General features: G+C 55.1%; 1 protein-coding gene and 1 long non-coding RNA gene across 2 annotated transcripts; one reads left to right on the top strand and one right to left on the bottom strand.

Annotated features, from left to right (window-relative positions):
* Positions 1–12279: 12279 nt before the first annotated feature.
* On the bottom strand, positions 12280–23095 carry LOC148107986 (uncharacterized). Its single transcript, XR_015721400.1, has 4 exons — positions 23049–23095; positions 14319–14407; positions 12857–12928; positions 12280–12671 (listed from the first exon to the last, which is right to left on the bottom strand). It is a non-coding gene; the product is annotated as an uncharacterized LOC148107986 (long non-coding RNA).
* Positions 23096–78180: 55085 nt separating this feature from the next.
* TMEM132E (transmembrane protein 132E) lies at positions 78181–132510 on the top strand. The gene is made up of 9 exons (XM_045773589.2): positions 78181–79730; positions 119736–120666; positions 122124–122270; positions 122541–122733; positions 123638–123781; positions 126086–126291; positions 128084–128372; positions 129288–129479; positions 130383–132510. The coding sequence occupies exons 1-9, from the start codon at positions 79664–79666 to the stop codon at positions 131436–131438; spliced, it is 3225 nt and encodes a 1074-aa protein (XP_045629545.2). The 5' UTR covers positions 78181–79663; the 3' UTR covers positions 131439–132510.
* The last annotated feature ends 8796 nt before the right edge of the window (positions 132511–141306 follow it).

Here is a 141306-nt window from a genome sequence, read left to right as displayed (position 1 = left end):
AAGAATTTATTGAGCGCCTACTATGTGCGGGGTGTCATGCCCATGAAGCCCCTTCAAGCAGCCACCCTGAGCCCCTGCCAAGAGCCCTGCAGTGCCGAGTTGGCCTTGGGCTCCCTGCAGGACACCACGGCCTTAGGCTGCTCCCCGTGCCTCACCCTCTTCCTCTTCCATGCTCTGGCTGGCCCCGGAACTTCCACTGTCCACCTCCAAGGACATGTGCAACCTCATCTCACCTCACCATTCGGCGTGTGGGGCTGATCCCTGGGGGTCCTTCCAGAGGCGGATTTCTTGAGCCCCTCACAGGTGGGCAACTCAGCCAAGGTAAGACACAGACACACGATTTGTGTAGAACCACCATAAACAAAAGGCCAAAGTGCCTTTAAGGGTCATTCAAAGGGTGTGATACGCACTCCTGACTTTCGGAGCATGACCCACATGGTCCCTCGGCCAGGATTCCAGCTGTGTCTCCGGCTCTGATGTCTCAGGCGGCCCCGGAAGCCTCCTCCCCGGGGAAGAAGGGCCCTTCAGGGAGGCAGTGCTGCTGTTTTCCTGACCCACCCAAGGCCGAAGCAGGTGCGCGGTGCTTTAGACGCTATGACACACTGCGGGCTCTCAGAGCCCTCCTGCAGCGTGAGCAGAGAACTTCGGAGTCAGGGAGGTCTGGTCCAGACCCCAGCTCTGCCTCTTTCTAGCTGCGTGACTATAATAAGCAAGTTACTTAACCTCTCTGAGCCTCGGTCCCCACAAAGGAAGATGATAGCAAGCCCCTACATATCGCCCAGGCTTGGTGAGAGGATTAAATGAGATAAAGCAACTGAGCAACTTGCATTTGCCCGACTCACAGGAGGCCCTCAGTCAATGAAAGCTGTGATTATTCCGCTCAAGGCTCCACCTCCGAATCAATTGCCGTTTCTCAGCGCTCCCCGTATGATGTCAGCTCCGTGCCCCCTGGGAAACAGAACTGAGCAAAGTCCTTTCCCCAGGCTGGTCTCTACCCCCCAGTCTCAGAGGGTCAGGGCAGCCACACATGGCTGGGGACAGCTGCTGGGTCCATTAGCAGCCAGAGAAAGGAGCAGAGACGTGCATTCCCCTAAGAGCCAGGTTATTTTCCACTTCACCCACCAATAATGGAAGCAGAGTGAACATGGGGCAGGGAGGAGGGAGGCTGGGGAGAGGCAATGCTAATAGGACTGCCTATTACCCCCCAGGCACCTTTGCCCACGGCCCCAAAATAGGCAGCAGAGACTCCAGCCCAACCCCAGACTCCCAGGGAGAGACAAGCCATCAGCCAGAGTGCGACCACCCTCCAGGGTAACCATGGACGTGGCTTCAGCTCCCGGGACAGGAAGGTACTTCTTGACCTGCTAAGTGTCAGTCCGCTTCGTCCTGCCTACTTACCTGGACTTGACATTGCTGACATGCGTGAAGATGCCTGGGGAGGTGGCTTTGTCCCTCTGGCTCTGGGTCACAGTCGTGCGTGCCAGACCACGGATGGCTGCAATCAGAGAGCACGCAGGGCCGCCGCCTCCATGGAAGGAGGTCCAGGCCGACCAGCGGGAGCAGGTCAAGTGAGGAGCTCTGGGCAGGCAAGGATGGGGCCCTGTGGCAGCAGGAACTGGCAGACAGCTGTGGAAACGGCGCTCCCCTCCTAGAAGAACCCTTATCCCAGAGGAAGTGGCTTTCCAACAGAGATACCAGGTAGGCCATTGATCACAAAGCAGGTAACAGCCAGGGCCCAAGGTTAGAGCCTGACTAGCAGTTCATCTGAGTGTTCCCTCACGTTCCCCTCTCCCTGGGGACAAAGAGCATCCTGCTCTGGGCACAACTGAGGCCACAGAAAGGTCAGGGGCTCCAGTGATCCAGGAGCACACTGCTGGCATCCGTGGCTGTGGGGAGGGGGTGTGCCCATACCAGGCAGCTGGGATATGCTCCACACTGGGCGAAGGGCCTGGGCTCCATGCATAAAGCAGGGACAGGCCTCCCGGTCGCTGATAGAGGCAGCACATTATCTGGAGGGCAGCCAGGATCCTCAGAGAGCAAGGCCGGAGATGCAGAGCCACGGTGGGGAACCAGGACTAGCCGACCTGAAGTCAGAATGCAGCTCCCGTCCAGCAAGGACTCAGTCTAGTTAACTCCCTGTACTTGGCGTAAAGAAGGGGCTAATGAAATCTTCATTGGATGAAGGAATGAAGGAATGAACAAAGGAATGGACAAACCATTAAAGATGAAAGGCCACAAAGGCTGGGATGTGCCTTCTTTCCCTGAATCCTTAGGGGACGTTATGTAGGTCCCAAGTACCCACCTATGACTGACTCAGCTTCGTAGCCAAGTACATCTCCTGTGTCCAGGTCTTAACTCTTCTGCAACTTGCTGTTATAGAGAGAGCACTGTACCAGGGGTCATCCACCCCCAGTGTGCCTCTTAACTCTTTCTGTTGGATGTGAGGCCCTGGGCAAGTCATCCTGGGGCTTTCGGTACGTGATGGATAAACAGTGAGTTAAGGCAAGATGATTCTCCAAGGGCCCTTTGAGTGTGGGTATCATCGCATTCCGGAAAACACAGGGCAAGTGCCGATCCATGCTGAACAGCCCCTGGCACTCTCACCTATGACTTTACCCATGAGGTGAGCTCCTGAGACAGAGCCGGGGCTTTGAACACCCCAGGTTCCCAGCAGTGCCCCGAATAGCCCATGTGCTGTGCTGAGATAGGCATCTATCCTGCATAAGAGCCATAGCCCTGAGGGCTGGAAACGACCATGGGTGATCAGGTCCAGCCCAATGCCATCAACAGATAATTAAGTTCAGAACAGCCAACATTTATTAAGTGCCTACTGTGTGCCAAGCACCATGCCAGGCTTGGAACAACAGTGTTCCAACAGAGGAACAAAGACGGCTGGGTCCCAGGAAAAGATCTGCCAAGAAAGTCCCCTTAGCTCCCGGTCCTGAGAAGGATGCCCCCTAACAGGAGGGATGCTGAGCCCTCCATGGCAGAAGGGAGCAGAGCGCGCTCGGCAGGGAGAGGCTGCCGACACCAGCCGCGCCTCGCTTGGCCAGGCAGACAGGCTCAGAGGGGAAGACAACAGCTCCGAACAACAAGTATTAGGAGATAAGCTATTAGAGGAGTCCTATCAGGCTCTCTCTCCCTGGGCATTGCCATGCACCCGCCAGCCACCGGCATCCCTCCTCGTCCAATTATGCATCTTTCCACTTACGTTCCCCTCTGCCAGAGCTGGCTGGAGACCGGGGGCAGCACTGGGCTCAGACAGCACTGTGGGAACCCAGTGACAACAGAGCAGGGGGCGGGGGGAGAAGCACCCTTCCAGAGGGGAGCAAAGGCACGGGGGAAAGAAGTTCCTATCCCTCCTCCGAGAAAACACTTTGCCAATTCGACCTCCAGAATAATGGGAAAAGAGGCAAGGGGAACAGGGAGGACAGGGGTGACGGCTGGCTCCCCTTTTGGAAATGCGCTCGTCCTTCCTCCCATCACCAGACTCCATTAAGCATTCTGGAAGAGATGGGAAGTGATTATGGAGACAGAGGGGAAGAGAGAGCGCTCGCGCTCATGGGAGGGAGAGAGGGAGGGAGGAGTGTGGGCTGAGAGTCAAGGGAGCCCGTGCGCGCAAGCAGACAAACATACACAGATCCCCTTATCTGATTAAGGATCCAAGGGAAGTCGAAAAGCTTCTGGAAAATTAAAATGACCCACCGGGTTAACCAGGCAAGATCTGCAGGCAGATTATGAAAACCCAGTTGAGTGGGGATTTCCTTTAGCTGGGTGAGTTGTCCAGGCTCTGTTCCTTAGGCCAGAGGACAGCAAGTCAGCCAGAGAGAGGAGCTAAGGACAGTGCCTGCCCCCGCCAGGCTTCCAGGTCTCATCCCAGCAGGCCCCGTGGCTGGCAGCTGGGGCCTACACCTTTTGCTCCGGAAGGCAAGGTGCCAGCCAGGAGGAGAATGGAGACAAGGACAGGGGCTTTTATTCTGCCCAGAGCCCTGAGAAATGGATGCTGTCTCCTCCTTCATTCCCTGACGTCTGGTTCTGGCTTCTGTCAAAAATACAGTGTGGTTCTGGGGACAGATGCTGTCTCTCTCCTATACGCTGATCACCAAACAGAATGTCCAGGAATGCTGTGGCTGGCCTGGATCTAGCCCTACTCTGGTCCTCACCTTGCCCCAGTGACTCTAAGCTATTGCCTTTCCTAGCTGGGCCTCAATTTACCCTGCTGTAAAATGGGCAATCGGACTTGATGCTCCTTTAGCCTTGGTGCTGAAGGATTTTAGGACAGCCTGACTGTGGGGCTGCAGCCTCCACTGGGGGCTGAGCTGCGCCGACAGATCCATTGACATTCTGTCCCCCCAGTGATAGAAGGCATGCCTGTGAGACGAGGTGCTCTGGGGGTCACCAAACCAGGCCTGGGTTAACGGGGGCAGTAGAGAGTTTCAAAGCCACAGACTAAACATCGGCTTACGATGGGAGCAGCCTCTCCAGCATGCCTGCCGAGCTGTTTGCCCAACTCTGTAACATATTTGCAAACATCCCAGAATACACATATTAGGAAGCTAACAAGTTGCGTGGCATTGAAAATATATTATACACAGTGTCAGATATACTTAAAATGCATCCACAATGATCCTTTTTTCCCCTTACTTGCAGCAGCATATTTTGCTTGCTTTTTTTTTTTTTTTTGAAGAGTTCATTTCCCTTGATGTTACAATCAGGCGGCGGTATTAACTCAGCAACTTGGCCAGGCCTAGACAGTGCCACGTACACCATCAGCGCTCAGCGGATATTTGTGGGGGCAAATCACACCCCGGTGGGACTGACCTTGGGCTCGCTGTTCACCTGGAGCCAATGAGGGCCACAACTGCACTCTTCATTTCTGTCCCTTGGAGAATGCAGCAAGAACCTTGGCTTTATTAGCTCTGGAAACAGCACTTCATCCACTCAGAGAACTTCCTGTGTCTTGGCGAGTCTCTGCTGGAACTGTCCTAGCCCAACCCTGAAGCTCTAAGTGTGGGATTTCTCAAATCCAGAGAAACAAGAAAACTGCCTCTCTGGCTTTTCCCCTAGCCTCAGGAATGCCTCAGGTTCCGGAGCTGTGAAAGCAAGATGTGAAAGGCCGTTTTCAGTGTGGCTATGAGGATTCCCTGAGACCGTGGACAGGGAAGGCGTCTGGAGTCCCTCATTATATGTGCACACATCCCTGTAACACACACCCCGTGGGTTCCTGGCACACGCCAAGTACTGTGCTAGGCAGTTGGGATAGAGAAGAGGAAGGAAAGAAAGGCATGGCCCTTGCTCTTGAGGAATTTAGTGGGGGAGGAAACACAAACAAAAGACCCTGATGGGTTATCAAAGGAAAAGCTACCTGGCTGAGAGGCTCTAAATCCCAAAGGCCTGGTCTCTAGCTTTGCCTCCAGCCCTTGAGTGCTCTAAGATCTGGGGCAAACAGCTCAACCTCCCTCAGCCTCAGCTGTCCCACCTCCAAATGGGAAAAGGATGAGCTACCCCTGGAGTCGTTTCGAGGACTGGAATGAGAAACGTAGCACAGCACAATGTCTGGCACAAATTGACCTCTGGGAAGGAAATAGAGGTAGAAACACAGGGTTTCGGAACTATGGAGGAGGAAGCTGATAACTCCCCCTGGAAGCCCGAGCCAGGTCTGTTAAACAAGGTGGGCTTCAGGTGAGATCTTGTAGGAAGAGAAGATGTTTATCAGGCACCATCAGGGGAGCGGTCCCAGGGCGGAGAAGCCACTAGAACGAAGCCACAGAGACATGGAAACACTAAAGGATCTGGGGGGCAGTACGGGGCTTGGAACTGCTAGGTGTTGATGTGCCTAAGAGAGGGCCTGGTGGGTGAGGCTGGAAATAGGAGTTAGTGTCTGGAAGCACCTGGAGGCCACTGGGTAATTCTGGCAGGAAGCTCTCCGAAGCAGGTGTGTATGGTAGACCACACCCCTAGAGGCCGGGGCTGTGAAGGTGTGTGTGTGTGTAGAAGCAGAGATGCACGAGAAGGCGGCCGCGGTGATCCACATGAGTGGTGGAATGGGGTCATGGTGCTGGAGGTGGGGAGGGAGGAATGGGCTTGGCAGACATTGGGTCTTGGAAGAGCAGCAGCAGGGGGGTCCAGAAGATGAGGACCAGGAGTCTGGCATGCATGCCTGGGAATACAGAGTAAGGAGCGGAATTGGGGGAGCAAGGGAATACTCAGCTAAAGATGTGTTGTGGTCAAGGGGTGCTTGAGGTGAGGCACCCATATGGAAGAGTCAAGAAGGCAGCGGAAACACACATGTCGGGCACAGAAGCAATGGCTGGGCTGAGTCAGGAATCCAAGAGTCATGGGGGTGGAGTTGGTTGAAGCCAGGGAGGGGTTGAGTGAGGGATGTGGGGACCGAGGACATGCGCTAAGGGGCAGGTCGGTTTCCACAGTTGGGAAAGGGAAGAGGACGGACAGCTCTCACCCAAGTCCCAAGAAAAATTGGTTCAGGGAGTCACATGACCAGGCGAGCCGGTTAGAGCTGCAAGAGCTGCTGTACCTGCTTGCGGTCTGTCACCCCAACCCAACAAGAATGGGAACTCCACGAAGGCCAGGATTTGGTTTTCTGTTCCGTTCACCACTTTGTCCCTAGCACCTACAATCACGCCTGGTACATAGTAGGGACCCAACAACATGCGCTGAATGAATGAAGCTGGAGAAGATGAAACGAGATAGTTCCTGTTGAAACTGGCAACCGGCAGGTGAGGAATCGGGGTAGGTCTAAGAAAGGGAGGTGACCAGTAGAGAAAGCGGGGCTGGACACAGAAGACTTAAACACATTCTTGTGCGGAGGAGAAGGAGCCAAGAAAGGGTTCAGGCTTGAAGAGGCAGAAGAGAGGGAAAAGATAATTGATGGGCCAGAGGCCCAGAAGATGCAGAAAGAAATATAAATTGCTGAGCAAATAAAACAGCTTATTGTTTCCTTCTGTTTATCCTAGCCTCGTAGGAAAAGTGGCAGGTAGACTGTGAGGTGTCCCGCACCTACCCCATCCCTGACCGGAGGAACCTTGCATGAGATTTAATCATTTTATGCCTCAGTTTCCTCACCTGAAGTCTAAGGATATATACTACTGAGAGATTAGATGGGAGAATTTATTTGTAAGGTGCCTGGCACATGGAGGTCTCTCAACAAATACCCTTTCCTTTTTTGCCAGCACTTCGTTGACCTTGTCAGCCAACACCAGGGCATCCTTTTCTGAAATGCTGCTATTGAATGGAATTGACAGCTCAGGCTCTCTGGTAGACTTTCCCTACAGAAGCAGGAAGACGGATGCTGCTTCCCCTTCTCAGGACATCAAGCCGCCACCTGAGTGATGAGTGCAAGATACCAATGCCAGCCTAGCCAGGAGGATCCATTAATGTGACCTTGCATCGCCCCCAACCCTACAATGCCCAACGCCACCACCCAAGACCGAAGAGATCCTAGGAGATCTAGGAGATAGATCCTAGGAGATAATGAGGAGATAGGACTGTGTTCCAGATATCTCAGTTTTCACTTCTCAGCTCTGTCACTTAGACAGCCATGCAAACTTGGACAAGGCCCTTATCTTCCCTGAGCCTCACAACATTCCTGAAAAGTAGATTTTATACTCCCATTTTACCCATGGAGAAGTTGAGACTTGAAGAGATAAAATCTTTTATTCAGGGTCACACAGTATATCTTTATCAGTCTGGGTCCCGGTAGGAAGCCAGTGGCCAACTGAAAGCGAAAAAACCTGAGGAAAGTATAATAGAAGGGTTGTTTGCAAAGCCTTGAACAAGGCATAGGAAAATGGCAAGGGATATGAAAATACCTGAGAGCAGATAACAATAGGTCACAATCTTTACCTGAAGAAAAGATTCCCAGAAACCAAGGATAGAAAGGACTGTGTGGAGAGAACCACCTGTCAGGACCTATGATCTTAGTTGAGTGAGGAAGAAGGAGAATTAAAAACCCTAGCCTTGCTCACCTCCCTCCTTCTCATCTCCCACTGGTGCTCTCCATGGGATGAACTCACCTAGAAGCAAGAGGCAAGGGAGCCTACGGATGCAGTCCATGCAGGTCTACCAACCCAGGCACAGGCAGGGACAGTGCATCTGGAGAGCAAATGGAAGAGGTCCAACACACACAGCAAACTCTAAAATGGCAGGGTGAGATTGGAATTGGGGCTATTGAGCCCTTTCCACTACAATGTCATTTTCTGTAGATCCTTAGTAAATGTTCACTGAATGTTTGAAAAGAGATGGATGGATGGTTGGATGAAAAGATGAGTAGATGGGTGAATGATGGGTGGATAGATGGGTGGGTGGGTGGGTGGATGGATGGACGGTAGGTGGATGGATGAGTGGGTAGGTAGATGGGTTGATGGTGGGTGGATAGATTGCTGGATGGGTGGGTGGATGGATGAATGGAGAGATGAGGGGTGGGGCTGGGTGGATGTCTAAGTAAATGGGTAGATGGGCATATCAATGGATGGATGGATGGATGGATGGATGGATGGATGGATGGATGGATGGATGGTTGGATAGATGGGTAGGTGGGTGGATGGGTGGGTGGGTGGGTGGGTGGATGGATGGGCAGATGATTGGATAACTCCTACTTCATTTGTGTGGTTTCAACTAATCTTATCACCTGACCAGAAAAATAAAGCTTGCTAGAAGGTTTATTTCTAAGCCATAAATGGGTTCTAAGAATAAAAGCCCTCTTCTCAATTTCTACATCCCTGTAGGAGTTGCTTGTCTCTCTCTGGCCTCTGGCTCATTTTTCCTGCTGCTGCTGGAGCTGCTCTTCTCTCCAAGATTCAAGCCTTGAGTCAGGCTGAGCTGCCTGCAGACAAAGCAAAGAGGAGGCAGAGGTCAGAGGGGGCTGCTGCCTTTGCTCCCTCTGGGCTAGAGTGCAAAGCTGAGCTAGCCATCCTCTCTGTTAGTCCAAGAGAGCCACGGGGGTGGAAGGAGGAGGGGAGTGGGAAGGCAGGATGTTCACTATAATTATTTTCATTGATTTGTCTAGTCGGATCCCGAGTGCTGCGAAGCCGTTGTGACATTTAATAAAAATAATTCAAGGTAAAAATACCTCTTCCTCCCTGCTCCCTCCTCCCCCTTCATCAACACCACCTCAGCTTCCATCTCCCCTTCCAGACTCAGGCGGCCTCCTGCCTGCTATTGGGTGGCCTGGACCAACTTCAAAATGAGGCAGGTGAAGGCAAGAACCTACCAACGCAGAAAGAGCTGGGGACAGGGCATCTGTAGTCCTGGGTTTGAGACTCACTGTTACAAGCTGTCTGCCGACCCCAGGCAAGTTGCTGCCCCTGTGAGTTTTCCTTGTGCCATCTGGAAGATCAGGAGAAAATCTAAACATGAAGTGTCCTCATTTGTGGCCAGGGTCCGGGACCGGACCCTTCTGAGGCAAAGGGACTTGCTCTCCACACCATTGCCGGTTGATCTTGTTCCTATCTGCTGAATTCATTTCTGATCTCCTGCCTTTGACCGTGGAAGGACCCCCTCCCCCACACCACCATTTCTGGATGCTTTCCAGGCCATAGTAGGTTCATCTTTTCCTTCTCGGTCCTCAATTCATTGTGAAACAAGTAGAATTCAGCCCATTATACAGACAGGAGAAACAGGGGTGCCAAGTGGTCATTACCTTGTCTTGCCTATCGACTCTATGTCTGATCCTTTAGATATATGAACTTGTTTCCTGACAACAATTCTGCCCTGTAAGGGTTCTCGAGGAAACTGAGCCTCTGGCAGGTGAAAGCAGCTGCCTAGACACACAAGTGGCAATTGACAACGCTGGAGACGAATGCAGGTGAGTGTGACTCCGGAGCCCACAGCTGATCCCGCCTGGTCTGGCTGCCTCTCCACAAGGGGTCCGAGACTGGGACCCACCCCAGGCCTCCTGCCATCCAGGTAGAAAAGCTCAGTGCCATGCCCTGACCCAGGAGAGCGGGAGGGACATGGGTTTGGAAAAGCTCCTCATTCAGGAAGTCTTCTGAGCGCTGCGGAGCCATCCGGGGCTGTCAGGGCAAGATGTAATCAGGGTGACCTCATATGCTTCGCGGATTCATTAAAGCCTGTGTTCTGGGGTAAATGATTGCTTTCCCCCAGTCCTGCTGAAAAGAAAATCGATAGCCTCCTTGTAGATTTAGAATGGGACAGTTGGCAATTAGAAAACACTTCCCCAGGCAGGCACTGGGGATAGGGGTCTCATTCGACTTCCCATTCATTCTGGCAGTGACACACTGGCTGTGTCTCCCGGCTTGCAGCAGGCTGGGGAAGTCCTGGGCTGGGGACCGGGGACGGGGCTGATGCCTCACTTGGGTCCGCATGCTCCGGGTCCCATCGCTGCTGCCCAGGCTTCGCTGGGGCCTTCGTGCTCTCTCCCGGGGCCACCACCCCATCCCTGCCCCTGTCAGCTAATGGATTTTTCTCCATACAGCAAGATTTACTAAACAACTGAACTAGGATGCATTAAGTCTGCGGGTTTGGAGGTTTGTTTTAGAGCAATTCTCGCCCGGAGAACTGGCCGTTGAAATTAAGATGCATTCTTCTCAGCAAATATTGATTTCAACTAGAAGCAAATCCGAGAAGCTCCCTGCTCCCTGGACTGCAGTGCTGGCAGCCGCAGTGTGGGCTGTAGGAGGGTCACCTCGCTGCTCCCCACCTGAGGCCGCGGACATGAGAGCGAGGAAGAATACTCAGACATTAGCAAAAATGGAAAATAGGCCCAAAATGTACCAACAGAAATGCACTTTGAGCCTTATGGTTGCTCGTGTGTGTTACCAGATGAGGAGGATGGCCATTGTCGCACGTACGGTGTGAGTATACCTGGTATAGGACCCCATATGAGATTGAGCCCGCACACACAGCCACAGTGACAAGCACACGGACTTTCTGTGTCCCTTCCAAACCGGACCCCAGAATTCCCTTCCTCCAGGAAGCCTTGCTCAACTAACTCCATCTTTTCTCTTCATTTCCTCCAATATTATCAGCAACCCTGAAATGCCACGTTCCCATGTGTCTTCTAGCATTGTCCTGCACTGCTTGCATTACCCCCAGAACGTTCCCAGGGATGGGGCCACATGTATAACTTCAGTATCTTCCACATCGTAGGTCGACGGTGCAGAGAGCTCAGGACTTGTACATAATGAAATTAGTCCATCTATGATCTTGAATCCAGTTCAGGTACCTTCTAGTCGTGGGATCTGGGCAAATGCTTCTTCTCTCTAGGCCTCTGTTTTCTTATTTCGAAAAAAGCAGAGAAGTAGGATTGAACTAGATGGCCTTGAAGAATTTTCACAGCTACTAAAAATAGAATAGAGGTGCCGTGGTTCTTAGTTCTGGATCACACCCCCACACACACACCCCCATCTTCTCAACTTGTGGCAAAGATTTTGGGTGGCAACTTTAAAACACTGCCCTCCCCCAGGCCCCTCAGGCAAGGGATCAAAGTTGTTAGGATGTATGACAATCTAAGATGAATGTAAGAGGCAACAACTTCGGTAAAGGGGCATTTGGACACTTCGCTGAGGAAGATCTAGGGACGGCGAGTAAGCACGTAAAAAGATGTTCCGCATCATTGGTCGTGTGCCAAAGTACGCCTCCTAACAGGCCTAAAAAATGTTTCAAACTGCCGATGCGCGTGCTGACGAGGATTGGAACATTCCTATGAAATCTACAGCCACTCTGGGGACATCCTGGCAGTTTCTCATCAAGATAAACATACATTATCACTTGACCTAGGAATCCTACTTTTAGGTAGTTCCCCAAGAAAAAGAGAACTTACGTTCACCCAGAAACCTGCATACGAACGTATAGAGTGGCTTTGTAACTTAATTGCCAAAACCTCATGGATGTGAATGGCCTTCCTTGGGTGAACGGATAACAAAGGGTGGTGTATCAGTGTCAATGGAATACTGCTCAGCAATAAAAATGAGCCTACTGATACAGGCAAGGACGCCACGGATGCATCTCAAATGCATTTTGCTAAGTGAGAGAAGCCTGGTCCGAAAGGCTGTGTGCTGTATGCTTCTTCCATTTCTATGACTTTCTGGAAAAGGCATTACGGGGATGGATCACATGTCAATGATTGCCAAGCAGAGGCTCACGGGGAGAGGCTGACCACAGGAGGCCAACACACGGGAATGAGGGGAGTGACTGAACTCTTCTGGGTTACGATCACAATGGTGGAGACAGGACACTTTGCAGTGGAAAAGCCCGTCCAACTCTACGCTACAAAGAACGAACTTTTCTGTGTGAGTTAAAAAATATATTTTAGAAAATGAAAACAAAAAGCCAAAAAGAAATTGTTAACATGGCCTCATTGACAGAGTTCTGTTAAAATAGTGGCATCAAGTTGGCCCCGTCAGACCATCCCGCTGCAAATCCCACTCCCCCCTTCCCTCCATCCCTGCGCATCTCCTGTCTCTGGGATGGAGATGAGAGATTTTTTCAGGGTGAGCGAAGAAGTGATCAAGTCTGCCTCCTCTCCCCTTCCGCTACTTTCATCTTCCCTCGATGCGGTCTTTGGTGGACAGGCTGAAGCAGGCGGGTCTCTGCAGGGATGGAGAGTCCTGCTGGGACAGTCTGAGCACACACAGAGCTGGCTGCTCAGACATGGAGGGCAAGGGTCCGGGTTTCCTTCTACTTTGTCCCACCTGAAACCCAGGGCAGAGAGGCAGACACGGGTTTAAAGCAGAAGCACAGAAGGGTGTAGAGGAAAAGGGACTCCCCTCTAAACCCCCATGGTGGAGGAGGGGGAGGAGAGGAAAGAGGCAAGGGAGGTTCTCAGCACTGGTGTCCATCTGCCAGCCTGATCAGCCAGTTCCATCTCTCCACTTACTTGTTCTGTGATCTTAAGCGAGTTGCCGGTTGCTGGTTAAGGTAGGTTATAGCTTCAGCCTGGCTTCTTCATCTGCAAAAATGGAAAAATAATAGTACCTACCTAACCTCAGAAAGTGATTGAGATTATTAAGTGACTTAATATTTATTCGTTCGCTGAACAAATATTTTTTGCTCATCTCTTATGTACCTGTTACTGACTTGTGTGCATAAAAATTCAGAGTTTCGTGAGGTTCGCGAGATAGGCACAGAGACAGGAACAGAGAGTAAATATATAATCCGGTAGGTGGTGGGAACGCCATGAAGAAGAGGAGCTGGAAACTGACAGCACAAAGGGGCTATTTTATCCAGAATGACCAGGGCAGGGGGGAGGGGTACTCACCGAGGAGCTAGCGTTTGGGCAGAGACCAGGAGGAACGGGAAAGCGGGGAAGGGTAGGGAGCATTGCATACAGAGGGAACAGCATGCATGAAGGCTCGGAGGCCCGTGTGTGCCAGCCAGAGCTGAGGAATAGTGAGGGGGCCGGTGTGTCTCCAGTGGAGGGAAGGGTGCAAATGAGCTCGAGAAGTAGCGAGGGACCAGATGGTGAGAGGCCGGTAGAGGGTCATCTGTGCTTTATCTTTTATTTAGAGTAAGACAGGGAGCCATCGACAAGCCTTGGAGGAGTGATCTGCCTCATGGTTTCAAGGTTCTTTCGGGACAGTCTGTGAGGAATAGATGGTAGAGCGGCAGGGGTGAAGGCAGGGAGCCCAGTTAGGAAGCTATCGCCAGTGGAGAGTTGACAATGGCTCGAATAAATAGAAACGCATATATAATACTTCGAACAGAACCTGGCCCGTGCAAAGTGCTCGGTCAATGTTGTCTATAATTACCATTGCTAGCATCATCAACTTCTTTATAGTCATCGGGAGGAGGAGGTCGGGGAGGCCCCGAAACAGCCCACGTCCCAGCAGGATCAAACGCTGGGCCCTCCTGGACCCCACATGGGGCCGTATGAGCTGGTGGACCCAGAGCCTCTGGGCAAAGATGTCCCACAGTCCTTCGCTCTGTCTCTCTATCTGTTCCCCGAGAGAGGTGGAAGGGCTTTTGGACACTCCTTTAGTTTGGGGGGCAGAACCTGATGGAAAAATTCTGGGGGCACAGAGGGATTTGAGAATGGGGAAAGCAAGAGAGGTGGCAGGCTGAGCAGTGCACGTCTCTGTGTGATCACCTCACTGCATCTTCAAAATGGGTTGGGAAGCAGTTACTCTCCAGGGCTCGGATGGGAAAGCAGGACTCAGACCTCAAGTCATGCTTCTGAACACCTCCCTTTCTGAGAATCAACCAGCTCTGAAATCACCCTTTTTGTTCCTTCATTTACAAAGGTAAGATTTCTTCTTCATTACGGAAATCAGCCGATCAGCAAAAACTGTCATCTCTCTTGACTACTGCTTTTTGCAAACATGAGAATGATATGTTCTTACCTGGTAGAATTTTCCAGACTTCTCTCAGGGAAAGCCACCTACGTGTGCCAAGTAACTTGACCTCCTTGAAGATTTCTGGCTTTTCTGTTCTAAGGGGAGGGGAAAAAAATCATCAAAGCTTTTCCTACTTGTGAAATTTCATGCATAACTATGTCAAAAGGAAACCGAGTATCCTTGGAGAAAAGGCTAATTCTAAGACCGGCACAGGAAAACATACAAGATAAGCCACAACATCTTTATACCAGAAACAAGGAAGCTATCAAACATTATCAAAGATTACGGGATTTGTATCAAAATGACTCGGGAGCCAACTTGAATAGACTCCCCCTGGTCAAAGCTGATGCAATTTAAGTACCAATAAGGACAATACACTGTATTAAAATACATCAAAATGTTTAAAATCCATGAGTTCATAATGATACTCAAAAAAATGAAATAAACTTCATTGGTCACCCCCGGAGGATGCCGAAGAAACAAACTCATTCCTCAGAAAACTGAAATAAAAGGAAGGAATCAAGCATTTACCCTGCTTTTCCTTACACAAGTGTGCCACTGTAACCGAATACTTTATGAAGAGAAATATATCTTTATAGAAGCATTATGGCTGACAAACGAAGAGCGAGTGACTGTGGTATCGTCCTGGAAAAACTGATGGGGGTGTCGATCTGGAAGAGGGTCATGTGACCAAAAGACACCTGGATATTGACCCTTCCTGGGGAGGAACATGACACCAAAATAAATCAAGCCTAATCCGATCAAGCTTTCGGATCTAACTCACTGCCAGTTTGCAGGAAATTTCGGGACAGCCAAACCCATTAAATGGCACCATAGCACTCAGCAAATTCAGATTTTGGTAATCTGTGGAACAAAGGACCCAGTTTCTTTGAAAAATAAGTTCTAAGAGAAAGAAATACATATATTGGATAAGTGGAAATCATAGACTTTGAGACACAAGAGGGTGTATCAATCAATCAAAATATATTGACCTTCTTGGATCCTGATAAAAAATAAACAAAGGAAAAACAATAAGTTTATGAGAAAATCAAAGAGATTTCAACATTAAGTGGGTATTTGATGAAATTAAGATATTAAAGTTCAGTGTCTTGGGTGTGCATCAATTAGCTCTTGCCACGTAACAAGCCACCCCAACACTTCGTGGCTTTGATCAACGACTGTCTTGTTCGCGCATGGTTCTGTGAGTCACCAGGTTGGGTAAGATGTCAGTGGGGATGGCTCAAGTCTGTCCCACACAGTGTAGTTGGATCACTCATGTGTGGACTTAACAAGAGCCGTTGTGCCCTCTCTCTCGCCCCACGTGGTCTCTCATTCTGAAGGAGGCTTTGGGCTCTTCACGTGGTGGCAGAAGCATTCACAGTAAGAGGCAAGAAAGAGAAAGCCCAATGGACAAGTGCTTTCTGGGCTTCTGCCCTGTATGATGTTTGTCATTGTCCCATTGACCAAGAGTTCCACATCATCAAGCCCAGAGTCAATGTAGACGGAGTCTACACAAGGGTAGAAGCACCGACAGGAATGCTTCATTGGGGATTATACAGTATAACAACCTACCACGGCATGACAGTGGTACTATGGTTTTAAAAGAGTGCTTATCAGGGCTCCTGGGTGGCTCAGTCAGTTAAGCATCCGATTCTTGGTTTCAGCTCAGGTCATGATCTCATGGGTCGTGGGATCGAGCCCCGTGTCGGGCTCCCCACTCAGCGGGGAGTCCGCTTGAAAGATTCTTTCCCTCTGCCCCTCCCCCCAAAATAAATAAATCGATCTTTATAAATAAATAAATAAATAAATAAATAAATAAATAAATAAATAAAAGAATGTTATCATCTAGAAATGGGTATTAGAAGATTTCCATAAAAATGATATGCTTCAAAGTAATTGGAGGTAGGAGGGAGGGCTGGAGTCGGTGTAGAGAGGAAATAAGATTTTCCAGGAGTTTACTGAGACTGGTTGATGAGAAGATGGTGGCTTATTATATTATTGTCTCTACTTTTCCATGTCTTTGAAATTTTTGATGAAAGCAAGCTCTCTTTCTAATGGCTGGTCTACTTCCAACACTAGAATCCAAGGAAGACAAGAGGACCCTCCACTTCCAAGAGATCATGTCCCGCTTCCCAAGGAAATGAGGAGTGAGGCAACACCAGGGGAATTTTCTAGGCGCTCTGGTTCCTGTCACTCCCTGGATGGGAGCATGTAACAGAACAGCTCCATCAGCAGCATGGCGGGTGAATGCCTCCATCAGCCCTTATGTGGGAAACACCTATGACTTTACTTACTAATATTCACTTTTCCCCCCAAGTTATTTGGGGACCTAGGACATGGACCTATTCTGGATGATAGATTGCAAATCAACGTGATTATTAACTGAAAAAAGAACAAGAGAATGAGAACTCAGGAGCCGTCGAGGAGGTGGGGGTAAGAGGCAGGAACTCTATTAACAGGACGTTCATAGAGGAGGAGGAAGAGAAGAGACTAATCCTATCTAACTGGGATCGAGTAACATTTGTGGCATGCATAATGTATACTCAACATTTGTCTGCATAGAAAAAGGAAAAACAGTTAAAGTAAATTAGACACTATTCATCCCTTTAAAGAGCTTGCAGTCAGTCATTTATTCACTCAGAATGTTTATTGAGTGCCTACTGCATGCCAGGCCCTGTTAGATGCTGGATGAGAATAAAAGGATGATTAAAGATACTTTTCCAATCTGCATTAACGACGACTATTCTAGTTGGAATAGTAAATTACAATTCAAATCAGCTTAAGCAGAAAAGACAACTTATTGGCAGGTAGCTGGAAAGGCTGGGGCAGCTTCAGGCACATCTAGATCCAGGTGTTCCAACAATGTGGCCAGAAATCCTCGTCTCTCCATCCCTTGGATCTGCTTCCGTCTGTGGGCATCATTCCCAGACCAACTTTCCCACTGGCAGCAACAGGTTTATACCCTACCACGTTGGCAGCAAGTGTCCCAGGATTGGTTGTCCCTGGAACAGCTTGGCCCGGCGCCCAGCCCCGGTCGGGGAGAGGAATGCTCTGCTGGGCCAGGAGTGGGTTGTGGGCCTGGCTCTGTGGGGAAGAGATCAGAGCTGCTGAGCCGCACAGAGGGAGAAGAAGCCTCTACCAAGGGTAATCCCAGTGTGGCCACCAGAAGAAGAGAGGATGGGTACTGGCCCAGGGAAGCCATAGACGTCCTTTAGGCACCTACAGTCCCTCACTCACTGAGTACATTTTCACTGAGCACATGTCGTGTTCCGGATTGTGTTCTGGGTGTTGGGCACTGGTCAAGACAGGCCCTGGGGCTGGTCCTCTAGAGTGGAAATAGAAAACAGATGCACGGAGAACACATTTGTATTTAAATTCCAGATCCTGATTTCCCACGAAGCAAATACACAGGGTGCAGTAAGAGAATCGGAGAATCTTCCTGAAATGGCCGGGCGGGGAGGTCTCAGTGCAGAGGTGACATTAGAGCTGAGCTGTGTAGGCTGAGGACGGCAGTGCGTCCCCTGCGCGCACTGGGGGGCTGAACGCACCATAGTCCAGTCCTCGAGGAGCCTGAGGCTGGATGGGAGAGACACACAGCCGCCCCACAGAGCACTGAGAGCTCTACGCAGCACAGACGAGATCCCTCCCTCCTCCCTCGGGCGCCAGGAGGGAAGTCACCAAGTCCCATTGGTGCGCATGGGGAGGGGAGCGCAGGGAGGGGTTAGAAGGCGCTGCAAAGACATCCGAGCAGAGTCTTCAAGGATGAGTAAGATACAAGGTAGGACACAAATAACAGAAAGAGAATTACAGACGAGGAGAATGAGCACGAGGTAAAGATCAGGCGTGTCTGGAGAAAGTCGAAGTTCCCACTAGCGGGCACTTGGGCCTCATCAGCCACCCCGACGTGTACGCAGCCTGAGGGTCAAACCAAAGCTTTCACTGTGTAGCAAAATAGGAAAGGGCACTGACCCTGCTTCGAGAGATGCATGGGATGAGAAGAGCACTGTGACAAATCTGGAAGCCTCCACCCAGGCCCGTTCTGCTGCCCCCTGTCCCGTCGCCTCTCTGGGCCAACCTTGCATCACTAAACGTGATGCCTACAGCTTTACACACATGTATTTTTCTTAGACAATGATAACAACCATCCTTGATTGCTGGAGGCTACCCCGAAGCTTCCTAAAGGCCGTGAGTGATCATCGACTGTCCATTGTTGGGACATGGGGCCTTTGTTCCTCATTACTAGTGGTTAGGACTAGGATTGAGGACCGTTCCCTCCCAGCCAGGGAGATGCTCAAAGGCACTCCCAGAGGCAGTAGGAAGGAGGAGCCAAGACTGGGGCTGCCAGAGAAAACATAGAACCCAATTAGACTGAACACCAATTACAATTTTAGTATAAGTATATCCTGAATTCTGCATGGGATATACTTACGCTAAAATTTTTTTATTTGTGTTTATATGAGATTCAAATAAACTGGCCATCTGGTATTTTTATTTGCGAAATCTGAGCCAGGCCCCTAGGTGAGGGGGAGCAAGACACCAGGCCTGAGCCCCTAGCTGCTCCCCATCTTCCCAGTCCTTCCCGCTCAGTCCTAGCCCTGCCTCCTGTGGCCCTCACTTCTATGGGACTGAGAGCAGGGAAGAAGCAGGGAGCCCCCAGGGCAACAGCTGTGAGAAAATAAGAAAGACCAAGAGCGAGAAAAACTGGATCAGAGAGAGACAGGACCCTTCTGGAAGCTACTTGCCCTTGCAGAAGTCGGGCCGTGGGGGCCGATGGAGTTAAGGCAGTGGGCCCTGTGTTCCAGCCCCTGAGACAGAGGTGGTGGGAGCAATAAAGCTCCTTGGGGGTGAATTATCTCCCTGCGAGGTAGCCCGGACCCCAACAGAGAGCAGAGCGGAGCTGATTGCCACTGACAAGCCAGGGCGTCTGGTTCCCACTCTTTCAAAGATCCACCCCTGCCCCCGGTCAGGGTGGTCTCCACGGGGGGAGCTCAGGATTCGCAAACACCCATGACAAGTGCCCTGTTTTCATGCCGTCTGAGGTTGAGCACCTGGCTCAGGGGGCAGCGGGCTCCAGACTGAGCCTGGACGGGTGGTGCTGGGCCCCCCAGACCTGCAGTTCCCGTTCCCTATCTCCTCTTGGGGTCTCAGCACCCCGCCCACCTACCCCACCCTGACCCCCGCTGCCCCCCACCACACATTGACCCTGGTCTCAGAGACAACCAGCTGCTCCAGGCCCCAGGGGAGTGTTTGAATCCTGCATCGCCCCTGCCCCCTGCGCTCTCATCAGAAACAAGCCCTGTGGGGTTCACATCGGCCCTCCCCGGCCTTCCCCGCACAGAGCCTTGAATGACTTCTGCTTAGAGCTGTAAGCCCCTCAACTGTCAACCCACACCTGAGGCAGGGACTCCTATGCCCTGCCTAGCCCTCAGGGAGCTCGGTACCTAGAAGGAATGATGAGGGCAAGGGCCTACCCCATCCGGGCAGCCTGGGTAGAGCTTCTCGCAGATCCTGAGAGGACAGCCAGGAAACGGAGGAGCCAAGGTGTCTGGGGGCAGGGAGGGGGTTGGTCAAGACCATTTCACAGCCTCAATTAGCCACTTCTTTCCCTGTTGAAATTAAAACTGACCCTCGTTCCATCCACCTACCAGTCCAGTTTCTGCCCTCTGGGGCCTCCTGGAGCCAAATCCAAGTTTTTTCTAATGTATGAAGACAGGGCTGGAATGCCCCAGGCTTTTCCTCCTCAAGTCCAGTTCCTTTGACTCTGCCCCGGATGGTTCAGGGTTCACTGTTCACCACCCACCTCCAGTTCGTCCAAGTCCACCTCAAAGCACAGTGCCTAGGAGTGGATACCAGGTTCTCACACAGAGATTTTCACCTCCTTTACTGTGAGCACCATACCTCTATTAATGCTGCCTAAGATTTTGCTAATTCCTAGCCAAAGGTTAGACTGAACCCCAGCCACTGATCGAGTCGCAGTAAGAGATGAAAATGCCCCAGAAGTCAGAAATTTGAGGAGCCCCAAAGCAGGAGAGAAACTCCAAAGATCTGAGGTTGCCTTTGGCAAATCCTTCTTTCTCTCGTGTTTTTATTTCTGCTCCCTGCCACCCAGACCAGCCACACTGCCACCCCCGCCAGCCTTCTTTTCTCTTTCAGCTTTTCTTTTCTACCTCTTCTCATCCTGACATTAAATCATAGCGTGACCTTGGGCAAGTCACTTTGCCTCTCCAAAGCTCCCATTCCTGCTCTGAAAGTGGGAGTCATAATCCCTGGGCTGCTTACTTCCCAGGGTGCGCACGAGGCTCGATTGAGATAATTAATGGATGAGAAAGCACTTTGAAAACTATTCAACGCTGCACAAAGAAAAGGCATTATTTATTTATTTACCCCTTTATTTATGAATCTTGCACATGACCCTCTGCTGAGATGCCACAAAGGGAGACAGACAAGCAGAGCCCATGACTGCCCAGAGCTGGAAATCTGGAATGTCAGAGCCGGAGGGGCCTTCAGGGAGCAGAGAACGCACCCCCTTCATTTTACAGACGGGGAAACTGAGGCCCAGAGAAGTAGAGTAACTTGCCCATACTTTTATAAAGGCAGCCCAACACTTTACTCCATCCTAGCCAAAAGTTAGACTGAGCCCCAGCCACTGACCTAGTCATACTCAGGGGAAAAAAATCCCCCAGAAGTCAGATATTTGAGGAGACCCAAAGCAGGAGGAGAAACTCCAAGGCTCTGTTTGGCAAATACTTTCTCTCTCCCCCCCATTTTTATTTCCCTGCCACCCAGACTCCCTCCCCCAACAGGTTATGGAGCTAAGAGAAACAAAGCCAGAATTCCAGTGACAGACTGCTCCAGAGAGCACACCCCTTGCCCCTGGGCAAGCTCGCCCCATGTGTTGGGAGCAGAGGCTGCAGGCCAGGACTCCTTCTGTTCCGGGCTGGCCCACACTGAGAGACAGACTGGCCACTGAACCCCAATGGGGCCCAGAAAGCAGCTCCGAGTGGCCCCATCCCATGACACCTGCCGTCACCTCCATACCTAGCCATCTCAGGATTTATGACTCTGGGTCAGAAAGGGGAGACTTGGGGGAAAAGGAAGCTTTGAGGGAAGAGTACAAGGCACAGCAGGAGGACAAAGTCCTTCCAGAAACCGGGAGGAGGGAGAGAGTAGAAATGAGCTCCCCAGAAGATGGGAACAGAGGAGAGGCACTTGAGAGGATGGTGGCAGGTGGGCGACAAGGACAGAGCCACAGCTGCTCTGTGTTGGCCCTCGGGCATCCGTGTAATGCCTGCTCGGCATGGCTCCTCTCTCAGGCACTGTGCTTGGCTCGAGAGGAGGGGCCGGAGTGGAAGGATTAAAAGTCCCCTTTTCCCTCGGGGACCTCCTGGGCTAGTAAGGCGCAAGCGTGTCTACTAACCACTCCAGAATACCCAGGATGTGTCAGCCCTAGGGCTCTGCACCAGACGCACAAGGCTCCCCAGGCACATATCCTGAGCCCAGCCTCTCATGTTCTAGAAAGCACCCCATTTTTTTCAGACTAGAAAAATGCTCGGGGTTTTAAAGTAGAAGGAGCTGTGGATTCAAAGTCAAGAGCCTTGGGTTCTGCCCTCAGCTCCAGGCCTTGGTTTGTGTTCTGTGATCTCGGACAAGTCACTGGGCCTTTCCTGGCCCCTATCTTCTTAGCTGTGAAATGGGGATGATCAAACCTACGCATCTCATCGGGCTGTCCTGAGGACGTGAGCTGCCGGCTCTGAAATCACTTGGTGGTTTAGAAGGTACGATCAGCCGCGCGAATGCTGACTCCTGCAGCAAGGGGGTGGGGCTGAAGGGACTAGGAAAGGTGGGGGTGGGCAGTGCCCCTGCGTCTGAGCTGACCCTTGGGACAAGCACCCAGCCTCCTGCTTTGGAGCCCCGATGTTTCCACTGTACGTGAGGCCAGGACTCCCCTCCATCTTGAGCTCACTGCTGAGCATGCTGTAACTGGGTTGCATTACTAGAGAGAGGGTGCCCAGGTGCAGGGAGGCAGAATCCTTGCCCACGGTCCGTTCCGAGCCCCACGCTTTGGGCAGAGCAGTGGCACATAGGAGCACAGAAGCGGCTCGAGGTGGCACAGGACAGAAGCCCTTAAGGCCCAGATGTAGGAAGAGCAGGTGTTTCTGTTAGAGAAGAGATGACTCAGGGCACATGACTCTACTTCCCCATCCAGGGCTCCGTCCACTGTCCCCCCGACTCCTTGCAGTCCCAGGCCCCAGGAGCCTGCCCACCTATCCCTCAGCTCCACACTGGGCTGGATAATTCAGACCAGCAGCCAGGTCTGAGGCCAGAAGCAGACCTGCAGCCGGGACCCTCAAGGAAAGGTCACAGACATGTTTCAGCCTTGTAGCCCCCAAATGCTTTTAGCCTATCCTGGGGGCTTCTCTTGCATTGCACGGCCTATTGGGGTGATGAGCCACCCTCCGCCGCCCCCCGTGGATAGACTTCGTGACCACTCTCTGCTCCCAGATCTTTCATAGTTCCCCACCACCTCTTTCCAAGCAACTCCAGTCTGCCCCTGAGCTCCCTCTTGGAGTCTTCTACCTCCATGCTCAAGCCATCCCTTGTCCTCAAACGCCCTTCCCTCCCTTCCCATCCTGTTGAAATCCTACCCATCCTCCAACATCCTCTGGAGTTAGAGAGATCCGAGTCTGAATCCCAGCCCAGCAACTCAACAGCAGCATTGCGGGACTAGCCACTTACCCTTTCTGCTTCCGTGTCTGCATCCGTGAAGTGGGGCTGGTGAAGATTACAAGCATGGCTTCAAATAGCCCTTCTCAAACTCTGGTGTGCACGCGATCACCTGGAGATCTTGTTATCCAGCAGACTGATTCAGCAAATCTGGGGTGGGGCCTGAGTGTCTGCATTGCTAACAAGCTCCCTGAGGCCACCGCCTGCCTCCACCGGCACACCTGGAGTTACGAGGGCTTAAAACACCTCACCTAATGCCCAGCAAACAGCATTAGCTCCCTGGCTGTGGAGGATGCAGGGGTGCAGCTAGGTGGGTGTGCGGCCCATGATATCCGGGGGGCTTTGAGCCACTACCTCCTTTCCACCCATCCTAGCCGATTTTTAAATGTGCCAGCACTCTATGAAGGGTTACAATTCCACAATCTCTTTGCCTTTCTTTTTTTTTTTTTTTGAAGATTTTGTTTATTTATTTATGAGAGAGAGAGAGCGAGTGAGAGCACGTGCACAAGCAGGGGGAGCTGCAGGCAGAGGGAGAAGCAGGCTGCCCGCTGAGCAGGGAGCCTAATGCGGGGCTCTAACCCAGGACCCTGAGATCGTGACCTGAGTCAAAGGCAGACACTTAACCACTGAGCCCCCAGGTGTCCCACACCCCTGCCTTTATATACAAGTTACATGCAAGTCACCAAGAACCCCAAAGATGGCCTCAAAGGGACCTCCTTCCCAGCAAATACTAGCTTGGAGAATAAAAGAAACGAGATGGATCCCAAAAGGGCAGCCCGAGGGGCAAGGGGGGACGGTGGGGCACCCCCACTCTGCCTTGGCATTAGGGAAGGGCAGCGGGGGGCGGCTCCGAAGGCTGGCCCTCAGGCCTCTGCTTGTTCTCAGAGTGGGTGCTCCCCACCTTGGGCTGCCCATTGCCCAACTGCACATCTGCGGGAAGCAGGCCTGGGGTGTGGAATCCGCCCTGCCGCCGGGGGTCCAGGCAACAGCGCCCCCCCACGTGATCAGGGCCCAGGCACCTCCCCTCTGGGGGCCCCACTTCACTCACAGTAACACTTGAGGGGCATTCAGTGGTTTCCACCTCTTCTGTGAGAGTGGAGTCAGGCACGAGGTGAGGGCATGGAGGGATAAAGCAGGGGTGCGGGGGGATGGACAACAAAAACACCCAAAGAAAAAAATTCCACTCGTAAACTAAATAGAGTTACTTTGTCAGGAAACAGCACAGGGCACCATAAAAATTAAAGTAATTTACTATGAAACAGCATCCTGTTTTGTGTTATTCCCCAGCTGGAAGCAGAAAGCTGGCTTAAGTCAAGAACGTCCATAGTGTGGGCCAGAGCAGGGGAAGGAAGGAGACTTTGTCCTCCCTCAGCACCAGCCTGGGCTGCAGCAACCCCACGTGTCTCCAGGGAAACAAGGCAGGACAGGTGGGCCCTGAGGCAGCCAGAGAACCAGGCCACGGGCTCCCTCTGTCGGGTGAAGCAGGACGCGGCCGAGCCTAGGAGGGAGCCCCCCCGGGCATGCGGGTCCCATCCAGGCCAGGGCAGGGTTGGTTCAGCCTTCTAGAAGGTTCTAAATGCAGTCAGGCTGCCCATCCCCTGCTCTGCAAGCACTGCACCCCTAGAAAGCGAGGCTGGCCTCAGGTGCCGCCAGCAAAATGGAAAGAACCCAAGAGACCAGGGTTCGAATCCTGCCCTGCCTACCACCAGCTGACTAACAGGGCAAGATGCATGAACTTTCTGAAACTTAGTTTTCTCATTTCATCTGCAAAATGGGGATAATTCCCCTCAGCTCATAGGGCTGTAGGGAGGATTAAATGGGAGTATCCGATTCCCCCCTAGGAGCTCAGCACTGCCAAGAAGTTCCTAAAGTGGGGCCCCACCGCTCTGGGATACAGCTGTGTGTGCCACACTCTGCCTCCACATGCCGCCCTCCTCCCCTGTCTGCTCAGCTTGAATGTGAAGCCCCCTACCACCAGCGACAACATGGTAACCGCCGTTCCCATCCACACGTATCCTGTGAGGGAACAGAGATGTTGAGACACTTGCCCCAGGTCACACAGCAGCAAGCCTGGGGTTGGGCCCTGCCTGACTCCAAAGCTTGTGCTCTTAACTACTTCCTTGAACTTCCTCTGCTGCCGTGGGAAGAACACTGCCCAGAGCTCCAGATCCTCAGCTCTGCTGCAGGTGAACTGTGTGCCCTGGGCACGTTGGTCCCTCCCAAGCCTCAGTTTCCCTGCCTGTAAGCAAGGGGTGATCTCTAAGGACCTGCTGGCTCTGATTCTAAGGAGTTGGCCTACAGGGGAGGTTTGGTTCTCCACCTAAAAAGTGATGACTTTGTCAGAGGGATGACAGCCAGGCCATGGGAGACCTGCCCGGTGGCCCAATTACCTCTCCTAATGACAGGCTCACGCCTTGCCACTCCTGCTTTATCTGCCTGGTCACCGCTGCCCGCCGCCCGACAGGGACAAGTCCCCGCGTCACCGCAGCAGAATGGGAATCTCTGATCTGGCTTTGGATGTAAATCTCTCTCACACACGCTCTCTCTTTCCCACTCCCCACGGCTCCCCAGGGCTTCCACGATCAAAGCGATCAAAGCGCCTTTACCGTAAGTCTCCCAGGGCTGGCTGGGCTGGGAAGAGGGGAGGAGCCAGTCTGACAGGCTCCGGGGGAGGGACAGGAATCCCAGGGAGACCTCTTGCCAGCTCAGTTCTGGCCCTGGCTGGGGGACAGGTGGCGATGGGGCCTCAGGGCCCTGATCTTTAAAGTGAAGACCATTGCTCCACCCCAGCTGACTGATCTCTGATGTCGAGCCAGAGTCATTCCCGTGTGGTCCTGAAGAAGGGTCCCTGTCTAGCCGGGAGACCAGGAGAGATGGGCTCCATCCGGCCCCTGCCGTAACCAGATCACCCTGACCCCAGTTTGTCGGTAATCCCATTGGGACAGTAGGACCTACCTACGTCCTGGACTTGAAGGGATGCCGTGAGGCCCACAGCACTTAACCACGAGTCTGCTTCCAGGAGGACGCAAGCAGTGGCCGGCCTGTCCTTCCTCCTCCCTGCTGCCCCCTTGTTGAGGCTCAGGGTCCTAATCTCTAAGATGCAGCCCAATGTCCGCCCTTAGGGCAGAAAAGAAAAAGTGCATAGGAGCAATGCACGTGGTGTTCCTCAGTGGGGCCCCAGGCTCCACTCCGAGTCTCAGGAGAGCCGGCTCAGTGCCATGTGGCACTGAGGAGCCGCCCCCAGGACACAAGTCCCCCCCGCCCGCCCCTTCCCCAGGGCCTGGGCTTCTCCATTTGATGCATCGCAGGATTTATGGTCGGGAGTGTCCAGCCTCGCAGGGCCACGTGGACAGTAGGACGCCAGCTGTCCTCCCAGAAGCCTGGCGGGAGAGAGCCGGCCAGCGTCGTCCTTCTTAGCCACCAACTGTTATTACTGCTCAGGGACCAGGCAGGTCGGGGCTTTTCTGTCCTGGCTAAGTGGCTGTCGGTCCGCTGGGCAGCAGAGTGGAGGGATTCGGGCCAGGAGAGAGGGCTGTAGATCTCCTGCCGCCTCCCCCGCCAGCGGCTGCCCAGATAGCTGATCAGATTCCTCAGGAGGGCCCACTCCCAGCAGATAAGCAGGCCGATCTATCTCCCGTCAGACACTCCCGCTCAAGGGCAGCCCCATAAATCCCGGGGTTGGAGCGAGCGCACCCGCAAGCCAACCACTCCTTGGCGAGCATCTTTCCTCCCCGGGGCCCAGGCGCTCTGCGCTCGCTGGCACGGGAGCCCGCACGGAGCATAATCTGCAGTTCTGCATCGGATCCATCAATAACCCCGGGAGAGGAGCCTCCCTCCCGCTCCACGCTGGCTGAGACAACCGCCTGTTTTTCACCTCTCCCTGAAGCTAGGAGTTTAATTCTCCCCCTGGACCGGGATCTCTCTCACTTCTTGGAACGGTTCTGTGGCTGCCTGCCTGTGTTCTCCCGCTCATCAACCCTTCCCAGCCCAGGCTGCTGAGGAGAGGAGGGAGTGCTCCCGGCATGAGGCATGAGGGCTCCTGGCATTGCCAGGGAGGAGGGACGGGTGGGAAGGGGAAGGAGGGGAGCCCCAGCAGGGAGAGGAGAGCAGGGCTGGAGGCCCAGAGCCACGGACTCCTCAGCCAGCAGGCTGCTTTTGCCTAGATGTTCCCATCTGTACAATGGGTCTGCATTTATTATTTTTTTTCCAACAATTATTTACAGGTCCATCCTCTTCTGAATGCTACATCGAGCCATCAATAAGACCAGACCCCGGCCCGAGCAAGCCGGCACTCTGATGGAGGAGACCAGAAACGTCCAGGTAAGCCCAGGGAGAAGCTAGATTCTTTCAGAGAATAATGACTATGAAGGAAGTTGAAAGGGTGCCAGGAGAGAGGGTGGTCAGGGTGAGGACACCACTTAAGCTAAGTGTTTCAAGGAAGTCTGACGAAGTGGCATTTGAGCCGAGCTCTCAGTGATGAGGAGGAACAGCCAAGTAAGGACATGGAGGAAAGGTATTTGAAGCAGAGGGAACAGTAAATGCGAAGTTCTGAGGTGGGAAGGAGTGTAGAATGTTCAAGTAGAAAGGAAGCCCATGTCTCCAGAATAGGGGCATGGGGTTGGGGGCTGGGGCTTGGGGGGGGGGGGAGTGCAGTTAGAGCAGGAGGCAAAGGACAGACCCCATGGGGCCTTGTGGACTGGAGACGGGGGTAACAAGTGTGCGCTCTACTTACAGTGGGAGCCCCTGGAAGGTTCTGAGCTGGGGAGGGCCATGGTCTGACTTAAATCTGATAGAGCCCCTCCAGCTGCTTTGCAGAGAATAGGTCAAAGCGGACAGGAGCAGAAGCACGTGGGAAGGAAGGAGGCACCATAATGGGTATGAATATTTGATCCCAACGAGCTTAGAAAGGAGGCCGGCAGAATGTAGCTTTAAAAGGCAGACTCGGGGCGCCTGGGTAGCGCAGTCGTTAAGCGTCTGCCTTCGGCTCAGGGCGTGATCCCGGCATTCCGGGATAGAGTCCCACATCGGGCTCCTCCGCTGGGAGCCTGCTTCTTCCTCTTCCACTCCCCTGCTGTGTTCCCTCTCTCGCTGGCTGTCTGTCACATAAATAAATAGAAAAAAATCTTTAAAAAAAAATATAAATATATAAAAATAAAAGGCAGACTCAGCAAAGATAAGCGGAAGAGCCAGTGCTGTTCGAACCCTGCCAGGAGGTGGCTGGACCAACCTTCTCGGGTTTTATTTACAATTCAGCAAACATCAAGTACCTTCTGTATACCGGACAGTGGGGAATCAGACAGGAGCAAGATGTAATCCTCGAGGTGGTCCCAGGCTAGTGGGAGAGACAGGGGAGACAAATGACTTTGGGCACCGACAGCCACTGGACAACCCGACGCAGGGAGATCAGGGAGGGCTTCCCAGGGGAGGTGGCTATCAGCCAGCATCTACAGGAGGAAGGAGGTAGGACAGGCAACAACACACAGTAGGGGGACTCCAGGCACAGACCCAAGGCCATGCAGAAGGACCAAGGCCTGGACTCAAGTCCGCCCTGCCAGTCACTTTCAGCCAGCAGCACATGTGGAGAGGTCCCACATGGAGAGAAACTGAGGCCCCCAGGTGACTGCCAGCATTCAGCACCAGGCAGAATCCAGCCCTGGCCTTTGAGTTCTCCAGCCGAGGCCCCAGACATCGTTGGAGCCGAGAAAAGTCCTCCCTGCTGTGCCCTGACCCAACTCTCAATCCACAGAAGCCGTGACATAATAGATAGTTGTGTTACACTGACACACTTTGCTGTCATTTGTCACACAGGCGGGGCAACTAGAGCGGCTGCCCACTGTCTGCCCTCGCTATGACGGCCTGCAACGACCCGGCGGCGCCTTCCCTCTTCTCACGGCCTGGCTTCTGCCTTGTGTAAATACCCGGACTTCTGGAACAGGGCTTGCTCCCACACTGCACGCGTGCCCCCCCTGGTGGCCGGCACATTCATTCCTTCTAACGCCCCCGGCCACTCGGCCTCCGCCTCACCTGACCCTACGTTCTTTGGGCGGCCCTCTCCGATGTCCACAATGTGCTCCCAGGATACCTTCTACCCGCCCGCTGACCACCCTCCCCCCCTAGCTCGTCACCCCTGACCCAGCAGTGATCACTCACTCTGTGGCCGGGGTCTGCTCTCATGTCTGTTGCCCACCCTGGACTGGGAACTTGGGAGGGCGACAACTCCTTCTCTCTCACAATTTTGTCTCCAGCACGATGCCTGAAACACACCTGTTGAAGAAATGCACAGCTGTGTGTAAGAATGAGCTCTTCCTCGGGATGCCCGGGTGGCTCAGTCGGTTGAGCATCTGGGATTGAGTCCCACCTCAGCTCCTTGCTCAGCAGGGAGCCTGCTTCTCCCTCTGTCTGCCACTCCCCCTGCTTGTGCTCTCTCTCTGACAAATAAATAAATAAAATCTTTTAAAAAAACGAGTTCTTCCTCACCCAGAGTGACCAAGCACACACCAGGCATTTGCCGAGCCCGTCCTTTGTGCCAAGCACTGCTGGGTGCAGAAAGCACCCTCTGCCTCTAATGCACAGAGAAGTCTGGCAGTGCCGTCAATGAGGGAGGGAGAGAGGGAACCCGTACTGGGGCAATCAAAAGGACAGCTCCAAGCCAGGGGGACTTCCTGGAGGAAGTGGCCTTGGAGCTGGGCCCTGAAGGATGGACAGGATTCCAGCAGGTGGACATGGAGGGGAAAGGGGCAATCTGGGAGACAAAAGAACAGTCTATGGCAATGCTGCTCAGCAAGCCAGTGTAGGGACCACACTCTGAATCCCACTGGTTTCAGAGAGACCAAGGCCCAGAAGTGGCTCAGTGCTGGGACATCTAGATGAGGAGAAGCTGACCTTACAAAGGAGAAACCAATCTGTGTGCCAGCATCTGGTCCCCGAGAGAATGCAGGGGATGAGAGCAGCGGTGGGTCTGGAGCTGAAGTCTGAGAGACAGAGCAGCCAGACAGAGCACCCTCCCCAGGGGCCACGGGGCCCCCCGAACCAGACAGGGCTCCCCCTGCCTGCACTGGCATACAAGACACCAGCTCTTTAGTGGGCCCGGGCAACCTCCATCACTCCCAGGCTCCTAATCTCTCTGCAGTCCCAGACCCCTCTGAGATTCTGTTAGAGCTACAGACGCTCCCTTTGAAGCTTTCCCATGTGCACCTGCACCGACACACTGACCTACAATCTCAGAAGCTCCCAGGATTTCACCCCCCATTAAGTACAAAAGTACTAAGCGGCCCCTTGGACAATGCGTGGGATCCCCCGACTCCAGGGCCACTCAAATTAGATGGGGCAGATGGCAGGGCACCAAAAAAAATGGTTTACAGGCATGAGGGGGCTGGGCAAACAGGGGAAGGGGAACTTTCCTGAAGTTGGCCTGAAGGTAGGGCAGAAGCCAGGAGAGGCAGGGTAGAAGCCACTGGTGGAAGGAAGTAAGGGTCTCTGGGTTGGAGGGTGAAGCCATGGGGAGGGAAGAGAGGCCAATGAGGCTGAGGGGGGCCTGGGGAGGGCAGTTGGCATGTGGAGTCCCTCCTGGGGTGAGCTCTGGGCACCTGGCAGAGGAGGAAAGCCCAGGGGGATGTGTGTCTCAGTTTCCCCATTTGTGAAATGGGAAGATGCCCCTTCCGCTCTTGCTTCCTCCCCTGCGCATCCCAGTGAGGGAGGAGGGCTGGGATAAAGCCCACCCGGCCCTGGGGAGAGGCGCACAGGATTAACGTGAGGATTATGCTTCTGTAAGGAGCCGCAGTCCTGCAGGGGAAGCGAGACTCAGCCTTCCAGGGAGAGAGATAAGAGCGAGAGCGATAATGCCAGCAAAGGAGGATAGAGAGCGTCTGGAGGGTTTTTACTGAGCCAAGAGAGGAGCAAGCTGCTGGCTAATACGGAGGGGCGGGAAGCAAGCTGCTCCTGATGCTGGGATAGGGCCTCTGAGCTGGAAAGTGGCCTTCCCAGGGAAAGGCCTGTAGGGTGTGTGAAAAGCAGAGGGGAAGCTGAGACCTGCGGGGCATCTCTAAATGGTTCCTGCTCCTCTGAGAACCTCAGAAGTGGGGGTGGGGGGCAAGAGACCACAGTTAGACCCCAGACAGACCCACCTGGGGCCTGGCCCGGCCCCTCAGAGAAAGGAGGGCCCTCGCGAGTGCTCGTGAGGGACTGGCACCCACCTGTTCCCAGCCCACACTGGTCTCTGCCTCTTCCTGGAGGCTGAGAGCACAGATCACCCCGACTCCGCCAGGGTAACCATGAGGACACTGAGGCACGCTCTCAGCCACCAGGTACTCTGGGATCCAGAGTAGATCACTGAGGCCAAAAGAGAGAGACTGGAGCGTTCAAACTTTAGGAGGGGGTCCTCCTCCCAGGGAGAGGCATTGCAGGGGCTCCTGGAGCAGGCAGCCCTTTGCCTAGGCCTGGAAGGATGAGGGGGCTGGGGGTGCAGAGGGCATCTCGGGCAGCAGACGGCAGGGCTAAGCTAGGTCCGGAGGAGATGAGAGGCTATAACCATCTATAACAGCTGTAATTTCTTGGGAACTCACCGTGTGCCAGGCATTTGACTGATGGACGGTATCTCACTGAATCCCTGCAGCTCAATGAGAAAGACTCATTATCCCCTTGTGACAGACACTCAGAGAGGTTAAGTGGCTTGCCTCTGGTCACACAGCCAGGAACTGGCAAGCCAAGTTGGAACAAAGATGTGTCTACCTCCCAAAGCGTGCTATTCCCTCTGCCTACACTGCCTCTCCGAGCACACACTTCAGATTCTGCTGAGGATAGGTCGAGGGGATTTGGGTACAGGGCTGGTGGAAGCCACAGGAGGGGCATTGCCCTGAGGGTCTGATTGCCCACAATGAGAAGAGGCGAGCGGGCAGTCAGTGCCTCTCGGGGCCTTAAGGAACAAGCCCATGATGAGGCTCAGGAAAGGGCCCTCCAAGCAGAGACTGGAGAGCAGAGAGGCCCTGCCGTTGGACTGCCTGCTTCGTCTGCCAGTCAGTCATCAAACATCACTGGGTCTCTGGCCTCTCCATGCCCAGCAATGCCCAGCAGCATTGGCTTTGCGTCACATATTAATTTTTCAATCTGATAAAAGCTGTTTGTCTCGCAGCCACATCTATGCCCTGTTGGAGAGAGGCACATCCTGAATCCTGACCCTCAGGTGAACACATGCCGTTAAAAAATCATCAGCCTTCAAATGAGGCTCAGGGCACAGGGCAGGAGACTGTCACCTGGCTTGGACCCCCGGGCTGTGCGTCAGGTTCCTGAGCCGAGGCTCCAGGTCCACACTGGGGGGCTGACATCACTCGGTGTCCTCTAGACTCTCCCACTGACTCGTGGTTGACCGGTCCCCAAGGTCTGCCTTTTCTCGTCCTGTCCACAGCCCCTTCTGAGGACACTGGCATCTCTTAGCTGCAAACCGGCCACCCTACCTCTGTTGTCATCCCTAATGTACCAGCGTCACTCATTCAAAAATGTGTTCCTTGGTCCACTCGATACCTACTATGGGCCAGGACCTACCATGCACCCGAACACTCATGCTACAGCTTGTACACGAAATGAAAGGTGTAGTTCATGCTTGAGGAACACACAGTGTAGTGGGGGTCCCATGGGAGACTTGTGAATGAACCGTTTCAGAAAGGTGTGGTAGAGGTTAGGATCCAGTAAGCCCAGTGCTATAGGGGAAAAAGGGCGGGTGTCAAAAGTCATCCAAGAGCAGAGAGGTGTGAGATCGGTCTTAAGGGAACCACCTGAACTTTCTCCCTCACTATTTTCCACTTGTTGAGATTCTGCTTACCCAACCACGTGTTGAGATGCTGCTTTAAAATCCCTCCTTGATCCCCTTAACCCAGACCCATCCTAATTTTTGCCCTGTGTTTTCTCCACGTCCCCATAATCGCATGGTTTTATTCTTATTAGAGCTCCGTAAATGGTCCTTACAAGGCCTGTCACCATACCGACTGTACACTGCTCAGGGCAGCCACTCCCCAGATGGTGGGTGAGAACAGCACCCCCTGGAGTTCTGCAGTGCGAAGCCTGCACAACAGTACATGGCCACTGTGGGGCCACAAGTGATTTTTACTTCTCAGTGTCAGCCTGGCCAGCATTCCCACAGCAAAATAAACATCAGATTGGTCCTCACTTTCACCACTTGGCTGCCCAGCCACCACTCTGCTTGTGGCACCCCACCTAAAACGCCCCTCTACTTCCTTTACGTGCTACCTACCTCAGCTTCTCATGGTTTCTGCAGATACGGCTAGCCACGTGTAAACTGATGACTGCAATGGTCCTGCCCAATCTATGTTTTCGGGATTCTTCTTCCAGCATGATTTCAAGAAATGTATTGATTCATGAAATCAGAGAGTGTCAGCATGTGTGTGCGGACTGTAAATAGAAACGAGAAGGAACACCATTGATCACCCACTGCGTTTTGGCCACCATGCTAGCTGCCTCATGTAACTAGCTACAGATTATTTTAAGGAGAAAAAAGGGGCATTATTTCTGCTTCAATGCTGAAGGAGAGGAAGCGAAACTGGAGGCATTTACTGAACGCACACGTTAAATAGACACACATATCTACACATAGAAAACATCATGCTCCGTCTCCTCCCTCTGTCAACGCCTCCTGTACGTATGGCGTCCTTTGGTCTATCATAAGGATGGATCCGAGTCCAGACTAAAGCAGACAAAGGTGGGTTTAAGCCTGTCCTTTAACCTCTCTAGACCCCAATGTCCTCATCAGCACTGTGGGGGTAACACTAGAAGCACCCAGAAGTCTTGCAAGGCTCTGCTGGACCACCCCGTGCCATGTGTTTCCCACGGTGCCTGTTAAGCAAGACACATTAGCTACTCGAATTATTAGCATTATGTCAGCTCGTCAGCTCCATGAATGCTGGAGTGGTGAGCGTGGTGATGGCAGGAGCCACAGCAGCCCCGTTTCTGCACAGGTCCCCTGGATCCCAGCAGCCTGGCCAGTGGGAGTCAGAGCGGCTCTGGGCCAGCTCTCCTGGAAGGCACAAGCTGGGAAGCTGGCTCTGCCAAGTCCACTTCTCATGGAGTCACTGTCACAGCATTGAGGGAGGAGAAATCAGCCAGGAGCGTCCATAGAGCTATCAACAGGGGTGCCGAGAGGCTCAACAGACTGACGTTTTCCAAGTGGTTCTCGATGATCACGTGCAATTCCCTATGTAAATACGATTCCCTACTGGATTCCCGGCAGCAAGGGCGATGTCATTCAACTGACTATTTAACAAAGCTGTTTAAAGAGGGAGACTGTGGGGATCATGTTTTATGTATTAGCTGTGAAAAATTCTCTTTAAAATTTGTCTCAGTCATCCGAACGCGGGAGTTCTGATAAAGTGCCGAGCTTTATGATGTATGTTTCACAAGCATACGCACGCTTACACACATTCACAGGCTTCTTGGGCTTTACCCCACCCCCCACGCCCCTCCCCCAGCCCAAATCCTCAAGAGAAGCAGTTAATCCTCCCCCATCCCCAAAATGTTCTAAAGGCAAATATGCAGCACCATTTTTCACGCGTGTGTTAATAATTCAAGCTTCACACCAAGTTTTCAAACTGTATTGGCTTCCTAGGCCGATGTGGAAATGTCTGGGTCAAACATACTTTAAAGAAAAATTCTTTTAATTAGTTTCTTTTGAACACCACACAAAGGCCTAGTTGGATAGCAAGGCAATTTATTGCCATCTTGACATTGCTTCCATGTTTATCAGTTAAGTGATTCTATTGCGTTGGAAGTAGGGCAAAGGACCTTGCAGGCTTGTGTGTTTGCTATTCCTCCCCTTGCCTGCTTCCCAGGACGCTCTGGGCATTGTTCTCTCAGGTCTGAAAGCAGGGAACAGCCTGGCCTGGAGATCAAAGTCATTTGGCCAAGGTCACAGAACAAAGGGAAGCCAGAGTCACAGTGGGAACTCAAATCTCCCCCATGTGATCTTGCCAGGGCTGCTCACCACCTCCCCCACCACTCCCACCGCACCCCCACAACCCCCACCTATCCTCATCTCTGAAATGGGAGTAAAGACGTGGATCCTTGATAGGATAAACTGGGGATAAAATGAGCTGGTGCGTATCAAAGCGTCCCACACATAGTAAACGCTCAACTTTAGCCATGATGCCAATAATCACTATCAGTCTCCTACCAAGCTGCTTTCTCTCTGCGTTTCTGAAGTCCTTGCATTAAAACCCTCTCCAATGCCTTTGCCGTGATGTGGAAGAAACCTACGTCCCCTGGTAAAGGAATAGATAAGGTCCCCGCAGCCCCGCGCTTCTCAGCAGTTAACGTTCATACGGATCTCCTGAAGACCTTGCTAAGTGCGCACTCTGACTTCCAGGAGGTGTGGGGTGGGGCCTGAGACTCTGCATTTCTAACACGCTCCTCGGTGCTGCTGATGCTGCTGGTCCACGCACCACACTTTGAGTAGCAAAGGGGAGTACGTAGGAGAGCCGCTTATTCCTAGAAGATGTACGTGATAGGGACGGCAAAGGAAAGAGGGGTGCTGGTCTCTTCTCTCTGCTTCCTCCCTCCCTCCCTTCCTTCCATCGTCCTTCCTTTCTTCCTATTTCCCTTCTTGTTCTCGTTCTTTTTGGCCTTCGGGGTTGCTCTGAGATCAGGCATTCACAGAGAAGAGCTGAGAACGGCCTCAGCCAGGACAACTCAGTCATTCAACCCTCACCCCCTTCCTTCATCATTCAACAAGACAGGAACTGAGGACACACTCTGGGCCAGACACTACACACAGAGAGCAGACCACAGAAACAAGATCCCCTCCTGGAACCAAAAGCATTTTTCCAGGAAAAGAGGTCTCTGTGGCTCAAAGGCTTTCCATCAGATCTTTACGTTGCCATCGTTCAGAAACTTGCCACCAATAAGGCAGTAAATGCCACCCCAGAGGGCATCATAGCCGTGGTTTCCATAGCCACTGTTTTTACCTGATCAGGAAGTCAGGGGTCGTAGGCTGTTTCCAGGAACTCCGAGTGTGTTGAGGGGACAAAATGAGTCATGGCAACGTTGACCCAGACAGCGCCCGCTGGTAGGAAGGGCACACACTGGGGACCTTACTGGGGACGGGCAGGCCAGAACCTTCTCTGATGAGGAGCCTGGACCTCACCAAGCCTGGTTCCTCATCTGTGATGAGATAGTAAGAGCACCTCCTGCCGAGGAATGCAACTCAGGGAGGAGTGAGTGAGATTATGTGTGCCCAGCGGGGTGCTTGGCACATCCTTCTGTCTGTTCCCTCCATCCATGCATCTGAGGGAGCAGGGGATTTTGCCTCCAAGTGACAGGTTGAGCGGGACTCATTCGCAGGGGGTTGGTTCTTCTATTTGTTTATTCCCCTTTGCAAGCCTGTCTCCTCAATAATTCAATTCAACAAGCCCCGGTTAAGCCCGGCCTCATTCTAAGGGCTGTACTGGGCACTGGAAAGGGTAGAAGAATAAAGATCAATAAGACTCCCTTCCTGCTCTCAGGGAACTTCCTGTCTCAGCAGTGAGGGAGCCAGACCCCCCTACAGAACCCTGCTCCCAGGGGGGACAACCGTATCCAGCCGTCAGAAACCCAGAAACGACGGTCTCAAGTACATGACATTAGCTGGGGGTACTGTAAGGACGAAAATTCGGTTCTACTTGTTCTAGAAAAGGGTGACATTTTCCCAAATTTTGATTCAGGAAGAAAACAAACACGGAGACTCTTAGTGGGGTCTGATGGAAAGGCCAAGGCGGTAGCCAAATTCTGAGCGCGGCCCTGGAAGTACACGAACCGCGCCTGTAACGCTGATGTCAAGTGAATTGAGACCCATAATTATGGCTCCCAAAGAGTACAAGTTCTTGGTGACTGTCCCAGCTTCCTATATTCTACCTCCCATTGTCTCCATAGGTAGATGATGAGTTCTTGCAAGACCAGGTGTCCTGTGGGGTGGGGGGGCTGGGACGATGTGGTCACCATAGCAATAACGGGTAGTCAAGCACTCTCCCTGCCTGCCGTGGTTTGGAGCACCCAACACAGTACGGCATAACCAGCCGCTGACCCGTCTCTCCGTGGGTCTAGGTTGGATGTTCCCCGGAGACTGGGTCTGAGTCTTTTATCACTGGCAACTCTGTGCCCAGGGAGTAGGACACAGCGGCTGCTTTCAAAATCAAGAAACAACGAAATAACCTGAAAGCCCGTTGCATCTTGCGTTGGTGAATGGCTGAGTAAGGGGGGAAAGGTAAGGAGGCAGGCAGGAAGGAGGACGGGATTAAAGACAATGGGAGAGGAACAGATCCCTTCCACCTGGGGGAAATTGCTCCTTTGAGGAGGTGGGAGTTGTGTCAGTTTATTATGATGATAATAAAGCCTGACTTATTCTGGCAAGTTCCCAAACCTCTGCTTTTCTCCTCCGCCCCAGTGCCTCCCCCAGTTAATGATTAACATGATCATGAGAGCGATGCTGTTCTGTGGGAATCCTGGGCAGTCAGCACCGCTGGAGAGGAAAAGGCCTTTAGAGACACCTGCAGCTCTCCAACCACACTCAAAGCCCGGGGTTCTGGGAGACCTGCATGCAGGGGGGACGGGGCAGAGAGCTAGAATCCGAGCCGCAAAGCTGCACTGCGCCTTCCACGACACGAAGCGAGCCCCAACGCGCGCCTCCTTCCTGAGCCTTAGGTTTCCCGTCTGTTAAATGGACAGTTGACGGGTATGGGCGGGCATCAAACCCTACTCCCTGCAGTGGTGCGGGTTCCAGGGAGATGGCTGGAAAGGAGAGACGGAGGCAGGGAGAGAACCAGTCCACCCCACTGTGGTCGGAACAGTGCAGCTTTTATCTATATATAGACCAGGACTCTGCATCAACTTTCCCTTTGAAGAAAGGGTTTTGAGGTTAAAAATAAACTGAGAATTACTGGATTGGAAGTCCTCTGAGATTACTTTCAGCTTTGACATTGTACTTCCCAGCCTTGAATCTATTTCTTGAGTGCCTCCTGCAAGGTAGGAGCCGTCCTGGCCAGTAGGGACGGACTGGGGAGCAAGACCGTGCCCTGCACCTCAGGACCTCCGTCTCGGGGTGCGGAAGATGCAGCCGTGCACGGTGTCCCCCTAACTGTCAGCACTTCGCGGCAAGAGCCAGCAGCTTCCGAGGGCCCTCACTCAACCTCGGGCAAGATGGAATCCAAAGTATTCCTGGGAAATGATAGGCGAGAGCTACTCCTCCAAGAGCGGGGTCAGACATGCGAAGAGGACAAACTCAGGGACCCAAATGTGGAAATGCCCTGACCCCCACCTCTAACCCCAGGATCTAGCTCCACAGACATAAGGACGTAAGGAAATCAGGGACCCACAACCACACAGGTACTTTACCTGAGCTCTTCGTGAAGTCTTCCTGATCCTAAAACCTGAGCGTTCTTTTTTTTTTTTTAAGATTTTATTTATTTATTTGACAGAGAGAGGGAGAGAGCACAAGCAGGGGGAGCGGCAGGCGGATGGAGAGGGAGAAGCAGGCTCCTTGCCAAGGGGGGGAGCCCGACGCGGGGCTCAATCCTAGGACCCCAGGACCTTGACCTGAGCCAAAGGCAGCTGCTTCACCGACTGAGCCACCCAAGCGCCCCTAAAACCTGAGCGTTCTTATCCCCCTTATACAGGTGAGAAAACGGAGACCCGAAACGGTGGAATGACTTGTGCAAGTTCCAGCAGCTGAGCCTGCCTCCTCATCGTCCCTCTTCCCTCCCTCTCGAGTCAAGACCTTCTACAGCCTTTATTAAAGGTCATCTGCTCTCTCCTTGGCTCTGCTCTGGGGGGTAAAGAGAAGGGCCATTGGTCTAGGGCGGAGCCAGAGCATTCCCGAAGGTTCTGCATCCCTCTGAGGCCAGCAAGGTGGCAGCCGCAGAAATCAGCGAGGGGACCTTTGAAATGAGGTGAAATGGAGTCCCAGGCAGACCCGTTTCCCTGCTGCTGCTTCTTTCCAACACCCACCTTGGAGGGATGGAGCCTTTCATCCAGACAGGTGGCGCGCTGTCAGCCTTGGTTTTCCGTGGCCGTGCAGAATCCCCCCAACGGACACATTTTCTAGAGCACGCCACTTGCTCTTCCTATGCCGGCCGCCAGCAATGGTTCAGCAAAAGAAACCAAACTGACGTGAGTTCTAACTCTGGTTGCTCCGCTTACTAGCAGTTGACCATGACCCAGTGATATATTCCTCTCTGAATCTCGGCTTCTTCCTCGGGAGAGTCGAAACGATGATACAGTAGGGGCATTCCATTTTTTTTGTTTGTTTGTTTGTTTGTTTGTTTGTTTTTAGGATTAGTGTGTGATATTTTTAATTTAATTTTTTTTAATCCTAAGCTATCCATGCTCCTAGTGTAAACCTCAAATCATTAAAGGAGACTTTTATGAAAAAAACAGCAGCCCCCTGCCCCATTTCCATGGCCATTTCTCACTTCCCTAAGGAAAACACTTTCAACCTTTTTAACAGCTTTATTGAGGTATAATCCACGTACCACACGATTCACCCTTTTAAAGCTTTTAGCGTATTCACAGAGGATACATCCATCAAGACCATTCATGTTAGAACATTTTTATTACCTCCCCCCAAAACCCTCAACCCTTTAGTCTCCAACTCTGCCTCCCCAGCCCCAGCCCTAGGCAGCCAGTAATCTACCTTCAGGCCCTAGGGATGTGCACGTGATGGAATCATACACTATGTGGACCTTTGCGACTGGCTTCCTTGTTCTCGTTGTCAAGGTTTACCATGTTGTAGCTGGCGTCAGTCCTTCATGCCCTCTTTTGCCTAATAATTTCCCACAGTGTAGCTCTTCCACGTTCTATTTATCTATGTACTTCTGCATTGAGACGTTCTATTTACTTCGTCAGGCGATGAACATTTGGGTGGTTTCCACTTTTCAGCTGCCATGAATAAGGCAAGATGAACACGTGTATACACGTCTGTGCGTGGACGTGTTTGCGTTTCCCTTGGGTGCCCACCTTGGAGGGGAAGTGCTGAGTCATATGGTAACTCTCTGTGAGTTGAGGGTCTGACTCTTGATCTCAGCTCAGGTCTTGATCTCAGGGTCGTGAGTTTAAGCCCTGCATTGGGCTCCATGCTGGGCGTGGAGCCTACTTAAATAAATAAATAAATAAATAAACAACAAAGTCGCTGTCCCACTTCACAAGCCCACCAGCAGTGTCTGAGTCCCGGGGTTGTTCTTATAAGGTTGGGCTGTGATGATGTTTATGCCTGGCAAGTAGTAGGGAAAAAAGAGTAGCTTCCCTTTTCCCTTTCTGTATTAATATATCAGTGTCCCCATGCCTCCAAATTTTCCGAAAGCCACCCCACTGGCCTTGTTCTGAATCCAAGGCAGAGTTTCTTTCTCCAATTTATACCCCATCTGTGCGGCGACACTTCCTCCAATGAACCTGCTCCATGCGGCCAGGGGCATTCTGGGAGCCCCGCACAGCACCGCACTCCCTTGTCCTCCCAATGTGATTGGAAGGGCCAGCTCTTGACTTAGCCACCCTTCGAGACTATTGTTCCTACTCCCGGGCTCCTGTGCAACTGCACTGCCCAGGCACACTTAGAAGCCCATGTCCAAGGCAGGAATCTGCAGGTGCTTGGCACTGGGTGACAACTCAGACCATGCGTGTCCTGCCCAATACCCAGTATCTGCAGATAAAGTGCAATGAACAGAGCCTGTCCAGGAACAGAATTCCAGCCTTGACTACCTCCGGCTCCCTCCAAGGAGGCTGTAACACTGTCCAAGATAAAAGGACGTGCAAGGTGCCAGAGGACACTGGAATGGGGAAGTCATCCCAAGACAGCCTTTCCTGACTTTGGACCTCTACACCTTTAGCGGGATGCCCACCACAGCTCACCCCATGTCTCTCGGGATACCTTCTTAACGGTAGAAAATGACGAAGACCCAACCCAAGATAGCTGGAGCGAAGAGGGGATTCTATTTAGTGGAGGAGACTGGATGGGGTTGGGGGCATTTTAAATGAAATCACCGGATCAGCATTCCCTTTCTTACGTGTCCGTCTGTCTGCAGTCTTCTCCTCCTAGACACAGGCCTCTCTGTGGGACGGGGTAGGTGGGACAGAAAAGTGGGGGTAGAGGCCATGTCTCAGATATTTCTAGGCTTAAATAAATCCAGTTTAGTAATCTCAGAGAACAGGCAAAGAGCCTTATTCCCTACGGTCTGTATATAAAATCCCAGGGTAGATTCTGATAGGTCTAGCTTGGGCCACCTGCCCTGTAACATAGCGTGTGCCCACCCTGAGGTTTAAACGGAGTCACAACTCTGGGATTGGCAGTCCCACCAACACTACATGGAGTGGAGGAAGGGAAATTCTCCAAAGGTAAGATCCCCCAAGAAGGGGATCTTGAAAAGACAAGCATAGCCATGCTCCATTGCGTACCTTTTTATTTTTTTAGAAAGGGAGAGGGGAAGGGCAGAGGAAGAGGAGACAGACAATCTTAAGCAGCCTCCACGCCCAGCACATAGCCTGACTCAGGGCTGATCTCACGACCCTGAGATCATGACCTGAGCTGAAATCAAGAGTCAGACGCTTAACCAACTGAGCTACCCAGGTGCCCGTCTGTTAAAAGACTTTTCAACCTTCTCAGTAAGCATCACAGACCTCCCAGTGCCCGGCTCATGCAATTTCTAGTCTCAGTCTCCTTATAATAACCCCTTTAACCCCTTCCTTTTATGGAATGCCCAGCGTCTGCCAAGCACCTCCCGTGGATTTCCTCTAATCTTCACAAGTGGGTGTAAGCACTTCCATTTTACAAAGAACCTGAAGCTCAGAGAGGTCAAGCCAGTTGCCCAAAGTCACACAGCTAGAAAGTGGCTGCGCTGGGATTCAAGCTCTAAATCAAAATCGGATCCTCTTCTGCCTTGTTCCCTCTTGTTTGTGGAAACCCCGCAGCCAGCTGGTGTCTGTGCTCTACCGGCCCACACCGGTGTGCTCTCTGCCTTTCCTGACAATGACTAAAGGCTTTTGAAGGAGGCTCCTCTGCCTCTCGCCCCCCATCATCCTTGGGCAGGCTGGCTCCCACCAGAGGAGGCTGGGACATTCATTACAAGGCTAACAAGCCTGTGCGTCTGTCACTCAGTTACAAAACCTGAGTAAGCTTTGAAGCCTGGCGCAGAGGGGCTGTCTCCTGCTGAGCAGGAGTGGAGGGAGGGGCTCCGATGCCGTTAGGTGTGGTCTGGGCGCATCGGCGGCCACACTCAAGTGGAGACGTCTCATCTGGCAACTGGTGACCATGACCTTGGACTCCATGCTGTCAAAGCAAGGTAGAGAGACTTCAGATTCCATTTCCAAGTCTCAACAGGCAATAGAGCACGTGGGCTCTTGGGCCACACTGCCTGCCTCTCCCGCTTCCCAGCTCTTTGACATCGGGGAAGTTATTTAACTCTCACTGTGCCTCCATCCTCACCTCTATGACCACTGTGGTGTTGTCATGAAGGACTAGCAGAGTAATTGCTTGTAAAATGCTTTAAATGATGTTCCCTAATTGCCAGGCATTACTATTCTGGTGACCTTTGGCCGAGGGGACAAGGAGGAAAAGGGGAGGGATGGCAATCTTCCACACTTCAGGGGAAAATGATCAAACCGACCTCCTCCAGGGACAGTTGTGACATCTTGGGTAGCTTCCCAGCTCTGGCTCCAAGATGTCCTGTGACCTGGGACCATTCACTTCGCACTGAAGAGTTCTCTTATCTGCAGAGCAAAGGTAATAACGCCTGCCCTTCTGCTGCATGGGTCATGGCGACAGCCTCACGCACGGTCAAAATGGCAGTGAGCATCAGAGACGCGCTGGCAGGTACACCTGGAGCAAAGCAGCGTGATGAAAGTCGGAAGGACCTCTGGGTCCTTGAGGTGGGAGAGCTAAGACCAGGTTCTGGGCGTGGGGATCTGTGAGAGCCACCATCACTGATACCATCATTGTCACTGTCATCCGAACACTAGCACTCGATATCTGATTACATGCCGTAATGGGGGGGGCGCTGTTTGTAGAGAGTGGCGTGAGCCCTGCTGTTGCCTGGGGATACATTATTCTCTGCACCAAGGGTTCTCAACTGGGGGGGGGATGATCTTGCCCCCCAAGGAACATTTGGCAATGTCTAGAGACACTTGGGTTGTCGCAACCTGGGGAATTATTGCTTCACTAGTGAGCAAAGGCCAGGGATGCTATTAAAGGTCTTAAGAAGCACAGGAGAGGCCCTTAACAAGTGGTCCAGCTCAAGAAGTCAGTAGTGTCAAGGTTGAGCCCCTGTGCAACATCTACGCCCTTGACATTGAATGTGTGGCAAAGATGTGGCATCACCTGGGAGCTTGTTCTCAGGGCTACGGACTAAGAACCGTGTTTAGAGTAATGTTTGGAAAACGTGGTCTGAAAAAACATGAACACAGGGTACATCACCAGCAAACCAAACTATTTGCCCAATCGGCCAAACAGGGGGCGTCTGGGACTGGGGCGAACGGAAGTCAGATGAACCGTGGATGGCGGAAGGCTGGACGCACTGGTGGAGTTATAAAATTTGGTGAACGTCTAACAAAGCCGGGTGCCGTGCAGGGTAGTTTATGCCAGATACTTTCTCTCCTCTCTCCACAATAGCCCTAGGTGTATCCCAGATGCCCGCGCGGGCAACGTCTGGAGAGACCGAGCCAAACCATGGACTCCCTATCATGTATCTGGAAGCTTTCCAGAATCTGCCTACTACCTACCGTCTGAAGTAGATTACATAAAGAGCACAGTCTCATGCATACGCTCACATGGGAAACCTTATCTACAATTGACATCTGATGTAAACTTCACACATCTCACTCACGCAGAGGCACGGCATTTTTATATGTGCGAAGAATATAATTTTCTCCTTTGTTTTCTCTTAAAAGATCAATAAACATCTTGTTTTGCCTTCAACAATAGTGGCATGAATGCTCTATAATCCGCATTTATTTCCTTTTATTAGAGGATATATCTCAGGTTAACATAAAATTGAGTAACATTGAGTCTTTATGGCCCAAAAGCTCAGTGATTACAGCACAGGGATATAATAGGAATAATAATGACCATTTATTAAACGCCTACTATTTGCAATATGCAAATATCAATACCTCTAATTTGCCACACAAGCTTATACCTTATTTCTATTTTCCGGAAGAAAAAAACAAAGGCATAAACTTGGCCATGGCACTAAGTGACAGGGTCAGGATTGGACATGAGATCTGCCTGGCTCCAAAGCCCAAGTTCCCTGCCTGCCCCACACGACCTCAGTCAGAGTGGCCCTTGGTTCATTCTAGAATGTCAGCTGACTCTGGCACAGGTGTTCAAAGCTCTCATTGTGTGCAACTGACCTCATTCCTTCCCTGAGACCAGTTTTCCTGGGTCTCCTCCCCTCCACCAGCAGGGTCCACTTTTTCTCCAGCCCCACAGTAGCACTGGGCTTGGAAGATGTGGCACAAGGGTCTGCTAAAGATGGATGGCTGTTGACCTGGATTGGGGGTCTTCAGATCCCCCCTTCTGTAAAGCATGAGATGGTAAGTATCTCAGGCTCTCCAAAGTACAGGGCCTCCCACCTCATTTACTCCCCTTGGCTGTCCCAGGGCCAAAGCAGCCAGAGACAGAATAAAACAAACAGACATGGCTGTGTTCCAGTAAAACTTTATTGACCCCCCAAAAATGGGCGGCAAGCCAGAGTTGGCCACCCGGGCTATAGTTTGCCAACCTCTGACCAGTGTTATCTCGGGTTTTTCCACACCCTGGTATTCTGTGCCTTATACAGGAAAGTCCCAGACTAGAGGAAAAATGGTGGTCTAAGCCCCATCCAGCCCACCAACGGAGTATTTGTTTTAAAGGACATTTTAAACACATCCCCAAAGCAGAGACTAGAACAATGAAACCACATGAACCCATCACCCAGCTTCAGCAACTATCACCACTTTGCCAATCCCACGTCATCTATCCCCCCCCACACACTGTATTTTCCGAAGTATTTTAAGACAAATTCAGACATCACATTATTTCACCCATAAATACTTCAGCACATCTCTCTAGCAGATAAGGACTTTTAAAAAACAGAGCCACACAAGCATTATCCCCCTAACAAAATGAAGAATAATTCCTTATTAGCACCTAGTACCTCATTTGTATTTAAATTTCCCTAATTGCCTCAAAAATGTCTTTTCACAGGTGGTTTGAATAAGGATCCAAATAAGGTCTACCCGTTGTATTCACACAGAGCTTTTAAATTTTTGAATCGGTTGTCAAATGTGAAAATCTGGGTTTCACATAAACATCAGATTTTCAGCTTCTCTTGGAAAAAAAAAAAAAAGATTGGCGACTTGGCAGTAGGACCAAGCAGCCAGCAAGCTCTCGGGAGGAGGACTGGCACTCCCCGCCCCACCCCCCTCAGCACTTGGCAGGTAGGCAGCAGGACCCCTGGAGGCCTGCTCTAGATGGTTCAAGTCTCTCTCTCCCACCTCACAAAGGAAGTCACTTGGGCCAACTTTCACTCCATCCACCCCCACACTGCCCCTTTGTCATTCCTTTTCGTCCTTCAAAACAAATCTCCAGAAACTACACAGTTCCGGGAAGAATCCTATGGTGGGGGCGGGGCAGAAAAGAGAGTTTAGCCAGAATGACTGGCCAGCCTTCAAGCCCCTTGGGCGGCTGCCTCCAGGACCCTAGGAAAGCTCCCCCACCAGCTCTGCTTGTGCCTGATGCTCACAGAGCGAAGAGCTCACTCCCCAGGTGACCCTGAAGAAATCACTCTCCTTTTCTGGGCCTCAGTTGCTCCTTCTACACGTGAGGGGGATTAGTGGGGGAGGGGACGGAGTCGGGTAAGAGAATGGTCCAAATTGAGTTCCTGGATGAGACGTGAATAATCTTGAGCCTACCACCTTGGGATCCCGTGATTCCATTGGTCATGACGGCCTCCCCCACCCCATCACCTGGATGGCCAAGGGGAGGGAGGGGAGCCCACCCAGGGCCGAGCAGTAGGAGGAAACAGTCGGCACCCTTGCTTTCCCTCTCCATGTTCTCAGGCACGGGTTCTTGATTCTCTTTCCCTCTGGGTATTGACCAGCTCCGTCTGCCCGCGCCTCAAAGTGGCACATACAGAAGAGCCATCAGGGCAGGAGAGATGCTGAGAAATGCTAAGCCTGCCTCTGAGCCCACGTGCGAGCGTGCATGCGTGCATGCGTGTGCGTGCGTGGGGGTGGGGTGGGGGTGGGGGTGGGGGTGGGGGTGGGGTGGGGGTCTGCGTAGAGTAGGCGCAGCATGGCAGTGGTAGACTCAGTGTCTGAAAAATGTGGTTCAGGGGACAGCCCATCCTGACATATTCCGGCACACAGAGGAGTCCAGCTAAGGGGAAGCCAGGTGGTCGTCGCAGCCCCGCGGGGGAGTCAAACACGTAAACAAGCAATGATAATAAAACATGACAAATGCTAGACTAGAAGCCTGCATCAGGCACCTGGGAAACACAGAGAAAATGGTCTGTTTATCCAGCTATAAGGGCCTCCACCCTGTTCCAAAAATGATTTGAAGAGGCCAGCAAAGCTCCACACAGAAAAACTAAGTGAAAATTAAGTCAACGGGGAAAGAAAAATGGTATCGGAAGAAACAGGGCGAAAACCAGGACGAAGCAAATACCCAAGACATCTGCCGGGAGTTCCACACTCTCGCTGGAGTGGAGCCGCATGCTTGCCTCTGAGCTTCCTAGCAGCCAGTGCAAGAGGGGAAATCCTCAACGTTGCACATTTCACAGTGTTCCTTAAAGTAAAGCACAGGAATACTTCCCCAGGGCAGGTTGTGCTGTTTTTCTCTGATACTGCAGGGGGCACTACTCACGTTGACCCAGTTCCAGACACACAGTAGGTTCTCTATCCATGCCGGACAAAACAATCCTTGAGTGGTCCAAACGGACCATTCGGAGGGCATCTGGAAGTGATTGTCCCTCATATACAAAGATTATGGACCCTGAAATCAGGGAATACCTAACAGATAATCCCAGGGGTCCTAGGGGCGTTTGAAGCCACATCCACAGTGGTCAATAATTACACATTTTCGTCTATGTGTATTGGTTCCTGTCGATATCATGTCCCTGGGCCGCGACAAAGTCACAGAATAGAATCCCAAGTGGGAATTGCAGAACATAGATTTGGGAGAACCACCATTTTGAATAAGGTAGTGGACTTTGTGCTTTTTTTTTTTTTTCTTTTTCAAAACTGTTGACTTTAAAGTGACACAGTAATTTTTTTTCCAGTAAGAATATAGCTTCTTGCGGCCAGGACATTATCCAGGACATCTAACCTGAAGGCTACAGGGAAAACAAGACAATGGGAAGGAAGTGATGGAGGGCTTGGGAAAGACTGTCTGCTGAATTCTGAATTGTGTAACATTCTGACTGCCTTATTTTCGTCACTCAAAATCTTATTACATTCAAAATCTCTAGCTGATCTCCAAACCAATTCAACAAACCGAAGCCTGAATCTGGGACTGTGCTTCACAGTAACTGACAGGATTCTTAATCAGAACGTGATTCTTAGAAGGAAAATGCGATCATTTTATAAAAATGCCACAGTGTGATGTTTAGCTCTCTCTTTATGAGTAAATCTGAGCCTTCCAGCCTTCTCCCTCCACCCCAGAAAGACCCTGCGTAACGGGATGATTGAGCAAAGGTCTCAATTACAACTGTGCAGTTGCTACTAGGCTACAACCGCAAGCTTCCTGGGGCAGGAGGATCCAGCTCTGCCTGTAGAGATCAGGGACGCCTTCCTGGAGGAGGTGGCTTTGGGCTGAGTCCTGAAGGATCAGTATGAGGTTGTCATCCCACAACGGAGAGTGAGTGGAAGGACTTCCAGGCAAATGGGAAGGCAGAAGCTAGCGCACCAGATACCTTCCATCTGCCTCTTCAATGCTCTCTCTCTCCACCCTACTCTGGGTCCCTGGTTGTCATGGTTTGGTCAAGAGGAGCTAACAATGCTAGCGCATTCCCTGTCTCAGCCAGGATTGACTTCCTGCCTGAACTTCCACTGGTATCTTCGCATGATCCAGAAAGAGAGTCTGATCACTTGTCGAGGGGCTCTTTTTTAAGGGCACTAATCCCATTATAAGGGCTCCACCCCATAACCTGATTACCTCTCAAAAGCCCCACCTCCTCATACCACCACCCTAGGGATTAGGGCTCCAGCAGATGACTCTTGGAGGAGGGGGTGGGACACACAAACATTCAGTCCATGTGAGCGCGTTATAAACAAAGAGCCCCATCCAGCCTGTTCACCAAAGCTCTTAATTATGCCAGCCTCCAGCCAAAAATCCCATCCTGACCCACCCGGCAGGCAGAGGTGAGAGGGACACAGCTGTCTGCCTGAGTTCCAGTTGCAGGTCTGAATAGGTCATTTCTTGTGTCAGGCATTTCCCCAGAAAGGGTGGGAATGCTTGTCCAACACAGGAAAGTCAGAATGGGGTCGGTCACAAAGTCAGAGCCTGCAGGGTCTCAGAGAAGCTGCTCAGAAGCTCCGTGCTTCCCCTCTTCTGCCCTCACACCCTGCTGACCTTGGTCTTGGGGCAGCTTGCCAGATACTGCCAGGGAAAATTTCAAAGATCAGGATAATAGCACTCAGACTTTGGGGCACCTCAGAACTCAGGGAGCTTGCTGACACCAGAGGCACTGAGATGGTTAACGAGCTCCCCTGGTAGCTCCCGCGACACCAGTTTGAGCCCACCAGACCAGGGAAATCCTGAAACGGGATAAAAGAAAGGATTTCTCTCTTTGGTGGGTATTTATTATTATCATTACTATTAGCAAATTACTGGAGAATTGAGTTTTGCAGCAAGTGCTTCAAAGAGTCACGTAATTAAATAATAAGTACAGACAGCGATAATACCACAGGACTCGTACCCACCATGTACTGGGTGCGTCCATGCATTAGAGCCCATCCTTACAGGAACAAATGTGGCGTATCCATGCAGGGAGATCGCGCTCAGCCTTAATAGTAGTCAGCGTGTTGACCCGTGCTACCACATCGAGGAACCTTGAAGACATTATGTCAAGTGAAATAAGCCAGTCACAAAAGGTAATTCTGGGCGATTCCACTTATACGAGGATCTTAGAGTGGTCAAATTCACAGAGACAGGAAGTCAAATGGTGGATGCCAGGGGCTGGAGGGAGAGGGGAACGGAGTGTTAGTGTTTCTGGGTATGGAGTTTCGGTCTGGGAAGACAAAAAGGTTCTGGAGATGGAAGGTGGTACATGCATGTGCAAGGAGGTGAATACACTTAACACCACCGACCTGCATACACTTAACACAGCTAACATGGTAAGTTTCGTGTTGTATGTATTTTTAGCACACACATTCCGGAAAACACGTGCATACGGTCAAACCAGGGTAGGAGGCGAACCATGAACTTCAAAGTCAGGCAGGTCTAGGGTGAATCCCAGCTACTCTGGGAAACCCGACTTGACCTCTCTGAGCTTCCACTTTCTCTTCTGTGGTATGGGGACGGCGGCAAGACCTCATATCTCAGAGAAGACCTCATATCTCAGAGAGTTTACGATGGCGGTCTTTTGCAGACATCATCTCCTTTGTGATGCGTACAAGGTCACACAGCTGGGGTGGAAGTGATAGGGTTCCAAATATAAATACAAATGTGATTCTGGGCTCTGGGCACTGTAGACCCTCCCTCCCCTTGAAGCACATGCAGAATCTCGCCTTGGATCCGAAGACTTGAAGGGTGCGAACCCAGGGGCCTGATATAGGGCCCGCTTTTCAGGTTCTGATATAAAATGTATTGTTTTGAGGCTATTACCTGGCATCTCTCAGTTTATGGGCCTCTTTTATATTTACAAGTCCTAAGAATGTGCAATTGAAATAGACCAAAAAATGTGCCTCTAGAATCTTACGTGCCTGGAAATCAAAGCAGGACATGTTGGTGAAGGGAGAAGTTGTTTCCAAAGCTGAAGTCTAAATTATGGGAATCAAGTCGAAATCTCGGTTCTGGGAGTAAAGTTCAAAATACAGAGAACCAGGCAAGATAACAGATATCACGCCAAGAGAAGGGAATGGAACTTCAGCAGGAGAAAAACAAACCCGATAGAGTTCTCCCTCTGAGAACTGAAGGACTGAGACGTTCCACGCCTGCCTCTTGCCGAGGACGGCACCACATAGGGCCACGAAGATTGCGTACAACTCCAGGGGGCGCCATTTGCGTGTTCAGTAATATGAATGGTGCCCCCTTGAGTTGTGCGGTGTGGCACTCTAACTCTGCCCCCAGGTTAGGAGGATTCCTAAGGACATCACACGCGATGGGGATTCAAGGAAGACCGTGAACAAAGTTATGGGAAATGTCCTGATTTTCTTAGGACTCGGAGACCAGATTTTGGAAGGTGATGGGAATACTATCAGGCTCGGTTTCCCCCATTCCATCGCATGTAATCCTCAGCATCTCCCATTTTAATGAGAAGCAAGGAGGCTCAGAGAGGTTCTGTGACCTGCCACCGTCACATAGCTAGGGAGCGGTAGAGTCAGGACTGGAACCTGGAACAGTGACCCCTCCACGTCCAGCTGCCAGCTGGGAAGACTGCACCCGTCTGGACATGGATTCATCTAGGCCAAACTGTGCTGAAAGAGCCTTTGGGACAAGATGCAAAGAGGAAATTAAGCCCTAGAAAGTCGACCTGAAGGGTTTGGGGGGAAACAGAGCAGGGAAGAGACCCAGTTCCGTTAAGCCTTGATGACTGGGGGGACAAGGGTTGGGGGTGACTGCCTCATTCTGTTCCCCTTTCCCGGAGTCTCTGCCCTTCCAGCTCTCACTGAGGGATAGCCAAGCTGTCCCATGGGTCCTGTACATCATGGACATGGCTCTGCTGGGTCAGCTTTGCATCTGGAGCAGGAAGCCCGTCTCGGGCACTTGGGTCCAGAGGTGGCCTCTGAGCTCGGCACTGCCCTGGGAGACAGCAGTCTGAGATCCAGCCCTGCCGTGGCCACCTGGGGCCTGACTTGGGGCATGTACCTCCCCCTCTCTGAGAGTTAGTTTCCTTACCTCCTTACAGAGCAGGGAGGTTGACTTAGATCATATTTCTAAGTGGTTTCTATCTCTAATAGCCATCAGTTCTAGAATCTGCCTCTGCTTCCATCAGAAGGGCTAGCAGGAAGCCTTCTCGAGGGAGGTGGCCTTGTTTTGCAGGCACTCTTGGTCTGGGTGGCTCAGCTATGTCCGGCCCTTCTCCCCTAGCCCTGCACTCCCGAGCTTAGGCCTTGTTAGCCGACCAACGTGGGGAGAATGATGGGAGGGGAGCAGAAGCATCTTGCCTCCCTCAGTCCCGACACCTCCCTACCTTTCTGAATTTTTAAAAGTGCCTTTACTCAGAATTCATCAAAGATTCATCAGGCTTGGGATTGGCCCAAGCGTTTGCCTGAGGAGCCAAGTGGAGGTGGAATGCAGGAAGGAAGGCAGGAGGCTGGCGGCTGGTGCAGGCATGTGGGCACCTGGAGCTACATGGGGGCTCTGCCCAGCTCTGCCCTGTGTGCTCGGTGGAGGGGCTGGAGACAAAGGAGTCAGGAGGTTTGATCCCAGCTCTGGGAGACCTCCCCCTTTAGCAGTCTGGGCCTCACCTGCCCCCAAGTGGGAGTGTAGCCTGTCTGCCCTCCCCATTTAATGGGAGGTGGGGAGGGTCAAGCGGGCACACTGGGAAGCAGATTGAGTGGCATCCTAACTGACTCTAAGGTAAGGCTTCGAGAGCTGATGGGGTAGACCAGCATTCCAGATGGGGCAGAGGCAGGGGCCAAGCTCTAAGAGATCAGTGGGCCAGGTTCTCAGCTCTGGACTTCCAAGCAGCTTCTCCCCACCTCTGCCTTGTATCTTTGGCTGCTACAGGAGATTCTGTTTGGGGAAAGAAAAAAAAAACACCATTAATTTTTCAAAGTTTGCGAATCGTTGACCTGTCTACCCCTTCATTTTACAGAAGAGGAAACTGAGGGCCTAAGTGGACATGTGACTTGCCCAAGGCCATTCGGTCGGTCAGTGGCAGAGCCGGGACTAGAACCCAGGGTCGTGGCTCTCAAGCCAGGAGGCTTCTCTCTTCTCCACTGGCCTCACCTTGCCAGGGCTGCTGTCTGAGTGTGTCCCTTGGTCCCTCGAACCAGAGGTGAACTTTCCAAGAGCAGCCTGACCTCAGGAAGATGGTCTGGGGTCAGCATAACTAGGTTGGGGGATTTCATCTGACACCTATGATGAAATGTTCTGGAGGCCTTGTAAGTGTCCCCGGCTTGAGCCTTTCTATGGAGCACAGTGAAGTCCCTCTAGCCCCAGCAGACACTTGGACTTCAGCCCTTGGAGCGCTGGGTCATCTGGCCTAGCTCTCCAGTCTGCAGAAGAAGAAACTGAAGCCCAAAGAAGTCATAGGGCGAGCTGGCACGAGGCCTCCCAGATGCCGGGTTAGTGCTCTCCCTGCCACATCACTGCATCTCCCCAAGGCCTCCGTCCTTCTTCAGAAGAGTCCCTCTGCCCCCATGGCCACCTCCTTCCCTATGAGCTGCGATAGGCCAGGAATGAGGGCAGATCCTTTCTGGGGGTCTTCACCCCTCAGCATCAGGGAGGCCTGACCAGCTCTCAGCACGAGAACACCCACCGAGGACCTAGCAAGACAATAAACCGTGATAATCATGTTTTTAATAATCGCCTGGAGTTTGTTTAACATACAATCACGGCTGGCAATAAATCCAAATTAAAAGCCCAACCGGGAGGCCTAAGTTAAGCTGCCTGGTTGGAAACGGAACAGCTGAGGGAGAGGAGGGGGAGGAAGGGGAAGGGTAGGGCGGGGAGAAGGGGAGCAATCTTCCTTCAAGACCAGGATATCCTCAGGAGGGGCAGAGGGGAAGCAGCAGGGCCGGGCCTGGCCCCAGCCTCCACCCGGCCTGGGAACCTGTCCTGCTTTCTTAACTCAAAAGGGTTTCTTCAGTGGTCTGGACAGAGAAGACATGTAAGTTCCCAAGCCTCAGAGATAGAAGAGAGACGATGTTCATTCCCCTGCCTGCAGACACACGCGCTCCCTACGGCAGGGGCCTGCTTGTCAGACTCAGTGCTGCAGCCCCAGCCCCTCAATCTAATAGGTAATCAGCAAACATTTGTTGAATAAACAAATTGAATGACTGAATATAAATGGACCCTTCCACATGCATTTATTCATTCATTCGGGACTTCCCCCCCCTTCAAATATCCATTGAGCGCCTACAGTACCTGGGGAGGCAGAGCTGACGAGATCCCTACCTACGAGCTCACAGGCCAAGGGGCACCCAAGGGGGCTTGGCCAGGCTGGGGCAAAGGGCAAGATTGACAGGGGCTTCCAGGAGGAGGTTTCTTCAAGCAGAGTCGTGAAGGTCAATGAAATGTGAAGGGCAGGAGGAGTGGGGGTTGGGGTCAGGAGCCATACTAACCTGAGAAGAGTGTTCCAGCAGAGGGGACAGCGTGTGCCTCGCAGGGAGGCGAGAGGGGAAGGACAAGGCATGTTCAGAGAGCTAAGGAAAGCTCAGTGGGAGCAGAATTCGGCAGGCAGGTGAGGAGGGAAGGAGGTGAGGAGGGAGGGAGAGAGGGATGGTGGGGGGTGGATGCCACAGGGGCCAGGCCACAAAGCGCTCTGTGAGCATGCTGAAGCGTTTGGACTTTGTCCTGAGGGCAAAGGGAAGTTATTGAAGGGTTTTAAGCCGGAGGATGACATGACCAGAATTGCAGTTTGGAAAGATGGCTCTGGCTGCGGTGTGGAGAATGGATTGGAGGTGAGGGGGCCTGGGGCCAGGCGGAATGGTGAGGAGGTGGCTGGCCTGGCCTGGGCAGGAGTGGGAAGACAGAGGAGCCCGGCACCCCCTGGGAGGGGTTGGGGAGGGCAGGCAAAGGGCCACAGTGGCAGCATGTGGGAGGGAGGCAGAGACGACTCTGGGCATCTTGGCTGGGTGGGCAGACAGCAGTGCCTCCGAGGACAGAAGCAGCAGCATGCCAGCCTGACAGAGACCCTGGGTCTGGGGCAAAAGCCTCTCACGAAGGAAGGGACCACTCGTCCCCGCGCCTGCAGCCCCGCAAGGAGGATGTCTGCCTCAAGTCCAGCCTACTGCAGTGACTTGCCCTCGTGCCGCCCCCTGCGAGGCACAGCTGTGAATGCCCAAGCCAGAGTGGGCCTTTGAGAAACATCCAAATCAACCCTTTCATTTGACGGTCTTGGAAACGGAGGCCCGGGGAGGGTGGTGACTGGCCCAAGGTCACCCGGTGAGCAGGTGGCAGAGCTGGGAACAGAGTCCAGGGGTCCTGACTCAGAGCAGAGACATTGTGCAGTGATTGTTCGTGTGACTGTGCAACTTCCTGACCCTCTCGGAGCCTCAGTTTCCCCCACTGTAAAAAGAGAAGCAGAGGAGCTGGAGGTGAATTGAAAGGCTTTTTGAACTGGAAAGCCACGCAGTTAGATAACGGCTTCGTATTTTCATCCTTACTCCTTTCACGGATATTTGGTCCGTGCCTGCTCCTTCCCAGATAAGCCTCTATGCACCACGGGGCACGCAGACACGACTAACACGGGGGTCGCAGTGGGCACCACTCCCTCTCCCCCAGCTCTGGGCACCAGTGGCCGGTGCATTTCAGCAAGTGGGTCCTTCCTGCCAGGGCCCCCTTGCTGCCTCAAGCCTTACCCACACTCCCTCCAGAACCCTGAGATCTCCCCCAGCCTATCATCCCAGGGAGGGGCTGCTGGAAAGCCACCTGATATTCATTTGACAATCCTTTATTGTATGCCAGGCACAGTGCTAAGGGCGGGGCTCTCTGTGCTCCGAGAATTTACAGTCTGATAGGCTTGAGGTACATGGGGGTCCCATGTGCAAACAGATGATGTTTCTCCACACAGGATAAAAAACCCAAACCTTCCCTTGTCTCTGGGCCCTTTGGGCCCCACTGACCTCATGTGCCAGCACTGCCCCTCACTCCTGCCGCTCCAGCCACACACACCCCAGCTTTTCTTCAAACAGACCAGGAACGGTCCCACCACCAGGTCTTTGCCCTTCCATACCCTTTGCCTGGAACGCTTCTTCCCAAATCCCCACGTGGGTCCCTCCCTCCCTTCGTTCAAGTCTCTGCACAAATGTCCCCTCCTCAGAGAGGGCTTCCCGGATCACCCTCGTTAAAAGAACAATCCCTGGGGCACCTGGGTGGCTCAGTTGGTTAAGCATCTGCCTTCGGCTCAGGTCATGATCCCAGGGTCCTGGGATCAAGCCCCACATGGGACTCCCTGCTCAGCGGGGAGTCTGCTTCTCCCTCTCCCTCTGCCTCTCCTCACAGCTTGTTCTCTCTCTCTCTCTCTCTCAAATAAATAAATAAAATCTTAAAAATAAAAAACGATCCCTTCCCATCCTCCTACCCCTGCCTTATGTTTCTCGAAGCTCTTACTGTGACCTTCCTTTTAAATTATTGACATTAGACTTTTATTTGTTTATTATTTGTTTCTCCCAATGGAACATAAGCCACATGAGGTTAGAGACTTGATTTTGTTCACTGCTCCATCTCAGTGCCTAGAACCAAGCTCCATAAATAATGAATGAATGAAGAAAGAAAGAAAGAAAGAAAGAAAGAAAGAAAGAAAGAAAGAAAGAAAGAAAGAAAGAAAGAAATCAGTCCTAGCAGCCCTGCATCGCAAGAGAAGCATCTACTGCATTTCCCTGTTTCTAAAACGCACTTCTCAAAAACATTTGCACATTACTGAAATGCAGATACGGACATTTAAAGCAGGGTTTCTTTTCTCCCTAAAGCTATTATTAAATCGATGGTGCATCTCACAATTGATGGCATCTTACAACTGAGGAAATGCACAAGAACCCAGAGAAGCAGGGATTCATCCTCCCCAAGGAGACTCCGTAGAAACATCCCCAAGCAGAGCATATTTAGCAGAGCTTTAAGGAATGAGTGAGCATTTTCCACAATGAGATTGTAGAAAGGGCACTCCAGGCAGGGAAAACAGCACATGCAAAGGCCCAGAGGCCTGGAACAGTATCTGTCTATTGCTAGAAGAGCTGCAAAGTTTGGTGTGTCTGGGGTGGAAGATGTTGGGGGCAGTGACTAAAAATGAGGCTGGGGGCCATTTAGAAAGGGCCTCAAATGCTCCTCCAAGGCATATGGACTCTGCCCCGGAGCCAGAGGAGAGCCCTGAACAAGTCTGAACTCACTCTTCTAACTCACATTGGCCCCAGACCAAATCACATGTAAAAGCATCCTTACGGATTTAGCGGGACAGGATGAGTCTGAAATCCAAACATCACAAAAATGGACTTTTTCCCCCTTCTTTCTCAAAATGATGCAGGTTACTTGCTACCAGGCCCTGCTTCCATTTGGCCTTCAAAGGCTGAGCCCTTGGGACATGGTACTCCCTCTGGCATCCCAGGAAGCCTGGGGGAAGGCAGCAAAAGCCAGTCCTCTGCCCACCGTGGATGGCCTTCTGGCCTGAGACAGGTTGATTTCCGTCCTGCTCTGGAAAGGAAGAGCGAGCCTTCCCCAGGTGGGAGAAGGCAGGGGTCCAGGCTGCCTGCCTCCTAATGGCGCCAGGCACATCACATCCGTATCTTCTCTCCTTGTGAGGGAAGGCACACTGTTGTTCCCATTTCACAGATGAGGAAACGGAGGCTGCCATTCCAGCACCTGCTAATGCCTGGCCCAAAACGGACACTTCATCAACATTTCATTTTCCCATAAACATTAATTGATCACCAACTGTATGCAAGGCCCTCGACCAGGTCCCACTTCTAAATCAGCTCTGCACATGTCAGGCCCATGCTGGTCCCCGGACATAGAGCCCTTCACCCCCTGTAAAACTTCACAGATGCTGCACGAAGCTGCTCAGATGTCACCTCTGTGACCTCCCCAGGCGGGACCTGTCACTCCCTCCTCTGCTTCCCTCCCCTCTGCAGGGCCCTCTGCACAGCATGAGAGGTTCGCCTCTCAGTGTGCCCTTCCTCCAGGGCAGGGACTGGAGCTAGCACACCATGTGGCACACAGTAGGTCTTCAAAACACTGGCTAAATGTGTGAACGAATGAACAACCAAGCGATAAAAATAAAATAAAATAAAAAGGTACTGCCCTGATGGAGAGCTAAATCAAAGGTGGGAAACCTGCAGAGCTGAACTATAAGTCAGGGAAGGTCAACTTCCACCTCGTTCAGCTGAGACCTGGGGTGCTCAGAGCAAGGAGGGAGGCAGCTCCCTCCAACCAGGGCAGAAGGACAGGGAGTCCTCAATGAGGAGGTAGCCGTGCAGGGCTTTGAACAGGAGCAAGAAGGACTTTTATAAGAAAAGAAGGGGGGGTAGGGACAGCCTGGCAGGTTTGTCCAGACAGCAGCCACCCTTGGGGAAGCGGGGGTGCTCATTTAGCAAATGGAGCCGGCATCCCATAGCCCTTCACCAGCAGAACGGAAATAATCTTTGGGTTTGCAGTTAATTTGTTCTTTTAATGGATCCATCTTGTTATCAGCTATTAAAATGGGCTTTCCCCATTAGCTGCTGGAGTCCAGGCTGTCAGCTAGCTTTCCAGCCCCTCAGTCTTAACAAGGAGAAAATGTGCTGGCATATACGTGTTCAGGCATTGGGGGTTGGAGGGGGGCTGTCAATGTGCCGATACACACTAGCTCGGGGACATCTGAATCCTGCACACATGCACAGTGAAACTTACACGGGATACTTTGGACACAGAATATCGTGAATCCCACCAATGTCCACATAAATGGATGGAAAAGACTCAGTGATTCCTAGAGGCATTAAAAGGCAAAGCTGAAAAGGACCTTAGGGACCATTGAGCTTAGAGCCCTTCTTTTAATAAATGAAGGGGAAAGCCCAGAGAAGGAAAGCAACTTTCCTGAGGCTGCACAGCACCTGCGTGCCAGAGCCAGGCCTGGAACCCAGGTCTCCAGGTGCCCAGTTCTAGGGGTCTCCTAAAATACGAGCTGCAAAGCCTAGTCCAGGTCCCTCAGAACTGGGTTTCCCAACAATCCCCTAGGAATCCCCTTGTTCACTTTCCACTCTGCCAACCTGTTGCCTAAACATAAACCTAATTACAGCATCACAGCTCAGCTCGCAATCGTTATCATAGTTTCACTCCCTGGCATGTGTGCAGCACTTTACAGTTTACAAACTGCGTAGCTCATTAACTCTCCATCTCAAAGGTAGGCAAAGCTGGTATTATTTTAATCCCCATTTTCCAGATAAGGAAGCCAAGGCTCAGAGACGGTAAGGGATTTGTCCAGGCTTGCAGCTTGGAAAGATAAGGCCAGGACTCAAAGCTAGGCCTTCCAAATCCAAATCCCAATACCCCCCCAGGGCTGCTTGGATTGCCGTGTACAGAAAACAAGGTTTCTTCTCCTAAAGCTGCACTCAGAAACCATGCCGGAACACACACGGGACCCTCATCCCAACACATGCGCACGAACAAATGAGCAAGGCTGGAATGTGTTTGCAGACAGACGGCCTCCCCCCTGCTCACATCGTCCTCTCCACAGCCAAGGCTGGCCCAAATCTGCCGACACTCCCGGGCACTTAATAAGCAAAAACATCAAGTCACTCAATCAATAAGCTCAGCTGTTGACAACAAGTGAGAGCTGAGCGCTCCTAAGAGCTAATAATGCTTTGAGCTATAAACATGGCCATTAGCCGGGCTTCCGCCCTGCCATGCAGGCTCTGCTGCTGTGGGCAGGGGCACCCGCGCCTACAGCCAGAGGCCGTGGCATTTCAGGGTTGGCTGAATGCACTCAGCCTGCCCAGACTGGGCTGCTGCCGCCACTCCCCTCCCCTGACTTCCTCAGTACTCCTGAGAGGCCCCAGCTGGATCCTGCCAGAACACACGGAAACCCCAGGTCACCTCCAGGACTCCTAACTTTGAAACCCATGCTGTCTCACAATCACACAGTGTCACCACTGGAGAGCCGCCAGCAGAAGATGCTACACAGCCAACCTTCAAGAAAACCCTATTCAAAGAGTATGTTACACTCTGAGCTGAACCACTTACTAGCTGTGGGACCTCAGGCAAGTTACTTAACCTCTGTGTGTCTCAGCTGCCTTATCTGTTGACTGGCAATAACCATCACCTCCCAATGTAATTGTGAAGCTTAAATGTGTTCACTGTGGCTAGCAGAGTGCCCAGCGCAAGAAAGATGCCTGACAATCGAGGCAGGAAGAAAGTGACCTGTGGAAGTCGCCTGCCAGGGTGGGAGAAGCCAGCCTGATTGGAAGTAGGGGAGGGATGTGAGCCAAGCACATGCCTTAATGTCAGATATGGTCAGGCAGCAAGCAGCGGGTCTGCCTGTTTCGAGCTGTTTCCTCCAGATGATGTCTGACCTTAAAAATCCTAATCAGCCAGGGCAGGTGGGGGAGGTGAGGAATTAGCAGACCTGGGTGGCATGGGAAGACAGTGCCCTGGCAGGAGGCCAGCCCGGGATTAAGGAGGGCATTGCAGCCCTATCACGGATCCTAAATCTGAGTATAAGATTACACCAGCCTCTCCTTTTAAATGAATCCCAGCCCTGGCAGGGAGTTGCAACATCTGAGGGTTACCCTTAATTAGTTGTTGTTCCAGCAGATAGAATCAGGGGGCATGTATTCCCCCAACTTCCCAGAGGAAAATAATATGACTTCTTAGTAAGTGGGATGACTTGAAAGTGGTGTCAAAACAAAAGCTATTTTTTCCCCTCTCTGGAAATCTCTCAGCATTTCCGACTTTCCTGTGGCTTCTCCTATCTCTCTGCCCCGCCCCTCTCTGTGTGTATGCATTCCTCTGTCTCTGTGTCCTTTTCTGTCTTTCTCCCTCTTTGTCTCCCTTTATCTCTTTGTCTCTCTTTTATCTCTCAGTCTTTGTGTGCACGTGCATGCATATGCAATCTTTTTTCTCCTACTACTGACTCTTTCAGAATCCCTGAAAACTTTTACATAAGAGTTCCCACTGCTGTCCCAAGATCAAGGGGTGAAGTGCCTTGGAAGTTTGATGGTTCAGAACCATGGACAGAGGTTTGTCTTGGCCACCGGATCTCCTGGCTCTGAGGAAGCAGGTGCTGCCCACAGGCTCCCCATCCTCGTGAGCAGTGTGGGAGGAGACTGAGCAGTATGGGAAGAAGCTTCTAGAACTGGGGAGGGTAGAAAAGGAGGAGACTGAATCTACAGGAATGGGCAGGGGTGAGAGCAGAGTGAGGGAGAAGGGCAAGCACATGAAAGGTGACGGGAATGAATGTCAGGACTAAGGTTATGAGTACAGGTGTACCTGAGCATGAGAGTGAGGTCAACAGAAATGAGATGTCCGTGAGCCTGTAAGTATGTCTGTTCAATTGAGTGGATGTGGCAGCAGGTATGAGAAATGTGAAAATAACAGCAACCCAGGACTAGAGCGAGGCTGTTCTCAGGCTTCCAGCTCCCCTTCTCATTGCTCCTGGGAGGCAGCAGGGACCTGGGCTAAGCCCCAGGGAGAGCAGAGGGCAGAGTGGCAGGAGAGCTGAGCTCGCGCTTGGGTCTCTGCTTGCAGAGGGAAGGCAGAGAAGGGAAGCAGGCCATTCCACCAGGCTGGTGGGTAAATATTTAGAGGGCTGTTTCCACATGTATAAAAACTCAGCCCGTCTGCTAGGCAGTGTTTGCAGAGGCTGGGAGGGGAGCGCTGGACCTAGGCCAGCCAGGAAGCCTGTTCAAACCCCTCTAACTCACAGCTTCCCCAGCCCACGTAGCACCGGCCTTCTGGCTCTCAGAGACACACACAGGGCACTCAGCCCACTGGCACACATGCTAATACACCCCAGCACCCTGCATATGGGGACATAATTAGCCACATACACACACACAGAGCCTATTGGTTCCCACACAGATGCACATGTGAGCACACACTCATGGCACCCAGATACACACTGCACACTCACATCCAAAGCGTGTGCCAGCTCTCTCTCTCTCTCTCTCACACACACACAATGTTCTATCACATACACAACCAGACCACGTAACTTTTACAAATGCACCCACAGTGGCCCATATAGCCCACACAGTAACACTTACACACACTCAATTCACAAGGCATCACACCCATAAATGTACATGTGACTTAAACACACAGAGACCAATAATCATAGATTAAACAGTATCACAGGTGGACCGACCCAGACACGGAACATACACATGATCTGTCCCAGGGACACACACACAAGTATATGTGCACACATGCCTTTAACACTCACAGACTCAACACAGCTTATACATCATTACAAATGCAGTTAACCTATCAGAGGCCCTAGACCCATCCAGCGTCATCACACGCTGTCTTGCACAAGCAACCCGCCACCCCCTGGGGGGCTTTATACTGGAGGTGTAAATATTTTAGGGTAGTAGTTAACAGGCCATCTGGGTTAGAACCAGTTCTATTTACCAGCTGATGTGGGAGGGGGCGAGTGAAAATTAATTGAGGTCATGAACTTAGAAATGGTACCAAGCACACGGGGGAACATGCAATAAACTCTGTAATTATCACAGGGCTTATGCACACTTCCTGTCCCCATTTCATAAGTAAGGAAGCTGAGGCCCAGAGGGCGGAAGTGACTTATCCAAGGTCATAAGAATGATGGTGGTTGGGATGGGGGTGGATGATGATGTTGATAACACAAGAGCAGATGCTCATTTTGCACTTATGAGAGCCAGCTACTGTTGTGTTTTCATTATACGTTATATATTATCTCATTTAACCCTTGTAATGACCGTAGGACAGAGGCTCTGTCATTAGCTCCAGTTCACGGTTGAGGAGAATGAGACACAGGAGTTATAGAGGAAGGGCAAAGCCGGAGGCAGCTCAAGTCTCTGCAGAGTCCCTGGAGCTCAGCCTTCTCCCCCCTCCCCAGCCACCCTCAACGTGAACTCCAGGGTTTTCCCCTCTGACTCCTCCTCTCCCCATCTGCTGAAGCTTTTCTCACTGGCTATCAAGACCTCCTCTCTGGTTTGCATTCTTTCCTAGGAACCTAGGCTTGACTCTTGGTCCACGGTATGGGAAACCCAAGGGGAATGGAACCGAGAATCTGAATTCTACTTCCTGGTCTGTCAGTTCAAACGGTCCATATCCTCCCGGAAAGTCACACTAGAAAGGAATGTTTCACAAGACTAGGCACGCTTGCCACAGAGGCTGGATCCATGCCAGGAGTGGTGGCCTGGCTAAATTCCTTACTCCCTCTAGCTCCCAGTCAGCCCGTCTGGGAAATGGGAATGGCTGTGTCTCCTTCAGAGAGATTGGGCATACTCATGAGCGGGAGCGGTCTCGGTAAGCCCCAAAGTTATCTACAGGCATTGATGGCAGCATCAGAGAGCTGGGAAGCTCCCAGAAATCCTGGCTCTCAGATTCTGCACTCAGGGCAGCACCAGGGTCCCAATCTAACGTTGGTGGGAACATTCACATATCCTGCAGTCCTTCTCAGGGAGCAATGGTCCGGGGCCAGCAGGCACAGAGCCTTGAAAGCCTACCAGCCTCTTTACAGCAGCGAGGTACATCTGGGTGAGAATCGGCTACGCCACACCACAGTAACCAATAACCCCCGAATCTCAGTGTCTGAAAGCCACACTATTTCTTGCTCACACTGATATCCATCACCAGTCAACAGGGGACTCTGATTCCAGGCATCACTGGGCCCCAGACTGATGGAGCAGCTCACATCTTTGCTGTCGCCAGTCATCTACAATGGAGGGTCTCACTTTGACAATTGTGCTTGGCCTGGAAGTGACAGGTGTCAATTCTGTTCACAAGTCGGGAGTCAGAACTAACACAGAGCCCCACTCAAGGTGACGAGGCAGTGCAATCGTCCTATGTAGAAAAGGAGAGGTGGGGGCAGTGGCAATAACTACATAGCAGTGCTAATGATGACCCCAAAGAGGAGAGCCAGGATGCCAGGCGCACTTGGTCCCAAGGCACAACTCCTGGGCTGGATCCAGCCTCTGCAGCAAGCATGCCCGGTCCTGTGAAATGTTCCTTCCCCGTGTGACTTTCCAGAAGGATCTAGACTATGGAGTTCCAGGGGCCTGAATTTGAACACTTGGTCTGCAACTTCCTGCTGTGTGACTATGGGACAGTCATACCCTTTCTGAGCCTGTTTCCTCATCTGTAAAATGGCAAACTCACTGCCAGAAAGGGTGTCGTAGAGATAGCACCTCTCTTGTGCCTGTCACCATGGCCGGCACATAGAGGGCACTACAGACATGGTGGCTGCTTCTCCCAAGGGCTAAGGCATTGAAAAGACCTGTCCTCCATGCTGGCCCCAGCCTCCAAGCCTGGCCTTGCCCTCCCCAGTCTATTTCATCCTGCCTACCCGCTGTTGTCACTGGGTTTTTGCAGCCCCATCATGCCTTGTAAGTGAAGCTGACCCATCCCTCGCTGGTAGGGCCCACCCATGAAAGGAGGGGGGGGATGCTGGTTCCCCAGTAGAGAGTGAGCCAAAGAAAATCTCAGTGGCTTGTCTGCATGCTCATTAATGAGGAAAATTGTCATCCACTGCAACCTAGGGACTGGAGGGAGGGACATAGCTGTTCTGAGCAGCAGAGATCCCCTCATCCTGAGCACCTCCCTCCTCCACAAAATATAGCTGGCTATCTCTGGTCCCAAAAGACTGGTGGGCAGCCCCCAGCTCAGGTAGCTGGAGAAAGGGGGAGTCTGTCCTCTGCCAGCGCATCCTTGCTCAGCTGCCTTATCTCCTCTCTCTATTCTTTCTCCCTGAGCACGTGCATGCACCCCGTTGCTCCAGCTACCACCCATAAATGTGCAGCTCCCACATCTCTCCCCGGCCCAGAGCTGCTCCCCAGTTCCACACCCAAATGCCCCTTTCGTCCTGAGCAACTCCATGTCCAAATCCACAGACAGCCGAAATTGAGCGTGCCAAACCTCACTCACCTTCTGTCCACAGCCCACCCCAACCTGGTCTTCCTCCCACATTCCCACTGTCAGTGCAGGAACTTCTGAAGCCATTCATTTGTCCAACACAACTTCAATGCTGCCTGCATGCCAGGCCCCGTGCCAGCAGCTGGGGATACTGAGATGAAAGCCATGGTCCCAGCCCTTGGCAAGTTCTCAGTCTAATGGGGAAGACAGAGACCAAGCACCGCGGGGCAACTGCAGGGGCCTATGGGGCAGAGGAGGGAGTGCTCAACACTGCAGGCGAGGCAGGGGTTGGTCAGGAAAACTTCCCAGAGGAGGCAGTCTGAGGGCTGAGTGTCCTGGGCACAGCTGGGAGGGAGCATTCCAGGCAAAGGGCACAGCGGGTGCAAAACAGCTGAACAGCGTGATGTGTTCAGAGAACACAGTCCTCTGTGGCTAACACACACCATGGGAAACCAGAGGAGAGGAGTGAGTGGGGGAAACGAGGGTGCAAAGCAAGCAGGGAATATGTGTCTGTGTTGCTTGGCAGGGTCCTTCCCTCTGCCACTGGGGGTGATGCTGGTGGGACCCCTGAGAGCTGGAGACTGCCAGCGATCCCCTAGCAGAGCCCAGGTCCAACCAAGCCTCCGGCCTGGAGTGTGTGCTTCCTCCTAGCTTCATGCCCCCTCTCTGCTTGTGCTCGCCAGGATGCCTCCTTTTCCTCGACTCTCTTGTGCTGTAGGTCCCTGCAGCTTTGGGTTGCCTACCCTGGAGTGAGACCCACCCCAGGTCCAGCCAGCTGAAACCCAGAGGGGTCCTGCAGCTGCTCCCACAGTGAGGGATAAGCAGAGAGGAGACTGGCATGGGCAGGGGTGAGGTGGGAGCGGCCCCGCCACCTCCAGGTCTAGCACTGCAGCAGTTCCCAGGGGGCCTTGATGGAAACACTTAGACTCCGTTCTGAGCACAATGGGAAGTCATAGAAAGGTCCTGAAGGGAGGATGTGATAATGCTGGATTTGTGAATTAAACAGATGATGGGAAGATGCGAGCAAAGGCCCCGCCAAGTGCTTGGCCATGTAGGGCCTGCTGGAACGCTCAGCAGGGAGGCAGCCCTGGCCTGTCTTCCCATAAAGCAGGGGCTTTGGGGCATGGAGCACATTGGTGGGAGCTAGTTGCTAAAGAAGAGCATTCCCCACACTGGTAGGAGGTAGCGCTCATCCCTCCCCACCTCTCCAAGTACATAAGGAGCAAGAGTCTTGCTCAGGATCACTGCGTGAGCTGGTGCCCAGGCTGAGCCTGAGTTCAGCGTTGCCGAGGCTCTGTAGCTGTAAGCTGACGTGGGAGCCTCACAAGAGGGACGAAGCCATCCCCAACTCTGTGTAAGAGAGTGGGGAACTCCCTAGGCCCCCCCACCTCCCTTATGTACGCAGCCTACACCTGTAGCCTCACTTCAACCACATCCCATTTTGGGAGACTTCCTGTGACAATGCTGAATTAGCAACCTCACGGCCACGGGGGCCAGGCTACGAGGAGGTAGAAAGCTGTGAGAGGAGTCCCAACATCCTTCCTGGTGTCCGCATGGAAGAATCCCGAAGCCACAGCTCCACACGCAGAGAGGCGCATGCAGACACAGAAGCAGCAGGAGTTGCGGACACAGTCGCAGCCCTTCCGGAGCACCTCGAGCTGCACTGGCCCTTCTTCAGGCAGCTCTGGCTCTCAAATCGGGCAGGGGCCCAGCACAGAGAGCATCACACAGAGCAGTAGCTGCTTCCACGGGCTTTTCCTCCTGGGCTCTGGCTTCCTGAATCTCCTCTGATGGGTTCTCAGTCCCTGCCCTGCTTCCTGTCTCTGTCTCTATTCCCATATCTTCCTGCATCTTAATGAGTCTTCCAGCTACGTCTTCCTAGGTCTCTCTGGCTCTCTGTCTTGGTCTATGTGTGTTTCTGTCTCCATGTCACTGTCCTTTTCTATCTCTTTCTCTTTTTCTATGACTTTTTCTGTGGCACCATCACAGACTAACAGGTAGAGAGAGGGTTTTAGACTTCATTAGATCCCAAATGTACTTGTGGAAATGAGGGAATTGCTGCCCAACAAGGGTAAGGGGGCTGCCCCCTGCCTATACACCTAAGCTTGAACTACTGTGGCTAATGCTCTCTTGTTTTATCAAAGACAGAGTCTTCATCGCCAGTTCTTGCTGACGTGAAGTAGGAGGGGGATGTGCCAGAGAGACAGGGAATGGAGACCCCACAGCAGTGAGGTGGAGTAGGAAGAGTTTTGGGCCAGGGGACAAGAACTCAGTTCTGGTAATAGCTGGTCCATGAGCATGCTGTTTGACCTTGGTCATGTCACTTACAGTCACAGACTCAGTCTCCTCTGCTACCAAATGTAGATAATCAGAGCAACCCTGCCTGCTTCACAAGCCACTGATTAATTTCTCATTAGAGCAAGGATATGGAAGTGACTTGGAATAAATTGTAAGGCATCAGGCAGTCATGGAAGGCAGGACAAGGACAATGGTTGATGATTGGTGATAATGATAACCCTGGGGATGGTGGCGATGGTGGTGGTGATGATGATGATGCTGACGGCAGTGATCATGGTGATGGCGATGACGACAGTGGTCATGGTGGAGGTGGTGATAGTGATGGTGGTAGTGGTGGTAATGATGGTGATGGTGGTGATGGTAATGATGAAGGTGGTGGTGGTGATGGTGATGATAGTGGTGGTGAAGGTGATGATGCTGATGGCAGTGATCATGGTGACGGTGGTGGTAGAATGATGGTGACAATAGTGATGATGGTGATGGTGGTGGTTGTAAATGATGGTGGTGCTGGTGATAATGTTGATGGTGATGATGGTGATGGTGGTGATGGTGATGGTGGTGGTGGTGGCGATAGTGATGGTGGTGATGGTGATGGTGGTGATGATGTTGATGGTGATGATGGCGATGGTAATGATGGTGATGGTGGTGATGATGTTGATGGTGTTGATGGTGATGACGTTGATGGTGATGATGGTGATGGTGGTGATAGTGGTGGTGGTAATGGTGATGATGTTGATGGTGATGATGGTGATGGTGATGATGGTGATGATGTTGATGGTGATGATGGCGATGGTGATGATGGTGATGGTGGTGGTGGTGATGATGTTGATGGTGGTGGTGGTGATGATGTTGATGGTGATGATGTTGATGGTGATGATGGCGATGGTGATGATGGTGATGGTGATGGTGGTGGTGGTGATGATGTTGATGGTGATGATGCGATGGTGATGATGGTGATGGTGCTAGTGGTGACAGTGGTGGTGGTAATGGTGATGATGTTGATGGTGATGACGGTGATGGTGATGGTGGTGATAGTGGTGGTGGTAATGGTGATGATGTTGATGGTGATGACGGTGATGGTGGTGATAGTGGTGGTGGTAATGGTGATGATGGTGATGTTGATGGTGATGACAGTGATGGTGGTGATGGTGATGACAGTGATGGTGGTGATAGTGATGGTGGTGGTGATAGTGGTGATGGTATTGGTAGAATGATGGTGACAGTGGTGATGATGGTGATGAGAGCTGTGATGAAGGTGGCTATCGTGATGGTGACTGTGGTGATCATGTTCACGGTAACACAATATAATGCCCCGGATCCAGCCTTCTGAGGCTGTGATGTAAAACAGCGGGTGTGCTTCGGAGATAGCAGCCCCCCTCCATCTCACACCCAGCGACTTCTCTCCACCCTCTGTGAGCCCAGGCCTCCAATCCCAACTTCCCCTTCAAATTACCCCAAACTGCAGATCCAGGCTCCAGACTTTCGCTTTCCCATTTCCTCCAGCACAACCCCCCCCTCCGCAGATGCCACTCTATGCCGAGCCTGAGTGCCCCCTGTCTCTGTAGCCTCAGGCCCCCTTCCCTGGCCACCTCTGCCGCCGGTTCTTTCCCTGGACTCACGGCTAAACCCAGGCAAGGAGATGGAGCACCCTCACCGTGGCTATTCATACCCAGGAACAACTCACGTTTCCCCTGCCTTGGCCTCCTTCCATCCAGCACTGCCCTGCAGCCGGCTTTCTAAGACGGGAGGCAGGATGACAGGGCTGCCTGCTCCCTACCCAAGGCTCTTCCTCGATTCCTGGGACAGGCCCACCATGGGATGTAAGAGGGCTGCTCATGGGGTGGCCCCAAGCCCAGCCGTCTGCTTCAGTTTCTGCCACATGGGAGTGACTACTTAGTCCCTGGAGATGACGAAAGAGTTTCCTGCCAGGGCAGATGAGGGTCGGTAGCTTCTAAACTCTGTTGCCACTCTGCCGATCCTCGGCAGGCTGGAGCCAGAGCCGTGAGGGGAGGCTATAGGATGGGCTGTGTCCCATCCATGTCCTGGGACAACCACGCCCTCTTCCAGGGTCTCCTCTTAGCACAGGGAGGGGTCAGGACCCATCAGCAACCCAGGAAGGACTGAGAGCAGAAGGGAGACAGAGCTGTCAGCCAGAATTGAAGGCTGAGGTTGGAGCTCCAGCATTCTCATCCAATAACGCTCCCCATTATGTCACCTCTCTCCTGGTGCCTCAGCTTCCCCTTTGCAGGAGGCACGGCCACTGACAGATGCAGAGGTGTGCTGGTTGCCCTCACTGCAGAGTGGACTGGGGCTCACAGGCTCCCACCACCCTGGCCTCCCCAGGGTCACTCGCACACTGCCCACACCTCCTCCCCCCTGCCGCGGCTGTGCCTCTGACATGCCCCGCCAGGGAATCAATCACCTCGGCAGAGCCAGGCCCCGGCCCCTGACATTCCAATTAAACACTTCACTCTGACCTTGGTTGCATCATCTCGGCTTGGAATAACGTCATCTATCTTCCCCAGACGGATGGAGCCTGCAGGCCAGGCAGAGGGGACCCGCAGCCCCCATGCCCAGAGCCGGCCTCATCACCACAGGGACACATTTCAATCAAGAGGACTGCAGCACTCTGAGGAAGAGGAGCCGTCAGCCTTCCCAGGGACGAGCATCCATCTCCCTGGGAGGAGAAAAACAGTCCTGGGCCCCGCCAAGGGGAGCCCCAGGTTTATGCCTCTGCCCTCCCCATTCGTTGGGCTGTCACCAGCCAGCCAGGGACTCTGGAATCCCAAGGAAGTGGCAAGCAAGGGGAAAGGGAGAAGGTCTGAAGGGACTTGGTTTGAGGAGCATGGGGCCCCTGGGAGGGAAGCCATTGCCTGGTGGGGCGGCTTCAGCCCTGCCCTGAGGCAGCCCTCAATCTGAGATGTCCCTGCCCTGAGGCCTTTTCCAGGCTGACAAGAGATAGTCTTGTTTGGGGGAAGTGCCAGACTGAGTGGGGAGTCCTGCCCTTGGGAACCCTCTTCCTGGTAAGGGAGAGATAGCCTTACCTTGTAGAAAACCCTGCCTGAGAGACACAGGCCCTGCCTAGGGGATGCCCCAGGCCCAAAGGGGAACACAGCCCCTTCCTGGTCCCAGAGACAAAGCGCCTGACTTGGGAAACTCCATCTGAATGGCAGACATGGTCTCTGCCACATCTTGAACATCCCCCTGCACCCCATTCCATGTGGGCCCTGGAGAAGAAGAGCCCCTCAATTCAGGGCTTCCTAAAAGAATGTTTCTCATTTTTGGCATAGGCAGACCGGCCTGAGTTCAAATTCCAATTCTGCACTTTCCTTCCTGTGTATCCTTGAACCAGTGACTCAGCCTCTCTGAGCCTCTTTTCTTAACCTGGAAAATGGGACCTGCTTTGAGGAGCAAGCAGTGAGGCTATCTGGCACAGGGAGACTCTCCGTGGTGGGCAGCAGCCTCTGGGTCAGGCCAACTCACAGGATGGGGCAGGGAGGCAGGCCAGCCAGCTCAGGGACCCTGGCCCTTGAGGGATAAGGGAAGCCAGGTCCCACAAGGTAGTAACCAGCCAGCAGTGGGACCAGAAGCAGGGCCCCAACATGCCACAGCCCTCCTTGGGTCACTCGAAGATGGCAGGAGGCCAGAGACCCAGGGGCCCAGACTGTGTAGGGGCAGGGAGACAGGCCCAGCCTCCCAAAGCAATTCCAGATTTAAGAATTCTACTCTATTACCCCAGAAGCAATACAACAGTTCCTTGGACAGCCCCCCACCCCCCAAAGAACTGCTTCTGAGCTGGCACTGCTTCCTCCGGGGTTATTTTTAGCTTGTTTTCCTGGTAATGATTCTTTTGGGTGGATTTCAGGGTTGTAGCTGAGTGCTCTCTGGGAGACGGGAGCGGTATCCATAGAAGAAAAAAAAAAAAGAGGGTTGTTATTCATAGTAATTCGACTGGATTTGTAAAGTTATTATTAAGCATTTGTCACCACAAAAGTCACTTTGATTTGGCTTTTCCTTGGAGCTGTTCTCCCTGCCTAATTTTGCTTCCTTATCTCACACAGGAGGCCTAGAGAGTTTAGAGGGCCCGTCAAGAACACACAGGGAAGAGTGGAAACCACTGTTCTCTGAAAGAGAAGGGAGAAGGCAAGCCCTTCGGGGCTTGCATCCCAGACAAGGAACAGGGTGTGGACAGTAAGGATAGCAAATACATGCACGATTTACCATGAGCCAGTCACGGCTCCAAAGTGCTTTGTAACCCTGCAAGGTAGGTGCCATCAACATCCTCATTTTAGAGATGGGGAACTGGGCACAGAGAGGTTCAGTAAGTTGCCCAAGGTCACACAGCTAGTAGACAGCAGAGCTGGGATTTGAACTCAGGCAATCAGGATTAGGTTCCGAACCACCCACTAGACAGCCCCCTGGTAGCTGGCCTCTGAAAGACCAGTGGTGAGCAGGAAACAAGGATGTCCTCACTAAGCCCAAGGATGGGGGGGGGGGGGCGGTCTCCAAGGGAAGAAGACACTGCAGTCACCCTAGACTCTCTCCGAGTGTCCCCCGCTGATGGATTTTGACATAAACACAAGAAGTCCACGGGCGCCTGGGTAGCGCAGTCGTTAGGCGGCTGCCTTCGGCTCAGGGCGTGATCCTGGCGTTCCAGGATCGAGTCCCACATCGGGCTCCTCTGCTGGGAGCCTGCTTCTTCCTCTCCCACTCCCCCTGCTTGTGTTCCCTCTCTCGCTGGCTGTCTCTCTCTGTCAAAATAAATAAATAAAATCTTTAAAAAAAAAAAAAAAAAAAAGAAGTCCTGGGGAGATCAGCCTCAGAGGACATTTATATTCCATGTGCTCCAAGCAGGTGAAAAGAGTACAAGTGTTAGAGGCAGATGGGCTTGGAATCGAACCCCAGCTCCTCGCCTTTCTAAGCTGTGCAACTAAGCAAGTTACTTTGCCTCTCTGGGCCTAGGCTTCCTCCTTACCCAACGGAGAGGATATTTACGTGCCACTCAGAATCATAGTGAAGTTTCAAAGAGGCGATGGATAGGAAGTACCTGAGCCATTGCCCCTCTGCCCTTTAATTCATTCATTTGTTCATTTGTAGCCATTCATTTGTAGCCATTCATTCGTTTGTTCACGAAACGTTGACTGAACATTCAGTGCATATATGGAACTGTGCTCGGTGTTGTGGGAAACTTAAAGATGAGTAAGATATCATCTTTGTCCTTAAGGATTTTATAAGTGAATAGGGGAAGCTACGAGATCAGGTGAATCCTAACTACAAGGCAGACAGTGATTGATTCCATTTGGAGTGAGGAATAAGGCTTTGCAGGAAAGGCTCCAGGAGGAGGTGGGGAAGGAGGAACAAGTATCCCAAGCAGAGAGAAGAGCAGGCAAAGGGCCCCAAGGCAGAGACACATACAGCTCACATTAGAGGGAGAGTGGCTGGAAGGTGAGGAACAGGTGTGTGTCGAGCGCTAAATGCAGCCCTGGGAAATTTGGGATTAATCCTGCAGGCAGTGGGGCATGGGGAGCTGGGCTTCTAGCAAGAATGAGACATGAGGAAGCTGAGAATCAGATTTGCGGGTGGGGTGGGAAACTAAACCAAGGGTTCGCCTCCCAAGGGAACAGGAAGGAGAACCTCAGTTTGGATCCGAACGCTGAATGAGCTCCCTATACGAAGTCAGGCGCGCTGCCCGCGGCTCCGGGTCTCCTATCCCCACTTGTAACACGCACAGACTTCCCAGGTGACCCGGAATGGCCGCACAGGCCTAAGGGGTCAGGGCTCCCTCGCCAGTCGCCAGCACACTTGGTTCCCCCTCTCAGCTTCCCCAGCAGCGCAGCCTGGCATTCGCCACCCGAAGCAGGAGTCCTGGGCACCGCCAACCCCAGCAGCCTGGCAGAGCTGGCGTGATACCTCTGTGGCACAGCGGATTGGGGGGGTCTGCGGAGAGGCTGGGTCCTCTTCCCCTGCGCCTGGCAGCCAAGTTGGCTAACAAGAGAAGTTGAGTGAGTTGTAGGAAAACCAAGAGTTTGCTTCCATTTAGCTGCTGGGCCGTGGCAAAGAGAGCGTGCTTGCTCACTCTGTATTTCTCTCTCTTTCTCTCTCTCTCTCTGGTTCTGGCTCTCTGTTTCTCTGCTTCACATTTGATCAGAGCTTTCCCCTGGAATTAAGTGAAGCCGTGTGGGGGTTGGGGAGGCAAAGATGGGAGAGCAGAGCCCAGCCCACATGGCCGGAGTCCAAATCCTCCCTTGGCCAGATGCCCAGGGGTGGTCCCCGCTTACTGTCAGTGCGCCAGGGGGGAGGAAGGGAAGGGGGACAGCTAGAGTTAAGGCTGGCTAGAGGGTGGGGGTTGGAGGAGTGTGCTGCCTGACGAGGAACCAGAGGTGGCGTGCTCTAGGGAAATGAAACTAGAAAGACTGTAAACAGATGGTTCAGGGGGCAACTCGTTTTGCAGAGAGTTGGGTGTGACTGCGTGTGCGTGCGCGCGGGGGGCTGTGCACACGCATGCACTGGTAAGATGCTTTAGAAGCGTCTCAGTGTTTTTGCCCATGTGTGTGCGAAGTTGTGTGTAACTGAGTATAATAACGTGAGAGTGTGTGTCATCACAGGCACATACCTTTGTGTGTCCACTTGCCTCTCCAGCCTCCCTTCCAGCACCACTCCAGCTCTCCATGCCCCAGCCCTGTTGTTCCCAATCACACTCTATCTCTCCCCCACCACACCCCCAGCTCCAGGCCCTTAGGAAAGCTGCACCCTCTTCCTGCAGCAACCTCTCCTGTTTCTCACCTGCCACACACACTTTCTTGGCATAGCTTAGCTTGTCTTCCTTCAGAGCAGCTCAAAACTCACCTCCTCCAGGAAGCCCTCCCTTTTCCTGCAATGCCCAAGACCTAGGCTGAGCCAGATGCCCTTTGTTCCAGCCCCCACAGCACCTGTGCTTCCCTCTTTGGTAGCACTCCCAGCTACCCTGCCTCATAATCCCTATGTCTGCCCACTTACCTCCTCCAACAACGGTGAGCTTTCTGAAGGCAGCTAGCTTAGCTCCAGACACAGAGTAGGTGGTCCAGCAATTCGTTTATTCAGTAGCCACTGAGCACCCCACAGACGCCACTGCGGGGGCACATACAATGGGGACCACAGATATGTGGTGCCCGCCTTCCCGGGTCTCCCCCTTATAGGAGGACAGAAGACACACGGACACAAGGCCATGCATGCTCAGATGCAGGAAACAAGGCTCTCTAAGGGGCTCGGAATCAGGACAGGTATGGGCAGCATCAGGAAGGCTTCAGAGAGGAGCGGGTGCCGAAGGTGAGACGACTGAGTGAATGAATATGTAAATGTAGTTACAAAACGAATCCAAGGGGCGCCTAGGTGGCGCAGTCATTAAGCGTCTGCCTTCGGCTCAGGGCGTGATCCTGGCGTTCCGGGATCGAATCCCACATCGGGCCCCTCCGCTGGGAGCCTGCCTCTCTGTCTCCCACTCCCCCTGCTTGTGTTCCCTCTCTCGCTGGCTGTCTCTCTCTGTCAAATAAATAAATAAATTCTTAAAAAAAAAAGTTAAAAAAAAAACACACAAAACGAATCCAAGGTCTGAGCTGAACCGAATTAGGGCTGAACCCCCAAAATAATAAACTGGGAAGCTTCATTCCCTCCATCAAAGAGACGATTGGTTCCCAAGGCCACAGGGGGACTGAGACAGGTGGTAAAACTTTGGGGATGGCCACACTGTGGGGCAGGGAGCCAGGCCAATCCTTCCATGAGATTATCTTCCTATCTGTCAATAACTGGCTGTGTGACCTTGGGTCAGTCACTAGCCCTCTCTGGACCTTGGGTTTCTTATCTATAAAATAGGAAGGGAGTAGATTCTGATCATAATCCTCATTGAGAATATGACCCCATCCCTGGGGGAGGGGGATTAGCTGCGTAGTCATGACTGGTTGCTCAGGACAGAGACTGAGCAGGGAGTCATGCAGTCACGAATGGACCCTGGCTGGCTCCGTACCCTCTGTGTGCTCCGTTTTCTCCTGAGGCCGTGTAACCATATCACACTGAATCTGGAAAGACTTCGTATTGGAGGCCCCTGGGCGGACAGGTTAAGATGGGCAGGATTTTAACTGGTGAAGAAGAGTGGTAAGGAGGCAGGGGTTTAGCCCGGGCCAAGGTGTGGGGAGAGGAATGAGCCTGCAAGCAGAGGGACGGGCCTGGTGACAGTGCTGGCTGGCCTGGCCTGACTGGGGCAGAGGAGTCACACTGGGGAATCAGTCGTAGCATGGTGCTATAGAGAGAACACCACCCCTGCATTAGAGGCTCCTATGTCCCCAGAGTCCCTGAGCTGGCCTCCACAGCACTGCCCTCCCGGCACTGAAAGGCCTGTTTGTGCCTGGTGTCCCCACTGACCGTGAGCTTCTCCGACCAGAGGCAATAGCTTCATCACATGGAAGCATGGGAACTTACAACTCACAGTAAAAGTGGTTATGCTGGTTACCGATTGGGGCTCAGCTCCTTTCTAGCTGTGTGAGCCTAGGCGAGACATTTACCTTCTCTGAGCCTCACGTTCCTCCTCTGGAAAATAGCAATAAGAACAGTATCTACTGAACAGGGTTGTAGGGGACACCCAGATAGTGCGTGCAAAATGCCCAGCTCGATGCCCCGCCTACAAAAGCACTCATTACATGTTAGCCATGAATGTGACCAGGCACTCAATATGGGTTTGTAGAACTAAGCTCTTTAACTTCTCCATCTGGCTCTTGTCTGTCTTATCTAACCTGTGTTCCCGGACCTAGCACAATGCTTCCCACGGAATTAGAGCTCAACGAAAAAGGTCAAAGTATGTAATAAAGTGACTGAATTAATGAATTAATTTAAGAAAATGAATGAATTGAACGACCTCTGTTTTTGCAGCTGGAAAATGAGAGGCCTCGCTTAGGATCTCACCAAGCCCCTCACTGGCAGGGCCAGACTAGGATTCTAGGGGAGTCCCAGGAACTCCCCACGAATGCGGAGTTCCCCTTAGTGAGGTCCCACATTGGCCTGTCCATTCCTCCCCTGTAGGCGGGCATCCTGAAACACAGGCCCTCCATGGTGGCAAGTCTGGCAGCAGAGGAAGTGGGTGCCAGTTTCAGCCTGGATCCTCCAGAGACACCGTGCAGGGAACAGGGACCTGACACAGAGCCCCACTTGCTCTCTGGCTGCCTGGCCCGAGCTGGGGATCTAGGAAACCGCCGACCATTGCCAGTCCTCTGGCTGGGAAGATGCTTGGCCCCGAACAAAATGGGACTAGCAGAAAGGAGATGCTGCCGCCTGGGTGAACAAGGTTTGGGGCAGAAGAGGACACATATGCCAGGCCCTTCCTCTAGCCTGGGCTCCCCCTGGATTGGCTCCTCTGACCTCCTGCCCAGGTTCCAGTTGGGCTCCCTGAGTAGGCCACACAGGTAAGGTCAGGGCAGTCTGTGGGGGTGGTAGAAAAGGACCGCAGGAAGGTATGAGCCCCCTTTCCAGGTAAATGACACATAGGATTGGAATAGTTGAGGACAGCTGGCTGTGTCTACCTCACTGTCAGCCGCTTTCTCCCTGAGCCCCAGAACTGGCACTGCCAAGAGTAACAGGCCCAGGGGGCACTGGGTTGAAGTAATTTGGGCACTTTACTCCCCAGGTGGGCTGTCAGCAGCCCTTTGCTTCCCTAGGGCAGGGAGGGCACATTGCCATTGGGAGCCACAGAGGGTAATCAGACCTGCTGCCCAAGCAGGAGGCTCGTGGTCCATGAAGGGGAGATCCACGGAGGGGGTACCAGGAGAACCTGGCACTGAAATTACATAGCAGGCTGCCCCCCCCTTCCTGACCCTGGGCCTCAGTCCTCACCATAAGAGGAGCAAAAATGCATGCTGCCCTGTAACTTATCCCAGTGTCATCAATCGTCAGCTTAACGTCTGTCTTCCCCTCTAGAACCTAAGTTCCATGAGGACCCGCTAGGTCTGCCTTGCTCTCCATTTTGAGCAGCGCCTGTGAGCCTGTGATGTTGGAGATATCCACCAAAGTGGTTGTGAAAGGAGGGCGCAGAAGGAGTGGGTGAAGAGAGCCTTATTTTCCCTTCACCTAAGAGCTGAGGGGCGGGGCTAGGGGGGGCGGGTTGGTAGAGAGAAGAACCAGAACACTGAGCTCAGTTTCCAGAGAAGGCTGGAAGAATGGGCTGAAACTGGTGACCCACGTCAGCCGCAAACACCTGTGGAAGACAGCTTGGCCCACATCACTGGGGGCAGTGGGTCCTCAGCTCAGAAAAGCAAACTGTGTCTCTCCCCTAGACTTACTCTTAACCGGCCCTGTGTCTCTTCCAGTTGGGGGGGTGGGAAGGGATGGAAGACCGTCCTGCTTCCTTCCTCCTCTTTCTGGAGCCTCAGAAGGTAGCTTCTTTCCCCCTTTCTCCCACACACCAGCCTGATTGCTGGCTTGCCTCTCAGTGGGATGGTTAATAAGCCCTTGGGTGACATTAATTGCCATCAGGCATTAGGGGCATAATGAGAATCATCTTCCTTGACCACTCCAGCACCTTCCATCCCGAGGGCCTCCCAGAGTCCGGCCAGCCCTCCCTAGCTGCACCTCAGAGCTCCAGACAGATGTGCGGGGTGGGGGAGGGGCGCGAGCGGCTCTCGCAGGCCCCAGTTCTAAGCTGAGGCAGCAAGAGCCAGCAGCCAGGGAGAAGGGAGGCTTCCAGGAACAAAAAAAAAAAAAGTCACTTTCCTGGATAAAAAAGAAACTCACAGGGTCAAGAAGTCTAAGGTAGAGTCAGGTACATGGGGGGCACAGACTGAGCACCCCAGCTGGCCTTGCTCTGACCTCCCTCACCCCACACTCTCAGACTGATTGAGAGAAGTATGAGGGAGTGACCCTGAGGACCTCTAGCCACCCCCCCCCCCATAAGAGCTATGTGCACAAGATTGAAGACCCTGTCCGTCCTGAGTTGAGTGGGATTGAGATGCGGCCCCTGGGGGTTGGGACACGATACCCAAGGATGCTATAAAATCATTGCCATTGATCGAACGCCTGGCTGACGGTTGACGGTTGACTTGTCGGGTCTGATCTGGGTTGCGCTCTAATGGAACCGGCCTGACGGTGGGAAAGAACACCACCCCAGCCACCCCTCCCCCTCGTCAGCAGGTGCCTGGGTGAGTGTGCTGGAGGGGCAGTTCCCCACCCCCACCCCATGTCCCTTTAAAGGCTTGCAAAACAACCTGTAGGAAGGCACGTCCCCTCCTCTCCGCCCCCCACCCCCAGCAGCGGACGGGTTTTTCCCCAGCTGCGCCCCGGATCCATCCCAAACGGAGCTGAGCCCGCGAGCTCCCGCGCGGCGGAGGGGCTGGGCGCGGCAGCTCGGTCGATTCCCACACAGTGCCCCCGAGAGCCCCGCACAGACTCTGGGGGTGGGAGTAGGGTGCCCCCTACCCGCGCCTCTGGTAGAGCGGCTGTAAAGCACCGCCGCCGCCTGGCGAGGAGAGCCTTTGAAAAGGGACATCGGTGGCTGCGGTGGCGTCTGCCCCGGGGGAAATGCAGCCACCGCAGCCGGCCGGCCCCACTCGGGCCCCAACGCGAGCCTACAATGGGGAGGAAAAATAAAACATAAAAGAGAGGCGAACGGAATCGCGAGGTCTGCCGCGGCTCGAGTCTCATTAAGGAGCCGCGCGCGCCCCCAGGCTGGGAATGCGGAATGGACACGTGGACCGGGGAAGGGGGAGCAGTGGGCTGCGGGGGGGTCTCCGAGGCGCGCGAGTCGTGGGCCGCGCGCTCCGGGCCCACGTGACCACGGGGAATCTGGGAGGGGAGGGGAAGGGAGAGAGCGCGCCAGGCTCGGCGCCCGCTACTGCCGGGGTGGGCGCTGAATCCCGGACGGGGGAGGAGGGCGGGCGGGCGCGAGTGTGTGTGTCTCTCTCGAGTCATTTACGGCGGAGCAGCCGGCGCGAGCGCCGAGGAGGCAACGGCGGCGGCGGTGGCGGCTTCGTGCAACTGTGGCTCCCCCCACCTCCTCTCTCTTTTTGCTCCTTGATTCTTCTTCCCCTACACACGTCCATGGGGAGCCGGCCCCCCTGCGGGCACCTCCTCTCGGCTCGGCCCCCTAGGCGCCAGCTGCCGCCTTCCTGGCCGCGGGCTGCACGGGCGCCCGGTGCCCCGGCCCCTGGCGTGGCGCCCGGTTCTCGCCGCCCGCAGCCCCGGCTGGCGCGGCGCTCCGCTCGCCCAAACTGACTCCGAGAGAGAGGGAGCCGATGCCCAGCTGCACCAAGACAGCGGGCGAGCGGGCGTCCGGGGGCAGGGCGGGGGCGGCGGGGAGACGGAGACGTCGGAGACTCTGAACCCCGGAAAAGTTCAAGGTTTGTGCAGGTCCCCCCGGGGAAGGCGAGGAGCGAGGCGGAGCTGCGCGCCCCTCTGCTGAGACAGCGAGACCTGGGAGGAGAGGGGGACGGCCCAGAGCCGCGGCGGGCTGGCCGAGCCCCTCTCCACCCTACCACGGGTGACGGCCGGAAGGCTGGAGTCGGCGCCTCGGGCAGGGAGGGCGGGTCGGGAGCATTAGTCGGCTGTCCCGCTCCCCCGCTTCTCCAAGCCGGGTCTCCGCGGGGCAGCGCGTTCCGGCCGCACCACCCTCGCCCCAGCCGCGGAGCCGCTGCCCGGGCAGGCGGCGCTGAGCCAGCTTGCGTGGAGCCCGGGCCCTGGTCGAGACTGGAGAGAGCGCGCTGGAGCCGAGCAGCGAGCTCTGCGAGGGGACGAGCCGCTGGCCGCCCGCCTCGGGCATTTTGTCCCGGCGTCGCCTAGGGTGGTGGCGACCCGCGTCGCCGGTCTCAGCACTGCACGGAAACTTTTCCTGCTCCAGATGGATTAAAGTTGCCTGGATTTTCTCTTTCTTTGCTAAAAAAATCATTCATCTGCACCTAAGCTGGGATTTTTATGCTGGGGCTGCTGCAGGGCGCTTGGAGGAAGGAAGCCGCGCTATCTATGTGGGGTTACTACCGAAACCGAAGAAACTGGGGCTTGCGTCGGAAATCTGCACCCTCGAGCGAGTTCGGATTCGAGCTGGGCCTCGGGGCTGGGGGATCCAGCACTTGGCTCTAGGCAGTCCCCGAGACGCCGGTGGCCACTGGGCTCCGGGACCGCACGTGCTGCTCCCCCCTCGCCGCACAGATCCTGCAGGGGGCACCAGCCCGGGGAGGTGGAGGCTCCTCCCGCCCGGAGCTGCGCCCCTACCAGCTCCAAGGGTGTAGCCGGCGGCGCCTGGGACGCCCCCTCCCCTCAAAGTGTCCCCGAATTGCACTCCCTGGCCCCCAGAGCTTCAGCAGAGACATTCGGGCGCCACAGCCACCCTGAGTTGGATGTGACCGAGCCCAGCCTGGGGCCAAGTCGTCGACGACTGTTGCCCCCTCGGCCCCTTCCCGCTCCCGCCTCGGCCATGGCCCCAAGGATGTCGGGCCGCGGCGGCGCCGCCCTGCTCTGCCTCTCGGCGCTGCTCGCCCACGGTAAGTGTCGCGGCGCGGACTCGGGAGTGAAGATGCGGCGGGCGCCGCTGGAGGGGGCACGGAGGAGACTGGAGAAAGGCGAGCCCCCACCCCCCCGGACTCGCAGCCGCCGCTCCCAGCCTGGCATCTCGGCTGCAGCCCGAGTTACCTCCAGCTCCCCCGGCCCTTTGGCGGGAGAGGAGGCTGCGAGCCCCGCCCTGGGGACCGAGCCCGGCCCCGGAAAAGGGCGGGGGGGGGGGGACACTCCAATCCTTTCCTGGTTAGGAAGAAGGGTCCAAACCCGAGAGTCTGGGGGCGTGTCCGCCCACGGAAATCTACGGGGATCCAGGGGATCCACTAGATCGTGTCCGGGCCGCCTCTCCTTCCACTCCCACCCCTGCAGCCGGCGGGGCTGGGGGCTGTTTGGGTCCGCGGGGATCGTGTCTTCTCCGCGCCTGGTGCGCAGGCCGGTGCGGGGCCGCGCCGCCCGCCGCCTCGCTTCCTGCAGCGGTGCTCGGAAGGGAAGTGGACTGACAGGGGTCCGGGCAGCAGCGGCGGCTGGCCACTCGCCGCCCGCCGTCCTGTGAGCTGCATCTAAATGGCCGGCTTAGCCGAGCCCGGAGGGCGGGGGTCTGGGCCACGGGCGCAGGCCGGGGCGGCGGGCGGCGCGCGGAGGGAGCGGGCTCCGCGCTCTCGCGTTCTGCAATCTGTTGCGTCTGCTCCCTAGGCTCGCCCGGGGCTCCGCGGTAAAGGGGGTGGGAGAGGGAGGGGCCGGGGTTGGCGCGCTCTGGCAGTGGGACAGCAAGGATACGGATAGGGGACATAGGGTCTCTGAACAGCCCCCAGGAGTGGGAGCTCCGATCCGACGGGAGGAGACTGCAGCGGGCCTTCTGCAAGCTGGAGGCGCTCCAGGAGGCAAGGGGCGCTGACCGAGTGGGGAGGGAGAAAGCTGGGGCGGAGGAGGAGAAAGGAGGAGAGAGGCCCTCTTCCCCCTCCCAACATGAAGCCGGCCGACCTGGGACACATTTCTCCAACGAGGGGAGGTGGGGGGGGGAGCTTTGTTGCCCCCTGCTGTGGGGTGAGCCCGGACCGGCTGGAGAGGGACTTAGATGGAGAGGGCAGTAAGCTTCCCGCGTTGATGGAAGACCCTCGATCTGTCGTGCTCAGCTTTTGCTCACATCCACCCAGTCCTGAGGAGCCTGCCCAGGCTCCCCTTGAGCGCGCCCACGGCCTCTAACCAGCTGCCTCTCTCCCTGACCAAGGCGCGTTCTCAAGGTTGGAAGAATAAGGAAAAGATATCGGCTCCCGGAATCTAGGGTCCTGGGGTTAGGAGGGGGTGGGGAACAGGCTGACCTCCCTTTAGGGTGGATTGGTTCTTCCCGGCTGGGGGTGACGCCAGGGTGGGAGCTGTTTTGGGTTCAGTTCACCAGACACAGCCAAGCTCAGTTCTTTATCAGAAGAATGGGCAGGGCAGCGGGAGGGGGTGGGGGCAGGGGAAATGCAGCTGGGAACCAGCAATCTCCGCTCAGTGTGCAAGACTGAGGGCTGGGAGGAGGTGGGGCGGTGGGCTCTGCCCTTCTGCGCACTGGCCCTGCAGGGGCTGTGCCTGGGACCAGGCCCTGGGGAGCAGGGGGTCTGGGCGCCTAGCAGGAGAAAACTGAGCTCAGGCCTGGGTCTAGGCGTGGTTCTGCCCCCCTCAGTGTCTTGTGTCTTGTTACCGGAGTTCCCTTTCTAAAACCCAACCATGGCCCCACCTGGGAGTAGCTAAGACGCTCTTATTAGGTTCCCACTGCCCAGCTTCCCGACCCCTCAAGTCTGGCATTAAAGATCCTTTCTCCTCCCTCACACGCCAGAATCCTGCCTGCTTCCTAAGATCCAGCCCCAATAGGGCCTTGCCGTCCTGGCCTCCTCCTCTGAAGAGTTAGCGATCTGCTTCATTTTCTCCTTAGATCTCCCTGTCTTCTCCGTGCCCTGTTAGTCCTGAGTGGTGCAGGCAGACCCCTGGGCTTATTCTCCACTGTCCCTCCACACAACCCATGCTTAGCACGGTGACAGTACACACAGGACCCAGGGCTGGCTGGGGAGCTGCAAGAAGCTATTTGCAGAGGTGGGGTTGGAGACCCCAATGAGCAGGCATTTTCCCTTCCTGATTAACTGGCTCCCTTTCCAAGCTCCTTCCCTGAGTCCCCATCCCATGCCTCAATCTCTCCTCCCTCAAGGAGGGTGCCAGCAGATGCTCAAGGCTTAGGGGACCACCCCCCAGAGATGGATAAGGCCAGAATCACAGAAGTTCCTCCCCCCAAAAAAACCCATCTTCCCTGGACCTTCCTCCTTCAAGGCCGCCTGACACTCACCAACCCAAACCATTCCTCTAGCAAGAAAAGAGTACGTGGATTTCATCTCACTTCAAGCTAGCTCTTGGTTGGGATCTCTGGGCTCTTCAAAGATGCTCGGGTTGGGGAGGGGAGAGTTGCAGGTTTTAGTGCCTGGAAGGCTACTGAGGCCACAGATTTCTGACCACACAGCCAGACTGGGAGCCAGATAGCCTGGGTTGCTGCCTGGCTCTGGCGCCATGGGGCAGAGTGACCTTGGGCTGTCTCCCTCATGTTCCCCATTTCCCACAAGCAATGTGGCCTCCCCTCCCTCCCCTTTCTCACTTTCTGCCAGGACCGCTGGGCAGATACCATGTGTGAACGGAGCCCCACTACCTTTCAGGGCCCAGCTCAGCCTGCGGGGTGGCAGCCCAGACTCCACTCTCAGTCTCCAGGCTTCTGCCAGAGAGCATCTGAGAAGGCCACGTTCCTATGTCTGGTCTTTGGGGAGGCTTTCAACTCCATTTTTAGTTTGAATGGGAGTTTAGGGGGGCAGGGTGCTGGTGAGATCTGCGGTAGAGCTGATAATGTCAGCCTCCTACTCGGTAACCTTCACTGGCTCTCGGCTGCCTATAGGATCAAGGATCCCCTCTTTGGCCCCCGGTATCAAAAGCCCTGTAAGATCTTGTATCCATCCACATCTTCACCTCGATGGCAGGCACTGCCTGCCCCACGTCCTCCATGTATCTTAGGTGGTATCACCCTACTCACCTTCCTGCCTCTCTGCTTTTGCGCCCACCAGCCCCTCCCTCGGAATACCAGCCTCCAGAAGTCCTTACCCAGACATCAGAACCCGATTCCAACCTCATCTCCTCCAGGGAATCTGCCTCTCTTCCTCCTCGGCTTCCCACCAGTGGCCCCCACCCTGTAACAGAAGCAAGCCCTCTTTCGAGTGCAGCCTTGGCTCTTCGTGCCGCCTTCCCAGCACTCCTCCCCGGCCACACTGTGTGTGTGTGTGTGTGTGTGTGTGTGTGTGTGTGTGTGTGTGTGTGCAGGTGTGCGTGGGCATATTTATGTGTGCACCCCTCTTGGTATCCACATCCTTGCAGATGCCACGCGTTCTTCATTTTTGCCCCATTCTCCAGTGCTTGACACATAGCAGGTGTTCTGAAGAAATGAATGGGAGGGGGGGAGGCAACTCCATATGGAGGGGCCCTCCCAGTGACAATTGAAAAGGGAACTCTGGGGTGTGGGGCAGAAGATGGGTCAGGGAGGGGCTAGGCAGAGACACCAGGGAGAGAGCAGAGGAATGGGGCAGAGCCATGCCACACCCTCTTGAGGGGCACGTACAGGACACACATATCTGGAGGGACGTGTGAGCACATCGCTCCCCAGGCTGTGAATGTACCGTCCCATGACATTCTGACTACATGTTCTCAAATGCGTGCGTCCTTACATGCAACCTGGCAACCTCAAGTTTCCCCGGTGGGTTGGGTCCACGCTCTCCCCACCCCACTGATGACCCAAGCTCTGGGCTCCTTTGGAGAGGCAGGAGGGATCGCAGCAGAATGAGGTCAGCACTGACCTTTGGGACAGTCCCTCACTGCCAGGAGTGAGGAGTGATGCTCCCCCCCGTCCCCCTGCAAGCACACACACCCATCTTCATCCTGGCCACATGGAGCCCTACACCACAACACAGCCTTGTTATGTTTAAGACCAGTAGGTGGGGATGTGTTATAAACTTGGTGGCAGAAAATGAGCTTTATTAGAATCCTGAGGATAACTCAGAGCTTGGCTGTAGGAGGTAAGGCTACACTGGAACACGGGGGCGGGGGGGGGGGGGAGGACGTGGGCATCTCCTAGACCCTCGCTGGGGGCTGTCTGGAACTGATGGCCCCCAGGCCTGAGATTGGCAGTGAGTGTTCGTGAGACTGCAGAAATGGAGACCCTTAGGGGCACCAACTCCAACCACCAGGGTCTGCCCACCCACCTGGGGGGGGGGGGAAGGGCTGGCTTTGCTGCTGCCCTACACATGGTGATGTCCTCCCACAATCTGAAACTGAAAGAACCACACAGAGCCACCACCCCAACCTTCACGCAGATGAGGACGTGGGCGCTCAGAGAGGGAAGGGGACTGGCCAAGAACACACCCTGCCAGTGTGTTCTGGAATCAGAACCAGCACCAGAGCCCAAAGGGGGTTCCTGGATTGGTGGTCCACTCCGGGCCACTCTGCAGAGACCCTGCCCACCTCTGCCATCCCATCTCCCAAGGGCTTTGTCTAAAGATGCACTTCTGGCCTCAAGCCAGCCTTGAGTCCCAACCAGTCAGGCTAGCCAATCAGCAGGGGTGGTAATAGGGCTTGGCGAGCACTACAGGGGAGCATGGTGGGGTTCTGGACTTCTCTTCAGCTCTCTTTCATGAGCTCAAGTCCAGTTGAGGAGACTAAAATAAAAGGGCCAGATCCTGAAGTTCAAGCTAGTTTGATATCAGAGTCCCCAAGAGACGGGGGTTCGAACCCTGACTTCGTTGTCCACCTGCTGTGCAACCACAGCGACGCCATCTCCCTCTCTGAGTTTTTTCCTTCTCTGCCAAGGAGGGGATGGTGCCCGGCACGCCCCTCTTCCACATCTCTTGTTGTGATGGACAAGCCTGCAGTTTCACCCCTAATGTTTCTCCGCCCTGTGGGGGGCCTCCCTCCTCCATGCCCCCACAAGATGCTTACAAGGGGATCTGTTTCTTTCTCCCCATTCCCCCCGCCCAGGGTCCTCCTTACTTCTTCCTTTCCAGTACTCAGCACAGAATTTTAATAAGAGATTAATAAACCAGTTGTGGTGCATTGTTGTGGGTTTTTTTTTTAAGAAAATGAATTTTTCTATTTTCCTTTTCTGTCTTTGGACATGAAAAGTGGGCCTCCTGACCATGAATTCAGCCACTCTGCCATAGCTCAGCTGTCCCCAAGGATGGGGCAGTGTACCAGGGAGCCCCAGCACTGGGCTAACTACCACACTGGTCTCTGGGAGACAAACAGCCCGCCCCAGGGCCGGAGGCACGGAGCCAGGTGAGGCCAGTGCGATAACAGAGAAGGGACAAGCCCCTCTGGGGACACAGGTCATTTTCCCCTTTCTTCTGTCGTGTTTGCCCCTTTTGGCCCCTCCTCTCCTGGTCCCCTACCCCCCCCACCCCCCCGCACACACATCCACCCCTGTGGGCTGGCACATAACCCAGCAGGATGAAGTGGATGATGGAAGCGATTGCCTGGTACTCAAGGCTTGTTGCAAGAGGGAATGAATGCGAGAACGAATAACTCCGTGCAGGAGAAGGTAAAAAAGGTAATTGGAGAAAATCCCTTTTTGCTGAAATTATCTAGAGGATTATCTGCCTTTGGAAAGTTCTGCTTTTTATCACCCTTGAATCCCTCCTGCATTCCCTTCCTGCATTCTCGCCCACGCCTTTCTGGCCCGTGAGGATGGACAACTGGTTGCTCTCTTCTCTTGAGGGACTCTTCCTGTTCTGTCCACACCGGATGCAGGGGGCAGGATGTGGGCTTGCTGGTGGGTTCTGCAGCTTGTCTCCATGTCCTAGGCCCATACCTCAGGGCCCTCAGAGCTGGGAGAGTGATGTGCCCAGGGTCTCCTGGATAAACGGGACGGCACTCGTGATAGTCGAGGTTTTCAGAGACATCTCTGTCTAAGAATCCAGGTCTGGAGACCTCAGACCCTACAGGGCAGGCCCCTGGCAGCCAGGACACCCCAAACCCTGAACCCCAGCCCAGGGACACAGCCCCAGAGGTGGCCAGCCCTCACACAGAATGAGCCACAGCCACACTGAGTGACAACCTCCCTGTTTTTCTGAGGGAGAAACAGAGAGAAAGGAAAATGGTTTCTGGCCCCCAGGAGTGCCCAGTACGACAAGGGGGACACAGTCTCATGCCAGAGAGGCCCCAGTCTGACGGAGGAGGCAGAGGTGGCCTCTGTCCCCTTGCATGGTGACGGTCTGACGGTGAGAGACGAGATGGCCACCCCTGCCCAGAAGTGTAGGGCCCCACCTTGCAGGCCTCCTCCTCCGCTCCCCATCCCCCCCCCCCGGGGCTGTTGGAGAGCATGGCTCTGGGCCAGAAGCAAGTGTATTTTTGGTGGCTTGGTACAGATGATACAGCAGACTTGTCACGGCAGGAGAACGGTGTCGCCGGGAGCTCGCGGCACAGGCGCTCGCTTGCACGCACGCCCACACAGCCATGGGCACACCCGGACACACTCGAGAGCTCGAACGGCTCCTTGGAGTTCAGATCCACTGTCTCATTGGAACTCCGCAGTAGCCGCCGGGGGCAGGCAGCGATCGTGATCCCCATTTTACAGGGAGCAAAGCTGAGGCCCCACAGAGCCCTCACCTCACCAGCTCCTGAGGCCACATTTTCTGACCCTGAATGTGCAAGTCTGCTTGCCATGTCCCCCTGTCTCACACGTACAGGGCATAAGCACAGACAGGGACAGACAGACACGTGGACCCATACACCCGAGTGAGTCCCCCTCATCTCGGGCCCCTCTCTCCCTTGCTTTCTAGGGTTCTTTCAGTCCCTTGAATGAAGGGTGCTCCTTTCCATGTCAGAGCCTCTGTACATGCTGTGGCCTCTGACCAGAACACCTCTCCATACCTGTCTCCTTCTCAGCCTTCAGCCCAGAGTGTAACCACACCTCCCCTTGGAAGGCCACCCTGATTGTCAGATAGACAAAGACCCACTGCCTTTGGCAACTCATTGCCGATTTGCCCTGTGTGTAACTGCTCTGCATGGCCTCCCCGCTGGCCATAAGTCTGAGTGGACTTGGGCAGTGTGCAGCGTCTTCCCTGCCGCTGTATTCCTGGGCTCTACTGGGATGTCTGGAATAAAATAGACATTTAATGATTTGTCAGATGTCAGTGAATGTACCCTTGTGCACATACTTGCACACATAAACTCCTTCCCCGTCACTCAGTGAGTATTCAGTTGGTGCTTACTGTGGGCCAGGCACGGTTCTAGGCACTTGTCGTAAATCAGGGAGTATAACAGAAATCTCTGTATTCGTGGAGCCTGTATTCTTGTGGAAGGCGGGGAGAAGGGCAGACAGCAAGTAATAAATAGATTAAATAAGTGAATTATATGTTAGAAGGCAAAGGGGCTAAGGAAAATTAAAAGGTAGGGTAAGGGGAATTGGGAGCGCACGTGTGTGTTGGGAGGGTTTGTAGAGTATAGAAGGAACGCTCGTCTGATAAAGTATCCTTAAGCACACTTGCAGAGGGTGAGGAAGCAGCAGAGTGTGCGAATATTACAATCGGCCGCCCCAGGGCAGGAGTGGGCTTGACCGTTCAGATACAGCAAGGAGGCCCGAGAGGCGGAGGCCCGAGGGGCTGGACAGTGTGAGAAGAGGAGGGTTGGGGGAAATGGGTGGGGCAGAGGGAGGCTCTTGTAAGAACATTGACTTGTTGGCTCAGTGACAGGGGGAGCCACAGCAGGGTTTAGAGCGGGGGTGACCCGAGCTGATCCGCAGCCGCAGGCTTGCCAGAGCTCCAGAACCTGCAGGGTCAGGACCACCCCCCACCCAGTGCTGCAGGGAGGGCACCTCTGTCTACTCCCTTTAGCTCATTGGCCCTCACAATCCCGGCCTTGTCCGCCTTTCCTGCTGGCCCACAGCCACCCCATCGGGCAAGAGCAAGGTGTGCAGGGGGCAGGCTGCAGTAGAGACCATTCAGGAAGTGGCCAAGGTGATGTCCAGCCCTGCCCGGCCACAGGAGCCGTGTGGCTGTCCAGGCCTCTTCCGATGGGCTTGGACCGCTTGTCTGTGAAATGGGGCTGCAGGGGTGGGTGCTCCCTGGCCTCTTCTTGCTCAAACCTCCAGCATCGCCGCCGTGGCGGAAGCCAAACGCCGGTGCCTTCATCTCAGCTGGGACATTTGGGTGCTAAGGCGGCCTCTGTTTATTGCACAGATTCTGGTTTTTTAACTAAGTATCTCCTTTTGCAAAAAATTCACTCCAGGGGCAAGGGGGATTATAGGCACTTGTTTTGACGGCGATCTTTCACTACTCTGATTTGGGAAGTATGACAGCCAGGACGTGGACAGGCTCTGTGTGCAGGGAGAGTAAAACCCCATTTCCCTGGATCCCTGAGCGCCCCACAGTGACTCCAGATTCCCTGTTGCTTTGACCTCTCTGCCTGTCCCTGTTTTATGTCTGCAAGTGTTCGGGTGGGGGGCCATCCTTTCATCACCAGCCTCCTGCCAGTGCAGGACCACTGCAGCCCACGCCTCTCAGGTAGGTATGTGACCTGCTCTGGGGGGGGGGGGGTGTGAACCACACCCTCCTGGAGAGAGTGAGGTGGTATGGGGCCTTTGTCCAATAGGAAGGAACTCTTGGATTGAAAATAGGAAAAATTACCATTTTCTCAGCTGCCAACACAGCAGAGAAATGATCTCAATTTTCTGTGGCTGTTCTCGGCAGGAGAAAAACTGCCAGCCGCCTGCCCCATGCATGAGAGGTCTGAAACGCTCGCTGGAGAAGGGAGGCTGGAGCTGGGGGAGGTGACGGGGTGAGCAGTGGGGGGACTGGCACCGTGCAGAGGCTGGGCTCCCCACTCAGGCTCTGCCGCCCTCCTCCAGCCCAGCCCCTACCGACCACAAGCCTGTGTCAGATCATCTATGAAATTATCTGATTTCCCAATAATCATTTCTGTTAACTGAGCACCTACTATGTGCCACGCCCTGTACCGGGCGCCAGGGATCTTTCCCATGGAGCCAGGAGTAGACTTTCTTCCACTTTGTTTTAGTCCCGATACTCAGAGCTCTCCTCCTCTACTCTCACTTTTTCCCTGCTCTGGATTCTAAAACCAACCTGCTGGCCTCATCACTTCCTGTGTGACTTTGTGCCTCAGTTTACTCATCTGCAAATGATTATGAAAGTACCCAACTTCTGAGGTTGTTTTGATTACATAAATGAGTCCGTGTTTCATGTCAGATACTGAGAATAGTGCCCCGCACATAGCAAGTGCCCCAGAATGATGGCCGTCAATGTCGTGGTTATTAAGATTCCTAGTACATGCCAGGTACTGTGTTAAATGTAAAAATGAAGAAACTATGGTGCCTGTCCCAGGAGGGGCTTCTAAGGGGGTGCCCTGGGCACATGAGCCATGTCTGCACAGATTGCGATACAATGCAGTCATAGGTGTGTCGGGAGGGATAAAGAGGGTTGTGGAGGGAGAAATTTCATAACTATTGGAGAGATCAGGGGAGGCTTCACGGAGGAGGTACCACTTCAGGAGGCCTTAATAAGGTTGGAGAGTTCTGCCTCTGAAGACTAATCAGTCAGCGTCTACTGTGTGTCTGATACCCTGGGGAAGACAGAAACACAGAGCAAAAATGGCTCTTGGCCTACAAATTCAGTCCAGCAAGGGAGAGCCATGACTGCCTGGGAAGGAGTAGCAGGACAGAGGGCTAAACACGGGGTATATGGTTGGTAATTCTTTACCTGGATGCTCTTCTGAGACCCCTCATAACTTCGACCCTATGTTCCATGGAGCACTGGGGAGCCACTGAGTGTTCTGGAGTGAGGGAGTGACCTGATCAAAGCTGGGTTCCCCGGAATGACCTCATTGGAGGCAATTTGCAGATTGGAGTAGTGTTGGAGGTCGCTGTTAAGTGAGGACTCTGGGGATGGGAAGTGACCACTAGCCGTCATGAGAGGTACCACCATGTGGCAAAGACCCCACCCTTAGAACCAAAGAGATAAATCTGAGTGCTGGCTCAGCCCCTCGCCTGTGGCCTGACTTCTTTCTACTCCTTGGTTCCCGCCTCTGTTGAAATGTGATGGAAGATGTGAGGTCCAGAGCCTGCAGCCTAAGGCTCAGTGTTTGGAGCTGTCTTGATTATCCCAGCAGCTAAGGCCCAGAGAGCCAAAGGGACTTGTCTAAGGCCCACAGCCATTTCTGACCCCCGGGGGGTCCACACATGTCAGGAGTCCTGGGGAACGTGGCCTGGTAGGAGAAGTGATCTCCCTCAGTATTTTCATCAAACGCCCAGCCTCCCTCTCGTTCCCCAGCCCAACTGGCAGCCAGAGGCCCAGGAGTCAGATCCGAGGGGTCACTGGCATTGCTTGGGCTCCAGGAAAGCCTCAGCAGAAGCCACATCAGCTCAGAGTACGGTGGGAGGTTTTTCGAGACGCACAAAAGTAGGTTTGAATCCCAGCCCTTGTGCAGTGCAGCTGTGACCCAGAAGCATTTGCCTGCCTGTCTCCCTGAGCCTCAGTTGCCCAATCTGCAGAATGGGAGTGATAGCGTCACCTCTCCGGGGCTGGGCTGTCGCAAGGGTGAAAGGGTGGAAGTACGCGGAACCAAAGCCGTGGGCCTGCTGGAGGGCTCTGTAAGTGTGGTAGGCTTGGTTTGTGTCCTTCCTTTCTTGCCTGGAGCCAGGCCTCGCTGCTGGGAAAGCACGGTTAACACACTGCCAAAGACTTCCCGGAGATCTGTTTTCTGGTGGTTGGGTTTTTTGTTTTGTTTTGTTTTGTTTGGGGTCTTATTTTTCTTACCCTTGATGCCTCCTAGCAACATGCTGCCTGTTTTAAACACAGCAGTGGCCAGCAGCCAGCCCCTCTCCCTCCCGCCATTCCTCTTCCTGTCCCCAACCAGGAAAGCAGCCACAGGCATCGGCTGGCCCCCATTCCCGGTGCCTCCCCCCACCCAGGCAAGGAAGGCATTCCTGGCTCCCGCAGCTGGCCCCACCGCAATGCCCGGGTCATACTGGGCTGGTGAGGCCGTGGCTTGTGGATATTTGCATTGCTTGCACGGTAGTTCTGTGCCATTGCCAAAAATCAGGTGTGGGGGTTATGGATGCGGAGTCCGGGGTGTTCCTGAAACACTTGCTCCGATGCGTCCTGCGGCCCAAACCACGTGCAGACCCTGGTCCCAGAGCTGCCTCGTCTTCCTCTTGGGTCTCAGATTCTTCATCTGCAGACAGGAGGAAGAAAAAGCAAACCCGTCCTGCAGGGGAGTTGAGGGCAGCGTAACTGAGGTCATGCACCCTACTGTCAGAGTCAGAACTCAGTACAGGTCACTGTAACCATTTCTTATTCATCATGAGCCCCTAGGAGTCATCTCAAATGACCCAACCCACCCACAACGCCCCTGTCTCCCCGGCCTCCCACCGTGTCCTTCCTCTGCCTCTGGGCTCTCTCACCCAGCTACCTGCCTGGGACAGAGCCTTCCTCCTGCTGGAGGGCCCTCTCTGGGTCTCTGAAATCCAATGGAAATAAACCCGAGCTACCTATGTAAGTTACATTTCCTAGTTACCACAGCAGAAGTAAAAAGAAACAGGTGAAATGAATTTTAATATATTTTAACCAATATATACAAAAGGTTATCATTTCAACATGTAATCAGCATAAAAATTAGTAAGGAGCTATTTTACATTGTTTCTTTTTAATTCTGTATTAAATCTCGAAATCCCTTGTGGTTAACTCTAACATCGCAATTCCAGCTAGCCCCGTTTCGGTTGCTCAGTAGTGAAGCCTAGAGAGTGGCTGCCATCCTGGACAGGGCAGGACTAGGTGCTCCCCAAGGACACTACCAAATTCTCCCCTGGGAGCTTCCTTCTGGGGCCCTAGGACTGGTGAGCTGGACCACTGGCCTTCCAAATGTAGTCCTTGGAGATTCCCTGCCCATGAGGAGCCTGCTCAGCTCCTCCCCAGCCCTGGCATGATTCATGCTGGCCGCGGTGACCCATCCATGCAGGGGCTCCCAGCCGCCTCCCAGAGGCCGCTTTCTTCCCTGCTCTGCCCCGAGATCCTGTAAACCATGTGTCAGATCCGGTCACTCTCCTGCTCAGAGCCGTCCACCTCACTGAGTGGGAAAGCCAGAGTCCTTACGGTGGGTGACAAGGCTGGCATGATCTGTCCCTTTTCCTGTCTTCCGCTGTCCTCACACATGCCAGGCACCGAGCCTCAGAGACTCGGCCCTTGCTGCCCCTCACCTGGCTTCTTTCCCCAAATAAGCGTGACCCATGCCCTCCCCGGCAGGCCTCCACTCAAACGCATGTCCCAGAGTGGCCCTCCCCGGCATCCCCTATCCACACTAGCCCTGCCCACACCTCACTCTGCCCCCCACCGCTTCCCGTCACCTGACATGGTGTGTAGTTATGTGCCTGCTGGATCAGGGACTGACACCCCCTTGGGATGGAAGCTCTAGAGAGCTGGGGCCCCGGCTGTCTTGTTCACTGCTGTGTTCATTCCCCGCACCTGGATCCGTGCCCGGCACACAGGAGATGCTCAGGACACATGTGTGGAATGAGAGAATGAGAAGGTCGCTCCTTCCCCTCCTCTCACCTTTCTCCCCAGGGAGCTGCTGGGACGAGAGATCTGGGAGTTAAACGGGTGACAGACACCAGAGAGAAATAATTTCTTCCTCCCTCCCTCTCTCCCTCCCTTCCTTCTCCCTCCCTCCGTCCCTCTTTCCCTCCCTTCCTGTCCATGTGTCCTTCCTTCCTTCCTTCCTTCCTTCCTTCCTTCCTTCCTTCCTTCCCACACTCATCTGCCATATCCTAACTTCGTGGTCTCAGGAAAATTACATCACTGCTCTGTGGCTCAGTTTCCACATCTATACAATGGGAGAACAAGAGTACCTGTTTCATAGGGTTGTTGTAATGAATAAACTAATGCACATAATGTGCTTGGAGCAGCGCCCGGCTGGTTGTCAAGCGCTCAGGAACCTGTAAATGATAGTTTTGTTCAGTGCATGGCTTTGAATACCCACTCCGCACCGAGTGCTGTGACAATCAGCGGTCATGCAGCAGTGACGACGCGGTCACTGGCAGGTGTGGGACAGGGATGCAAACACTTTCCGTGCAGCAGCATCTGTGCCAGGGTGGCTGAGTGCAGGAGGGCGGGGTGGCAGAGGGGCAGGCGACAGGCCTTCCCTGGACTCTGGAGAGGGGCGGCTGCGGCGTCCTGTCATTTTGCAACGATCTCTGCCCAAATCTCTGTGGACCGGTGAGTTGAGCCCCAGTAGTAACAGGGGTGGCCATTCTGTCCCGAGCCACTCAGCACAGTGAGATACTGACAGTCAGAACGCCTTGGGTCTGGGGAGCTAGATGGGAGCCTCAGACCCATCTCATCCCTGAACCATCTCTATTTGAAAGATTGGAACACAAAGGTCCAGAAGGGGACAGATCATGCAGCGATCGCCTCAGACCCAGGTTCCTGATGCCCAGCCCAGTGGGCTTGTCATTTTGTCTTCAGAGGTCTTGCATGAAGGTGTTGGAGGTGGGGGAGGGGGCAGCAAGGCCAACAATCGCTGGAGGAAGCCAGTTGGTCACAGATCAGGGTACCCCCGCCACGTCCGGCTTCCCCAGCGGCTGTATCTGGGGGATCTGTCAGCAGGCACGGTGTTTACACGGAGTAACCAGATTCCTTGTCCAATAATCACATCACAAACAGCGTGAAATGTGAACTGTGGGGAAGGCTTTGCTAAATGTGCGACCCGTTTTCTTATTTTCCCTCCGCCCACCCCCTCCCCTTCTCTCGTGGCCACACAACACGCCTGCAAATGGTCTCACACGCACGTGGCCTGCATTCCCCAGGCATCGGGTTCGGGCCTCTGGTCCCAGCCCAGCGAAGGTCACTTAGGTCCCCGTTCAGCCGCCGAAGAGCAATTTCTTCTGTCTGGGGTGGGGGTGGGCAGGAGAGGGGCTATTCGAAGGTCAGTCTCTCACCCCTGAACTTCACCATGTGTCCCCACCACGACCAAGGAGCGTGGTGCCCTGGCCAGTTCACAAAGGGCTCGCACAGGCCCTATCACCGTAGCACTGGAAGCCCAACCTGTGAAATTGGCAGATCCTGATCCCCGTCATACGGATGAGGAGGGGACCAGAGAGGAGTGAGTGACCCGGGTCACAGATGGGGAAGTCTGCCCCTGCCTCTGGACACCATGCCTTCCACTCCCTTTGGGCTGTCTCTCCTGAGTCTGTGGCTCCAGGTCCAAAGGCCCCTCCTCTCGCCCCCATATCATAGAGGAAGAGTCACCCCCATTCAGCTTGGTCGCAGGGCCGTCAACTCACCCATGCTGATGCCCCGGTTAGCAAAGGGGAAACCGAGGCACAGAGTGACTGGCTCATCCACCGTTGCTGGCTTCCCTCCTCGTGTGTCTCAGCCCTCTGCCCAACAGATGATCCCCCCAACCCTTTCGTCGGTCCCTGGCTGCGGCCTCGCGACCCCAGCAGGAGATTTGTCAGAGCAGAAACCCTGCAGGCCCCCTCCCCTGCCCCACACCCCTCGGAACCCAGATTCTCCTTGGCAGCCCTGTGAAGCTGATCTGCATAAAACCATCCCCGGGCCCTGCCTTTAAAAGTCTTCATCTTTTCTCTTCTCCCTAAACGGCCCCTAAATGATTTCTGTAAATTGCTCTAAGTGGCTCAAAAAAAAGAAATAATAATAACTCAGCGAGTGGCTGCCTGACCAGAATGCGGATGGCTCTCCTCCTGCTTGGTCCCCTGCTCCCAGCTCCTTCCTGCCTGGCCCCCAGACACAGTGCCCTCTGCTCCTTAACGCAGGAAGGGGAGCATGGCCTCACAGACCCAGCCTTGCCTCCTCCTTCAGGCAGGAGGCCGCCCCAGTCAGGTGCATCCTCCATCAGACCGGGAGCTCCCCAGGACAGGGACAGTCTTCCTTTCCCTTCCCCCACTCCCACACCCACCAGGCTGGGAACTCTCCCAGGGTGGAGCTGTGCCTCCCCCATCGGTCTAGGGCTCCTCCAGAGAAGACAGTGCCTCTCTCATCAGATGAGAGGCGTTCTCAGGAGAGACTGTGCCTGCTGCATCAAGCAGGGGCTTCTCTCTAGGCAGGGTAACTTCCCTCTTCTGCAACCAATTTTTGTAGAGCCTTATTTCCTTCACCCCACATTAGAAGCCTGGGCCCTGATTCCTAGACTGAGCTCCATTTCCATGACCCAGTCAAGCATTCATTCATTCATTCGTTGTACAAAGCTTTCCTAAATACCTCCTGTGCGCCCAACACTGACCAGGTAGGTATCTTTCCACAGATTTGGCCCCTTTGAGGTATTCTTGTGACCAGGGCCCCCAGGCACAAGCCTGGTTCTCCTGGGTGTAGGGTACCCAGCCAGAGGGCCAGCCGGACCAGCATCCCCCGGGGAATGAGCCCAGCCTCAGTCCCGGGTCACCATCATGACCTCCTGACCTCTTTGCAGTGTGGACCAGAGGGGGGACCCTCTTGGGGAGCAGAGGCCAGAGTCAGGAGGGAGGTGCTTCCACGGAGACCCTGGCCTGGCCCATTCTTTCCTCCATAACCTCTCCCCAAGGCACGCTCCCCCCCACCCCCCCGCCGCCGGCCTCGACCATCTCCTGGCCCCAGGGGGCTGAGATCAGTCCCAGAAGACCTTGATCCTAACAGACCAGGCCCTAAAATGGTGGCATGGACTTGAACAAGTCCCTTTCCCCTTCTGGGCCTCAGTTACCCTTTCTAAGATGTGACAGAATTGGACTCAATCAATAATTCTTTCTTCTGGCCAGGGAGATACATAATATATAATACATAGTACGTAGAGTACGAAACTGATATCTAATACAGTTGGTATACGACGCAGGTCAAAGCAGAGCTACGGGTAAATGGAGAGTAGGGGTGTCTTCCTGAGGGCTCATGTGCCCCACCTTCCCTTTTCACCCTGGGCCGGCCCTAGAGATACCCCAATGAGCCCAGCTGGCAAGCCTGGGGTCTACTTAATCCATCCCTGAGGCCCCATCCACTCTGCCTAGATAGTGCTGCTCCCCTGGGGGCAGTCCCTCCCCCTCTCTGCCCCCGATCCCCTGGGTCTACGCTCAGGCCCCCGGTGGGGGTGAAGCCCACGAGAAGACTTGGCTCTCGCCTGGGCACCCAGCACCCCCTAGGACCCTTGAATGAGTCCAGGCCCTGATTCGAAATGCAGGCGTGAGAGCCGCTCAGAAGGCGGCAGGTGGGGCCAGCCCCAGGACAGCCCTGCCCGCCCCTCACAGGAGGCGGATTGTTCCAGATGGGATAAAGCCCGTTTGTCACCCTCCCTGCAGTCTCTTTGATGCGCAGAAGGAGGAAGGAGGAGAATAAACACAGACACAGCCCTCCACTTCCTCTCCAATTTAATTGGAACCCAATTAAGTGAGTAATTGTTACAAATGTGAAATCACCTTCCACCAACTTGGGGATGTGAGCCTGCGCTCGGCATGAGCCTGTGGGACCCAGGCTGGGGCCCCGGCCCTGGCCCAGCAGTGCAGGGTTCCCGGGGGCTGGGGAAGTGGTGATCCACAGGACCCCGGACCCCCCAGTTGGGAGAGATGCAGGGCGATCCCATCCAGCCCCCTCTGCCCGAGCACAGCCTCTGGCCTCCAGCCTCCGGTATCCCATTCAGTCAAACTTGATTGACCCAAGATGTGGAGTCCTCGTCCCAGGTCCCTCAGACACTCGCTTGGTCTGACTCCAGGTGTATGGAAGTACGTGTCACTGTCGAGGCAGGGACGTGGGTCCCCAGAAGACATCTGAATGAGAAGAGGGGAGGGGGCAGGTGTGAGTTACGGTGTCTGTGGGTTCAGGTGTAGGGAAAGGAGAGACAAGAGAAATAGAACAACTCAGGCAGCACTTCTGAATCTTGGCCACACGTTCAGGAGATTTAAAAACAACGGCTCGTGCCTTAGGTCCCAGCCCTGGTGTTTCTGAAGCCACGGGTCTGGGGTGCAGCATGGGCTCCCAGGTGATCCTTGAGACTCATTCCCAGAGCAAGAGGCGGGGGCTGGCAGTACGACAGGCATCCCCTTGTAGGACCCGCCCAGACCTGCTGACCTGTGTGACTGGGGAGGGACCCGGGAACCTGCACCTTATAAAGCTTCTAGAACTGGGATGACCCCAGGGGGGCTGCCGCCGTGCTGGGGTCCTGTGCAGAGGGGCTTGGAGGCCCTGGGGTCCAGAAGGTGGGGGCCCTGGGAAGGAGGAAGAGGGTAGAGAGGGTGTTCACCACGGGCCTGTCCTATTTTTAAGTGATTTGAAGAGGCACTTGGTTTTGTTTTTTGTCTTCTCATTCTCTCACGTTGTCCTCTGTGTCTGGGCCCAGAACTCAAGGGGACACTCTTAGAACCACTGTTCAGTTTCATGAGACACATAGTAGGTGCCCCATAGATATTTATTGGACACATTATAGGCAAAATCCGTTTGGTGGGCTAGCCTGGGACCATAACTGCTCTCTGTAACGCTGGCTCTATGGAGGAAAGCATTGAAATGCGTTTCCATGTTCTAATACCCAATTTCCGGGGAACTTTTGATAAGCAGCCTGTGTATAAGTTGGAGTGTGTGTGTGTGTGTGAGAGAGAGAGAGAGAGAGAGAGAAAATGTTCTGCACCCAGTGAGCCTAGCATGGACCCCACCCTTGGGGCCTGCACTGAGATGGTATATGAGGGCCTGGATCTCCATATATGGAGATAGCAGAGAGGAGTCAGAGGGAGGAGGGCCTGAGGGGCGGTTGAGGAGAGAAGCCAGAGAAGGGCTGAGGTGTCCAGGGCAGGCAGAGGGGCGGGGATGAGAGTGGCCAAGGCAGAGCTGGGGCCTGGGATGCAGCTGTGAAGGACACAGACGTCAGGGTCCTTTGCACACACGGCCTCCACAGGGCACACAAGGACAGCTGTGGCAGATCAGAGAGTCCAAGCAGAAAAAATGGCGCAGCTGGAGATGGGGAGCTGTGAGAGGGAGGCCATGAGGTCACGGGACGCCCTGACCTGAAGCTCCAGCCCAGGTCCAGCTCACAGTGGGATTCTAACAGTGTTTGCTGTGGGAAGAGAGAAGAGATGGTCCCCACCAGGGAGCAGGCAGAAACCAGAAGGGAGCTGGGGTGGGGAAAGGAGTGTCCTTCCTGCCAGGTAGGCCCTTCCTGCCTCCTCCTGCTACACAGGAGACCAGAGTAACAGCTGTAACAGCTGACCAGAGTCCTGGGAAGAGTGTCACCAGACACCAAGGAGGGCTCTGGCTCACAACCTTCTAGAAGTCTGCAGGAGACCCCGACTTGACCATCATCCCAGCATCATCAGGGAATTCAGTGGAAAGCTGATGGAGAAGCAGAGGCTGGTCCAGAGGCCTGGCCAGCGCCCTCCCTCCCCTGAGCCTCTAAAGTGCACGAGTGGGATGGCATCTCCGGGGAGGAGGGACGGTCCGTCTGCTGGCCAGTCAGCCCTGGGGCATCCCTCTATCACCAAAGGGCGCCATAGAACTCAGAATGAGGGGTTTGAGAGAGCTCCCCAGCTCATGAGGCTGCCCCATCCCAGACCAGGCTGTCTCTCCTGAAGCCAGGCTCAGCTCCACAGGATGCTGTGACCTCTGGCCGAAGGCTGTCTTTGTCCCCAAAGTCCCAGCCCTACTTCCTGCTGACAGAGAACTCCAGAGAGGCGGCCATTCACAGGGGAGGTGACCCTGATGGCCTTGGGGGAGGGGGTCTGTCCCTGACCACACAGGGTGACAGTGATTAAATGTACCAGCAGCTGGGCCATCAGGGCCCTCCCTGCTGCTAATTTGGGTCAATTAAGCCAATTTGTCTTTGTCGACTTGAAGTCCCTTCTCTGTAATGGCTGCAGTCCCTCTGGGGCTTCCAAGGGAGGAAGCAGGGTGGAGGGAAGGAGGGGGCAGTGTCCTAGCCTCTGTGGCTTTTCTCCCACCCCCATCCCAAAGCCCCAGGCTCAGGGACATTCCTGAACTTTGTGACCCCTCCCAGTGCACTTCCTGAGGGCCTCCACAGCTGTCACCCCTGCAATTGCCCCATAAGGTAGGTCAGGCAGGGTTAATCCCTGTTCCACAGATGAGCAATTAGGGGTCCTCCAGGGAGGAGATGGCTCCAAGTTAGCAGAATAGAAGGATCTGTCCCTGGCATTTGGAGCCTGGTCCCGCGCTCCTCTCCTCACACCATTTAGACTCTACGGTAGTTTCCTGAAGGTTCTCGGTCTGTGCCTAAGGCCCAGGGGAGTCCAGCTGCCATGGCCCCTGAGAGGTTCCAAGGGACACAGTTTGGAAACCACTCCCCCGCTCTATCAGGCTCCACCTTCCACCAGAAAAGGGAGGTGGGGACAAAAATCGGTGTCTCCAGAGAAGAGCCAGCTGCCTCTGCTTGGCCGCCCAGCCAAGGAGAGAACAGCCATCTTCTGGAAGGGACAATAGTGCTGCCTGGAAGCTGGGCCCTGTGAGTATCTGGGCCTGGCCTCACCCCCAAGAGGGGTGGGAGCAGCAGCATTTGAGGCGACCGCAGGGTCAGAGGCCGGGTCCCCAGACCGACATGCAGCTCCATCTACCTTGAGTGTGGGAGCTGAGACAGGCCCCTTCACTCCTCTGGGCCTTAGTTTACCCAACTCCAGAATTGCCGGGCCTGAAGAGGAAGTTGGGCTAGGGCCCTAGAGCTCTCACATTTGACAAGTCATCCTAGAAGGGGTAGGGGGTGGAAGGGAAGGGGCCCTTCTCTTTTCCATGCCTGGAGAGTAGAGTGCTGCCTCGCTGCATCCATTCTGTGGAGGGGAGAGCCCGCGGGACACTTTGCCACACTGGTGGACTGGCTGGGGTGAGGAAGGGAACTTCACAGTGTCCCCTGAAAGCCACTACAGCTCAGATTTCCTCCCCATGGACTCAATCTGGGCCTAACACTCAGAGCAGAGGGAAGGCATCACCCAGGGCAGTGGTTTCTGGGGGAGGTGGGCAGAAGAGAATGTGGAAGCAGGCCACACACAGGGTCGGCATCCACCGTGGAATGAGTTGAGCTTCCCCTGGAGACCCTACCAGATGGCTTTCTTCACCCACCTTGTGACCAGAATCACTTACACCAAGGGCAGAAGATGGGGAAGCAGGTCCAAATGGGCTGAAGTAAGTGAACCATCTGTGGTGAGAAGAGAGTCACCTCCCGGGAGACCTCCCCGGAAGTGCTGGTGCAGAACGCCAGAGCCAGCTGCACAAGGCCACGTGGGGACATGGCCTCCTGAGGAGGTCTTCCTGTGAGACCTGTCCCACAGGATGGAGGTCGACCAGCTGGCCCGTGCGGGGTCCAGAGGCAGTTTCTTGGTGCTAAGCTCTTCTGTGAAGTCCTCTTTGGGGCTGCGTCTTGCCTGACAGGAAGTAGGATGGGTGGGGGTCAGGGTGCAGGGTAGTGACAAATTCAGGAGACCCTCACCCCCCAGGCACTCTCTCCTGGGTCATCCCCTCCGAGGATAAGCTAGTGTTGCATCTCAGATGTGAGGACTTCAGATTCCCCTGTCTGTGGGTCTTGGGGGGCCCCCAGGGCAGGAGGCTGAGGGACCGACTCCCAGACCACCCAGAGCCTTGGGGCAGAGGCTGTCAGGGCTGGAAGGGGCCTGGCGAGGGGCCAGCTTATCCCCTAGCTATCGTTCCTGGCAGAGAGACTGAGGCCCAGAGAGGTCACAAGGGAAGAATCGGCTCAGCGGCCAGCACGCTGTGCAGCCGGACTCCATGGAAGCCAGCTGACGACTCCTAGGCTTAGCCAAGTGTTGCCTTCCTTGTCATCTAGAATAAACCTCCACACTGCGTAGGGACCGTGGGCAGGGAGAGTGTGTGCCGTGCCCGCTCCTGCACAAACAGCCATTTGACGGGGGACACACAGGGAGAGCTGGGTGGTGGTGCTGAGCGGACTTTGGCCTGGACACTGGAGGGAGCCCACAGGCGCCATTCCTTCCCTGGGTGTGATCTGTGGCCCTGTCCTCTTCTAGTCAGCTCTCTCCCCTGGGCGTCCTCACGCCCCCGCCACCAACCCAGCCTTCTCAGCCTCCTTGCGGCTCCTCTCCTTCCCCCCACTCTCAGCCATGTGCCCCTGGGGGGCAGTGCTCCCCCCTCAGCCGTCTCCGCCATGCTTGGAGCCCTGGGTACCAGACCCAGCCACCCAGCCACGTCTTCTCTGGATATCGAATGTCTTCTTCACTGCAGTGGCCCGCCAGGCCCGGTCACCCACCTGAGCCCTGCCTCCCTCGGTGGAGCTGCCCTCCCTCCACCCAGAGGCCAAAGTGGGCAAAGTGCCCACCATCTAGACCTCTCCGTCTCCCGCCTCCTCCCTCCCTCACCCGGCCTGGGTTCTGGTTGGCAGTGCTGCTCTAAAGTGACAGCAGAAGTCCTTGTCACCTGCTGGTGCTTACCCATGACCTGGCACTTTTCTAAGGGCTTTGCACGTATTAACTCACTGACTCCTCCCAACAATCCCAGTGGGTACCAGTATGTCTCCACTTTGCAGACAAGGAAGCAGGCCCAGAGAGGGTGATAATTTGCCCAAGGCCACACAGCAGCTAGGGCGTGGAGCCGGGACGAGGCTCAGACAGACAGCGCCTTGAGTCTGGGCTTCACAGTGGCTTCTCAGGAAGGGTCCTCTGCTTCCTTGCTGTCACTACCCTGCCCAGGCCCCGCGTCTCTCTCCCAGACCACCGCAACTGGATCCCGTATCCAGGGGGACTGTTTCCAACATGGAAATCTGACTGTGTCACCACCGCGCTCCCGCCTTTTCTAGCTTCCGTCTCCTGTTGCCCGTGTATAGGATGGAATCCTCCAAGCTCCTCACGGTGGCATCCGAGGTCCTGATCTGGCCTCGCCCGGTCTCCTGTGGCTTCACTCACCTCTCTACTCTCTCCCCCTGGACACATGCTCTCAGGGTGCTCCCCCACCCAGATGGCTCTTCGTGCCTGAATTCACCACGCCCCGAATGCCCCATGTTGCCATGCTGACCCACCCAGCCCTGGCTCTTCCTGGCAAAATCCTACTCACGCTCCCCAGCTGAGGGCCCCGCTGAGCCTCCCGGGCGGACCTCATGATTCCCTGCCCTGTACAGCCCCCGCAGACGAGTTAGCTACCTGTGGGTCTGTCCCCCTCCAAGTCCAAGGGTGACCTCTCTCTGCCCCATGTGGCGTGCGGGAAGCCTTTGAAGGACTGAATAAAGGAACAAATGCATTTTCAGGAAGATAAAGTCCTAAGTCTAATGAGAGTGATTTATTATTAATAGCAATTGCTAGCATTTATTACCGAGCACGTATCTGCCAGGCACCACGCGCAGAGCCTGCGTCGTATCCTATCCTCACGACATCCCTGTGAAGCATCCATTACTGTCGTCAGCTCTTTAACGGACAGGTGGGTAGCTGAGGCTCAGCAAGGTTGAGCGGCTCGCTCAAGGTCACACAGCTAGAGAGAAGCGAGGCTGGGATTCAAAGCCAGGTTTCTCTGAGTCCAAACTTGAGCCACAGACACCCACTGCTGGCAGCCCCGCTGCCCAGAACTGTCCAGAAAAATGGGGTGAGCCTGGAGGGGCTGTGCGTGGGTGGGCAGCGCTGAGAGGGACGTGCCTGTCCTCGGCTGCCTGACGAGCTGCCTGCATTTCCGTATGTAATCAGCCATGAAGTCCTAAGTGAGCAGACTCAGGTCCCTTGTCCCTGACTGTCACACGGGCAATTGGGGCCCTCCAACCATGAACCATATGATGAGTGAGGCTGAGCCCAGTGCCAGAACCACATGGCTCTTCACAGCTGGGCCCAGCGAAGGTATCTCTTTTTAGAATGAGGGTGTCAGGTGAGCTCGGCACCCCCGTCTCAGTGGGACATGGGACAGGAGGGGCTGCCCCTTCCCGACAAGCTCCTATGGAGGCCCTTCCCTTGTCATCCAGAGCCAGCCTGGAGGAGGGGCCAGCCTCCCCCAAACACACCCCTAGCCTCAGGGCAGCCTGACCCTGTCCTGCTGTCCCACCTGGGCCGCAGACAGACAGGGAACTGCCCTGTGCCTCCAGGAAGCTGTGGGCTTGTCAGCTGGCAGAAGAAGGGCTGAGATGAGCTTTCAAAGCCGCTGGTCAGCACCAGGATTCCATGCATCTAGGAACGATTATCAGTCAGCTCCTGCCACGGTAATGCCGCATAACAGACCACCCCCATCTGTGTCAAGGTGTGTCTCTTTCTCGTGCGTCTGCTGGGTCTCTGGGGTTTGGCTATTCTGCCCTGGGCTTGGCTGGCTGGACTCCAAGCTGCTGTTTGGGCCCTGGTTGCTCCCTGTTTCTCCGTCCTCTTTGGACCAGGTGCTACTAGAGGCGTATTCTTCTCATGGTGAAAAGGCCCAACTGTGCAAGCACATTTCAAACCTCTGTGTGTGTTTCGTGCGCTGGAATTTCGTTAGCTAAAGCAAGTGCCGTGGCCAAGCTCCGAGTCAGGAGGTGGGGAAGTATACTCCACCCACACAAGGCCATGGCGGGGTGCAGGGCGATGAAGAACCCAGACCAACAATTTCGTCTGCCACCCAGGGAGAAAGTGAGCCGGATTCAGAGCCAGAAAGGGCCCGGGGATCACAGGCATAGAAACTGGGGCCCAGGGACAGGACAGGACGTGCCCAGGGAGGCATGGGACCCAAGCTCATACTCTTCGTTTGTGCTTGTGTTCCCTGGAGAGAGGGAGGGACTGGACCACCTGGGGTTGGGGGAAGTGTGCCACCCCAATCTCATGACCTCCCCTAATGAGCAGAGACACGACTGCAAGAGTTTCTCCAGCTGCAATCCCAGGTGCCCTCCCCTCCCTGGCTGCACCTGCCCTGCCCGAAGGACAGCTCCCCACTCTGCACCTCCCATTCACCCCTTGCTCTCCTCCTTTCCCTTACCCCCTCCTTTCTTCCTCCAGCTTTACAGAGCAGATGCCGTTCCTAAGAACAGGGAGCCTCACAGAATCTCATGGTTGGAAGGTCCTCCGGGCCAAACCTCTGCCTGCACAGAAGCCCCTGTGCAGTATCACAGAGGGCAATCCCCAGCCTCAGGTGGCTGGGATCCTTCCAGGGATGGGGAGCTCACTAGCCCCACAAGGCCATCCCTCCCATTCCTGGGCAGCTTGGACCCCAAGAAGTTACCACCTCATTTTTAGTTCCAAGTCCGCCTTCCCCAAAATTCCATTCACTGATCTTAGTCCAATATTTAGGAAATTTTACATGTCCGCTGGGGCCTGGGGATCCAGAGATGAGATGAGAGTGTGTCCGCATGCCCAAGGGGCCACAGACCACAGCGGAGGCAGACAAGGGTACGAGGTGACAGGGGTTCGGGTGGGGGAATCATGATTGTCCTTGGGAGGTGTCCTAACCTTCCCGCTTCCTGGAGCAACATCTCTTCCCCAGGACCTCTAGAGAGGCTCTGGTGCTAGTCAGACCTGGGTTTGAATTCCGGCGTCATCCCCTATTAGCTCTGACCTTGGGCATGGCTAGACCATAGTGTCCTTCTGTATAACCCCGGGATAATGGATTCGTGCTTTGTGGGAGAATGGAAGGAAGAGAGCGTTAAGCTCTTGGCACACAGAAGGGCCCCATGAATGGCACTGTCGTCATCATTGTTAATCGCGCCCCAAGTTGCAGTCAGCAGTTAGCACATCTGCACTCAGCAAGTTCAAACTCTGACCGTCAGAGCAGTACTTCACAGTCGCCCCCAAGTTGGAGGGAGCAAAGCACTGTGGAGAATGGAGTCTGTTATCTGCCTTCTTGTCGCTTCCTCTCGGAAATGAGGACCGGAGTGGCTGCGCCCCGAGAACCAGCTGGGGGCATTAGGACCACAGAAGCGTTAGAGCGTATCTCTTCAGCAGGGATCCGGGAGCAGGTGGCCTCCATGTAGAAGAGATGTCATCTGCTCTTGTGGCCTCTTCTGGAATCTGAGGGCTGTAGGGAAGCTCAAAAATGTCTCGTTGAATATCCCACGTTGGTGCTTGGAGTCAGGAGGGTCAGGACACTAAAGAAGGACGCAGGAGCTATTGTGTCCCCATCCGGCCCCCACGCAGACATTGTCCAGCATTTCCGGCTCTCTTCTTCCACTGAGTGTGGACTCAGATTCACAATCGCCCTCAACTCGGGCTCCTCCACATAAGCAAGAGGGATTCCTCAACCAGTCTCGCCTTACAGCAACCCACACAGGCTTCCTAAAGGAGGCGAGGGGAGAGCACGTTCCTGGTATGGAGTTTGGGGGCTGTCTGGGGAGGGCCCTGTGCTCAGTCCTCCTGCCCTCCCAGGAGGTGCTTGTGAGACGGAGCGGGAGGGCTGGCTGGCATCGAGTGGCTCCAGGTACAGGGACCGGGTGGGAGAGGAGGAAGAAGGTGGCCGTTGTGAGCAGAGGGGGCTGTCGGGTGAGCTGGGGGCCGGGACAGGTGCCTGCCAGGGCTCTGGCCCCTTCGCCTGAGGATGCCTGGAGGCTGGGCTGAACTGACAGGTTGTTGCAATAACATAAGCTCAGGAAATTCTTTGCAATTATAGAGCTTGCTTCTCGTGCCGCGTATCAGCCCCCAGCGGCAGCTTCCTCCAGGTCCCCCCCCCCTGCCTTTGCCCTGCTGTCTTGAGTGTATGCTGGGGGCAGGGTGTATGTGAGGGGGCTGGGAGATAAGTCCAGCACCACTTCATGGCGTCACTGCCCTGCTCCAGAACCCTAGTGGCTCCCCACCACCCCGGGGCATGATGGGCGAAATTGTAAGGCTATTATGCATGTGAAAACCTCTCTGAAAATCCCTGACAACAGAAGCCGCTGAGGACCCCTGCGGCACCGCCCCCCCACCCTTGTGCCACCCTGGGCCTTGTAGGGCCAAGGACCCATCTGCAGAGAGCCCCAGGGCTCCAGGGAATACAGCTAGAAAACCCCTGGAATAAAATCCCCAGATTCCTCCATCTGGCCCTTTGCCCCCCCACCACCACCACTGTCCCCCTGCCATCCACCCCAGCTCCCTGTCTCATGCCACCCAGCCCAGAGCTGCCTTAATCCCTGGCCCCATTTGCCACTCTGCTCGCTCCCCCTGGAAGCCCCCCCACGCCGCCGGGTCCCATCACAGTCCTTAGTTGATGCATTTCTCCCATCCTTCAAGGCCCTGCCACTCGGTACCCTCCTCCTCCCCGCCCCCCCCCCCCCCGGGCATCTGGCTCCCCCTGAGCCTTGCAGCATTTCTACCTTTTAGCAGTTATTTATGTACCTGTCTGGTCTCCCTGTTAGCCGGCAAATTCCTTATGGGCAGAAACTATCTTCTTTATCTCTGCCTCCCTGGCAGTTCCTAGCAGGGTCTTGAGCAGAGAAGGGGCTGAGTAAATATTTGTGTTGAATATCTTTATTGAGTACTATTGCACTGGGCAGTCGGGCTGCAAGGTGAAAGGCCCAGTCCCTGCCCTCAGCAAGGTTTCCATCTAAGAGAAAGCAAAACCTGGAAAACAACAATCGCTGTACAGAGAAAAATGCAGAATGTTGGATGCAAGCAGCTCAGATGTGCCTAACCCAGCGATGGGGGAGGCCAAGGAGGGCATCACAGAGGAGGTGGCACTTGGGAGAAATCAAAGGACAAGGGACACCTACCAGGCAGAGTGTGTGGGGAACAGCACCGCAGGCAGGGGGAACAGCATTGCAAAGGCACAGAGGCAGAGAGCATGGCTGGAGTGGCCCAGACCCAAGTGTGTGAGGTGGGGAGTGGGAGTGACTTGAGAGCAGGTAGGGACACACAACGCAGGGCACTGTGGGAAAGAAACACTCCTGGGGATGTTGGTCCGGGGAGCAGAATAGACAGCAAACCACAAGGAGGAGGAATGGGCTCCAGTGAGCCCGCGTGGTACATGGGGGAGGCGGGAGCTGTGAGATCTTGGGCAGGGTTTTTGTCTTCTCTGAACCTCAGTCTTCTTACCTGTAAAGTGGGTGGTTCCAATCAGAGAGTCTTGAAGACCCTCGTCCAGCCCTGGATTAGAAATGCCCATGGGACATCAGCTGGAAGACTGCCCATCAGTCAGTCAGTGTGGTGCCAAGAGAAACCAGGGACAAGGGCACCTGGGCTTCGAGGGGCAGTCAGGGCGGGGCACGGAATATCAGGAGGGCCCCACGGGGGTGACGGGGGCACCTGTGAGCTGGGGTCCGCGAGCACTCAGTATGGATTCCTGTATCTACTCTTCACAACACCCGTATATAGGTGGGTTTTGTGGCCCCATTTCATGGATGAGGGAGTTGAGGCCCAACAATTAAGTGGCTTGATCTCTTCCCCAGCTGGCAGGCAGATTCCACCATCCAAGGCTCCCACCCTCCACCCCACCCCGCCCCCAGGAAACTGGCCCAGGCCCCACAGTCAGCCTACACACTTTGTCATTCGTCTTTCTAGGCCCTGTCACAACCCCATGGGGCAGAGAGGGAAGGGATGGTTAGCCTCCTTCTTAAGGTGACCAGCTGCGTCAGTTTGCCCAGGCCTGAGGGACCGTCCATATGAAACCCATGACAGTCCCAAGCCAACCAAGACAGATGGGTCACACTACTGTGGTGTGGTGAACTGAGGCCCAAGTCACTTCTTGCAGGTGGCAAATGCCCTGGTCCCCAAATGTGCCCCACCTCCAGTACATACCTGTATTCCAGCCCAGGGGCCAGCTCAAGAAGGGGCCTCCCTCCCCAACCTCCCAGTTCCCTAGGCCCCAAGCTGGGGGCCACAGAAGACTCCCTAGGGAAGGTTCTAGACAGCTTGTAACTGAGTCAGGGAAACCCAGCCACAGCCCAAAGCCTTAGGATCATCTTGGGCTCCGGATGCCCAGGCTGGCTTGAAATGTGCTCTGCCCCTCTGTGGGTGACTCTCTCCTCCCCAGCTGGAAACTCCCGAAATGGACCTTTGGCTCCCAGGGCCCAGCTGTGCAGTCCCAGCAGACCCCCCCACTCCCACCCCGCTGAGCCATCCCAGGGATCCCGAGTCTGACTTCTGAACCCTGCTCCGCCAGGAAATCTCTGGGACCGTGAACAAATACCTCGTCTCGCTAGACCTTGGTGAAAACAGGATTGGAGGAACAGCCACCCCTCGGGACTGTTGTCAGAACGTCCTAGATGGTTCACATACACGGGCACTGAGGACAAGCTGCAGGTCCTGTGTTCACAAGAGCGCCCACCCTCCGAGCGGCTCTGGATCACAGCTCAGTCGCTCAATTCACCAGGTCCTCAACTTCCAGGTCCCAGAGCTCCCAGGAAGTGAGGTCAGGGCCAGGGAAATCAGGAGGACTGACGGGGCCTAACCCCAGCTCTGGGGCCTGGGGCAAGCCTCTTAGCTTCTCTGAGCTGTGGTTCCTTCATTGGCAGAAATAGGGCTGTTATTTCCTGGTTTTATTGTGGGGACAGGAGTGACACACTTAGCCCAGTGCCTGCGCTCCATAAGCAGCCTCTGAATAGGAGCCGGCCCCCCAGGAGCTTGCCTTGCCCTTTGTGGCCCTTCTGGGCGCTGCAGCCCTGACGCCCAGACTGGGATGGAGTGCGCTGCAGGGGTGATGGAGTTCCCCCACTGTCCCGGAGCTTCCCCCTCCCAAGGCCCAGCTCCAAACCCACCCCCACCCACCGCAGGCAGACGCAGGCTGGAGCCACTCTCACACACACACACACACACACACACACACACACACACACACTCTTTCTTTTTCTGTTGTTTGCGGCTAATTGTTTATTAGGAGATGCAGGCGGCTGCGCCAGTGGGAAGGCTCAGCTTGCTCCGCTACAATTAGGATAATGCACATTAGTCATTTAGTGTAACTCGGAGAGCAGCCCCTCCCCCGCGGCTCCTGCGGCAGCTCCCACGCCCGGGGGGGGGGGGTGCACCGGCACCGTGTACCCCACCCCTGCCCTCTGCCCACCTCCCTGCCCCGCTTCTCCAGCCCCCCCCACCCGCCAGGCTTGAGGTGTTCCTCCCTCGCCCCCGCCCCTCCCTCTCCTGGTTTCTTTCTCTACCTCCCCTCTTCCCTCCTGACTCCAGCTTTCTCTCTTCTTTTCCCAGCCACCGTCACCCGCCCAGCTTCCTCATCCTTGCCTCATTTCCGCTCTCACCTCTCCCCAGCCCTCCTGGGAGCGCGAACCAGAGGCCAGGGCAGGTAGGCCAGCAGAGGAGGTCAAGCCTGGGTTTCCGGGCCCTGGGCAGGGGCAGTTCTAGTGTATGGTGTGACCTCGTGGGAGGCCTGCCTCCCTTGGGCCTGCTTCCCCGGAGGGTGCCCTGCTTGTAGCTGCCCTCCCCTCCACCCTGCTCGAGGCCCCAGGACCAGATTGGCAGAGCAGGGCCCTGTCTGCAAAAGTCCCCCCCCCACCCCCGCCGGCAATGAGCACAGCAGTGGGACTCCATTGCCCTATTCCCCCATGTACCTGTGGTCTTCCTGAAATCCCAGAAACAGTGGTGTTTGGAGAGATGTGGGCTTGGGGTTCTGGGGGTATATGTGGGGAGCCCTCCATCTCACGATGGCCCGAGGTGGGCAGGGGCAGCTGGGAACCAGGGGCTGTCCCAGCAGTTTCCTTTTTTTCTGAGCCCCACCGCCACTGGCAGTCTCCAGACCTGGCCACATAGGACACCCCCAACCCCTCTTCCTCCACCCTGGAGCCCCCCCTCCCAGTCGTTTCTACCACAAAGGGGACCTCACATCAAGCCCATTACAGCTGGGCAGACTGAGGTTTGCCCTCGCCCTGACAGTTGTGGCAGGGGGCAGAGGTGAGGATGGGGTCCCCTCCGGATTTTCAGAAATCAATAAAAGAGCTGTTCCCCAGGGGTGAGGGACGCTTGCCTGGAAATACAAGGCCTCCTTGTCCTCACCAGCCTGTCTGAGCCTCTGGTCCCCATCCTGAGTTCACAGATGCAGACAGACTAACAGACACACACTCACAGCTCCTAAGGGCAGGCTCCCAGAGCAGGCATTGGGAGGGGGCCAGAGCCACTGCGCGTTCTGGAAGGGACTGGGCTTTTGTCTCTGAAGCTGATAACCCCACCTCTCCTGGACTCACCCAGCCCAGGAACCCTGCCTCTGTTCTCGGGTTCCTCCAGCCCCAGGGTCACCACGCTGACTCCCCCAAGAGGTCGGTCACACCCCCTCCAGGGCTATCCCTTCTCACCTTCCCTCCCTTCATGGGCCCTGAGTCTCTGTACCCTTGGTTCGGGTGGAGTGTACAGCATCCCACAGAGAGAGAGCAGAGGCTGGAGGGGAAGGGAGTGAGTGGTCCTAGCCAGGCTCTCAGGACCAGGAAACCATCCCTGGAGTCGCTTCCCTCTGGCCCCGAGGCTCCGGGGCTAGCAGGAAGGTGCCCCTGGAGCCAGCAGGGAGCTAGGACACAAGAGCCCTGGCTCCAGGGGTCTCCGATCTGCCAAGCTGCGTGCTGAGTGGACTTCAGGTGCCCAGGAATAGGACCAGATGGCCAGGGCCAGCAAGCAGGGCCCTCCCAGCAGCAGCTTCTTGGGGGTCGTGGCTGCCTGAACCCCTGGGGCCCTGGGGCCCTGGCCCCCCTTTGGGCCCCTGGGAAGCCCCCGACTTAGCTGAGTTTGGTTCTTTCTCTCATCCACCAGCGGTTCCTCCTCCCCTCCATTCTTCCACCTGCGTCTCTCTGATTTCCTTCCTTACTCTTGAAGATGATGGGTCACAACTGGTGGAGGGAAGGATTTTAGGCTAGGGAGCAAAACAAGTGGTGTGGTCAGGATAGCTGTCCCAGGATAGGAGTGGGGGGGGGGGCCTGCAAGGGGAAGACGGGTACGGACCACATGCGCACACGTGTGTGTGTGTGTGTGTGTGTGTGCACGTGTGCGCGTATCAGCAGGCACGAGCTCTCAGGACCCCCAGTCATTCATTTGGTCATGGCACCATGCTGGGTGCCGGGGACAAAGGAAGCAGCCATGCAGCAGGCAGGCACCCCCAGTCAGAGCAGCAGAAGGCTCGGACACGGCGAGGAGGGTCCTGGAGTTCGGAGGATCCCTGGGCCTGACTCAGGAGGCTGTGTGGGTTCCCTTCCGTGATGAGGACAGTAACTCCCAAACAAAAGCTGACATTTAAAGAGGCTGCCTGTGTGCCTGGCATGGCAGGAGGGCTTCATAGGTCATCCTGCAGCCCAGCATTCCCTTTCTGGAGCAACGCGGTGGAAGAGGGGCTGCTATCACCCCCCCCCAACAGTTGAGGAAACTGCAGTAGAGGTATGCTCAGCGGCTCCCCCAAGCTCCCACAGCTGATGAATGGCAGAGCCCATCTGAGGGGAGTCTTTCTGACCCTCGGTTTTGGTAGGGACCCTGCCATCCCTGCAGCTAAGAGACAGGGAGCTCCCGGGGTAGACGGGGGAAGTGACCTGGTGGCCTATCACCTGTGCTCCTGGGAGTGAGCAGGCAGCGGGGAAGTGAGGCAGAGTGGGGGTGTTCCAGAGGGCCATGTTCCAGCCAGGTGTACCGGAAAGCTGCCTTTCCAGGGTTTACAGCCTCCAAGGAGGAGAGCAAGAGCCACCTGGGGGTTGTGGGCTTCTAGAAGGTTTGATTGCCTCTCACCTGCCCTCCACGGCCCACGAAGGGCGGGGTTAGTGCTTATACAAACACTGGCTACTCCCAGCCCAGCCAGGGCTCTGGGCACACAGGGGCCTCCGTGTGGGGGCGCAGGAGCCAGGTTGAGAGGGAGACAGCCCCACCCTGTCGAAGCTGCCTTGGGAAGGGGTACAGCAAAGTGGGGGAGGGAGGGAGAGTGGGGCTCAGGGGGAGGGCAGACAGCTCAGGCCCCACACCCCAGGGAGGCACCCACTCCTCTGCTGGGCTCCTCTAAGAGGTGGTTTAGGGCAGCCCCAGCCTTGGGTGGGGACGCACCTCTATGGACCAGCCTGTACGGCATCTTTGTCAACTCAGAGAAAGACAGAAGCATTTCTGCCCTGGGCCCTGGGCTTGATGAACAGAGCCTGGGGCTGGGTTTAATTCCCTGCCAGCTCCCTTCGCCCAGCGTCTTTGGGCAAGACCCAAACTGTTTCCGAGGATGTGGAGGCCCTGTCCTCGCAGATAGGGGAGGGCGGTGTTCGGGGCCCACTGGGCCTAGCTGTCACCTCCCCTTTATCCAGCTGACCCCTGCCTGGTCCGGAACCCACCAGACTCCCTGCACACATGGCATCTGCCCACGCCTAGGTCACCCATGCAGCAGGCAGGGCAGGGACCGTCCGCTTCTCCCCAGTGAGGCCCAGAGAAGGGAAGACACTGCCCAAGGTCACACAGCACGCCACTGGCAGATCTGCGTGAGCTGGATTCCAGGGTCCCCCAAAACTAGTACTCCTTCCAGCCTTGTGCTGCTTTTGGGCTCCCTGGGAGGCTCTGCTCCACACACCTATCATCTCTGTACTTGTCCTTTTCAACTTAACAGACACTGACAGAGGACGTGCTGTGAGCTAAACAATGCGTCAAGTGCTGGAGAAAAGCAGGTCAGCACTTCTCAGAATGAAATAACCAATAAGTGTTGAATGAATGAATGAATGAACACTGAGCACTGACTCTGTACCGGCGATTTGCTTATTTAGTCATGACAGCATTATGAAATAGGTTCTAGGATCCTCATTTTACAGGTGTGGAAATTGAGGCCCAGAGAGGTTAAGTAACTTACCTAAGGTCACACAGTGAGGAAGTGTCAAAGCTGGGATCTGAGCTGGAGTTTGTGTGGCTCCCCAGCCACACAGGTCTTTCTTTTCTTTCTTTTTTTCCCCAATTTCCTTTAAAAAATATCTTGGAATAGCTTCAAACCCTTTCCTTCATTTTTAATGACATTTATTGTTTCCTTTCTAATTTTACAAGCAATCCATGTTCATGGCAGACAACTGGAAAATACGTCAAAGCCTAAAGTAAAAAATAACAATCACCCATAATCCCCACCCCCAGATATAACCACCATTAGCATTTTGATGTCTTTCCTCCCAGTGTCTACATCTTTTTACGTAAAATGGGTATCCCACCGTATAGCCGGTTTTACACCTGTCTTTGTTTAGTTCAAACTGTTTTGTGAGCATTTTCCCATCTGAGTAATTTTTATTTTTTTGAGAACTTGATCTGTAAAGGCTGCCCTCATCCGTTCCTGAGCATTTGCTTTTACTTAACCATACCCTGCTTTGGGACATTTAGGAGTTTCTAATTTTTGCTAGTAAACACAACATCGCAGTGAGTGTCTTTTTACGTAAATCTTTGAGCTGATGTCTACGCACAGGATTCCCCAAGGGGAGTCCCTGGGGCAAGGAGTATGCACAGTGTCGAGGCCTTTAAAGCGTATTTTGAAAGTGCTTTCTAGAAAACCGTCTAGTGTACCCTCTGACAGTAGGGTGTGTGGATGCCCCGTTTCTTAAAACCCTTGCCGATACCGGTATCACTAATTTAAAACACAAAAACAAAACACCTTCCTCAAGACAGGTGTTTCCCACTCTGGCCCCCGCTCCATGGCCCCTGGTATATTGGTGGATGATTCCCCGTTTTGCTGCTGGACATGGGGCCTCAGAAACAGCATGCTTGCTCCGGTGAGATCAAACCCCTTAGCCAGGGAAGAGCAGGACTGGAACGTGGGCGCCCCTCCTCTCGACCAGAGCCCCCTTCCAGGCACCCTTGGAGGGGAGCTGCCTCCCTTGAAGCTTTCCTGGACCAGAGATATTTTCCCCAAAGTCCCACCCTTGCTGGGGGCCTAGAGGCTTGAGCTGGGGGGTGAGGGGTGGGGGGGATCACTACACAAAGCCCATCCCTGACCTCTTGATAGTGAACACAGGGACCCTAGGATCCTTGCCACCTGCAGCAACCATGTCTCTTGCTGCCTCTCGTTCATTCCTTCATCCGTTCATAGATTCGGCACTTGTGTGTGCCAGGTACTGTTCTAGACTCTGGGTCCTTCCTCATCCACGGCCAGCTGCACCAAATTACGCCATACAAGTAACAACCTTCAGTGTCTCCCAACCCTTCCTGCTTAGCACTGTGTTTTCCAAACCCTGTGATAAGAAGGCCTGGGACGCTGGATAAACATACAGATGGTCAGGTCTCTCCCCTGGCGATTCGGATTGTGTTAAGCCCGGGTCCAGCCCTAGAGTCGGTTTGCTCCTGCTGACTCTTACATTCAGGCAAGTTCAGGAGCAAGTGCCGAAGGATCCCCCGACACTGACATCTGGGGTGGCCCTTGCACACACACATACACACACACACACGCACACACACAGGTGAGTAACCAAGCCCACTCCCAGCCCAGCCCAGCGCCCTTGGGCCCTGTGGGCATACCCTGCTGTGTCCCTCAGCCTCAAACTCACCAAAGCTAATGACAATCTTTTTTTTTTTTTCCTGATTTGCCAGGGATTAGTTTTAATTTTGGGGCAATTAGAGGTAGAAGCAGGAGGCATCTGATCTTGATTAGAAGCAGGGAGATGGCCAGAGGCACCCCCATCCCCAGCCTGCCTGGCTTAGCCTCCATGTAGATGAATTTATATTTTCTATCGGTTTTGGGGGGAGGGACGGGGGCTGGCCTGTATGCCTGGAGAGAAAGTGGAAAGGTTTTGGGGGGGTGGCCAGAGCCCCCCACTGTGCTCCCAGACACCAACAGCCAGCCTGAGATGAGAAAGGAGGGCCTCTGTCCAGCCACCGGCCCTGCTCAGGTGCCCCAGGCCTTACAAGAGGGTAGAATTGAGATTCGAGAACCCAGTGTCCGCCCGCATCCCAATCCAGCTGGAAAGGCAACAACCTAAACAAGTAGGTGCCTTCTGGTGTTGGGGGCCCGAGAGACCTCTGCACAGGTGAAGGGGCGCGTGGGCCAGCGTCCTGCCTGCGGGGGGCAATCAACAGCAGGGACGGCTGAAACAGTTCCATGGTAATTCGCATGTCACACTCATACCAGGGCCAAGCTCCAGGTCAGTCAGAGCCAGAGCTGGACAAAGCAGAGCAGTGGTGAAGCACCGTCCAGGTGGCTGTGGTGAGAGGCAGTGCCAGGACCAGGCATGCAAGAGGGAGGGGACCCCACATCCCATCTCCTGCCTTCTTCTCTTGGGTGCTGGTGGGTCCAGTCCAACGCCCTTGTACCCAGGGCCAGTGAAGACTCTATTCACACCATCATCTCTTTCTGGAACTAGAAAGGAAGAATGAAGGCCGCCGCCTCTCAGTCGAGCATAACCCTGAAGTGGCCGTGGGTCTGTGCTCCCCAAGGGGCTGGGCAGATTAAGTGCCCAGGAAGGTTGTGCGGAGGGGAGGAGATTCCAGGAGGATGGGAGTGCAGGCTGCGGCACCCACAGCCAACCCACTCTTAGTTACCGCGCTGCAAAGAGCTGGGTGTGCCTTCCGGGGTTGAGGGAAGGAGCTGGCTGGGTTCAGCTGGGAAGGGTCACATGCAAGGTGTTGCGTCAGGAAAGGGCTGGGAGGGCCTTGGCCACCATCATTATCCCTGTGCACAAAACCCACGCAATCCCAGCCCATCTTCTTCCCCTGGTACGGCGTCTCCATTCCTTACTGGGGAAACGGAGGCTGTGAGGGGCACACATAGCCAATCCCCTGTGTGAGTCTGCTTGGGCGGCCCTGCCACAGGCTGGAGGGCTAAATCGACAGACACTTGCTTCTCAGTGCTGGAGGCTGGAAGTCCGGGCGAGACGGTCAGCGGGGCAGTTTCTCCTGCGGCCTCTCTCCTCACCCCGCAGATGGCCGCCTTCTCCCTGCGTCGTCCCCTGGCCTTCCCTCTGGGCGTCCGTGTCTTGATCCCCTCTGCTTGTAAGGCCACGAGACGTATTGGATTGGGGCCCACCCTATTGACCTCATTGTACTCTAATCTCCTCTTTGCAGGCCCTGTCTCCAAACACAGCCACGTTCTGAGGTCCTGGGGGGCCAGGACTTCCATGTATGAGTTGGGGTGGGAGTCACAATTCAACTCATAACACCCGTCATGCACCTGAGAGGATGTGGAAAAGCCCTTTCTAGGAGGACGAGGGGATCCCAGGGCTGGGCCCAAATGCCTCAGGAGGCCCAAGGCTGTGCACAGAGAGGGGAGCCCGGCTGCCGCTCTGGGGGAGTCGAGACCGCTGACAGGAAGGCAGTGCAAGGCCTGGTCTGCAGCGTGAGCTGGGCCCAGAACAAGAGAGCAGGAAGTGGGGGCCTGCAGAGCAAGAGCTCTGGGGGGCAAGTGGAGCAGGGCGAGGGGCCAAGCGTGGCGGGGGTTCAGAGCCAAGCCTGAAGACCATGTGGGCTGCCTGGTGTGGGGCCTGAGGGGCAGGTGCGTGCCAGGGGAGCAGCTCCCCCTCTGTTGGGGGTCCAGGCTGTCACGTCCACCTGTCACACCCCTACAGCACCCCTCCCCCACGCCTGGACCCGCCCAACCTCAGATCTGTGTAGATGCGCCCCTCCCCCATCTGCGGTCCTTCAGGAAACCTTCCAGCAGCTCTTCCTTCCCCAGGCCGGGCCCTGCTTCGTGCTGAGCGGCAGGCCAGCGTGCACACCAGCACACACACAAGTGTGCGCGCAGCTGCCCACGGAGCGTCCCTGAAAACCTGACCTGTCTGCCGACAGCTCCGCAGGTCTCGCCTTCCTCCCCTTCCGCCCCCGCCGCCCCAGAACATTTCCAGAGCCTCTCCCACGTCCCGGGGGAAACTGAGGCCCAGGGAGATCAAGCAACTTCCCTTAGACTCCCGAGTAAGTGAGCACAGGAGAGCAGAGGTTAGCGCCGGAATCTCAACACTGGCCTCCACCGAGCCAGCGGGTAGAATGACTCACGGTGGTGACTGGAGGGGGTGTCGTGTGTCACGACGAGATAGATACAAAAATTGTAGCGCCCTAATACTGTCTCTTCTGGCTCCCCTCTCTGAAAGCAAGCTGTTTTCTTAACACAAGTCGCTCCCCCTTTCAGACGCTCAGACTCCCTGTCTGCAAGGCTGCTGCCCAGCACCGGGCCCCCTCCCGCTCAGTGACTGCCCAGGTGCTTCCCGGATGCTGCAGGAAGACGCCCTCTACCCTCCATTGCACCCCAGTCAGTGGTGGGCACTCATTTCGAGAACTCCACTCATTCAATACGAATCTACTGAGGGCCCAGGGATGCGTGCAAACGTGGCCCCCAGTCCCTTCCTCCGTGCCCCCATCTGCTGCCCATCTGGGGGCGCCTGCCCCCACAGCGCCTCCCAGGTTCAGAGGGCCCACTGCGGGCTTGGGACAGTGAGAGGGCCAAAGGGGACTAAGTGCCACTTAGCAGCCTCTGGGCTCCCCTGGGGACGGTAAGCAGGGCCGGGCCAGTGGCTATGATTTCTGCAGCCCCGCCCTGTGCACCCCGGTCCCGATGGTGAGCACTTACAGCTGCGGCAGGTGCCCTTCTCCAACCCCAGCGGGACAAGCAGGGTGGCCCCTACCCATCTCGGCCCTGGCCATCCCGCCACACAGAGCAGTGTCCCCCTCCTCCACGTTGGCCTCTTAGCTACTCTCAGTATCCCAGTGAAGGGGCCGAAGTCACCATCTCAACTTTTGATGTGGGAACCAAAGCCCAACATGGGGAGTAACTTGCCAACAAGTGTCACAGGGAGAACCTTGAACGTGAGTCTTGAAATCTTTGTTTGCCTGCTTCCTGCTGCTTCCAAAGCAGTTGGCTGGCTCCTTGAGCCCTGGCTCAGATGGTTGCCCTGGACCCCAACATGTGTGACTTGGGCCAACCTCCCCCCGATGGCAAGGGTACCTCAGAGACTCCTGGGGTAACTGTGGGGCAGGGATTCCAGCCAGGAAGGCTCTCCCCATCTCTTCAGACATCTTCCTGTCCTCATCTGGGCTTGGCTGCCTGCCTCCACCCCCCCCCCCCCCACTGGCAGCCAGCGAAACTTGCAGGGTACAGAGCATCCAGGGCGGACGGTGGTCCAGGAACAGAGTTCTCCTGGGAATGGAAGAAGCAGTCTGGTGGTGAAAGCATGGGCTGCACCCCCACAGGCAGTCTCCCCAGCTGGTCCTAAGGGCTGCTCAGAGAGAGCCCTAAGAAGGTGCATGAGACCAGGTGCTTCTCCTCTTAGAACACCTGACCCCGAGGGCCTATGCCCTGCCCCAAGCCAAATATACACCTCTTTTTTTTAATGAGGAAATTAAACCACAGATTTTTTTAAAAGACACCAGAGCCATCAGAGTCTCCAGAGCTGGGAATTTTTAGTCCATTGCCTTTATGAGGAATTGGCTGTGAAGGTCTGTAGAACTGTCAAGGTTTCGTTGATGGTGAGAAAATGATGAATGTGCATAAACTGCAAGTAACCACTGTAGCGTTGATTAGGAGTCTCCTCCTTGGGACACGGGTCTCCACAAATCACTCAGTGTAAATCAACCATGATTTGTTGAAGGTTTGCTCAATGCAAAGCCTCATAGATAAGCAACTTCCATACAAGGCAGGATGAGAGGTTCCCTCAGAGAAGAAAAATCCCAGGACTTGAGGTCATATCTTGGAGGGCTTCACGGAGGAGGTGGCATTGGCGCTGAACCTCAGAGGAAGAGTCCTATCTGGACATGTGCGGTTAGGAAAGGAGAGAATTTGAATCCGAGGGCACAGCATGAACAAAGGAGGGGAGATAAGGTGGCATCGGTGAGTGCTAAAGCCAGAAGTTGTCTAGTCATGCTGGCAGCAGGGACTTGCAGGGAGAAGTCCTGGGGAAAGGGAAGCCTGAAACCCCATTGTAGAGGACCCTGAGGGCCACACTCAGGGTCAAGCTGAGTTTGGATTTTGTTCTGTAAGCAGAAGGGAGGCAGTCTTGCATAATACTTATAGACATTGGCATTGCGTTGCACAATTTATAGAGTGCTTTCTTATATGATTCTCGAAAACAGAACGACAGCACCACATCCTTCAAGATCAGCATTATTATTATTACCCTGATTTTTAAAGGTGAGGAAAGTGATTCAGGCGTCCATGGCAAGATCTAGAACTGCTTCTCAAACCTCGAACCCCCACATCTTGGTCCTTCCTATTCCTTGACAGTGTCCAACAGGAGTTGAGCTGGTGGCGAGGGGCCAACAAAGTCCCATTTGTGTCCAAGACAAACACATCACTCTGCTGCTATGGAGGGGAGGGGATGCCAGGGAGGCGGTTAGGGGGAGAGGGGAGACCCAGTCATGCCATGTTACGTTGTCACAGCAACAGGATCCAGGCCAGAACTGGGGCAGGATTCGGGGGATGGAGGATGGGGGCAGCTTGGGACACACCACAGAGTCAACAGGTGGGGTTGCTAGAATTTGACAGGGTCCTGCACAGGTGTCAGAGGGGACCAGAGATGGCAGACCCGAGGCCCACATTGGGTTTGGGAGACGTGGGATCAAATTCCCTGCGTGTATAGTGTGGCGGGGGGAAGTAAGGGGAAATAAGGGATCTCTGGGGGCCCTGCACCATCTGAAGCAGCTGGAGCAGAAACGGGCTTGGCTTTCAGAGTCAGGTAGCCCCGGGTTCGAATCTCAGTTCTTGCCCTTGTCGCTCAGGTGACTTGGGTAAGTTACTTAAGCACTCTTCATCTTGACCCGTAAGATAAAAGACTAGGCTCTCAACAAAGAGAAATTACTGATAGAAAGCGGATTGAACCCATGGCGAGGGTAGAATACCTAGCTGGGAGGGTCCATCTGAGGACGGAACATGCTGATGCCTGCAGAGTGCTGAGCGGGTTGTCACAGCGAGGGTCCCGGCTTTCCCAGCGCCACACTCTGCTCTCAGCCCTTTCTGCACACTACTCGGTAAATCTTCACAACCGCACTTCGAGGCAGAAACCCATTTTACCCTCATTTTACAGATGAGGATGCGGAGGAATAAAACCTCTCTAAAGCCTCACAGTGCTTTGCGCTGGTATTAGGTCTACCCCCAGGCTGGGGCAAAAGAGGCAATGATGAGAGGGCAGTTGACCCCCAGCACAGGCTGGGGGGGCTTGGAGCAGATGTTCTCTGCAAGGTGGGAGGCTGGGGTGCCCTGCGGTCCCAGCACAGCCTCTGCTGACCCCTCCGGGCTCTTGCCTCTGTCTGTCTCCAGCGTCCGGCCGCTCCCACCCGGCCAGCCCCAGCCCCCCGGGGCCGCAAGCCAGCCCAGTGCTGCCGGTCAGCTACCGCCTGTCGCGGACGCGCCTGGCCTTCTTCCTGCGGGACGCACGGCCCCTGCCGCCGGCGGTCGCCAATGGCTCCCTGCAGCGCTCCGAGCCCTTCGTGGTGTTCCAGACCAAGGAGCTGCCCGTCCTCAACGTCTCCCTGGGGCCCTTCAGCACGAGCCAGGTGGTGGCCCGGGAGCTGCTGCAGCCGTCCAGCACCCTGGACATCCCCGAGCGCCTGACGGTCAACTGGAAGGTGCGGGCCTTCATCGTCCGCGCTCGCGTGCCTGCCTCGCAGCCCGTGGCCCAGGTGCTGTTCTACGTGGCCGGCCGTGACTGGGACGACTTCGGCGTCACCGAGCGGCTGCCCTGCGTCCGCCTGCATGCCTTCCGGGACGCCAGGGAGGTCAAGAGCTCCTGCCGCCTCAGCGGGGGCCTGGCCACCTGCCTGGTGCGGGCCGAGCTGCCCCTGGCCTGGTTCGGGCCCCCCGCCCCCGCCGCGCCGCCCGCCGCCCGCCGCAAGTCTCCGGACGGGCTGGACCCCGAGGCCGCGGGGGAGAGCCAGCAGGCCGAGCTCTACTACACCCTCCACGCCCCCGACGCCTCGGGGGGCTGTGGGGGCCCCCGCCGCGGGGCCGGGCCCGGGCCGGGCGCCCGCGCCGAGAGCCCCACCCAGCACCCCCTGCTTCGCATCGGCAGCATCAGCCTGTTCCGCCCGCCCCCCAGGAGGACCCTGCAGGAGCATCGGCTGGACAGCAACCTGATGATCCGCCTGCCGGATCGGCCCCTCAAGCCTGGGGAGGTGCTCAGCATCCTCCTCTACCTGGCCCCCAACTCCTCCTCTCCCTCCAGCCCCAGCGTGGAGCATTTCACACTCAGGTAGGTGGCTTGTGGTCGAGGGGTCTGCCTTCCCTTCCGAGGTCAAGTGCATAGCTCGCCCCCCTGTAGGGCTGTGCCCATGCCTGCCTGCCAGCATCCTAGTCCTGCTCTTCCGTTATCACTCGAGCAACCTCAGGAAGACGCCCGGTCTGCTTGAGCCTCACTGTTCTCATCGGCTTGAGGACAACAAAATTCCTGCCCGACCTCTGTAGCTCACAGAAATGGTTAAGGAGACACGTCAGCTTTCACAAGCATAGGTATCAAGAATGATAGAATGGGGTTGGAAGGGCCCTTAGACGTTGGCTGGTGCAACTCTCCCATTTTACAGATGAGGAGACCGAGGCCAAAGAGAAGAAATGGAGATCAGAGAGCAGCCCGTTGGCTGGGAGCCAAAAGAGGAGCAGGAGACTGTCCATGTGTCAGGACATTTGCCCAATCCTGGAGTTGGGAGAAAAGATTTCAGGAGTCCCAGCCTTTTCTACACCCTGAACAGGATACAGTTCACAAAGTCAAAAATACCTTAAGTCGTATGAAAGGCCCCACCAAAATATTCCCCCCACCCCAGGCACTATGCATAGGACCCAAAACATTGCCATTAACCTTCAACTTCTTTGAGTTAAGTATTGCTCTCTCTCCTGAGTCTACCACCTGAAAGTTCAGATATTCCTGGTATTCCTGGAAGAGATAGACCTGATTCAATGATTGATACCTGAATGTGAATATGATTTCTATTAGTCATCACAGATTTGGGGCTGCATTAATAGGAGTAGAACATGGAGGATTAAGGAGGTGGTCACCATTCTGCTTTAGTCAGTATTAATCAGAGCCCAGCTGAAGTGTTGTATTTAGTATAGACCACAACACCTGTGTGTTCAGTGTCCAGAGAAGGGTGACTAGTCCTAGTTGCAAGGGTTGAACCCTAGTTGCAAGGGTTGGCTTGAAACTATAGCAAAAAGTAACAGTTGGAGGAACTAGAAATTTTAGGCCTGGAGAAAAGAAGACTCAGGGAACACCTGCCCCCCTCCCGCTGTCTGAAGAACTGTTACAATTGGGATGAAAGAGAGTTGTTCTCTCTTGCCCCAGCAGAACCCATGACTGTTACACTTCAGCTAAATATAGGAAAGGGGTTTCTAGTCCTTAGGGGCTTTCTGAGAATGGAATGGGATGTGTGCAGTAGTGAGTCCCCTATCACTGAGGTATGCAAGTAGAGGCTGATAAAACTTGGCAGAGAGATATGGTAGAGCGATCGTAGCCTCCACTGAGGGTCGGAGGTCTCAGCTACATGACACCAGCTTCCCCAGCTTCAACTCTGGCGTTGAGTCTAGGGCTTGGGGTCATTTACTCACTTGCTCCCCCTACTCCCAGCCCCAGCCTGGGCAGAGAGGGGGGTGGCCGGGTGGGCAGCCCCTGGGCCGTAGGCTCACCATCTCCCTCTTCTTCTTCCCACTTTGTCCCAGGGTGAAGGCCAAGAAGGGTGTGACCCTTCTGGGCACCAAGTCACGGAGTGGCCAGTGGCATGTGACCTCAGAGCTGCTGACTGGGGCAAAGCACTCAACAGCCACCGTGGATGTGGCCTGGGCCCAGGGCACCCCCCTGCCCCCCTGGTAAGCCGAGGTGGCACCCCTGCCCCCCTCTTTGCAGGACAGCGCCCAGAAGGGGCAGGGGAATTCTTGATGGAGGAAACCAGGCTGGCAGAAGGGCCGGGACCCAGATGCTGGGGACTCTAGGGTCCAGGCTGGGGCACCTCGGGGAGCTCTGAAGGCCCCAGCAGGCAGGCTGCCGAGGAGGGCTGGGGGCCCCACCAGGGATTTCAGAGCCCCTGAGCTGCTCCCAGCCCTTTGTCTGGAGCTCTGCTTCCTGCCCCGACCCTGCAGGGAAGGCCAGGGGCCCCTGGAGATCCTACAGCTGGACTTTGAGATGGAGAACTTCACCAGCCAGTCGGTCAAGCGGAGGATCATGTGGCACATCGACTACCGTGGCCACAGCGCCCTGCCTGACCTGGAGCGGGCGGTCACTGAGCTGACGGTCATCCAGCGGGATGTACAAGCCATCCTGCCCCTAGCCATGGTGAGCGGGGCGGTGACAGGGTCAGTGCATACGTGCGTCTGTCGTGGTGCGTGTGTGGGACTAGCATGTGCCCAGCTGCACGTGCGTATGGATCAATGCGTGTGGACGTGTGGGCCCGCGCCCGAGTGTGTGACTGCCTCCTGCACCCAGGTGTGCCTTTGAGCATAGGTGTGTGTGTGTGTGTGTGTGTGTGTGTGTGTGCATGCACGCACGCACGCACTTCCTGGGGGCAGGCGGTGCTCTGCGCCTGGTGCAGGAACAGGACAGCAGATGCTCAGGGGGACAGAGGTGGGAGAAGTCACCCATGGAGAGGCCACTCAGGGGAGGCTTCCTGGAGGAGGTGGCCATGCAGTTGAGCCTTGAAGGACATGTGGAAGGAAGGGCTCATACAATCAGAGAAGTTGAGGAGGGTGCTCTGGGGGGATCACGTGGACAAAGGTGTGGTGATGGGAATGTGAATGTTGTTCTAAGGCGCGGTGGACGTGGGAAGGGTGCCATGGGGTGGTAAGGTTAGAGTGACCATCTGTGAACAGCCCAGGGCCCCTGGAATAGCCAGAGGGACATTGCGCCAGCCCAGGGGCATCTGGAATGGCCGGGCAGATGTGCTGGCTATGACTCCGTGTGTGCTGAGGGCATGTAAGGTGTCGAGGGAAGCTGGTTGTTTCCTGGCAGTGGAGCGAGGTAGACCCAGAAGGCTACTGCGGGAGGCCAAGTGAGCAGAGCGTGCGAGAAGATGAGTGAGACTGGCAGCTGCACCTGTCTGCACATGTGTGCAGGTGTCCTCAGGGGAAGGTCGTGCATCTGAGGAGTAGGGCAGCCAGGCGCCTGGGCCTTGGCTGGCGTGTCCTGGGAGAGCAGAGGACCACAAGCGCCCCCGCTCAGCAGGGCCCCACCCTCCCTGCAGGACACAGAGATCATCAACACGGCTATCCTGACTGGCAGGACGGTGGCCATCCCTGTCAAGGTCATCGCCATCGAGGTGACTGGCCTCGTCCTAGATGTCTCCGCCCTGGTGGAATGCGAATCTGACAATGAGGACATCATCAAGGTGGGCTTCCTGGAGATGGGGCCCCTGGGAAGAAGGCCTCAGACCTCCAGGGGGAGCAGAACCCCAAGTCAGAGGGGAATTGGCATCCCAGGCAGCTCCCTATGGTAGGCAAAAGAAGAAACTGGGGGGGGGGGCAAGAATAGCTTCAGGCATCCGTGGCTAGCCTGAGTGGGATGAGGAAAAGCCCTGGGTACTGCTGGTCTTGGAGGGCTTCCTGTAGGAATATGAAAGAGACCGTTTGGCAGGCAGAGGAGAGAAGTCAGTGTTGACAGCCTGAGCTCAGTCCGATGCAGCAAATGACTGAGGCCCTGTCCAGACAGATATGGGGCAAGAGCAGCTGGGCGGGGGCGGGGGTGGGGAAGGCTCAAGGACCCGCCCTGAACCCAGGTGCTGGTGCCCGAATGGAGGAGATTCAGCTCAGAGAAGAAGCCCCAGAAGCATGTGAGTTAGGCCAGGAGTGAAGGCTGTGTAAGGAAGGACCCGCTCGGGGCACACACCCCAAATTCTCCAACTCCTGCAGGCCCCTCCCACAGCTCCCTCCCCAGAGACCCACTCCAGGCCCTAGGTCTTCACGGCCCAACAAACAGGACAGCCCTCTCACTCTGATGACCCAGTTTGCCACCTCCCCAGGAAAGCCTCCAGATTTGCCCCCTTTGGACAGCAGTCACAGACAGCGGGACAGGCAGTGACGCAGGAGAGTGGCAGCCCTGGTGTCGGTGTGGTGGGTGAGCTGTTTATCAGGCCAGCCTCCAGCAGGTGCCAAAATCAGATGATCAGACAAGGGAATGTGTTCCCTGAGTCTGTAAATAGCTCAGCCTGAAGGAGAGCGGGAGGAGTGGGCCGTGGGTGTCCTCCTGCCTCTGGCTAACTGGGGCTAGCCTGGGGTGTGTGCGTGCTCTCGTTCCCTCTCTCCACACTCTGCCCCAGATCCCTCCAGGTCTGGGGAGCTGGAGCCCCACCTCATCCCTCCCCTGTCCAGGAAGAATGCCCCCCAAGTGAGCCAGAGCAGATGGCTTGGTGCCCCCCCCCATCCCCTGCAGAGTAGAAGCCTTGTCCAGGCCCATGGGGCTTTCCAGGGCTGGCAGCCTGGGACAAGAAAAAATAAAAGGACCTGCTCTCAAAGGCCCTCATCCAGCACCTGCCTCTGCCCTCCACACTCCCCCACTCTGGCCACAGAGTGGACCAGAATAAAGTCTTGACTACTTAGATACCAAAGGGAATTCACAAAGATTCTACATGGAATTTGTTTCCATTCTCAGTGAAATACACTCAGGTTCTTTATGGAGTTTGCCAACACTCGGAATGGAATTTGTCAGCCTTCAGATGGAATTCTCTGCCTTCTGAAGTGGGAAATGGGCATTTCTGGTGGGGCTGCTGTCCCACGTCCTACCACCCCCATCTGAGATAATTAAGGGAGATCGCAGGAGTTTGGGAACAGCCAGGAGCGTGTCAGAGATGAGCCACAGTCCCGGCAGCCTCCCTGCCCCCGACCAGAGCCTTCAGAGTGTCATGAGCCCATAAGCCACATGATTAGACCCTCCCCACATGCGAGGGTGTGCACCCATGGGCGTGTATCAGCAGGTACACCTCAATGCATTGCACACGAGATTCACTCCAGAGTGTGTGCCAGGTACATACTGGGCACATTTAACGTATACACCCACCTACATCTGTCCCGAGTGCTGGCACAGGTGTCCACTGAGATGTGTTCGGCAGGCACGTGCCCATCCAAGGAACCTCTAAGAATATAAGTTGGGGTCCTGGTCAGCATGCATTTGTAAAAGCTGCACCCACTGGTGGCAAGCATCCACCTGTCTGTCCTCATTTTCCCTCTCCCCATCCCCCACCTCCATCCCTGGCTAGAACAGTCCCCGCACCTGAAATTAACCAACTGCTTATTTTCCTGCGGCCACAGGGCCAGATGGGCCATGGAGGGATCATGGGTTCAGGACATGCCCCTCTGTACCGTGAGGACACTACCAAAAAACACCCATGCCGGAGCACATGGGAAGGGGAGCCAGCCCAGGGGCCCTCAGCCTGAAGGCTCCTCTGAGGTGTGGTCTGCCCCATCAGAAGCAGCCTCCTGTAAAGTCAGGTGCATGTTGGCCCCTTGCCAGGGAACACAAACCTCCCATAGTAGCCACTGAGATGATCTGTGGAGAAACAATGGGAATAGGGACACCTGAAGCTGACATCTCCCAGGGGAAATAAATGTGGTGCCCCCCGCCCTCCGCTCCTCCCCTTCAGCACGCAGGATGCCCCGTAGGGCAAGACAGGCCAACCAACCTCCTTCCTCCTCCCCAGGTATCCAGCAGCTGCGACTACGTGTTTGTGAGTGGAAAGGAGTCTCGCGGGTCCATGAACGCCAGGGTCACCTTCCGCTATGACATCCTCAATGCCCCCCTGGAAATGACAGTCTGGGTCCCCAAGCTGCCCCTGCACATCGAACTCTCGGATGCACGTCTCAGCCAAGTGAAGGGCTGGAGGGTACCTATCCTCCCCGACCGGAGGTACAGCCCTTCTGCACACAGTGGATACTCGGGATGCTCATAGGTGGACACAGCCCTGGCACATGGTCTGATCCACGTATGTGTATAGGGCTCTAGGTGTATACAGTCTGCAGGTCGGTTGTGCGATCAACAAACTTTTATTGAGCAGCTACTGTGTGCTAGGCACTGATGGGTGCTTGAGACATGGGGTGAGTGTGGCCAGTGCCTGACCCAGCCAAGCTGAGTCCAGCAGGGAGGCTGTCCTGTACATGCCGCAGGACATGGTGGACACAGGAAGCCCCCTGTGTGGGGAGTCAAGTGGCACGAAGGAGAGAACCACCTCCTCCTCTAGGATAAGTCAAGACAGGCTTCCTGGAAGAGGTGACTCTTGGCTAAGTCTTAAAGAATGAGTGGAAAGGAGTTGGCTGGGGAGACAGGGTGAAAGAGCAGCCAGGCCACAGACAAAACCTATACATGTGCACCTCAGCCTGTGCACACCAGGGCACACTTGTGAGTGTGTCAGCCCCGGCATACAGTGACTCACACCAGGCTCCCTTGCTGGGCAGCCCCTCGCGCACCTGCGTGGGCATCTCTGGGGCATGTACTCCACTCGCCCCTCACTGCTGCTGGAGAGAAGGAGGGCAGAGCAAGGAAGAGGGGCGGGCAGCTAAGAGGGGAGGGGCTGGGCTGGGGGAAGAGCCAGCAGCCAAGGGAGAGCTGGGCTCAGTTCAAGTCTGCAGAGATGAGGAAGAGCCAGGCCATGTAGATCAGAGCCTCTCGAACTTGAACATGCACACGGTCGCCCGAGGAGCCTGTTACAGTGCGGATTCTGATCCAGTGGGTCTGGGAGGGGGCCAGGGATTCTGCCCGGGGACCTGCTTCTGGGCCAGCTTCAAGTCCGGGAGGGTGGAGTGAGCTCTGAAGCGAGACCGGCTGGGTTTAAATCCTGACTGCTGTCTCCTAGCTGGGGAACCTTGGACTACTTACACAACCTCTCTGGGCCCCCACCCGTTCTTCATCTGCAGAATGGGCGCATTAACACTTTCCTCAGCATGCATTAACAGGTCAAAGAGCCCTCTGTGAATGAATATTTGGGTTGCTCGGTCCTTCCAGAACAGACCCTTCCACTAGCCATGTCCTTGGCTCGCTCTCTCCAGAGCATGCTCTCCTGACCACGAATCTCCCGGTTTTAGCATCTCCGGCAACCTGGATAGACTGAATTTCCTGAATCATCCAGTCCTGGCTCCCTTTTGCTTACTGTGCTTCCCTCAGTTTACCTCTCTCCTCTTGGGTTTTCCTGTAAGCAGCAAGAGGAACCAGGCCACACGTTCCACACACATGCGGCTTGGAAGTCTCCTCAGCCAAATATCCAGGTTCAGCACTTGCAAGTTCTGCTCGCACGCAGCGGCTAGGGCACCCCAGCCAAGCGCTCTGGCACTCTGAACGAGGAATGCCTTCACTCCAGTGTAGAGCGGAGAGCAGGGCCAGGCGCATACTCAGTGCTGAAAAAGAGACAGAATCTGACACCACTATTCCCAGGCGTGGGTGAAGCCCCGCAGAGGCCGAGAGGGCCAGGGAGGGGCAAGAAGGTACCTTTCTAGGAGAGAAAAGTCTGGGGACTCCTGGCTCCAAGCTGCTCAGAGACAGAAGGAATGCGGTCAGGGGTTGGGGGGCGGGGGGCTTGCCATGTGCCCAGCGCCCACCCATGGGAGCCGGGGAGGAGCCCGCAACCCACACGGGGGAGGCAGTGACTTGTGCGGTTGGAGGCAGGCGAGGAGCCCTGACCCCCTGCCTCCCCGCCTCCCCACCGCAGGTCGGCCCGGGAGAGCGAGGATGAGGACGAGGACGAGGAGGAGCGGCGGCAGAGCGCCAGCCGCGGCTGCGCCCTCCAGTACCAGCACGCCACCCTGCAGGTGTTCACCCAGTTCCACACGACGTCGTCCGAGGGCGCCGACCAGGTGGTCCCCATGCTGGGCCCAGACTGGCTGGTGGAGGTCACCGACCTGGTCAGCGACTTTATGCGGGTGGGGGACCCCCGAGTGGCACGCATGGTGGACAGCAGCACGCTGGCGGGCCTGGAGCCGGGCACGACCCCCTTCAAGGTAGGCACGGGGGCACTGCGTGGGCAGTGAATGTAGACGCTCCTGGGAGAGGATTTCTAGGGCCTCGGCCTCTGGGATCAACCCTGGCAGGCCCCAAACACACTCTCTGCCCCTCACCCCACCCCCCCGCCCCTGCCAGAAACCCCACCATCAGAGGTAAGCGCCTTTCACTTCCTCTTGGCGAAGGATCTCCCTGCAAGCCCTGTCGACCTTTACCAACCCCATGTGGCTCGCTGTGGTCCCGGAGAGCAGGTGTGGATGAGGAGAGGGGCAGAGGAGGGGGCTCAGGAAAGGGAATTCTGGGACCTAGGAACTCAATTCTGACCCTCTTCCTCTACAACTGGGGGCCTGGGTAGAAATGATCCCTCTAAGAGATGGTGGATAGTGTGACCCATTGGCTAGAATCTGCCTGCAGATGTATTTATCTGTAAAGCAACGGATCCAACATTGAAACATTGGGAGCTCTCTTGCTTTTAAAAATCTAGATTTCTAATTTTACAAAATATGAATCTGGCAACACTGGGCTTACATTGCCACCTGGCAGTAACTGGCTACAGTCAGTACTGCATGCCACAGTCCCCACCACTCCCTTTCGTCTCCCTGACACTGAGGCCAAACATCAGTTCCTGTTTATCACCGTGTGAGGCTCTTGTTTACCTCAGAATCTGCCCACCCCACTCATCCGTGTTCCTGCCTGGCTCCTGCGAGCCCCTGAACCTCACTTGGCCTCTGGACCCTGGTTTCCAGCTGCGGCCCTAAAGCAGAGCCCAAGAGTCCGGCCTCCCAGGCTGCCCCACCACCCCTGCCCCGCACGCCCATCCTCTCTTCCAGCAGCGCTGGGATTCCTCCGTGCCTGGGAATCCTGGGGGTGCTGCTTTCCTGGCCTTTGCCCACCCCTGCCTCACTCTGCATCAGGTGGTGTCCCCACTGACGGAGTCTGTGCTTGGGGAGACGCTGCTAACGGTGACGGAGGAGAAGGTCAGCATCACACAGCTGCAGGCCCAGGTGGTGGCCAGCCTCTCCCTCTCCCTGCGGCCCAGCCCAGGGAGCAGCCACACCATCCTGGCCACCACGGCTGCCCAGCAGACCCTCAGCTTCCTCAAGCAGGTAACAGGATGCCCAGCCTGCCAACCTGGGGGCTTCGGGTGTGGAAGGAAGAAGGAAACTCCAGTTTTTCCTTGTGCCATGAGTCCCCTAAATTCGGGCTTTAATGGAAGAGCTGTCTACCGTGGGTGCCCAACACACCTGGCCCACCCCATTCCCCTGCCCTCTGCACAGGGGGTCTGGCCAAGGTCTTGCCTTCGGCATCTGCCACCCTGAGATGTTCCCACTGAGGGTTCCCCCTCCTGGATTCTCAGAGAGCCCATCACCTCTGCCTCCACCCTTAGGAATTACCCCCATCTCTGGAGCCCCAGCTGCAGCCCCCCACAGAACCGGGGCACAGGACAGGTGGAAAGGTGACAGGCGGGAGCACAGGGAGCAAGAAGGCATTGTTGAGCACCGAGGCAAGAGTCCCCTAATGACCACAGGCCAATCCCTTCTCTCGGGGCCCTGCTCCCTCATCTGCAGGGAAGGCAATTCTCAGAATGCTTTAAGAGAGGAGAAAGTTGGGGTGGGGTGTGTTCTCAATCTCCACATTCTAATGGGCATGATACCAAGGTCAGGCATGGAGATATGGGGTTACTCTGGCAGCATAAGGGACTTGAGGTAGACCCAAAGCAAAACATATGTTCAGCTCATCAAAGGGAGAAGGATGAGTGGACTAGGAAATTCTTAGGGCAGTAACGTGCCCCTTACCTGACCACAACCTCCAGGGGAGGACTTCCTACTCCCACAATTGTTTCTAAGCACCTGCCACCTGCCAGGCACGGTTCCAGTGCTGGGAATACAGCCAGGAGCCAGAGTACCTCAGTCCCTGTCCCCACAGAGCTCGGCATCTGCTCAGCACCCAGCAGTGAAGTCAGCCAGGACTAGCTCTCTGACTCCTGTCTGCTTCTCCTCCTCCTCCAGGAAGCCCTCCTGAGCCTCTGGCTCTCCTACAGTGATGGCACCACAGCCCCCCTCTCCCTCTACAGCCCCCGGGACTACGGGCTGCTCGTGAGCAGCCTGGACGAGCGGGTGGCCACGGTGACCCAGGACCGGGCCTTCCCGCTGGTGGTGGCGGAGGCCGAGGGGGCAGGGGAACTGCTGCGTGCAGAGCTCACCATCGCCGAGAGCTGCCAGAAAACCAAGCGCAAGAGTGTGCTGGCCACGACCCCCGTGGGCCTGCGGGTGCACTTTGGGCGGGACGAGGAGGACCCCACTTACGACTACCCGGGGCCCAGCCAGCCGGGCCCCGGTGGGGGCGAGGACGAGGCCCGGGGAGCCGGCCCACCTGGCACAGCGGTGCCCGCAGCTGAGGCCCCGGGCCCGGGCACCGCCAGCCCCACCGTGCCACCCACGGAAGACTTCCTGCCACTGCCCACCGGCTTCCTGCAGATGCCGCGCGGGCTCACGGACCTGGAGATCGGCATGTACGCGCTGCTGGGCGTCTTCTGCCTCGCCATCCTCGTCTTCCTCATCAACTGCATCGTCTTCGTGCTGCGCTACCGGCACAAGCGCATCCCGCCCGAGGGCCAGACCAGCATGGACCACTCTCACCACTGGGTGTTCCTGGGCAACGGGCAGCCGCTGCGGGTGCAGGGGGAGCTGTCCCCGCCCGCGGGCAACCCGCTGGAGACCGTGCCCGCCTGCTGCCACGGCGATCACCACAGCAGCGGCAGCTCGCAGACCAGCGTGCAGAGCCAGGTGCACGGGCGGGGCGACGGCTCCTCGGGCGGCTCGGCCCGGGACCAGGCCGAGGACCCTGCCAGCTCGCCCACCTCCAAGCGCAAGCGGGTCAAGTTTACCACCTTCACCACGCTGCCCACGGAGGAGCTGGCCTATGACTCGGTGCCCGCCGGCGAAGAGGACGAGGAGGACGAAGAGGACCTGGGTTGGGGCTGCCCTGATGTGGCGGGCACCACGCGGCCCGCTGCGCCCCCAGACCTGCACAATTACATGCGCAGAATCAAAGAGATCGCATAGAGGCGCCGTCCCCCCCGGGGGTGGGCTCTGTGTAGGACACGGCTGGGACCCCTGCTCACACTGATGCAGGCCGGCTGAAGTGGATTTTGTACTCCCTGCCCCTGCAGCTTTGCTCTGTGCTGGGCGGCCGCCTACCCCACGTGGTCCTTCCCGCCACCTCACCCCCTACCCGATTCTGCCACCGAAGGTGGAGGGCTCCTTCGTCAGGAGCTTGCTAGGAGGAAAGCATTCCCAGCCCTTGTTCTACCCTTTCCAGACCTCCTCCCATCTTAGACAACCCCCTGCCCCGAAAGTGAGGCACGGAGGCCAAGCTTGGGGTGAGGTGGGCCCACACTGTGCCCCTGCCCCCCATGTCCCCTGTCTTCCCCTTGTGTTGGGGGGCTTTGGGGGGGGTCTTGTGTCAGAAGCTGCACAAAGACTTTTCTCAAACCATTATTCAGGGATTTCTGTCCTGCAGGGTGGGGAGGTGGCGGCTGCCTGCCCTGCCAAGGATCTTGCTGTGGACAAAATATTGGGGGATGGGGGGACACTTGTAGCATCTGCTGGCTTCCAAGTGCCCCCAGTCCCTTCCCAGGACCTGGGAGCTGACCCTACAGAGGGGTCTTGGGCCAAGCCAGGCACCTTCCTGAGATCTCAGGACTCCCTCCTCTGTCCCCACCGGCTGTGGGCAGGGGCCTAAATGGGAAGGAGCCCTGGGCCTGCCCCTAGCAAGCCACACCCCAGCACTGTGGTCTGGGCAGCCCAGGGGGGCCGGGTCCCCCTACTGAGCCCACAGCGAGGTCAACACTGCGCCTTAGCCCTGCCCCTCCTGCTCTGCTGACACTCCTTCCTCTCTGCAGGGGCAGCCACCCATCCCCCCAGGAAGTGGAATCTGGTGGGAGGGGAGAGGGTACCAGGGGATGCTGTGGAGGACCTTGGGGATGGGCAAAGGCAGCAGGGAGCCCGGGGTCTCCCCTACCCCTCCCAGCCCACAGCCACCTCTCTCTTGGGTTCTACCCACCACTGTGTCGGATTTTCTTAAATAAATGGGGGTGACCAGACTGGACCGGAGCAACAGCTCCCGGAGAACAGAAAGTGCATAGTGCCTGGCTCTGTGTCTCGTCCTTGTGCGTGTGTGCACACGCGTGTGCACACGCACGGGCACACGCACAGTGAGGACACACTAAATGACATGAGATCAAAACACGGCTGACCCAGGCCTCAGTCGCGCTGCTGCTCCAGCATGCACATCCCTCTGGACCCTCTGGTGCTGAGAGCTGCCCGCGTCAGGACATGACGGATTCGCTGACCCAGAACTGTGCCCTTAAAAGAGGAACCTCTTCTAGGAGTTGCCGTGATTGGCTGGAAGGGTGGAGCAAGCCTCAGGGCCTCCAGAGAAAAGGCGGGGGGGGGGGGGCACAGAAGAGTAAGGAGAGGGGCGAAAAAGGATTGATATGCCCACCCGGGCTCAGTCTAGGTTCCTTCTCCACCTGTAGTCCACCCCACCGAGAAGCTCCCTCCCTGTCACTGTCACTGTCACCGTCACCCCTCAGGGAGGCCTCCCTTCTCCGTAGAGGAAAGCCTGGGGGTCTCTACAGCAGAGAGCCAAGCAGAAGAGAGCAAAGGCTGCTGGGTGGGCCTCTCCCTCTCAGCAGACCAAGGGCTAGCCCACAGCCCCTCAGGGCTCATCCGGCCTGTGTGTGTGCACCTGGCCTTCCATGGCCCTGGGTGGCCACTCCCCAGAATGGGTAGCAGGCTTGGGGAGGGGGCGGGTGTGGCGACAGGGGGATGGAGACAGGAGGCCTGGCCAAAGGCAAGAGCCCAGCCAAGGCTGCCTAGCCAGCCTCCAGGGCCCCAGACAGGTGGCTACAGCAACCAACATCTGTCTCTCAAGGGACTAGGGACAGGACTAGGGCTGCATTGGCACCCACCCCAACATGCTGCTGTCCACCACGGAAGGAAGCCTGCCTTCCACAATCATCTGCTCAATGGACCAGGGCAGCCCTGGGGTAGCTGTGAGGACCGAAGCTCCCAGCACAGACCCTGCTCGTAGAGGTTCTCAGCAAATGGAGATTCTCAAGCCTTAAGGTTCAGGATCCATTGGTTTACTCAACACATTAAGCTCCTACTCTGCACCGGGCCCTCCCAGGGAGCATGGAGGCAAAACCAGGGGCCTGTCCCCTAGGAGCCCCAGCCCTGCTGGGAAGATGGGCATGTCAGCCGTCCACGGTTATCTGGAATGATTGATGCCATGTATGATAGCTTTACCGTGGGTTGGTGGGACACAAAGGAGGAGGGAAGAGACATTCTCAAACTGAGCTTGCTGAGGACAGAGCCAAGGGCATTCCAGTAGGCATAAAGGTCCAGAGGCCAAGTACCGCATACCCAGTGTTTTCTTTCTCCGCCATAGCGCTGCGCATGTTTTCTCTTTCTCTATGCACATATTTTTGGAATATGAGTCCCCAGTGGTAGGAAGAACCATGAAACACACATGCAAAGCTGCAGAGGCCAGAGGCACCTGGTGGGTTCACCATGGACTGGGGGGTCAGGCTCCGACTTGAGGTTCCAACTCTTTCCCTCTGACCGGGTGACAGAAGGAAGATTTGGGGGGACAGGGGAACCAGTTAGCAGGATGATGAAGCAGAAGCGACAAGAACCAGGGCAGTGGGAACAGAGCTAGGTAGACACCGTGGCATTCGGGTGTGGAATTACCAACCGCCTTGTCATCCCCACGTGGGGATGAGGGGGAGGGGATGAGAGCCACTGCTCAACACCGAGACCTCCTGCCCAAATGAACCTCAGAGACCAGGCCACTCCAGGAGACAAAGCGGAAGCTCTTGTAGTGGTGTCTGTCAGCATCCATGGTTTCACACCCAGGGAACCCCAAAGAAGGGGACCGTTGGCCCAGAGTCACATGGCAAACTTCATAACAGAGCTGGAACGCTGCCTGCCGCCCTGTCCTGTAATCCGTGCCCCTTCCTCTCCATTCCTCACTCCCTGTCCAAATGCGAGAACTCAGAAGCAATTGCTAGAAATGGCAAGTCTTGACCCTCGTGTAGTTTAAGAGGGAGCAGGCTTGGAGGGAACGAGGCAGGACATTAAGTTAACAACCCCTCTGGAATGGCCCTGGCACTGAACTTCTCTTTAAAAATTTGTCTTCAACCCCAAAAACGAATCGAGGGACCTTGTAAAGAATAGTTATTGACAGAGAGCTGCTCAGGGAGCACTGGGACCCCCAGGCCCATGAATCAGCTTGCTAGCAAAATGAGATTTCTCCGACAGCCGGGCCTGGCAAAGGCAGAGCCGGAGAAACCGCTTTAAGCCTGTGCCCATCCTGGGGCTCAGCTCCCTGCCCACCACCCCCCTGCCAGCTCCCCGCCCACACCAGCCCTGCATGTGCCCCCATGCCTGCTTCAACAAATCTTCACACACGCCTACTATGTGCCAAGCACCATGCTCCCCTTTAGAGAAGGCTTTGAGAGAAGAAGGAGAGGTCTTGGAGCCAAACTGAGAACGTTGAAAATACAATAAATGGGCCCAAGAAAGGGAACCCTCACTCGAAGGGAGGCTACTTCCTAGGACAGGTCGGCAAGGACTCCTGGAGTCTGACAGTACATTTGCTGTGTGACCTTCAGCCAGTTTATCACCAGTTCTGGTCTCCAATTACCCCACTTGGACAAACAGCGAAATCACCACTACTGGGCAGTGTCCACTGACCTCACGAGGCCCCGCTATTTCAACACCTGTATCGCTAGAAGAGTCTAGAGAGGTAGGAATTATTACTGCCCTATTAAAGAGATTGGAACACAGAGAGGGCAAGTAACTTGCCGATGGCCTCCGGCTCAGAAGTGGCCTGGCGGGCAGCTACGAATCTACCCTCTTTCTGCTACATCCTTCAGCAACATTGGCAATCGAAGGGGAATGAGGTTGCAGGAATTTGGACTCTGAGATGGGGGATAAGGAGGGGTCTCTAAAGATTTGATGTGCTCAGTGATGGGAGCAGCCTGTGGGGCCACCATTGAAGGCGTAGATCACGGGTAGTGTGCGGGGACAGATGGAACATTATGAGCACTGTGGGCTCTCTGCCACTGTTAGGGGGACAGTACTTCCTCCCCTACTGAGAGAATTATACGACTTGTCTCATGGCCCAGAACAAATAACTAGCAGACAGTGTCAGGATTCAAACCTAGATTACATGGCTCCAAGTTCCACATCTTTCCACCGCCCCACACTGCCCACCTCTCGGGGACCTGGAGTTCAGGGACCATTCTGATGCAGACGTAAGAACACCCGGCTGGGAGTCCAGGGGCTTGGTGCGCGTTCTCACTCAGCCACAGACTGAGCCCACGTGTGGAACAAGCCAGGACCCTCATGTAGAATCCAGGGTTCAGATGGTCCCTCGAGCCTTCGATCTTGATGGTTTGTGTGTCTTTAGGTGTGAAGCCCTGGCACCACCCAGCCCTGCCACATCACACACACACACCCCTTATTGAGGTACAGCTGCTGCGGGGAAGGAGGGAGAGTCACAGGCTTCTGTGGTCCTTGGCTGTCCTCCAAGCTTTGCCGCCTCTGCCGTCCTCCACGTGATGCCACCGTGGGTTTGGCTGTGCCGTGTTGGGGTGGGAAGAGCAGAGTGGAGGAGCAAAGGGGGGTGGGAATGATGACCATCCCTGTGCGTGCCGGAGGGTCAGTGAGTCTCGGGGCTCAGACGGAGCTTGAAAGGTCCCCTGCCCACAGGGAGCTCCCAGTCTGAGGGGAGAGACCAGATTCTGGTCTACGGGAGCTCCCAATCTTAGAGAAGAGGAACAGGTCCTGTCCTACAGCAGCTCCCAGTCCGAGGGGGAAAACAAGCCACCTCCCCTTGACAAACACCCCATCTGATGAGGGAGACTGGTCACACCCTGAAGAAAGGACATCGTGTATTCAGAGAGACGTGCAAACAGGTGCAAGCAAGCCCAAAGTACTTGATGCATGCACTTAGCCCACAGGGCAGAGGGAATGAACTAAATGTGGAAGGCAGGCACGAATCCAGAAAGGCAGCCTGGAGCAGGGTTGTCAGTGGCGCTGAGGGGAGGCATGAAGAAAGGTCTACCAGATGGCTGGGAAGTCAGGACCCAGCGCGCACAGGGTTAGGAGGTGGGATGGATTTCTCCAGGCTGAACAGAGCAGTTCTGCAGGCACCCAGCCAAGAGGAGCGGGTGTGAGGAGAGGAGGCAGTGACTGTCCCTCGGGTGACCTGGAGAAGCCCTGGGCTGCTGGGGAGAGCACCGCTGTCCAGGAGTGGGAGAGGCCGGGGAGAGGCCCAGCCCCTTTCTGGCCCACAGTGGGGAGGCCTGGATTCTGGATCGGGGCCAAGAGGCTTGGCTTCCAGTCCCCTGGGCAACCCGCCTCACAGTGTGACTGTGCCTGTGTCTCTGGCCCTCCTCTGTGAGACAAGGGGTGTGGACTGGATGTCGTCAGAGGGTCCTTCCAGTACTGTGCCTTTGTGCCCTCCCATCAGAAGCCCAAAGGTGACCCAAATGCAGACCTGTATACATAAATTCAAGCACAGGCATCCTGGTGCCTGGCAGGCCCGCCCTGAGCGCTCAGCGCTGGGAAGGCAGGCAGCGAGGAAGGCAGGCAGCGAGGACGGCAGGCAGGCGCACTGGGGCTGCTCCCTGTAGCTCCTCCCTCCAGGAGGGGTCCTGGCGGCTAGGAGAACTGACAGCAAGCCAAGTCGAGGGAACGAGGGAACACGGGACCGTGAGCAGGGCCCTGGCGTGGATCTCTGGGCCCCACGTTTAGGACCTAGCCCTGCAGCCCAGCACTGGCCCTGAAAGTGGACTCCACCCACAGCCCTGCACCCTGGACCTCTCAGGGAGGAGGGCGGGAGAAAGCTATGCAGACTGAAGGGTCCCCCTAGCCTCCCCGTCTCTGCCCCTCCTTATTATTTATTGCCCTTTCCACCTCCACACATACTCTGTCCTCCCCTAGAGCTAGGACACTGTTCCCGGGCCTCCTCCCTTACACACGCTTGCCGTGGTCCTCGGCTGTCCTCCAAGCTCTGCCCCCTACAGGGTCCTCCTGCCTCTGCCCCCTCCTCCTCCTTGCTCTGGTCCAGATTTCAGTCCCCTGGTGAGACAGCTTTCTATCCAGGTATCCAGGGAAAGGTTGGGCCCAGGGGACGGGAGCCTGCCCCCTCTGGGCAAGGACTGCTTCTCTTCTCCCCTGGGAGGGGAGAGGGGAGGAGGGGGAGCCGAGAGCATCGTCAGCAGCGGGGCTCCTCCAGGAAATCTCCAGAGATGCCAGAGCCACGAGGTGACCCTCCGCCCCAGCAAACCCTGCTCCGTGAACAGGCACCACAAAGCGCCAGAAGCATCGGGTGATTCGATTGCTGCTTTGGCGAAAGCTGAGGAATCAGGCTCTGGTGGGCGGCTGGGCACGCAGAGCGCACGGGCAGACACTCCCTACACGCGCACAGAGCACGCAGAAACGCACGCTCTCCGAGCACCGCCACTCACTCACATGCCCCCACACGCATGCATGCATACGCAACACACACACGCGCGTGCACACAAGAACACACGGGCCTGCACACGCACGCGCGCACACCCGGCGCATGCGCACTACAGCCCCAGCGTGGTAATAAGCAGAGGCGGCTAATGTTTGAGCGCGCGGTGGGGCAGGGCCCTCCCAACCCCACCACGCCACGGGGCAGGAAGGCCCAGCGTTGCAGAGGGAAGGACAGTGGACCTAATGAAGAGGGGCTGGAGTGAAGACAGGCAGCACTCTGGGCTCTCGTGTACCCAGGGGGGTTCTGCAAAGAGACGCCGCTGCCCATCTGCAGAAGTAACCTCAGTGGGGGCGGGGGGGGGGGGGCGGGAAGTGACTGCATAGGACCTTGTTGGAGGGAGGGCTGGTCAGGAGCGTATTTACCCCATATTTAAAACAATAAATAAATAGTCTCCGGCACTCAGAAGCATTCCTATTTACATGCAAGCCATCACTGAGTTCATTACAAAGATTCTTATCTGTTCATTAAAGCAGACTGGAGGGCCCTCTATTTGGAAACACTTTGCAGTTAAAGGGACTATGTTATTAACTCTAATGAAATGATTTATTTTGGACTGGTGCCTAGTGAGGTAGAGCCTAGGACCAGAGGCCCTGGGGGTGGGGGGCTGGTTCTCTGGGCTGACATTCTTTGCATAGAAGTCATGAAGACTCCTGTGGGAAAGGGGGCAGAGATCTGGAGAGATTAACACCTCTCCTGTGGATGGAGGGAGCCCCGCTGAGGCTGGCTTGGGGGTCACCCCGACCAATCTGGCCTTGCCATGGAAAGCAGCAAAATTGATTTCTCCCTGAGCTCAGTTCCCTGTCTATGAAATGGGGGTAAGATAGCACTCACCTCATAAGGTTCTTGGGAGGATGAAATGAGTTATTGCATGTGAAGAACAGAAAATGTCCAGCCCGCAGCTCACCTTAGTAAATGCTAGCTATTATTTTATCATTTTCCAGGGAAAGATGAATTTTCTAAAGTGATGTGACACGTGATCTGATTCTCCATATGAGACTCCCATTTTTTTTTTCAGCTTGGCGTTTAGACGTGGGACTTTCCTCTTAGACTGAGCCACCTGTCTGGGGTACTTCAACAATGTGGAGGAGAAGCTTGGGGTCCCTAAAACAAAGATATTGATGTTTTGCTAATCTGGGGGCAGGAGGGGTTCAATCAATTGGTCTGACAACCCAAAAGAGATCTGAATCCAGGCTGGTGTCATAATACCTACATTTAAAATAGTCTTCAGGACAGACTCTACTGATATTCCTTGCAGCTATTCTGAAACTGGGAGGTCTGAACTGAATCTTTTGTGTGTGCTGGGAAGAGAGAGGTGGAGTGACTTGATCTTGGTCCAGGTGACATCGTACGGGATAGGAGTGCTTCGAGAGAGTGGGCCCCTGGAGCCGAGGCCAGGGAGACTGAGCTCAGAGAAGCAGGCCCTCACCTAAGGCGGGCCAGGGAGCAGCCTGCCAGACTACACAGACCCTGCTCCCACTCCTCAGCCTGGTGTAGGGCTCAGAGGACCCCTGTGGGCCATAAGCATTCAGCCGGGCAGAGATAGACATCTGCAGGTTTTAGATAAGGCCCAGCCTAACAGCAGGGAGCTTATCTCACGATGGCCTTTCTCTGGGCTGTGCTCACAGGCTGGCTGGCCTGCCGCCAGGGCTCTCCTCTCCCTTCTCCATTCCTCTCCCCTTCTGAGGCCTGAAGCTCAGTCCCCCTGTGAGACCGTGAACCGGGATAGGGTGTGTGACTCTATTTGGGCTGCTCTGGACTCCAGGCCCCTCTGCTGAAAGGGAATGAATGTGCAGCGACCTTCTTTCTCACCCACCGGGGCCCACAGGCGGGAAGGCAGCCCCAGCTGGTCCCCAGTGGCACAGTGGGCAGCGCCTGCCTTCCCCGGCCCACCCACGACCCACAGCCCCTAGGCAGGCACGGCCGCAGCTGTTCTCAAAGACCAGACTGGAGGAACCCCTGCCCTCAAGCGCTCAGGCTCACCCCTGCCTGTGCCTCAGTCTCCCGTAAAAACAGGCTCTACCTTTTTGCCTGGAGGATTTCCAGAGGGGTGGGAAGGAGGTGGAACAAAGTTCAATGGCCAAATAGAAAAGGCCTCAGGAAAGTCAAAACTTTCTTCTAGAAACCGAGTAAGGAACACTTAGGATGGAAGGAAACCCAGACTCCAGAGACACAGAGAAGTAAGAGAAGGGCCCTGGTCGACACACAAGGCTTCTCTCCCAGAGCTCAGCAAGCAAACTGGGGAGGCAGGTGGGGCCGAACTAGGAGCGTGGGCTGTCCCCCGGGGCCAGTGTGCTCCAGTGGGGACTGACAGAATGGCCCCAGAAGATCAGCTCTCAGAAAGACGGTGGCGGGGGCCTGGGGCCCACTGAGAGAGAGAGCTGGGCGAGATGTTACCTGAGTCCCAGAATGGGACTGCTTTCCCCCAAGGGCTCTCTCAAGACTCTCAAATCCCTCCTTTCAATTATTTATTTCTCCGTGAGATTCCCCAAGTTCCAGGCCCGCAATGGTCCCTGCGCCCTGGGAGGGAGCACGTCGTCTAGTAAGAAGAAAAGACCGTGGAGATAACAGGGCTGGGTTTGAGTCTTGGGTCTGCATTTCCGTCGCGAAAGTCACTTCGAATCAGCATCTCAGTTACCCAAAGTGTAAAATGGGGCTGAAGTTGGCCTCATCCCAAGGTTCTTGTGAAGATCAGCCCTCTTTTCCATACAGTCTAAGGCACACAGTAAGTGCTCAATAAATGGTGGGACAGTTCGTATCACATCTTTCAATCCCCAGCGCGTCGTCACTCACAAACACTGGGAGGAATCCAGTCCAATTTCAGAAGAAAACAAGACCCAGAGCGGTAGAATGATTTGCCCCAAGTCCTAGAATGTCACAGAAGGAGCCAGGATTCAGATCTGGGTCTGCAGACCACTGTCCCATCTTCCCAGCTGCCTCATCCCCGGGAAGACTTGCCCTTTGGGGTTCCAGTGAAATGACGGCCCTGCCTCACGCTTTGAAGACTGCGTAAGGCTCTCAGGCCTGAATGCAAAACCTTCCATCTCCTCTCGCCCAACCACAGCCTCATTATCTCTCTGTCTTGGCACCACGTCTGCTTCCAAGTGCTGTCCAGGTCAGAGGCCCAGCGTCGGGAGAGAAGCAGCCGCGGGGAGGAATGTTCCTCTTGTCTCACTCTCTCTCCAGGGCCCCAGAGTGGGCTGAGGGATAGGCCGGTGCTCTGTCAGCAGCCCGGGGCCGAGACGGATGTGGAACCTGGTAGGATGGTGTCGACAGCACTTGCTGAGATTCATTTTCCCCGCTGCTCGGGGAGAAAAATGTGGCCTCCGCGTCATCCAT

Source organism: Ursus americanus, chromosome 23 (genome assembly GCF_024610735.1).
Source record: "Ursus americanus isolate L20-20 chromosome 23, mUrsAme1.1.p, whole genome shotgun sequence".
NCBI lineage: Eukaryota > Metazoa > Chordata > Mammalia > Carnivora > Ursidae > Ursus > Ursus americanus.
This window is presented reverse-complemented; position numbering and strand designations above follow the sequence as displayed.

Coding starts and splice junctions, on each gene's coding strand:
- TMEM132E (XM_045773589.2), top strand. CDS start 79,664: ATGGCCCCAAGGATGTCGGGCCGCGGCGGCGCCGCCCTGCTCTGCCTC. Junction 120,667..122,123: donor GTGGAGCATTTCACACTCAG/GTAGGTGGCTTG, acceptor ACTTTGTCCCAG/GGTGAAGGCCAAGAAGGGTG. Junction 122,734..123,637: donor CCATCCTGCCCCTAGCCATG/GTGAGCGGGGCG, acceptor CCCTCCCTGCAG/GACACAGAGATCATCAACAC.